At 43.2% G+C, this 129041-nt stretch overlaps 1 protein-coding gene and 1 long non-coding RNA gene across 3 annotated transcripts; one reads left to right on the forward strand and one right to left on the reverse strand.

Annotated features, from left to right (window-relative positions):
* Positions 1-12557: 12557 nt before the first annotated feature.
* On the forward strand, positions 12558-78294 carry sult4a1 (sulfotransferase family 4A, member 1). Of its 2 annotated transcripts, none has more exons than XM_068050866.1 (7): positions 12558-12818; positions 52967-53097; positions 54206-54286; positions 55953-56079; positions 63837-63931; positions 71307-71445; positions 73031-73142. In XM_068050866.1, the coding sequence occupies exons 1-7, from the start codon at positions 12650-12652 to the stop codon at positions 73057-73059; spliced, it is 771 nt and encodes a 256-aa protein (XP_067906967.1). In that variant the 5' UTR covers positions 12558-12649; the 3' UTR covers positions 73060-73142. The 2 variants fall into 2 exon arrangements, with proteins under 2 accessions (XP_067906967.1, XP_067906968.1); XM_068050867.1 differs by lacking the exon at positions 73031-73142 and adding an exon at positions 77836-78294 and having other exon boundaries at positions 12572-12818.
* Positions 26427-95804, reverse strand: LOC137379681 (uncharacterized). The gene is made up of 3 exons (XR_010976888.1): positions 95653-95804; positions 79503-79621; positions 26427-26711 (listed from the first exon to the last, which is right to left on the reverse strand). It is a non-coding gene; the product is annotated as an uncharacterized lncRNA (long non-coding RNA).
* Between the last annotated feature and the right edge of the window lie 33237 nt (positions 95805-129041).

Genomic DNA, 129041 nt, shown 5'->3' on the forward strand with positions numbered 1-129041 from the left:
CTTGGGTCGTGCACCCGATGTCATAGGTAGCACCTTCCTTCCCTTGAAGGCCTCCACTGTGCTCTTCTGGCCTCCTGCTATCCAAGAGGTTGCATCTACCTCAGCTCATCCTAGCGGCTCTGCCCACTGTCAGAGTAGCCTGTTCCCATCTGACGTCCCTCAGCTGGACTTTGTGTGTTCACCAGACCTTCCCCTACCAACACCAGCTGCCCAAGTGTTGCCAGTGGCCTCACGTCCCTCTCCGGATTCCTGCCACTCGCCACTGAAAAAAACAAGTCTAACAGTTGCAGCAATGGACATTCTGTGTCACTTTTGAAGCAGCTGCTCTTTACTTTGTGCCTCGGCAGTATTTTAATCAGTCCTTCCCATAGCCCTCATGCACACCGCACCCCCTTCCCCCCCCGCACCCCCAGCATTCATGACTTGAACACCCAGCCATGTTCCCCACATGGCGTCCTCCACATTTCCAGCCTTTCAAAATTATAAACTGCTGCTGACAAGCTTGTTAATGAGCTCGACAATGAGCTCAACAGGCAATTAATTGAACGTGTGCACCCTACCTTTTCCCTCCCTCCCGGCATACCTTTTAAAATGGTGTTGCATTCTGGAGGAGGCAGGTCCCAGCGCCAACCTCTGAGAATGTGATCTTCAAATTGCACTTGCCCCCGCACTCAGAGAGCTTTAAGAATTCTGGCCCCAATGTCCGTTGGCCAACACTTAGGTAAGAGTGATCATTGTATCATAAAGTTTAGATTAGCAATGGAGAAGAGCAAGGAACAATCTAAAGTATAAATTCTAAATTGGAAGGAGGCTAACTTCAATGGGATGAGAGGGGATCTAGCCAGGGTAAAATGGAACTAAAGATTGAAAGGAAAATCTGTAATGGAACAATGGGTCATCTTTAAGGCAAAGATGTTTCAGGTACTGTCTAGGTACCTTCCTACAAGGGCAAATGGTAAGGGAACCAAAGCCTTATTGGGTGATGAGGGAGGTGGAGAACATGATGAAACACAAAAAGAGGGTGTATGATGCATGTCAAGTGAATTCTTCAAACAAGTACCCGGCTGAATACAATATGTTGAGAGGGGAAGTGAAGAGGAAAATCTGACAGGCAATGACAGAATATGAAAATAGAATGGCAGTTAGCATAAAAGTGGACCCAAAACTCTTCTATTAGCATGTAAATAGTAAGTGATTAGTAAGAGGTGGGACAGACCTAATAGGGACAAATGCTCAGAGGCACAGGGTAAGGCTAGAATACTTTGTATCAGTGTTTACTAAGGAAGAGGATGCTGACAAAATATTAGTAGAAGTGAAGATGGTAGAGGTAATGGATGGGTTGAAAATTGATCGGCAGGAGGTACTGGGAAGGCTGGCTTGTTTAGTGTGGGTAAGTCTGGATGGCTTGCAACCCAGGTTGCTAAAAGAAGTGGGACTGGAGAGAGCGGAAGGACTTGCCATAATCTTCCAATCTTCCCTAGATACGGGGGAGGTGCCAGAGGATTAGAGAGTGGCGAATGTGACACCCTTATTCAAGAAAAGGTGTAAGAACAGTCTTAGTAACTACAGGCCAGTCAGTTTAACATCAGTGGTGAGTAAGTTTTTAGAAACAGTAATCAGGGTAAAAGTCAAACAAACACTTGCGGAGGTCTGAGTTAATTAGGGAGAGCCAACATGGATTTGTAAAAGGCAGATCATGCTTGACTGATCTGATTGAATTTTTTGATGAAGTAACAAGAGAAGGTTGATGAAGGGAATGTGTTGGATGTTGTTTATATGGATCTTCAGAAAGTGTTTGATAGGTACCACATAAAAGGCTGGTTAACAAAATTAAGGTTCAATAAATAGTAGGGTCAATGTCCAATTGGATAAAAAATTTGCTTCAGGTCAGAAACCCAGCAAGTCGTGGTAAATGGTTGTTTTTCAGACTGGAGGATAGTAGACAGTGATGTTCCCCAAAGGTCAGTGCTAGGACCACTGCTATTTTTGCAATATATATAAATGACTTAGATCTTGGAATATGAGTAAAATTTCAAACTTTGCCGACAATACCAAACTTGGAGATGTGGCAAGCAGTGAGGATGATACAAATCACTAGCAACAGGACATAGATATTCTAGCAGAATGTGCAGACAAGTAGCAGATGAAATTTAACACACACAAGTGTGAGGTGATGCATTATGGCAGAAGGGATAGGGTGAGGAAATATAGACTTAATGGCACAGTTCTAAAGAGTGTGCAGGGACAGAGGTACCTGGGGGTGCATGTGTATCGATCTTTAAAGGTGGCAGGACATATTGAGAGAGTGTTTAGCAAAGCATATGGGATCTTGGGCTTCATAAATAGATCCTTAGAGTACAAAAGCAGGAATGTTATGCTAACCTTTATAAAGCCCCAACTAGAGTACTGCATCCAGTTCTGGTCATCACACTTTAGCAAGAATGAGAGGGTCCTTGAGAGGGTTTAGAGGAGATTGTCAAGAATGATTCCAGGGATGGGGGATTTTAGTTACAAAGTTAGGTTGGAAAAGCTAAGGTTGTTCTCCCTGGAGCAAAGGAAATTGAGGGGAGATTTGATAGAGGTGTACAAGATTATGAAAGGCTTAGATATATTAGACAAGGAAAAACTATTCCCATTAACTGATGGTACAAGGATGAGGGGACATGGTTTTGGGCAAGAGATGCAGGGGAATATGAGGAAGGACCTTTTTACGCAGTGGGTGGTAATGACCTGAAACTCGCTGCCCACCAGGGTGGTGGAAGCGGGAAAAAATTAATGGTTTCCAAAGGCGATTAGATGGGCACTTGAAGGAAATAAACTTGCTTGGGGATCAAGTGGGGGAGTGGAACTGACTGGATAGCTCTGTGGAGAGCCAGCATGGACTCGATGGACTGAATGGCCTCCTTCTGTGCCGTAAATGACTCTATGTACAAATCCATCCTCGTCCCTAGCTTCTAAGGTATATGCACTGTCAGTATCTGAGCTGGTGGCTATGACTGTAAGATCTAGTGATGGTGTCTCTTCATCTTTACTTTCTTCTTCCTTTTCTTCCGTTGCCTGGGAAGATTACAGTTCTTGGGTATCTGAAAGGAAAAAGGGACAAGTGTTGGAATGTGGTGAGGGGAGAGAAGAAGGTAAGAACTGCATCCTTACACCATCTGCAGCTTCTCAATCAGAAGAAAGTTAGGGATGAGGGAGGAGGTATGAGAGAAGGAGGCTTAGGTATGCGGATACCCTTATCATCAACTTCTTCCGCGGCACTGGTGGTCATGGCCTCAGCAATGCCCCAGTACTGTCTCCTCCATGGGTGTTAAAACATGCAAGATGCGATTGTCCTCTAGTTTATTGCTATTTCCTGCTGCTTATGTGCCACCTTCTCCTCCAAGAAAGAGGGAAGTGTGTCAGTGAGTGTCCTGCAATATGTTTGAATGATGTGGCAGTCATGGTTAAATAGCTGCCACAGCTGAGTTGTGGATGCGAGGCTTGCAACAGTGCTAAGTCTGTGAGGGTGAGGTGAATCATATTAATGGTGGGGTGGAGTCCTGATTGATAGAGATTGTTGGCAGGTGACTGAATTGAGCAGTGGGTGAAGCTAGTGGTGCAGTTGGTAGGATGTGCCATTTGAAGATGGCAACTTTTATGAGATAATTAAACATCTTCCTGCACTGATTCCAGGTTCTAAGAGCAACATTCCTGAGTTCCGAAGAAGGGTCACTGACCCGAAACGTTAACTCTGCTTCTCTTTCCACAGATGCTGCCAGACCTGCTGAGTGAATCCAGCATTTCTTGTTTTTGTTTCAGATTTCCAGCATCCGCAGTATTTTGCTTTTATTCCTGACAGTGCTGCTACTTTTTGCTACTGCCTCCTGAGCATGTGTTTAGAGAGCCTCATGCCCCCATTCCCCCCAATGTATATAGAGGATATCTCTTCTCCTTTCCACATCTTCCACCAAGGCTTCCAATGCATTACTGGAAAACTTTGATGCATGTGTCTCGCATGTTCAGCCATTCTTCAATCTTTCACAACAGAGATTCAGTTCACAAAGAACAACCACCAATTCTTGCAGCTGCTCTCCTTTAGGAGTTGCAGGCTGCCTTTAAGTAGCCCATAATATCAGGCTCCTTGATGATGCACGTAGCCAATGAACAGTGCATGTAACGCTGGCTGCATGCAGCAATCATATAAATCAGCAGACAGCACTAGTTTACCATGCTGCCTGTAATGCTATGAATGAGCGTGGGTTAAAATCTGCACCAATTTTTTTTGGGTCGCATCCAATTTAACCACCATTATGCCCACTTTGCCTTCATTTATCAGGTATACTCAGTTGGAAAATCTATGCTTTATGTGTCTTAATTAATGTTAACTTTTAATAATTGTAATACATCTATTGAATTAATTTTCAGCAAACCTCAGTTGTACCTCTTCAAAAAGTGTCTTGGGATCTTTTACATTCACCTAAGACTGTAGGTAGGGCTTTGGTTTAGTGGTACCTCTGACTGTAAAGCACTCCCTTAGTAGTGCATTGAAGTGCCAGCTGGAATTATGTGCAAGATTCTCTGGAGTGGGAGTTGAGAGCACCATCGCTGAGTCAAGTCTGACACTTATTTTGGCCAGCAGTTAATAAAAGTGTAATAGATGCGTAATGCAGTTTTGTCTTTGTATTGGAAATTTTTAACCTGGCTTATTAGTAGTAGTACTAGGAGGAACAACAAGAACTCATAGTTCCATCATTCCCCACATTTTGTGGTGCTCACAGAAGAACATAAAAGAAAGCAATGGGGTACAGGAAATCTGATCAAAATATTTCATCACTAAAATTTGTATAATTTCAGTGTGGGGAATGCTAGAACCCCAATAAAGGATAGAGCTACCAAAGTCCAGTACTGAATCTTCGTCAGATTGTTAGACCCCAACACCGCTCTTCTCTGCTTCCACATAAGATGCTCAAATGTTCACGAGTAAAGGAAGACTGAATGCATGCTCACAATCCATGTAATATTTTTGCAGCATGACATGAAATGCATTTTGTGTTAAAGTGCTTGACAGATAAAAATGATTCCAAATACTTCAAAAAAGAGGATTGCATTTGTATAGTACAGCATCACATTCCCCAGAAACCTTTCAAAATGCTTCTCATAACATTTTTTTTATTCATTCATGGGATGTGGGCATCGCTGGCTAGCCAGCATTTATTGCCCATCCCCAATTGCCCTTGGGAAGGTGGTGGTGAGCTGCCTTCTTGAACCGCTGCAGTCAATGTGAGGTAAGTACACCCACAGTGCTGTTAGGAAGGGAGTTCCAGTATTTTGACCCAGCGACAGTGAAGGAACGGCGATATTGTTCCAAGTCAGGATGGTGTGTGACTTGGAGAGGAACTTGCAGGTGGTGGTGTTCCCATGCATTTGCTGCCCTTGTCCTTCTAGGTGGTAGAGGTTGCGGGTTTGGAAGGTGCTGTCTAAGGAGCCTTGGCGCGTTGCTGCAGTGCATCCTGTAGATGGTGCACACTGCTGCCACTGTGTGTTGGTGGTGGAGGGAGTAAATGTTTGTAGGTGGGGTGCCAATCAAGCAGGCTGCTTTGTCCTGGATGGTGTTGAGCTTCTTGAGTGTTGTTGGAGCTGCACGCATCCAGGCAGGTGGAAAGTATTCCATCACACTCCTGACTTGTGCCTTGTAGATGGTGGACAGGCTTTGGGGAGTCAGGAAGTGAGTTAGTCGCTGCAGGATTCCTAGCCTCCGACCTGCTCTTGTTGCCACGTTATTTATATGGCTACTTCAGTTCAGTTTCTGGTCAATGGTAGCTCCTAGGATGTTGATAGTGGGGGATTCAGCAATGGTAATGCCATTGAATGTCAAGGGGAGATGGTTAGATTCTCTCTTGTTGGAGATGGTCATTGCCTGTCACTTGTGTGGCTCGAATGTTACTTGCCACTTATCAGCCCAAGCCTGGATATTGTCCAGGTCTTGCTGCATTTCTACACGCACGGCTTCAGTATCTGAGGAGTCGCGAATGGTGCTGAACATTGTGCAATCATCAGCGAACATCCTACTTCTGACTTTATGATTGAAGGAAGGTCATTTATGAAACAGCTGAAGATGTTTGGGCCTAGGATACTACCCTGAAGAACTCCTGCAGTGATGTCCTGGAGTTCAGATGAATGACCTCCAACAACCACAGCCATCTTCCTTTTCGTTAGGTATGGCTCCAACCAGCAGAGAGTTTTCCCCCTGATTCCCATTGACTTCAGTTTTGCTAGGGCATCTTGATGCCATACTCGATCAAATGCTGCCTTGATGTCAAGGGCAGTCAATGTCACCTCACCTCTTGAATTCAGCTCTTTTGTCCATGTTTGAACCAAGCCTGTAATGAGGTCAGGAGCTGAGTGGCCTTGGTGGAACCCAAACTGAGTGTCACTGACCAGGTTATTGCTAAGCAAGTGCTGCTTGATGGCACTGTTGATGACACCTTCAATCACTTTACTGATGATTGAGAGTAGACTGCTGGGGTGGTAATTGGCCAGGTTGGACTTGTCCTGCTTTTTGTGTACAGGACATACCTGGGCAATTTTTCACATTGCCTGTCGATGCTAGTGTTGTCGCTGTACTGAAACAGCTTGGCTAGGAGCGCGGCAAGTTCTGGAGCACAGGTCTTCAGTACTATTGCCGGAATATCGTCAGGGCCCATAGCCTTTGCTATGTCCAGTGCCTTCAGTCGTTTCTTGATATCTCACGGGGTGAATCAAATTGGCTGAAGTCTGGCATCTGTGATGTTGGGGACTTCAGGAGGAGGCCGAAAATGGATCATCAACTCGGCACTTCTGGATGAAGATTGTTGCAAATGCTTCAGCCTTATCTTTCACACTGATGTGCTGGGCTCCCCATCATTGAGGATGAGAATATTTGTGGAGCCACTTCCTGCAGTTAGTTGTTTAATTGTCCACCACCTTTCACAGCTGGAATTGCAGTGACTGCTGGTATGAAGCAAAAATGGTAGCAATTTTATACACAGCAATATACCACAGACGGCAATGAGATGAATGATCAGTTATCCTTTTTGGTGGTATTTTGGGAGGAAATAAAAAGGAACACAATAATAAATAAAAACAAGAAATGCTGGAAATACTCAACAGGTCTGGCAGCATCTGGAGAGAGAAGCAGAGTTAACGTTTCAGGTCAGTGACCCTTCTTCAGAACTGGCAAATATTAGAAATGTGAAAGGTTATAAGCAAGTAAAGTGTGGGTGGGGCAAGAGATAACAAAGGAGAAGTTGTAGATAGGACAAGGCCACAGAATAGCTGACCAGAAGGTCATGGAGCAAAGATATGTTAATGATGTGTTGAAAGACAAAGCATTAGTACAGAAAGGGTGTTAACGGATTGAAAATTGAACAGCCGCAAGTACACACATGAAAAAGTGGGTAAGCAAACTGAACAAACTAAGATGAAATAAAATAAAATAAACACAAAAGAATATATATAAAAAAAAGGAAAAAGAAAAAAAACTAAAAATAGTTTAGTTTAGTTTAGTAGAAGTAAAATGCGGGGCCCGTCATGCTCTGCAATTATTGAACTCAATGCTCGGTCTGGCAGGCTGTAGTGTGCCTACATATATTTATAGAACACCTTTCACAACCTCAGGGTGTCCTGATGTGCTTTGGAGTCAATGAAGTACTTTTGAAGTGTGGTCACTGTTGTAATGTAGGAACATTGGCTAGGATGTGGAGGTACTCTATCGGTATGTGAAGAGAAAAAGATTGATGAAGACAAATGTCAGAAACAGTGGAATTTATTATGGGGAATAAAGAAATGGCTGACCAACTAAATGCATACTTTTGTTCTGTCTTCACAAAGGAGGACACAAATATCATACCAGAAATGTTGGGGAACACAGGGCTTAGTGAGAGAGAGGAACTGAAAGAAATCAATGTTAGTAGTGAAATGGTGTTGGGGAAATTCATGGGATTGAAGGCAGATAAATCCCTAATGCCTGATTGTATGCATCCCAGAGTACTTAAGGGAGTGGCCCTAGAAATAGTGGATGCATTGGCGGTCATCTTCCAAGATTCTATAGACTCTGGAACAGTTCCTACAGATTGGAGGGTAGCTAATGTAACCCCACTATTTAAAAAGGGAGGTAGAGAGAAAGCAGGGAATTATAGACCAGTCAGCCTGACGTTGGTAGTGGGGAAAATTCTAGAGTCCATTATCAAAGATTTTACAGCATAGTACTTAGAGAACAGTCGTAGAATCGGGCAGAGTCAGCATGGATTTACGAAGGGAAATCATGCTTGACAAAGCTACTAGAATTCTTTGAGGATGTAACTAGTAGAGTTGATGAGGGGAAGCCAGTGGATGTGGTTTATTTGGACTTTCAGAAGTCTTTCGACAAAGTCCTACATAAGAGATTAGCATGTTAAATTAAAGCGCATGGGATTGGGGGTAGTGTATTGCGATGGATAGAAAATTGGTTGGCGAACAGGAAACAAAAAGTAGGGATAAATGGATCTTTTTCTAAATGGCAGGCAGTGACTAGTGGGGTACCGCAGGGATCGGTGCTAGGACCCCAGCTATTGACAATATACATTAATGATTTAGATGAGGGAACTAAATGTAATATCTCCAAATTTGCAGATGACACAAAACTGGGTGGGAGGGTGAATTGTGAGGAGGATGCAGAGATGCTTTAGGGTGATTGGGACAAGTTGAGTGAGTGGGCTAATGCATGGCAGATGCAGTATAATGTGAATAAATGTGAGGTTATCCACTTTGGTAGCAAAAACAGGAAGGCAGATTATTATCTGAATGGCTATAAACTGAGACAGGGGAATATGCAGCGAGACCTGGGTGTTCTCGTACAATGGTCGCTGAAGGTAAGCATGCAGGTCCAACAGGTGGTAAAAAAGGCAAATGATATGTTGGCCTTCATAGCGAGAGGATTCGAGTACAGGAGCAGGGATGACTTGCTGCAATTATACAGGGCCACATTATACAGAGCATGGAGTTTTCCCAATATCATAGAAACATTGAAACATAGAAAATAGGAGCACAAGTTGGTGAGGCCACACCTGGAATATTGTGTGCAGTTTTGGTCTCCTTATCTGAGGAAGGATGTTCTTGCTATAGAGGGAGTGCATCGAAGGTTTACCAGACTGATTCCTGGGATAGCGGGACTGACGTATGAGGAGAGATTGAGTCGGTTAGGATTATATTCGCTGGAGTTCAGAAGAGTGAAGGGGGATCTCATAGAAACCTATAAAATTTTAACAGGACTTGACAGGATAGATGCAGGAAGGATGTTCCCGATGGTGGGGAAGTCCAGAACCAAGGGTCATAGTCTAAGGATACGGGGTAAACCTTTCAGGACTGAGATGAGGAGAAATTTCTTCACCCAGAGAGTGGTGAGCCTACCACTACCACAGGAATTCACTACCACAGAAAGCAGTTGAGGCCAAAACATGGTATGTTTTCAAGAAGGAGTTAGATATATTCTTGGGTCTAAAGGGATCAAAGGATATGGGGTGAAAGTGGGAACAGGCTACTGAGTTGGATGATCAGCCATGATCATAATGCATGGCGGAGCAGGCTCGAAGGGCTGAATGGCCTACTCCTGCTCCTATTTTCTATGTTTCAATGTTTCTATGATATTGGGAAAACTCCATGCTCTTTTTCAAATGATGCCACGGGATCATTAACATCCACCTGAACTACCAGAACAGGTAGGTAAGCTTTGTTTAATGTTTCATCCAAAGGATAGCATCTCTGACAATACAAGTTCCGGACTGAGGCATGGACCCACAACCTTCTGACTGAGGAATGATAGCACAGACTGAATCAAGCTGACATTCTTCTATAAATTAATGGAACTCGATGAAAACAATGTAATACAATATTTGAGAAAGAGAGGTTTTTTGGGAGTGATTGTTAATCATTCACTGCAATCAATGATGAAGATACTCAACTGGAAGAGGGCTCATTTCAGTAAGTTGAAAAGGGATATGGCCCAAGTGGATTTAAATAAGCAAAGGGAGACAGTGAAAGGAGATAGTTTGGGTACAGACTATGAAGGAGAAAGAAAGGGGCATCTAAAGCTAGAGTTCCAGGGATGGCTAAAGATATACAGATTAAAATAAAACAGAAAAAGGCATCTAATGATACATGTCAGGTTCATAATTCAGTAGAGAATCAGGTAGAACACAGGAAGTGTGGAGGAGAAATGTAAAAGGAAATAAGAGGGGCAAAGAGAGTGTATGAGAATAGATTCGTGGATTACATAAAAGGGAACACTAAAGTCTTTTATAAGCATATAAATAGTAAAAGGATAGTTAAACAAAGAGTGTGAGCAATTAGGGAATCTAAAAGGATATCTTCTTGTGTAGAGAGATGGCGTAAATGTCATACTAAATGAGTACTTAGCATTTGTCTTCACAAAAAATGAGGATACTACCAAAGTCACAGTAAAGGAGGTAGTAGAGAAATTAGATGAGATAAAAATACAACAAATTGTTACTTGTAAAGGTTGGCAGTGATCCAAATAGAAAAGTTACCTGGTCAGAATGGGATGCATCCTAGATTACAGAGAGAAGTAAGGGTGGAAAGAATGGTAGCTCTGACCACAATCTCTCAATTTTCCTGGGATATGGGAGTGGTGCCAGATGACTGGAGGACTGCAAATGGTGCAACCCTATTCAAAAAAGGGGGAGATGGGTAAACCTGGTAACTACAGGCCTGTCAGTATAATGTCAGTTGTGGGGAAATTTTTAGTCTGGGACAAAATTAATTGTCACTTGGAAAGGCGCGAGTTGAAAATGACAGCCAGCACGGATTTGTTAAAAGCAAATCATGTCTCAGAAACTTGATTGAGTTCTTTGATGAAGTGGTGGAAAGGATTGATGAGGGTAGAGTGCTTGATGTTGCATATCTAGATTTTCAAAATGTTTGATAAAGTACCACACAACAGACTTGTTTGCAAAATTGAAGCCTATGGAATTAAAGGGGCAGTGGCAGTGTGGACATAAAATTGGCTAAGGGACAGAAAGCAGAGAGTACTAGTGAACAGTTATTTTTCAGACCGGATGGAAGTGCAAACTGATGTTCCCAGGGGTTGCTGTTCGGAACACTGCCCTTTTTGATATATGTTAATGACCAGGACTTGGGTATACAGGACATAATTTCAAAGTTAAAAGATAACAGGAAACTCTGAAATGTAGTAAACAGCGAAGAGAATTGTAGCAGACTTCGGGACGACAAGGACAGACCGGTGAAATGTGCAGAAAATTGGCAGATTAAATTTAATACAGAGAAGAGCAAAGTGATGCAATTTAGAAGGAATAATGAGAAGAGGCATTATGAATGAAATGGTACAATTAGAAAGGGGATGCTGAAACAGAGAGACCTGGGGGTTACACAAATCTTTGAAGCTGATAGGCAAGTTGAGAAGGTTGGTAAAAAGGAATATGGGATCCTTGGTTTTGTAAATAGAAGCATTGAGTTCAAAAGTAAGGACGTTATGCTAAACCATTATAAATCACTGATTAGGCCTCAGATGCAGTATTGTATCCAATTCTGGGCATCTCACTTTCAGAAGTTGTTTAGGCCTTCGGAGAGGGTGCAGAACAGATTTACTAGAAGGGTATCAGGAATGAGGAACTTCAGTTATGTGGTGAGAATGGAAAAACTGAGGTTGTTCTCCTTAGAGTAGAGAAGGTTAAGAGATTTGATAAAGGTATTCAAATCATGAATGGTTTTGACTGAGTTCATAGGGAAAATTTGTTTCCAGTGGCAGAAGTGTTGGTAACCAGAAGACACAGATTTAAGGTTTTTGGCAAAAGAACCAGAGGGGACATGGCCATGTAGTTTTAATCTGGAATGCACTCCCTGAAAACAGATTCAGTAGTAATTTACAAAATGGAATTTAATAAATACTTGAAAAGGAAAAACAAAATGCAGGGCTATGGGTAAAGAGCAGAGTGGTGGGACTGATTGGATAGTTCTTTCAAAGAGCCTGCACAGGCAGGATGGGCCGATTGGCTTTCTACTGTGTTGTATGATTTTATAAGTTTTCAGTCAATGTGAAGCAGCTGTTGACAAGGAAATCGCAGCACTCGGATGCAACTTGAAGGCATTTGATTGCAAGTACTTATCCTAAAGCTGGACAGACCGTACCTTTTAAGGAGCTAGAGAGAAACTTTCCTTACTAGGTTGGGTGGAATAGGTGATGGAGCACATTTCTACAATCTGTGGAAAGACTGGTGTCATGGGTATTTCATGCTTTTTTAAGTTTAGATTTTTTTCTTGATCGTATATCTCAAGTACAAAGTTATAATGATCGCTCCACGTTCAAGAAGTGAGTGAATTATTTATTTAAAATAAGCGACATGAAGGATATTTACGGCAGGTTAATAAACAGTGAAAAATCAGTGGGATTCTTAGTGGGACCTGAAGAAGTTTTATTTGTCGGCGGAGTCGGGCTGGGGGTGTGTGCGCCTTTAAGCTGCCGGGAGGATGCTGGAGCCGGTGCGGTGTTGCTGATGCTGAGCGGCGAGTCGGCTGACAGCAGCGGAGCGGGTGCACGGAGCAGGGCGAGCCGGTGTTTGGTGCGGTGTGTGAGGCCGCTCCCCCTCAGCCAGCCTTGGAGTCTGAGCCCGGGAGGATGGCGGAGAGTGAGGCAGAAACACCCAGCACTCCGGGCGAGTTCGACAGCAAATACTTCGAGTACAATGGAGTCCGGCTGCCTCCCTTCTGCAGGGGGAAGATGGAGGAGATCGCCAACTTCCCGGTCAGGAAAAGCGACATCTGGATCGTCACTTACCCCAAGTCCGGTAGGAACTCGAACCGCCCCCCCCCCCATCGCGGTTAGATCAAAGCCGGCGGCCCTGCCCGGGGTGGGGGTAGAGGGGGAGTTGGCCAGTGTTTGGTCCCAGGTAGACAGACCCTGTACATCTATCGCATCTTATAAACTCGCTCCACTATTCAGAGTCTGCATTAAACAAGCTGCAGATAGGAATAGATACAATGATAACACCCAGGCCCCCATACATCCTCCCAGCCCCATTCCCACGATACAACCCTCTCCCCCCACCCCAGGATATATCCCCCCTTCCACAGGATACATTTCCCCCTCCGACGCCACCTCCCCACCATTAGCCTTTATTCTGAGGGGGCTGGAATACAGAGGGGTAGAGGTTAGGCTGCAGCTCCATAAAGCTCTGGTTACACTCCATCTGGAGTCCTGTGTTCAGTTGTGGGCGCTCCAGGATATATTGGCCTTGAATGAGGTGCAGTGTAGGTTCAGTGGAATGATGCAGTGTTATAAAAGGGCTGTTATGAGGGTAGGTTGCGTAGACTAGACTTGTATTCGTTTGAATATAGAAGATGATTAAAGGATTTGACAGGGGGCACTGAGATAAGCTATTTCCTCTGGTAAGGGAGCCCAGAACATGAGGCATAACAAAATTAGACCTGGGCTGTTCAGGGGTTATGTCAGAAAGCATTTCTTCACACACAGGGCAGTGTAAATCTGAAACTCCCGTTCCCCAAAAAGCTGTTTGGGCCAGATCAATTGAAAATGTCAAAGCTGAGATCGATAGATTTTTGTTCGGCAAGATATTAAAGGTTGCAGAACCAAGGTGGGTAAATGGAGTTAAGATACTGATCAACCCTGATCTAATTTGAAAGATGGAACAGGCCTGAGGGGTTGAATGGCCTATTGCTGTTCTTATATTTCATATCTCTCCTTGCCCAGCATCCTCCCCCTCCTGCCTCTCCAAGATACATGCTGCAAAGGTCACTTTCACCAGACACCATGTGCTGTCACCACTCCCCCTCCCCCTCCCCCTCCCCCACCCCCACGCACATGCACCCAAGAATGTTTAAGTTGGTTGAACACTGCGAACTACAGAATATAAAGCGTCTGGCTGGTAATATTCAGGAGATGGTGGACATTGCAAGGAGATGGTGGACATTGCAAGGAGTGATAGACTGGTGGCTGATAACCTTTGAAAAATATAACCTTAAAATCAAGACTGGGCAGGCATTAATGTCGGACAGCTGGCTACTGATTACCTGGTCATGATGAATAGGGCAGGTATCAAGAGGCGTCTAGCAGATAGCGTTCATGAGTACCGACCTCTCTTTTTCCTTATAGTTTGACATGTATGCATATAACACATTCATTGGGCTGGGAATAGTGGAATGCCACTAGAGCAGGTGCTATATCTGACAGCCTGTACTAAGCCAGTCCAAAGTATTTCATCATAGGCTGCAACAATATTACAGGTGTTAGTCTGAAACCAGTACCTGTTTGGATGTGGATTAAAGTTATACTGGCCCACCACCAGTTCCACGTTGTAAATTTGGAGGCTAGTTTAGACTTTCCCACCTGTGCAACATATTGGAAGTAGACATCACTGCAGAGTCGCACATGCGGCTTGCTTACATGCAGCTTCTGCAGATGCAGTGTTAAGTATTGGGAATGTGTTCCTGAGCAGAACTCAATAAAAAGGCAGAAACATTAATTCGTAATTGCTTTATATTTGTTCTTATCCTGTTGAGAATTTGTTATGCTCGACAAAATCAGAAGGCACACCATGCATATTGCTGCACCCAAATTTGGGCAGATCTGAGACCTGGGTTATATTGCAACTTTCATGTAGAACGAAGGGCCTGTTTCAGTGCTGTATCTCTAAATAAATAAATAAAAACAGGTCTGAAATCCTCACCTCTGGAAGAGATTACAGATCTGAGCTCTGTTATACTGCTGCAGTTCATATCAATGTAAAGGTTGTGGTATAACAGTAGTCTTGGGCATCTTTTCCATTGGAAGGCAGGAAAAAAAATTGAATTTATACCAGTACAGTTTTGAATTTACAATTACAAAGATGTTTTATGGGGCATTTGCACTTTATTCAGCAAACTCGGAGTCAATTACCCCAGAATTCACTTCAGTTAGAAAGGCCAGTTTGTATTGACACTTCCAAAATCTGGTCTGATTCGATAGCGTGTTGTGACATGCACACAAATCAGTATGGTTACTTTTGTACATGCTAAAAATATTTTTAACATCTTCCCAGGAGGGACAACCAGTTGTGGAACTGCACGAAATCTTGTTAGTACTTTTCCTGTCTTTCTGTGCTCAGTATTACATTTTTAGGATCTGAACTGTAGAAGACTAAGTTCAAACTACAGTTGACATTTGCAGTTTGGTCTGAAACCACCAGGTACAGGGGTTCCGCAGTCAGTTTGGGTGATCTATTCAATCTGTCATTGACCTTGTTTACACATCATCTTTAGTGCCACTGGGAACCAGGAACTGTTTCTCTAACATTGAAGATCGCATGTGAATGCACTCTGAATGTTAATATCCTTTTTTTCCCAACTGTCTATGTTGATTGAATTTAATTTATATCCTAGTTGTTATTCAGGGTTTTATTTGTAAGCAGTAACTTGGTGAAATGCCTGAGAAACTGAATTACCATCAATAGCTACAGTCAATCTGTCTTTCGCCTTTCTGCCTGGCTGCGCATCAGTCTGTCTCTTTCAGTAACCTCTCTAGTTTTTCCCCAGTAATGGTCTTAGCAGGTTTATATAAGCAAGACAGTCAATAAAACCAATAGAAAATCAGGAACAAATGAAAAAATATGTTGAGGTTACTGATAATTCTTTGAAACAGCTTTAATAGTGGCAGCGCCGCAACCACTTTTAAGTATAATCGTGATTAAAGTAATTATTGTTTATCTCAATTCTGAGATATTTTTTCATATCACCTGCACCATTTCTCTGTAACCTTGGCTTTTAAAGTAACAGCCTTGCGAATCTTTCAGTATATTGTGGTTTTGGTTGATTTATCAAGTTACCTTTGCATTCATTTGCAGTCATTAGCAAGAGAATTAGTGAGGATCATTTGTCTCATTGGTCTAAGCTTTAGGGCACTGAGATTTCAGATGTACAGCACTGTAGATCCTGGCAGTTGTGATGGAATCATATTATTGCTTACACGTAAAGAAGCAGCATCATATTCTGTCGTATCTTGTTAAATTGCCACGTTTTGGATGAGTGTTCCAGGCAATAGGCTGGATTCCACTGTCCAGCATTTTTTATATCTTTCCTATTTACTATGATGTCTTCCCCTTGCAATTCAGTTTTTCCCTTAGTAAATTGGTGCTATTTTCTATGAATATTTTTAAACTTTATTGTCAAGCTCCCATGTGTTCTCTCTGCCTTAAAGAGACTCTGTCACAACTTCTTGTGACATTAGTCTCATGCAAATAGCCTCAACCCCCTCTAAAAGAAGTAGAAATGTAACAGCTCACCATGAGGCTAGTTGTATATAAAGTGAGCAATTTATTTAACAGGAATTTATTTGCAAACTATGCCTCATAAACGTTTGGCCGAGCCTAACCAAACCCAGCTATCGAGGGAACCAAACCATTTGCCTCTTGCTCCTGGTTACTTAATTGGTTTGCATATTAAAAGCACCAATAAGTCAGAATTGCCTCTTCATTAATGACACAGCCAAGAGAAAAAGAGCTAACATGATGTGAGTCTGCATCAGTTCATATAGTAATAATATAATTCCATTCCAAGTGATGTTTTCAACACTATAAGCAGGAAATTACTATATGCATTGAGAGATTCTTCCCTCTGTGTTTTTAATGGAAACATTACCCTGGTAATGGCCACAGTTTCTAGAAATGAGAAAGAGTGAGGAAATGTGTGTACTGTTGGATGAAGCACATTATTGATGGCTCTTGTACATCCAAATGTAAAATTACCTGAATTCAAATAATTAAAAATCCTGCTGATGCACACTTTTTCCTTCATTATTTTCATTCCAGGCACTCACCAATGTCCAAGTAAAAAATCAAGGACTGTTGAAATTTCAAATGCATAGGGCGGTCAGTGGTGCAGTGTGTTAGCATACTGTCTTGTCACTCCTGAAGACAATTTGATCTAGCCCAGACTGATGGCATGAGAGCCCTCTCTGTCTATTTGCTTTCAGGGTTCAATGGGGAATGAGTTTTGGTAGTCTCAATCGTGCATTGGCTTACAGGAGGAAATTATCCTCAATTGATTATTTTATTTAGTGAAGCTATATGGATTGTTGGTATGGGGAATGGTAAAAAAAAAAAATCATAGAGGATATTCCTTCACAGTTGGGGGTAAAGTTAAGACAAGGGAAACATCACTGCACAGGTGCTTGTGTTATTCTTGACTTTGAAGTGTTCAATCTAGGCAATGAGAACCTGAAATGAGGAAGTGTTCCATTTCCCAGTGCTAACATTTGATGATAACATCTTGATAAATACAAATTCAATCAAAAAACTATGAATAAGATTTTTTAAATGTAAAAACTGTGTAAACCTTGAATCATAAAGAGAAAAATCTTTCAAAGTGAAGGTTCGAATTAGTATAAGAGTTTGTTTACATTAATTTTTTTGTATAAATTTACCTTCTGGTGTATTTCATCACATCATATACTTGCATGCCAAACTAGGAAACTAACAAAAGCTGACTACCATTTTCAAAAAAAGCAGACATCCAAGAAAGCTGGCAATTCAAAACAGCCCTGAATAGAAACCTATAATATATGAAAAATTATAAGTTCATTGAGGGTGCAGTGGGTCATAGGCTAGTAAGTTAAGCGTTAGATACTGTTGCAACCACGTGGTGGAATGTGATGTTTTCCCCCTGTTCAACTCCCCAATTGACTGCAGCAAGTGGTATTTTTTTTCAAATAACTAGACAGTGATAGGTTTTCTTATAGGTTTTAAAAAACAGAAAGTCAGTTGTTTATTGATCAATACGCCTTATCCCAAAATTGTCTCAACCGTATCCACTCACGCATTTGCTCGCGCACACACACACGCACACACGCACACACACGCACACACACACAAGAAGAAACAGGTAGAGAAGGGAAAGAGAAAGGTGTTTTTTAGTGGGTGGAAAGGTTACAGTAAACTCGATGAATTCTCTTGAGAATCAAGTTCTAGATGGATACAGGCCTGCGATGATTGTAGCTTTCTCTCTTGATTGAAGCTTCTGTTGAATATGGTGGGTTACTTCTAGCTCTCACTGCTGTATACTGTAGATGTTGGATTTTTTCAGCAGGGCACTGTGTTTCCTGGCTTGGTTGGAACTCAAACTGTTACAAGTAGCTTCACCTTTTGGGGGGCTCTCTCTTTTTCTTCTCTTTCTGTCTCTTTGCCCGTCTTTTTTTAAAGTAAAATTGTGTCACCTCTCGCCTCCTAGTAGAAGAAATTCTCATCTCTTCCCCATAGTGATTGCACAATGGCCCACGGCGTGGCTACTTCACACCTCCTTTATTTCAGAAGAAGGCATTCAATTCTGGAATGATTTAGGATAGGTGTAAGATGGGTTCCATTAACACCGTTTGGCTTTGAAAATTTGTCCTTTGTCTTTGTCAGACTGTTTGAATACAGAAAAGCCCATTCCCCTTTTCTTCGGAGGCCATTTTGGACCATTGTTCACTTTTTAAATAAAGGTTAATTTTTTTTTTAAAGGCAAAGTCTGTTTTTCATAACTCTTCAGAGTTAGTCCATGATTGTTGTAGTATCGCACTTCCAGTGTACATGACAATATACCTAAGATTTCTTTACTCATATTGGAGGTTGGGGGAGGGGGGGCAGGAGTGATCACAAGTACAAGAAAGTTGTCCTGATCTTCCACTCTGTTTCCTCTCCACTAGCTAGTTTTAACCCAATTTGCAACGTTTTGCCTAATTCCATGCCCCTTAATTCTCTCCAGTCATCCCCACAGGGCATCTTGTTAAAGGCTTTCCAAAAGTCTACGTATGCTACATCAGCTGTATTTTTCCCATCCACTTGGCTTAGAAAACTCTCATCAAGTTTGTAATGCACAGTCTTCCTTCTGCAATCAATGGGGCCTGCTTCTAATTATGTTCTTTGCACATTAGTAGCAGCTCTTGCGAAAAGGGTTTGTTCTTTATTGAGATACAGTTACTGAGAACCGTTTCTAGTTTATAAGCTTACACATATTTCAGACAAAAGTAGAGATCTGTATGCCTGGAATGTAGATTTCTTTAGTTAGGTTTAAAGTAACCATTATTTACTTGTGTAGAACAGCAACAACTTATATTTATACTGCACCTTTAATGTAATAAAATGCACCCTGGCACTTCACAGGAGCATTATAAAACAAAGTAGGACCCTGAGCCACAAAAGGAGATATTAGGTCAGATGGTCCAATGGGTAGGTTTTAAGGAGACGCTCCTAAAGGAAGAAAGCGAGGTGGAGAGCTAGAGGAAGGTTGTGGGACTGGAGGAGATTACAGAGATAGGGAGGGGTGAGGCCATGGAGGGATTTGAAAACAAGGATGAGAATTTTAAAATCAAGACGTTGCTTGATTGGGAGCCAATGTAGGTCAGTGAGCACAGGGGTGATAGGGGAATGGGACTTTATGCGAGTTAAGAAACGGGCAGCAGAGTTTTAGATGACCTCAACTTTATGGGGGGTAGAATGTGGGGGACCAGCCAGGAGTGTGTTGGAATAGTCAAGTCTAGAGGTAGTGAAGGCATGAATGAGGATCTCAGCAGCAGGTGAGCTGAGAAGGGCGAAGTCAGGCGATATTACGGAGGTAAAATAGGTGGTCTTCATGATAGCCAAATATGAGGTTGGAAGCACATCTTGGGGTCAATGTGACATCAAGGTTGCGAACACTCTGGCTTAATCTCAGATTGTTGCCGGGGAGAGGAATGGAGTTTGGAGTGGGGACCAAAACAATGACTTCAGTCTTCCAAATCTTTAATTGGAGGAAATTTCTGCTCATCCAGTAGTCAATGTTGGTAAGCAGTCTGATAATTTACTAACAGTGGAGGAGTTGAGAGAAGTGGTGGTGAGGTAGAGCTGAGTGTCATCAGCATACATATGAAAACTAACGCTGTGCTTTCGGATGATTCAGACTGGAGGATGGTAGACAGTGGTGTTCCCCACGGGTCAGTGCTGGGACCACGTAGGATGCCATTTGTGACTTTTGATGAGAGCTGTTTCAGTACTGTGGCAAGAGCAGAAACCTGACTGGAGGATTTCGAACATGGAATTCTGGGAATGGATTTGGAAGCCGACAACACTTTCAGAGACTTTGGAGAGGAAAGGGAGGTTGGAGATGGGACGGTAGTTTGCAAGGCTGGTGGGTCAAGGGTTGATTTTATGAGGAGAGTGGTGATGATGGTAGATTTAAAGCAGAGAGCGACAACACCTGAAGAGAGAGAACCATTTACAATATCGGCTAACATGGGAGCCAGAAAGGGAAATTGGGTAATCAGTTTAGTGGAAATAGGATCGAGGGAACAGGTGGTGGGTCCTATGGACGAGATGATCTCAGAGAGGGGGTGTGAGGCGACAGGAGAGAAATTAGAGAAAGATGCAAGTTCAGGGCTAGGGCAGGGGGGAAGCATTAGAGGAAGTTTGGCCAGGTGGTCTAGTGGGAGGGCGGTGGCAGAGGCAGCTGATCAGATGGTTTTGATCTTGGTTACAAAGAATTCCATGAGGTCCTTGCACTTACTGGTGGAGGGGACAGGGGAGAGGGGTTTAAGAAGAGGGGTTTGCAGTAAAGAAAAGAATATGGGGGTTATTTTTGCATTCCAGGATGATCCTGGAATAGTGAGCAGTTTTAGCAGACGAGAGCAGGACCCGATAGTGTTTTAAGTGGTCCAGCCAGATCTGGCAGTGAATGGCTAAACCAGTTATCCGCCGTATCCTTTCAGGTCTACGTCCCTTGGACTTGAGGGAAGAAGGATGTCATGGACAAGATATTCACTGATGCTGTGGAGTGTGCAGTTCCTAGGCTGAAATACACATGTTGTAAAGGAATCATTTTGAAGAAGGAATCATGACATGCGTCAGTATTATATATAAAAAGGGATTGTATTGATTTCAGAAATTTTTTCACATTTTCTTGTGTTATATGTTATCAGATGCATTATATGATACATGTCGAAACATACAGTAGTAATTGTATGTAAGTTTTGCGCATTTTGGCAGCATATTGACCCAGGATCTTTCCTTGTCAAGCATCCAGTTTTGGATGAGTAGCATTTTCCTCCAGCTAAACATTGGGCACACCATTATCTTGTCCCCTCCCCCTGCCACAGGCTCCATACTCTTGTCACCGATTCCACCCTCCTTCGTGGTCACTGCCTCAGACTGGACCAGACTATTTACAGCCTTAACCCCAGCTGAGCTTCTGATCCCATGCACTATCCGTCATAAAGACCACCTCCAAAGCATCACCTTCTGTTCCAGCCTCTGCCTATCTGCCATTGTAACACTAATCTATGCCTATGTCACTCCAGACTTAGTTATCCCAAAACTAAAGCAAAGTGCTCTGGATATGGAAATCTGAAATAAAACCAGAAAATGCTGGGAAATACTCAGCAGGTCTGTCAGCATCTGTGGAGAGGGAAACAGAGTTAACGTTTCAGGTCGATGACCTTTCAGCATTTTCTATCGATCATTCCAAAGCTGGCCTGGCCTGCCTTCTATCCTCCAAAAACTTCAGCTCATCCAAAACTCTGCTGCCTGAAGCCTGTCACACAACAGTACCTCTCACACATCACCCTAGTCGCATTGACCTATATTGGCTCCTGATCCCCACATCTCAAATTTAAAATTCTCAGCCTCGTGTTTAAATCCCTTCATGGCCTTATCCCTTCGTATCTCTGTAACTTGCTCCAGCGCTACACCCTCTTTCCCTGATTCTGGCCTTTTTTGCATCCTCCACTCCCAGCATCCTGTGCCCTCAGTCGCTTAGGCCCATGTTCTGGAATTACATCTGTAAACGCCTTTTTTACCTATCTCCACCTTTAGGATCCTCCTCAAAACCTATCCCTTTAACCAAGCTTTTGATCACCCCCATCATTTGACTTGGCATCCATGTCTCTGATTATATGTCTGTGAACATTGCTACATTGCTTTCATTGATCTCACCAAAGCCTTTGACCTCGTCAGCAGACGTGGTCTCTTCAGACTACTAGAAAAGATCGGATGTCCACCAAAGCTACTAAGTATCATCACCTCATTCCATGACAATATGAAAGGCACAATTCAACATGGTGGCTCCTCATCAGAGCCCTTTCCTATCCTGAGTGGTGTGAAACAGGGCTGTGTTCTCGCACCCACACTTTTTGGGATTTTCTTCTCCCTGCTGCTTTCACATGCGTTCAAATCCCCTGAAGAAGGAATTTTCCTCCACACAAGATCAGGGGGCAGGTTGTTCAACCTTGCCCGTCTAAGAGCGAAGTCCAAAGTACGGAAAGTCCTCATCAGAGAACTCCTCTTTGCTGACGATGCTGCTTTAACATCTCACACTGAAGAGTGCCTGCAGAGTCTCATCGACAGGTTTGCGTCTGCCTGCAATGAATTTGGCCTAACCATCAGCCTCAAGAAAACGAACATCATGGGGCAGGATGTCAGAAATGCTCCATCCATCAATATTGGCGACCACGCTCTGGAAGTGGTTCAAGAGTTCACCTACCTAGGCTCAACTATCACCAGTAACCTGTCTCTCGATGCAGAAATCAACAAGCGCATGGGTAAGGCTTCCACTGCTATGTCCAGACTGGCCAAGAGAGTGTGGGAAAATGGCGCACTGACACGGAACACAAAAGTCCGAGTGTATCAGGCCTGTGTCCTCAGTACCTTGCTCTATGGCAGCGAGGCCTGGACAACGTATGCCAGCCAAGAGCGACGTCTCAATTCATTCCATCTTCGCTGCCTTCGGAGAATACTTGGCATCAGGTGGCAGGACTATATCTCCAACACAGAAGTCCTTGAAGCGGCCAACACCCCCAGCTTATACACACTACTGAGTCAGCGGCGCTTGAGATGGCTTGGCCATGTGAGCCGCATGGAAGATGGCAGGATCCCCAAAGACACATTGTACAGCGAGCTCGCCACTGGTATCAGACCCACCGGCCGTCCATGTCTCCGTTATAAAGACGTCTGCAAACGCGACATGAAATCGTGTGACATTGATCACAAGTCGTGGGAGTCAGTTGCCAGCATTCGCCAGAGCTGGCGGGCAGCCATAAAGACAGGGCTAAATTGTGGCGAGTCGAAGAGACTTAGTAGTTGGCAGGAAAAAAGACAGAGGCGCAAGGGGAGAGCCAACTGTGCAACAGCCCCAACAAACAAATTTCTCTGCAGCACCTGTGGAAGAGCCTGTCACTCCAGAATTGGCCTTTATAGCCACTCCAGGCGCTGCTTCACAAACCACTGACCACCTCCAGGCGCGTATCCATTGTCTCTCGAGATAAGGAGGCCCAAAAGAAAGAAAGAAGAAGAAGAAGCATTTTTGGACATTTTTCTATGTTAAGGGCATTATTTATTACAAATTCTTGTTATTACTGCATACATTACACTTGAGAACCTTCTCCCAACCCTTCTGGTGGATATCCTGGAGCAATCATGTGCCTTTGAAATACTCCAAAATTAATGCCGTGCTTACATGACCTGTTTCCAGATGTCAGCTTTGTCTTAGTGATAGCACACTTGTCCCCGAGTCAAGCTGTTGGCCCACTCCAGAGACATGAGCATATAATTCAGGCTAATGCTTCATTACAGTACCGACGGAGTGCTGCATTGTTAAAGATTTTGTATTTTCAAATGAAATGTTAAACCAAGGCCCTGTCTACTCTTTTTATTGAGTGCATAAGATCCCATGGCACTATTTGAAAAATCTTGTTCTGGCTAATATTTATCCCTCAACTAATACCGCTGAAACATCATTTCGTCATATATCTCATTGCTGTTTGTGGAACCTTGCTCTGTGCAAATTGGCTGTCATGTTTCCTACATTACAGCACTTCAAAATTACTTTGTTGCCGATCAAGTGTTTTGGAAAGTTCTGAGGTCATGCAAGACATTATATAAGTGCAGGTCCCCTCTTTCCCATCCCCCACCCCCACTTCCCCTCTCACCTCCCTTCCCCTCCCTCCTTTCCTCTCTGGTAAGGATTTCTGTGGCCTGAAAACACCCAGTTTTCACCTTATGTCAGGGAGAATTTGCATTGTTCCCATAATAAACATGGGCAAAATGCTTATGGGCCATTTTTCATGGGCTGCAAATGAAACTATTGCAAAGAAGAATCATTCAGAGTTTTAAAGTAGAAAAGAAGCAACGACTCTTCAACAAACTAGATTGTGGTATCTTCTCCCTTTCTGATGCATTCAATTTGGGTTGATAGAGTAAAGCAGCTAACTGAAGGTTAGTGAGGAAGGGATTGAAAGTGACACTTGACAGAAAGCACAGAAAAATTTAACTAAGTCTTGTTGGCCAGATATCTGTTGTGCTTGTGTGCAATCTGCTAGCCCCCTTTGTGCTCTGATCCCTAAGTGCTTCGGTGCTTTGTAGGTCTCAAGGTTCCTTTCCCATTAGTAGGCTATTATATTATTGGTCCAGTGTCTGGAGTGATTTTATTTTTTGTTACTTAAATCTTTCCATGCTTTTTTGTCATCGTCAGGTGGGAGATTTTCTTGTGGAGAATTGGGACATTTCTCAACCTTTGGCACCCAATGTCATCATTAAACACTCCCAGGCTAGATATAATCTGGGTTGGTGCTGAAGAAATCTACCTCTACCTTCCATGAACCTAAGAGCACACTTCTGACTACATCAGTGTGAAATATTCCCACATTAGTCACCTTAATGACATTTTTAAGCAAGTTTGACAATTAGAGCTGAATTATGGGGAATTTAATCCTGTGGACCTACATCTATAGGAGCTGGATTAAGACTTCCAAAATTTAAATCACTTTGATCCTTTGTCAGCTGTAAAGGCGATACCTTCCCATCAGATTATGCTATATTTTCACCTAGGTTCCTTGAGTGATTAAATTTAGAAAAATAGTCAGTAAATTATGCAACTTCATAGATTCTTAATCAGACTCGGATCATGTCCTGCTTCACATCTGTCATGCCCCTTGTCAGAATGATTGTAAGTAAATTTAGACAAAAGTCAGAATAACAGTATTAGAGAAATTGTTGGGAAAAAGGTTTGCAGTATTCCAACAAAAACCTGACTTAAAATTCCAGTAATTGTTGAATCATCTGTGACTGTTATTTGTTCTTAAAATAGATGTCTTGGTGACCTTAACATTTCGGTATGCCGTATCTGCCACTTCATTAGAAACCTTTGTGACTGTTGGATGTTGCACAATATAGATTTTATAGTCACACCCAATTTCACCCTTATCATGACTGTTTGATATTTATAAAATGGCTGATTCCAGTTGGGATTAGAGGGTTGTTTGTGCAGGTGGAAAAAGATATGTGGTTGGGAATGCGATTAGAATTTATGGTTCTGGAGTAGGGAGCGTTGTTTATCTGTGGGAAGGCATAAAACTAGGATTGAATAGTAGAGATCTGTTGATAAATAATCTGGAGTTCTGTGCAATTAACATTATGGGATTGAAAAATACTTAAGAACATTCCTGCAGGAAATAAGGTAATATAGAGAGTGAAGGAGGAGTGGACTTGATTGGTTACTTTTTTCCCATGCGAATGTTTTTCTATACAGATTAATTTTACATTTAAAATAATGGTGAGCGTACATTTTCCATTCAGCAGGATGGTGGAGAATTACAGGGGAGCTTGAGCAATGATGCTTTTCTGATATGCTTTTCCTAAAAAGGTTGAAATTCCTGTGTGCACTATTTTCATTAAGTGGCTGAGAAGTAATTAGGCTAAAAAAAAAATGGGTTAATGAACTTGTGAAAATAGTGCACATGAATGTAACATGAATGCATTAATCGGTGTGCTAAAAATAGCAGACAGAAGAATTTTAATCTCCACACCCGCCTTCCCCTACAACTAGCTTTAAAGGATTGGAACATTTTAATAAATACATGTTGGTGCAAGTAGATTATGTTTGACATAAGCTAAACTACAGCACATGAAAAAAATTAAAACAGGATTAGGTTTGCCATCAAACATATAATCAGAATTTTTACGTTTGACATTAACAAAGGTATTTCAGTCATAATTGAGTCAAGCACAAGCAGAAAGACTATGTAAAATGCTAGATTTATATCTGTGTTAATGGATCTCATGTTGCTCATAGAGACTTGGGTGTTATGCTGCTGAAAGGACATTTGAAATGTGCAGTAGGGGACAGGTGAATATTTATACTGAAAGATCTTGGAATGAAGTTTGTAAATGATCCTCCCAGATACAAAGTGTTTAACAGTTCGTTCCTGAAAATGCATGTGTTCCTTACCCACTGCAGGGAACAAAATAAATAAATACCACAAGTCTCTGCATGTAGCGAGATCTTTACTGTCTATCTATTAGGATGATGAAGGTCACAGATATATACAAGTTAAAGTTGAAATTGTAATCTTCCCAATCACTGGGAAGGGAGTGGAAAAACAGTTAAAATAGAACAGCTTCATTTTGCGTTCCCTTCCCACTGATTCTCCATTTTAATGCCATTGGCTTCATCAAGAGGATAATGCTCTTGCGGGACTAAAATGATGAGATTTTGTGTTGCTTCTTGCTGTTGTCTCCTTTTTGACTGTGTATCAGATCATGCTGTGGTACATATTGTTGTAAAGCGGGTCAAAAACACAGATAAGCCATCCGTACTATCCTGCTGCTCCCCCAGCCAGCTCAGACAACCTTCAGATGGAAATTAAAGCAGTAAGTGCTGGAAATATACAGCAGGTCTGGCAGCATCTGTGGAGAGAGAAACAGTTAACATTTCAAGTTTGTGACCTTTCATCAGAATGGACCTTGCCTTTTGAAGGCACCCTGCTTGGGTAAAATATTCCTACTTTACAATGCAAATCAGTTGACACAAGAAATGTTGGCAGATTCAGTGGAGCACTGGCAAGCACACCTCCTGACTGGCACAAATCCGGCATAACTCACCATGTGGAACTTCAGGGCTTAGGTGCCTAAAGTAGGAACTTGTTCTGTTCTCTGGTAATGATTGTTCATCTTGATGATGCAGACTTAAACTGAGATGATATATTTGGGTTGAAATAAGATTTAAACAGAATCTATTTCACGTGATAGTTGAATGTATGGTATGAGTCAATTTCCAGGGGCAGAAGAGCAAGCTGTTGTTCTGAACAGTCCTGTGTTTTTTTTTATTCTTCCATGGGATGTGGGCATCACTGGCAAGGCCAGTACTTGTTGCCCATCCATAACATCCCTTGACAACTGACTGGCTTGCTAGGTCATTTCAGAGGGCAGCTAAGAGTCGACCACATTGCTGTTGGTCTAGAATCACATGTAGGCCAGACTGGGTAAGGACAGCAGATTTCCTTTCCTAAAGGACATTAGTGAACCAGATGGGTTTTTACAACAATTGATAGTTTTCATGGCACCATTACTGAGACTAGCATTCAGTTCCAGATTTTTATTAATTAAATTTAAATTCCACCAGCTGCCATTGTGGGATTTGAACCCATGTCACCAGGCTCTGGATTATTAGTTCACTGATATTACCACTACGCCACGGTCTGCCTGATGCATGTATTCATTTACTCAAATGGTTTTGGTGAGGAGACCAATCCAGGAGGGGTGAGAGGAGTTGTGGGGATGGGGTTAGTCTCCTCCAGTCCTTGGTGATGCAGAAGTGCAAGAGCCTCCATTTTCCTAGCAATACAGTGGTGAGATTTGTCAGTGTTCCCTGCTAGTCTTAGTAGAATTACACAGCATCTGTTGGGATCATTATGAACAAACTTTGAATTTAAAACAACGTCCCTGATTTTTAGACTGCTGTAAAGATATCAGAGAAAATCAAATTATCTCTCTGATTTTGTAGAACCTTTTTGAACACCGTGCCCTTTTTGAATTTGAAATATCGTGATGATTCAAATTACTATGAGCACAATAGCCTTCTGTTCTGTATTTAGGTGAGGTGAGAGTGACTGCCCTTGACATCAAAGCAGCATTTGACCGAGTATGGCATCCAGGAGTCCAAGCAAAACTTGAGTCAATGGGAAATGGAGGGAAAACTCTCCACTCATTGGAGTCATACCTCGTGCAAAGGAAGATGGCTGTAGTTGTTGATCAATCATTTCAGCTCCAGGATGTCACTGCATGAGTTCCTCAGGGTAGTGGTCTAGGCCCAACCATCTTCAGCTGCTTCATCAATGACCTTCCTTCAATCGTAAGGTCAGAAGTGGGGATGTTCGCTGATGATTGCACAATGTTCAGCACCATTGGCGACTCCTCAGATACTGAAGCTGCCCGTATAGAAATGCGGCAAGACCTGGATAATATCCAGACTTGGGCTGAGAAGTGGCAAGTAACATTCGCGCCACACAAGTGCCAGGCAATGACCATCTCCAACAAGAAAGAATCTAACCAATCTCCCCTTGACATTCAATGGCATTACAATCACTGAATCCCTCACTATCAACATCCTGGGGGTTACCATTGACCAGAAACTGAACTAGAACAGCCATATAAATACGGTGGCTATAAGAGCAGGTCAGAGGCTAGGAATCCTCTTGACTCCCCAAAGCCTGTCCACCAGCTACACAGCCCAAGTCAGGAGTGTGATGGAATACTCTCTAGTTGCCTGGCTGGGTGCAGCTCCAACAACACTCAAGAAGCTCAACACCATCCAGGACAAAGCAGCCCGCTTGATTGGCACCCCATCCAACACCTTTAATATTCACTCCCTCCACCACCGACGCAAAGCGGCAGCAGTGTGTACCATCTACAAGATGCACGGCAGCAATGCACCAAGGCTCCTTAGACAGCACCTTTCAAACCAGCGAACTCTATCACCTAGAAGGACAAGGGTAGCAGTCGCATGGGAACATCACCACCTGCAAGCTTCCCTCCAAGCCACGCACCATCCTGACTTGGAACTATATCGCCATTCCTTCACTGTCGCTGGATCAAAATCCTGGAACTCACTTCCCGTCAGCGCTGTAGGTATACCTACCCCAATTGGACTGCAGCGGTTCAAGAAGGCAGCTCACCACCACCTTCACAAGGGCAATTAGGGATGGGCAATAAATGCTGGCCTAGCCAGCGACGCCCACATCCCAGGAACAAATAATAAAAAAAGTTGTTCAATTGGAATTACTGGATAATTATTTTTTGGTATGTACAATCTGCACAACTCTGGCTGGTGCTGCATTTTTAAATTTGTTTCATTTGGCCAGATGTGAACTGTGTAGCTTGCTTTGTGGATTAGAGTGCTCTGTCTGCATTGTGCTTCAAATTCAGCTCCTTGTTCTAAAAGCCAACCCGGTTTGCAGGTTAATTTACAGAAAATCAAATAAGCCCACTTCCAGAATACTTGCAAGTCAAACAATGCTAAAATGACATTTTCATTCCTTTATTTGTTGGTGATGACTAAAGCAAGAAACAGTTGATGTCAATATAAGCTTTGACAAGGAACCAATTTTTCCCTCTTGCAGTGGAGAGCTTGTGCTGGGTATAAATACCTGCATTTACCTGGGATTTTCATACAGATTGCTTCAAATATCAGTCCTTTTTACTGTTACTTTATTTCTTATGGGTGTAATATGAGTCAGAGAAAAGGCTTAATGCTTTCTGCTAGAATGAATTGTTCATCAGGAATAAATTGGAAGCCTGCAGAACAAAGACTAACTGTTCAGAATCCATCGTCTACAGAGGTACAGGTGCAAAACTGACGCAAGAATAATTAGATTTCAATTCAAATGTGTGCAGGATTTGGAGCAAGATGTTTTTCACATTATGGTTTATATTTATCCTCATTCAAATGAATGAAAAATTGAATTGTGTTCTACTTACTGTTTGTGAATGAAAATTATTTTCTGAAAAAATTTCCCCCTCTCCCATAGCAGAATTAGTTGGTTCTAAGACATGATGTAATGCCTTGGCTAATGGACTTACTGCAGAACAGCAATTTCCCTGATATTAGACGAAAGTTATTTATAACTTTCATTGAATGGACCTGTTCAAAATTCTATCTTGTGCTTAAAGTACAGGTTGGGAATGTGTGTTGGAAGTACGTGTAAAACTCACAATATTTCCTCAGTGCAATGCCATAAATGCTGTCTGCATAGGCACTTAAGGGCAATAGCTAATGTAAAATACAGTATAGATATAAATTTTGGGGTTGTATCCTGCCTCTAGGATTTATGTACGACATAATTATTAGGGGCCAGCACGTCAGACTTTTTCACCCAAATTCCGTTTTAGAGTAAAAGGATAATGCAGATGAGATGTAACAAAATTGGGTTTTAACTCCCCTTCACCCACATTTTATTCTGTCCTAAATGCAACAATGTAGGTTGATATCGTGTTCTACAGACAGCACAGCCTCTTCAGTAGTTTCATCACCTGTGAACCTGGATAGAGAGGGTTGGATTTTGTGCTGGAGGCGGGGCTTCTGTCGCCGGGCCGAAAAGGCGGGGGGTCCCCTGCCTCTGCCTTTTTGTGCCCATCTGGAGTGATCTCCCAATCCTTTTGAATCAAAGTTTTAGGAGGCCGGACCCCTGTCCCTTTTAAGTCTTTAAGGGGACAGGGATCCCGCTTCCAAGAGCTGCCAGCCAAGCAGAGGGCCGGGAGCTCAGCAGTATCAGCAGTGCCACCGAGGTGTCGGACCCAGGCCCAGCGGTGGAACTCTGGAACACAGGTAGGTGAGGTGGGGTTGCTGGGGCCAGGCCGGAAGGGTGATTGTGCAGTCCAAGGGGTGGGTGCCCCAGGGGGTAAAGTTGTTCCCAGTGGGAGTCCTCCATTGGGCAACAAATTGCCCACAAAGGAAGGACTCCATCACCTCTCCTTTTTCCCCCCCCCCCCCCCCCCAATCCTGCAGGAAGGGCACCTCATTTTAGTAGGCATCCTCTCCTCGTTGTGGAGGCACCGCCCGCCGCTGGTAAAATCCCAGTGGCGGCAGGAAGAGGCCCTTAATTGGCTGTTAGGCCATTTTGGGGCCTCAATTGGCCTTTGGGCAGGAAGGCAGTCGTTGGCCCATCCTGTGCCCGGGAAGATCGCTGGTGGATAGGGAGGCGATGAGCCCACTGCACCCCCACCATCCATCGCGATACTCTGTGCCCCCCTGCTTCCAACCCCGCCTTGGGGGACCTCACAAAATCCTGGCCATAATGTCAGTAGGAACTTTGACTCTGGTGCGAGTGGGTTTTACGGCTGAATATGATCTGTCTATCCAGGTGTCCTACATTTGAGTACTTTACAGCAGAGGTCACCAGAGAACAATTGTGAGTATGGACCCTGGCTGATTTTGTTTTCTGCTTTCCTAGTTCAAGTGTCCTGAGGTCAATTAAAATTATCCATCATCTCTGTTCTCACTGAGAGATATTACTTCTAAATGCAAATATTTCTATACTTTGTATCAGATGTTTGAGTACAAGGCATTTTTAAAAAACAGTTTTGCATTTTTTGGTAAAGAAATGTAGAGTGATTGCCTATATTTTGGACCTTGTGACTCGTCAAATCAGATATGAGCTGAAAAACTAGATGCCAAGAGGTACCATTGTGTATTGCTGATAAAAAAGATACGCTGTCAAAGTTTTTCATCTTACACTCATCAGGACAGACACAAGAATGCCAAATTTCAAAGGAAGCAACAATTTATACTGCTTGAGAAAAGGGTGCTGATTGGTTGGCAAATAGACTGTCATTAGTCAAGGCGTTGCTGTGGAGAATGCACCAGGGAATTATTGTCCCGCGTGCTTTTGTTTAATTTAAAAAAGCTGCAAAGCCTGGACATGTTCCTTTTGTCTGCAGAGGACAGTTCCCTATGTATGAATATATGTAACCTCTAGCAAGTGTAAGTGAGCAACATTGCGAGCCCGACTGATAATCTTAAATTGGTTGTTAGTGTAATTCTTGGCACACTCGGGATTGTTCAGCAAGTGCTGTCGAATTGCTGAACAACATCTAACGTTAGGCATTGTGTTCTGAGTTTTGCAAGTACGGGCTGGTTGAGTACAGTCAGTACTCTGCCTACTGCGAACAGCCGAAGGGATGTGAAATAAATCTGTTCCGATCTTTGCCCATGGATGTGAAGGTGTTTCATGTGGAATTGAGGGTTCCTTCTGTTGATTTGGCTGACAACTTTGACATGCCTCACAGGATTTAACCATGTCACTGTTGATTCCTGGCCAGTAGACTGTCTCTCTGGCAAGGCGTCTGGTACGTTCTATTCCTATCTGCCCTTGATGTAGTTGGGTTAGAATATCAGAATGCAGAGCTTTGGGTATCGGAACCTGTTTCCCTTTGAAAATCTCCCCTTGTGATATACCAAGCTCATCTCTATATGGCCAGAAACAGCGTAGAGGCTCAGTTACTTTCTGTATGGTCAGGTCATCCTTCCACAATCGCCTTCCACCACAATAATCGGGTAGGGTCACGTGCCGTCTCATCTGTTTAATTGCTCGCATTTGTGTGGTCCAAAACTCATGAGATCGCTCTTCAGGGCATCGTCAATCTCCATATCCACACTGTGGGCATGCAAATCTAGCAAGACATTTGCATCTTTATTCGGATTAGGCAACCTGCTCAGGGTATCCGATGTGACCATTTTGCTGCCTGGTTTATATCGGATGTCGCAATAATAGCTCTGGACCTTCACCAAAAGTCTTTGCCACCAGGGAGGAGCACTCGTAAGCAGTTTGTGCCATATGGTTTCAGATGGCTTGTGATCAGTCTCCATGGTAAAATGTTTTCAGAACAAGTTGGTGTGAAACCGAACGATACCAAAAACCAGAGCTAAGGTTTCACGTTTGATGTTAGAGTAATTGGATTGGGTTTGCAACAAACTCTTTGAAGCAGAGGCAATTGGCTACCCTTCTTGCATGATGCAGATGCCTAATCCCTTCTGGGATGCATTGATCTCCAGTGTAGTCTCTTTGGGTTGGTTCATAATACTGTAGCATCTTGACTTGACTGGACTTGACAGAGCTAACTTTAAGTACTCAAACATCTGCTGGTGACCATCCTGCCACAAGTAAGGAGTATCTTTACGCAGCAGTTCCCCAAGCAGTGCTGCTCGCTCAGTGAAATCGGGGTTGTATGGGGCCAGAAAGTTGAACTTTTTTGAAAGTCAGTCATCGCTGGTATAAGCAAATCCTAAGATTGCCATCTTTCTTCAGCATGCAGGTAATGGAGCTGCACCAATCGAAATGCTGGTGCACTTGGCGGATGACTCTGTTGCACTCCATCTCATCCAGCTACACTTTAAGCTTCTCTTGAATTTGCATGCTGCGCTTCCTTGGCATGTCGAGAGTAGGAACTGCATCCTCCCTCAAGTGCAATATGGCATCACCCTTGTAATCACTGATTGCATCACACCTGTCTGGTAAAGTAGTTTCAGGTCACTAACCGACTCAATGCACTCCGTGTTGCAATCTTCTGTATTTTTTGGTGCATTGCTGACCTCGTGTATTGTGATGATTCATAAATCTTGGCAGACTGGAAGTACTGCAACAGTTGGTCCAGTTGTGTCTATAATATAGAACATTTGTTGTAGCCGTTCGGAGCTCCCATTGCTGCACTGTTAGGTTATCATTCCAATGCACTTGATTGGAGAACCATTGTAGACAGTCAGCCGAGCAGTGGTGGGTCGTACCATTTCTTTAAGTATATGTCCTTCAGTATACGGATGGGCAGAATATGTGCACTTGCTCTGGTGTTGATTTTTACTCTGAGTTTATGCTTACCACTTTTTTGCGGACATAAAATCCCAATCATGGCAAATGCCTCAGATTGCATAATAGCATTGACGTGTTGATCCAAATTAACTGTGTGAAATGCTTGCTCGCTGTTTGCACGAGTACATTCTTCATCTGTGTCCTCCTGGCAATCTGTCTCATTGCTGACCTGATGTACCCGCTTGGACTTTTGTTGTATGCTGGCATAACATTTGTTTCATTTGTCATGGTGTCTTGCAGACGTTCTCTCTGCATATGATCTGCCACCATTCTTGTGTGCAGTATCTGAGCTCGGCCTTCTGCATTGCCTTGCCCAATATCCTCATATGCTACATGCTTTGCACTGGTCCTGGTACGCAGTACAACTGCGAATTGGGTGAGTCCGGCCACATGGCTTAGCAGATTACTGAGCCTTGGATACTGTACCAGCTGTTGTAGCCAACGCCAGTGCTTGTAATTGTTGGCGCCCAACATGATGGCTTCAAATTTCCTTCCACTATTAAGTAGTGCATCAATGGTGTGATTTTCTTTTCTAGCAGGTCTTTTTGAAAGGCCTGTGGGGTGGGTAGGCGTGATTACTAGCTCTATAACCCATTCCGACAATTCAGTGTCTGCGAAGTGGCATTTTTGAGCTTTGTCTCAGCACCTTGCAATAATCTGGTCAGGGGCTCACCTTGCTTTTGTCATAAGCTCAAGCCTATGTACTTGGAAATTTACCTTTACCTGCAGTTGCTGCTCCAGGGATGTCCATAGCTTGCCCGGCTTCTTCTAATCCTCAGCGGACAATCCTGATGTATTGATCCATTGCAGGGCCTCGTTGCCCAGTGTAACCTTAATTTTGATAGCTTGTTTCTCTGGTTTGCTCATTTCTTGATCCAGGAAACACAGTTCCATTCGCTGTCGAAGCAGCTTAAATTCAGACGCTATGTCTGATGTCTTCCAATCTATAACTGGATATCTGAAAGCCACTGTTTTAATGATTTTTATAAATCTAGGACATTTTCCAGGTTTTCTTCTTCACAGGCATACATTTTTTCTTGTTTAGACAGATTAGTTATCTGCAGGCCTGCCCCTTGGAGTGGGATTACATTGTTTTTATTTAAACAGAGAGCAGTTCTTTGTTCACACAGCTGTTTTTTTTTAACTGTGAGCTTTTCTTAAACTGAGTTATTTTAAAAAGTGGGTCGCAGTTTCAGTACCTGCGGCTGCCACAGTCAGCCTTTTACTTTGTGCTGGACCTCCAATGGCGCTGTTGGGTTCTTCCTGCTCTTTTCGGCACAGGCCCTTCCCACGAAGCAAAAAAACTTGGGAAAACTAAAACCGTAATGGCTTCAGCTACCACTTTTCAAGTTATTCGACCCACTGCCAGATTAGTTGGGAGCTCCAATCTCCAGGCAAATTGCCTGCTGTACTCAGAGTTTCAACACCTCTGGGATCCTGTTTTAGCCTAGCTCTCTGCACTGTTGTGGAGTCTTCTAACCACTGCTCTCCAGGATCTTTAGCCATTCCAGGTAGGCAACCTGCTGGTTCTTAGTGTGTTCAGAAAAATCAAACGTTTCCATGATGTAATATTAGGTGGTCTTCAGAAAAAATACATCTCATCGCTGCCACCATGTAATATTACTTATATAAAAACAAGAAATGCTGGAACCACTCAGCAGGTCTGGCAGCATCTGTGAAAAGAGAAGCAGAGTTAACGTTTCGGGTCAGTGACCCTTCTTCGGAACTGACAAATATTAAAAATGTCACAGGTTGTAAGCAAGTGAGGTGGGGGTGGGGCAAGAGATAACAAAGGAGGTGTAGATTGGACAAGGCCACATAGCTGACCAAAAGGTCATGGAGCAAAGGCAAATAATATGTTAATGGTGTGTTGAAAGACAAAGCATTAGTACAGAAAAAGTGTTAACGGACTGAATATTGAACAGCAGCAAGAGCAAACATGAAAAAAACAGTGGGTAAGCAAACTGAACAAACTAAGATGAAATGAAATAAATGCAAAAAAAAGGTTGTAAAAAATGTAAGAAAAAAGAAAAAACTAAAAATGAAAGTAAAATGGGGGGCTGACATGACAGAGAATGTGTTATTATGATTCACCATCTGTCATCATTCCTATTTTTAAACTGAAAGTCTCCTTGCTGGCATTGGGGTCACCATCATTCGCTGAATTCAATCCCCTAAATGTATCAAAGAGCAGGAAGGGGTTAGTCTTATAGTATTGTGATCAGAGTACTATTGGAAATAGGATTGCACAATAGGAAGTAGGGATTTTACCAGGAAATAACATATTTCTCATTTTCTTTTTCCCTTTCCACAAATCATGCATGAGATAGGGCCAAAAAAATGGGCAACTGCTATGCTCCCAGGTCTGCCATTAACACCCTGGATCACTCACTAGACAGTCTAGCACACCGCCCCCCCTGCCTCTCACCCATTGAGCCTCTGCTCCCAGTCAAGGTATGGAAACTCCGTAAAGTTGGTGAAAGTGACGTGCATGTCTTGGCACTTTCGTACTGTGTTGCACTGCCCGATATAATTTTCTCCATAGGAAATAGTATTTGAGATCCAAAATAAAAAGTAATTAATCTCTTTTATATTCTGAACTTTTTTCACAATGTACGCTTCTATTGTTAGGTTCAGACTCTTTTCAAAGCTATTTTTCTCCATAAACCACTTCAGGCTCCCTCTGTCTTTTCAACACATACCCATTATGCCTAAAATACTCCCAGGCATCTGCTAGCTGCACTCTGGAACTTGCCAGTGAGAAATGTGCAGGAATAAATGAGTGAGGATGAATCTCTCCTTGAATTTTCTCTCTCCCTGTCAGAAATCAACTAACCTCTTATGCCCTCGCCCATAGTTTTATAGCTCATTTGACGCTAATGGTGCTATTTTGGAGCTCAACGGTACACTAACTCCCTCCCTTGACCCTGCATAGCTGAACACATGTTCAGCAGCAGGAAGGATCCCCTATAAGTGCTATTTAAAGGGATCATCAGTTACTTGCAAGTTATGTGCTGTTTAATTTCTTCTGGTTATTACTATGATTCTTCAAGTGTTTCTATTGTTGTTTCAAGTTGCAAAAGTCTACAGGGAGTGGTAATGGCAGGTACTGAAGGATTATTTGCTGACTTCAAGGCTTTTGCACAAACCAGTTGCTTCCAGACATGCGTGCACGAGCAAGCATTCCCCTTAGAAAACAACATGACTTTGAGAATGAACCGAGACCACACAGAGCAGAACAAGCTGCTGGAGGAGAAGGAGGGGGAGAAGGGCTCTCAGTAGGAGGCCATATCTGCCCAGCGTGTTCAGGGTGAAATTCTCCTACCTAACCTCAGTGAGGAACGGTGTGTGAGACATCTACACTTCAGTAAGGACATCCTCATTGACATCTACCACCTGCTTCAGCCGCAACTGCAACTTCAGAGTCAGAGCAAAGACAGCATTGCCAGTGACTTGAAAGTGACCGTGGCCATGAACTTTTGAGTCTGACTCTTTCTTGGCTGGAGCTGGAGATATTTTATTTTTTATTTAGAGATACAGCACTGAAACAGGCCCTTCGGCCCACCGAAGCTGCCGACCAACGACCACCCATTTATACTAATCCTACATTAACCCCATATTCCCTACCACATCCCCACCATTCACCTACCACCTACCTACACTAGCGGCAATTTACAATGGCCAATTTACCTATCAACCTGCAAGTCTTTGTGTGGGAGGAAACCGGAGCACCCGGCAGAAACCCACGTGGTCACAGGGAGAACTTGCAAACTCCGCACAGGCAGTACCCAGAACTGAACCCGGGTCGCTGGAGCTGTGAGGCTGCGGTGATCACCACTGTGCCACTCGTTAATTGCAACATCTCGCAGTTTGCCATCCACTGTCACTGAGGCTCTCTATTCATTGAGAGCTAACTACATTTCAGCCTTTGACCTGCTCTTGTAGCCACAAGATTTATATGGCTGGTCATGTTAAGTGTCTGGTCAATGGTAACTGTTGTATGATCGCCTTAAGAGTGATGTCCCTTTCAGATCTCGGTATGCTAATGAGCTAAGTACCAGGATGCATTCATGTGACTCTAAGCCAGAGTCACTCTGCAACTGTAACACTTAGATGAAGGTTCTGTAAATAGTTTGCTCTGTGCTTTACATACTAGGTTAGCTGTTCAGAAACCTGATAGAGATCTTCAATGAACTGGCCTCCACACATCTCGTTTATGTTGCATAAGACAACATAAAGAACTCATTATATGGTGGCAACTGTGGTGAAAAGACAAAGTCTAAGTTTGAAGACCGCAGGTAAAACAGCTGTGTAAATGACCCACCCTACAGCCACTGGAGAGAAAGTTGAAAAGAAATACTGGCCCAAACAGTGGAAAGAAAAAAATAACTTACCTCCAGCTGTAGAAGACAGAGCCCAAAATGACAGGCTGCAAATTAATTCTTGCGATCGGGTGAGTCATTGTGTTGAATTGGCAAATTGGATCCCAAATTGGCTAAGTGGCAGGAGGCAGAGGGTAATTGTCAAGGGCTGTTTTTGCGAGTGGAAGCCTGTGACCAGTGGTGTACCACAGGGATCGGTGCTAGGAACCTTGCTGTTTGTAGTGTACATTAATGATTTAGACATGAATATAGGAGGTATGATAAGTAAGTTCGCAGATGACACGAAAATTGGCGGTTTCGTAAATAAACAGGAGGAAAGCCTTAGATTACAGGACGATATAGATGGGCTGGTAAGATGGGCAGAGAAGCGGCAAATGGAATTTAATCCTGAGATGTGTGAGGTGATGCATTTTGGGAGGACTAACAAGGCAAGGGAATATACAATGGATAGTAGGACCCTAGGAAGTTCAGATGGTCAGAGGGACCTTGGTGTACTTGTCCATGGATTGCTGAAGGCAGCAGCACAGGCAGATAAGGTGGTTATGAAGGCATATGGGATACTTGCTTTTATTAGCTGAGGCATAGAATACAAGAGCAGGGAGGTTACGATGGAGCTGTATAAAACGCTAGTTAGGCCATAGCTTGAGTACTGTGTACAGTTCTGATGTGATTGCACTGGAGAGGTTGCAGAGGAGATTCACCAGGATGTTGTCTGGGCTGGAGCATTTCACTATGAAGAGAGACTGAAAAAGATACGATTGTTTTCCTTAGAGCAGAGAAGGCTGAGGGGGGACATGATTGAGGTATACAAAATTGAGGGGCATTGATAGGTTAGATAGGAAGAAACTTTTTCCCTTAGCGGAGCAGTCAATAACCAGGGGGCATAGATTTTAGGTAAAGGGCAGGAGGTTTAGAGGGATGTGAGAAAAAACATTTTCACCCAGAGGGTGGTTGGAATCTGGAACGCATTGCCTGAAGAGGTTGAGGCAGGAATCCTCACAACATTTAAGAAGTATTTAGATGAGCACTTGAAACGCCATAGCATACAAGGCTACGGGCCAAGTACTGGAAAATGGGATTAGAATAGTTAGGTGCTTGATGGTCGGCACAGACACGTTGGGCCGAAGGGCCTGTTTCTGTGCTGTGTAACTCTATGACGGTCGAGGAACCTCTTTTTTTTAAATAAAAGGCTTTGAATTGCTTAAAAATTAGATTTTTCTTCAAAGCTCCCTTTTTAAAAAAAAAACACTGGGAAGACCCGACTTCTCTCCCAGGCTGATCGAGGTCGGTGCCATTACAGGAGGCATCCGATTACAAAGAGTGCGGGAAACCCCCGAACACTGCAAAGCCTCCATCCACGCGGCCAAAGTTTTAAAAAATCATTAAACCACTCGAGTGTGAAGAACATAAACAAAATATTTTTAAAAAGCAATTGAACTGCCTATTGAACAGCTGTGTAAACAGACAAGCTTAAGCGCTGGAAGCAAAATAAACGCAGAACACTGTCAAATACCTGCCCCTCTCCATCTAAGCAGCTAGTCTAAATAACAAAACTTCTCAAAAGAGAAACAGTGCAGAGTGAATAGAATAAAGTTAAATATAGAGCTGAAAGCAAAAGAAGAGCAGAAAGATGGATACCAAATATCCCAGCATGAACTGGAAGGCCCTTGATCTCCTATCCAAGTTCAAACCTTTTAAACAAAGAACGCAGTTATGCTTCACAGACCAAGTGATTGTAGAACCAGAAAAGCAAGCTGTAAAAGTACTGATAGCAGTTGGAAATGAGGGATTATACAGAATCAATACCTTATGCTTATCTGAAGGGGACCAGAAAGATCCCGCAAAGATATGGAAAGTGCTAGAAGATCAGCTTCGGTTACAAGTGAATTTTAGAATACACCACCTGGAATTGATGTCCTACAGGCACCAGCCACAGGAATCAATAGACCAGTTTGCCAGTTGATGCCGTTGTAAGGGCAACAAATGCAATTTTTCAGAAACTGAGCTGTGAGGGCGACTAATAGAATGGTGATTTTCTCAACACCCATTGAAGTGTCTCAGAAGGAACTCTTGGGGGGAAAAAGGTCACAGCATTGATGCGCTGCTGGAAGATGGCAGGAAATACGAAGCCATTGCAGCTGGACAACAGCATCTGCAAGCACTAGTTGCAGCCAACAATATTGGCATAATAAACAGGTCGAAAAGAGCAAGCAAGCTGTGTGGTAAGTGCGGTTTGTCCCACTCACTGTGAAGTTGTCCTGCATTTCAAGATTTGTGCGAGGCATGCGGTGCAAAAAGACACTGAGCCCACCTGTACAAGAAATCTGGCTCCAAGGACATGGCCAGAAGGCACAATAGGACACAGACAAACAGAAGATAGGCGCAGCAACAGTGCAACAGCAGCAAGGAGAGCTCCAGAGACCTGCGTAAATGCAAGCCGATACACGAAGTCCACAGTGAAACAAACCTGAGACAAGATGCAGAGCAGAGCAAATCTCAGCCAGAAGGTGAACAGGTGTTTCACATTGTGAACCTGACACATTATGTTGATGAAGTGAAACAACTGGAATCTTGCTACTATTAACATCGCGTGTCTAAAGAAAGTTGGCAAACACAAACTCGGTTAAGATTGACACCGGAGCCAATGCAAATACCCTGCCTGTTCGAATCCTGAAGGATATGTACCGGAATCGTTGGAAATCAATGATACAACTGACAAATGCAAAGTTATCTGCATACAATGGGTCACCCATCCCTAGCAGTGACACACTAACAATGCAATGCAACTATGGCAAGTCGGCATAGAAACCACAAATATTTTACCTGACAGACACGAGCAGACCAGCAGTGGCAGGACTGCCAGCGAGTAAGGACTTCAACATTGTAACTATCCACGAGGTCACTAAGGTATCCATTACAACAGAAGAGACCAAGGGTACCCACATTGAGTCAGTCCTTAACCTACAACAAATGTCCCTGGACAGGTTCGACGCCATAGGAGATTTCAAAGGCGATGCTGTACTGCATCTCAGAGGATGCAGTTCCATCAATCGACTCTCACAGAAATTGTAGCGGGCATGTACAAGAAAAGTTTAAGCTCGAGTTAGATGACAATGGAATGAAATGGCATCATCCATCGGGTACAGCTCAATTACATGTGTACTGAAGGATGGAGCAATCAGCATAAGTCTAGATCCGAGGCATCTAAACCTCTCCGTAAATAGATGCCCCCACAACATTCCGACACTAGAGGAATTGAATCCCAAGTTCACAAGAGCCAAATTCTTCTCCATGTTGAATGCTAAACATGGATATTGGTCGGTACACCTGGCTAAGGAATCTCAAGAATTCACCACCTTCAGGACACCATTTGCAAGATACTGCTTCCAAAGGTTACCCTTTGGCTTATCTGTCAGTCAAGATCTGTTACATTAGCATAAGGACAGAATTATAGAAAACGTATCTGGATATATATGCATTGCTGATGATATTGCGGTAATGGGCAAAACCAAAGAAGAACATGATCGAAATCTTCACTCACTGATGGCAGTAGCTCATCATGAAGGGCTTGTTTTTAACAGCAAGAAGTGCAAGGTGAATGTAAGTCAGATCAATTTCTTTGGCTCCATCTATTCAAGTTGTGGAATCTGTCCTGACCCGGCAAAGTCGAAGATGTAAGGCATATGCCTACCCCACAAGACAAAGAAGACCTCGAAAGTATCTTGGATTTTTCAACTTCTTGGCGCAGTGGCTAGCATCGCAGCCTCGGGGATGACTTTATCTTAGTCCCCAGTTATTTCTCTAAATTTCCAATTGTCAGACAGGTAAAAGACACTTCAAGTGCGGTGGTTGCAGACACATTGTGTGCTACAGTCAGTCTATTTGGTGCACCAGAAGTAATCATTTCTGACAATGGGCCACAGTATATGGGCAAACCTTTCAGGGATATGTGTGCCAAATGGGGTGTAAACCATGTGACCTCCTCACTACATTACCCTATATCTAATGGTCTTGCCAAGCGAATGGTTCACAGAGTCAAATGACTTATCCTGAAGTGTAGGATAATGAAACAAGATTTTCGTGTTGCCATACTCCACTTCAGAGCTACACATGGATATGGGCTTACCATCACCAGCAGAGATCATGTTTGGCAGACAAGTGCGAATGACTTTGCTAAGCCATCATCTGTCAAAATTCTCTGAGGTGCAGGAGACACTACTCAAAAAACAAGGGAGAACGAAGATGGTACATGAGCAAAAGGACAAAAGGTCAGGGTTGGTGTACACCCCACAATGAGAAGATAGTTACCCGCAGAGGTATCCAAAGTATGCAGTGAGCCTAGGTCCTACGAGGTTACAACATCTAGTGGAGAGATGTTGAGAAGGAACCAAAGCCAGCAAAGAGGAGTGCGCAATATCTCAATTGCGCTCAGTGGACTTGAACACGCTCTGACGCTGAGGGTGTGATGGAACAACAGGAAAAGAACCAACACACTGACAATATGCCTGCAAACCAAAAACAGCCAAGGGTGACATCCACATCCCCAGAAAGTTTTACCATAACCAAATCTGGAAGAGTTGTCAAGCCACCGAAACAATATATGGACTGTTAAACTTCTATACTTGTAAATTTTATAATCTATATCCCGTATAACTAATTTTGATATCTAATTTTGTGTTTTTACTTGTAGCATAGGAGACTTATCTTTGGAAAGAAAGGCGATGTTGTATGATCGCCTTGAGTGATGTCCTTTTAAGATCTCCGTATGTTGATGAGCTAAGTACCAGGATGCAGTCATTTGACTACAAGCCAGTGTCATTCTGCAACTGTAACACCTAGAGGAAGGTTATGTAAATAGTTTGCTCTGTACTTCACACACTAGTTTAGCTGTTAATAAACCTGTTTGAGATCTTTAACGAACTGGGCTCCACGCATCTCATTTATGTTGCATAAGCCAACATAAAGAACTCATTACAGTTAGCTCCAGGATGTTGATGGTGGAGGATTCAGCGATGGTAAGGCTGTTGAATGTCAAGGGGAGAGGGTTAGATTCCCTCTTGTTGGAGATGGTCATTGCCTGGCACTTGTGTGATGCAAACGCTACTTGCCACTTATCAGTCCAAGCCTGAATGTTGTCATGATCTTGCTGCATCTGGAAATGACTGCGCAGACACTGAAGCACTCTGTGAATTGTACTGAACATTGCGCAATCGTCAGCGAAATCCCAACTTCTGACCTGATGATGGAGAGAAGGACATTGATGAAGCAGCTGAAGATGGTTGGGCTTAGGACTTTACCCTGAGGCGCTCCTGCACCGATGTCCTGGGACTTGGATGTTTGGCTTCCAACAAACGCAACCATCTTCCTTTGTACTGGGTATGACTCCAACCAGTGGAAAGTTTCCCCCGATTTCCATTGACTCCAGTTTTGCCAGGGCTCGTTGATGTCACACTTGGTCAAATGCTGCCTTCATATCCAGGGCAGTCACTCTCACCTCATTGTTTGAGCTAAAATCCTTTGTCTATGTTTGGATCAAGGCTGTAAAGAGGTATGGAGTCGAGGGCCCAGGCGGAACCCAAACTGAACATCGGTGAGCAGGTTATTGCTGAGTAAGTGCTGCTTGATAACACTGTAGACGACACCTACCATCACTTTGCTGATGATCGAGAGTAGACTGATGGGGCGGTAATTGGCCAGATTGGATTTGTCCTGCTTTTTGTGGACAGGACATACCTGGGCATTTTTCCACATTGTCTGGTAGATGCCAGTTTTGTAGCTGTACTTGAACAGCTTGGCCAGGGGCATGGCTAGTCTGGAGCACAAGTTTTCAGTACTATTGCCAGAATGTTGTCAGGTCTCATAGCCTTTGCAGTATTCAATACCTTCAGCGGTTTCTTGATATCTTGTGGAGTGAATCGAATTGGCTGAATATTTGCATCTGTGATTCTGGGGACCTCAGGAGGAGGCCAAGATGGATCATCCACTCAGCACTTCTGACTGAAGATGGTTGCAAATGCTTCAGCCTTTTTTTAGAATTAGAATTAGAATTAGAATATTACAGCGCAGTACAGGCCCTTCGGCCCTCGATGTTGCGCCGATCATCTGACCTACACTATTCCATTTACATCCATATGTCTATCCAATGACCACTTAAATGCCCTTAAAGTTGGCGAGTCTACTACTGTTGCAGGCAGGGCGTTCCACGCCCCTACTACTCTCTGCGTAAAGAAACTACCTCTGACATCTGTCCTATATCTTTCACCCCTCAACTTAAAGCTATGTCCCCTCGTGTTTGCCATCCTCATCCGAGGTAAAAGACTCTCACTATCCACCCTATCTAACCCTCTGATTATCTTGTATGTCTCTATTAAGTCACCTCTCCTCCTCCTTCTCTCTAACGAAAACAACCCCAAGTCCCTCAGCCTTTCCTCGTAAGACCTTCCTTCCATACCAGGCAACATCCTAGTAAATCTCCTCTGCACCCTTTCCAAAGCTTCGACATCCTTCCTATAATGCGGTGACCAGAACTGCACGCAATACTCCAGGTGCGGCCTCACCAGAGTTTTGTACAGCTGCATCATGACCCCGTGGCTCTGAAACTCGATCCCCCTACTAATAAAGGCTAACACACCATATGCCTTCTTAACAGCCCTATTAACCTGGGTAGCAACTTTCAGGGATTTATGTACCTGGATACCAAGATCTCTCTGCTCATCTACACTACCAAGAATCTTCCCATTAGCCCAGTACTCTGCATTGCTGTTACTCCTTCCAAAGTGAATCACCTCACACTTCTCCGCATTAAACTCCATTTGCCATCTCTCAGCCCAGCTCTGCAGCCTATCTATGTCCCTCTGTACCCTACAACACCCTTCGACACTATCCACAACTCCACCGACCTTCGTGTCATCCGCAAATTTACTAACCCACCCTTCTACACCCTCATCCAGGTCGTTTATAAAAATGACAAACAGCAGTGGCCCCAAAACAGAACCTTGCGGTACACCACTAGTAACTAAACTCCAGGATGAACATTTGCCATCAACCACCACCCTCTGTCTTCTTTCAGCTAGCCAATTTCTGATCCAAAGCTCTAAATCACCTTCAACCCCATACTTGCGTATTTTCTGCAATAGCCTACCGTGGGGAACCTTATCAAACGCCTTACTGAAATCCATATACACCACATCCACGGCTTTACCCTCATCCACCTGTTTGGTCACCTTCTCGAAAAACTCAATAAGGTTTGTGAGGCACGACCTACCTTTCACAAAACCGTGCTGACTATCGCAAATTAACTTATTCTTTTCAAGATGATTATAAATCCTGTCTCTTATAACCTTTTCCAACATTTTACCCACAACCGAAGTAAGGCTCACAGGTCTATAATTACCAGGGCTGTCTCTACTCCCCTTCTTGAACAAGGGGACAACATTTGCTATCCTCCAGTCCTCCGGCACTACTCCTGTCGACAATGACGACTTAAAGATCAACAACAACGGCTCTGCAATCTCCTCCCTGGCTTCCCAGAGAATCCTAGGATAAATCCCATCTGGCCCAGGGGACTTATCTATTTTCACTCTTTCCAAAATTGCTAACACCTCCTCCTTGTGAATCTCAATCCCATCTAGCCTAGTAGGCTGTATCTCAGTAATCTCCTCGGCAACATTTTCTTTCTCTACTGTAAATACTGACGAAAAATATTCATTTAACGCTTCCCCTATCTCCTCTGATTCCGCACACAACTTCCCACTACTATCCTTGATTGGCCCTGTTCTAACTCTTATCATTCGTTTATTCCTGATATACCTATAGAAAGCCTTAGGGTTTTCTTTGATCCTATCCGCCAATGACTTCTCGTGTCCTCTCCTTGCTCTTCTTAGCCCTCCCTTTAGATCCTTCCTGGCTAGCTTGTAACTCTCAAGCGCCCTAACTGAGCCTTCACGTCTCATCCTAACATAAGCCGCCCTCTTCCTCTTGACAAGCGCTTCAACTTCTTGAGTAAACCACGGCTCCCTTGCTCGACAACTTCCTCCCTGCCTGACAGGTACATACTTATCAAGGACACGCATTAGCTGCTCCTTGAATAAGCTCCACATTTCGTTTGTGCCCATCCCCTGCAGTTTCCTTCCCCATCCTACACATCCTAAATCTTGCCTAATCGCGTCATAATTTCCTTTCCCCCAGCTATATTTCTTGCCCTGCGGTATATACCTGTCCCTGCCCATCGCTAAGGTAAACCTAACCGAATTGTGATCACTATCGCCAAAGTGCTCACCTACATCTAAATCGAACACCTGGCCGGGTTCATTACCCAGTACCAAATCCAATGTGGCATCGCCCCTGGTTGGCCTGTCCACATACTGTGTCAGAAAACCCTCCTGCACACACTGGACAAAAACAGACCCATCTAAAGTACTCGAACTATAGTATTTCCAGTCAATATTTGGAAAGTTAAAGTCCCCCATAACCACTACCCTGTTACTCTCGTTCCTGTCGAGAATCATCTTCGCTATCCTTTCCTCTACATCTCTGGAACTATTCGGAGGCCTATAGAAAACTCCCAACAGGGTGACCTCTCCTCTCCTGTTTCTAACCTCGGCCCATACTACCTCAGTAGACGAGTCCTCAAACGTCCTTTCTGCCGCTGTAATACTTTCCTTGATTAACAATGCCACACCCCCCCCTCTTTTACCCTCTTCTCTGTTCTTTCTGAAACATCTAAATCCCGGAACCTGCAACATCCATTCCTGCCCCTGCTCTACCCATGTCTCCGAAATGGCCACAACATCAGGATCCCAGGTACCAACCCATGCTGCAAGCTCACCCACCTTATTCCGGATGCTCCTGGCGTTGAAGTAGACACACTTTAAACCAAGTTCTTGCTTGCCAGTGCCCTCTTGCGTCCCTGTAACCTTATCCCCTACCTCACTACTCTCAACAGCCTGTACACTGGCACTGCAATTTAGGTTCCCATTCCCCTGCTGATTTAGTTTAAACCCCCCCGAAGAGCACTAACAAATCTTCCCCCCAGGATATTGGTACCCCTCTGGTTCAGGTGAAGACCATCCTGTTTGTAGAGGTCCCACCTACCCCAGAAAGAGCCCCAATTATCCAGGAAACCAAAACCCTCCCTCCTACACCATCCCTGCAGCCACGTTTTCAACTCCTCTCTCTCCCTATTCCTCTCTTCGCTAGCACGTGGCACAGGCAACAACCCAGAGATAACAACTCTGGTTGTTCTCGCTCTAAGCTTCCACCCTAGCTCCCTGAATTTCTGCCTTAAATCCCCATCTCTCTTCCTACCTATGTCGTTGGTGCCTATGTGGACCACGACTTGGGGGTGCTCCCCCTCCCCCTTAAGGATCCCAAAAACACGATCGGAGACATCACGTACCCTGGCACCTGGGAGGCAACACACCAACCGTGAGTCTCTCTCGTTCCCACAGAACCTCCTATCTGTTCCCCTAACTATGGAGTCCCCAATGACTAATGCTCTGCTCCTCTTCCCTTTTCCCTTCTGAGCAACAGGGACAGACTCTGTGCCAGAGACCTGCACCCCATTGCTTACCCCTGGTAAGTCGTCCCCCCCAACAGTATCCAAAACGGTATACCTGTTGTTGAGGGAAACGGCCACAGGGGATCCCTGCACTGCCTGCTGGTTCCCTTTCCTTCCCCTGACGGTAACCCATCTACCTACTTCTTTTACCTGAGGTGTGACTGCCTCCCTATAACTCCTGTCAATAATCCCCTCCGCCTCCCGAATGATCCGAAGTTCATCCAGCTCCAGTTCCCTAACTGGATGTGCTGGGCGTCCCCATCATTGAGGATGGGGATGTTTGTGGAGCCACCTCTTCCTGTTAATTGTTTAATTCTCCACCACCATTCACGATTGAATGTGGCAGGTCTGCAGAGCTTTGATCTGATCCATTGGTTATGGGATTGCTTGGCTCTGTCTATTGCATGCTGCTTCTGCTGTTTAGCATGCATGTAGTCCTGTGTTGTAGCTTCACCAGTTTGGCATCTCGTATTTGGGTATGCCTGCTGCTGCTCCCAGCATGCTCTCCTGCACTCCTCATTGAATCAGGGTTGATTCCTTGGCTTGATGGTGGTCACAGAGTGAGGGATATGCCGGGCCATGAGGTTACAGATTATGGTTAAATGCAATTCTGCTGCTTATGATAGTCCACAACACCTCATGGATGCCCAGTTTTGAGCTGCTAGGTCTGTTCTGAATCTATTCCATTTAGCACAGTGGTAGTGCCACACAACACAGTGGGTGGAATCCTCAGTATGAAGTCGGGTCCTCGTCTTCACGAGGACTGTGCGGTGATCACTCCTACCAATACAGTCATGGACAAATGCATCTGCGACAGGTAGATTGGTAAGGGCAAGGTCAAGCAGGTTTTTCCCTCTTGTTGGTTCCCTCAGCCACTGCCGCAGGTCCAGTCTGGCAGATAGGTACTTCAGGACTCTGCCAGCTTGGTTAGTAGTGGTGCTACCAAACTACTCTTGGCGATGGGCATTTAAGTCCCCCATGCAGAGTACGTGCTGTGCCCTTGCTACCTTCAGTGCCTCTTTGAAGTAGTGTTCAACATGGAGGAACACTGATTCATCAGCTGAGGGAGTGGTAATCAGCAGGAGGATTCCTTGCTCATGTTTGACTTGATGCCATGAGACTTCATGGGGTCCGGAGTCAATGTTGAGGACTTCCAGGGAAACTCCCTCCCAACTGTGCCGCCACCTCTTGTGGGTCTGTCCTGCCTGTGGGACAGGTCATACCCAGGGATGGTGATCGAGGAGTCTTGGATGTTGGCTGTAAGATATGATTCGGTGAGTATGACTGTGTCGGGCTCTTGCTTGACTAATCTGTCAATCTAATCTCCCAACTTTGGCACAAACTCCCAGATGTTAGTGAGGAGGACTTTGCAGAGTTGACAGGACAGTGTGTGCCATTGTCATTTCCGGTGCCTAGGTCAATGTCGGGTGGTCCGGCTGGTTTTATTCTTCGACTTTTCTGTAGCTGTTTGATACAACTGGCTTGCTTGGCTATTTCAGAGAGCAGTTAAGAGTTAACCACATTGTTGTGGGTCTTGTGTGTGTTCTGGCAGTATGTTTGAGTTGTGGGTGTGAGGTTTGCAGCAAGGGTGAGGTAGAGCATTATGAATGTTAGGTAAGAGTCCTTGTTGGCAGAGATTGTTGGTAGGTGAGTGATGGGGATGTTGTACATTGACCTGAGTTTGAGGCTAGTGGTGCATTTGGTAGGATATGGCATTGAAGATGTATCCACGGCACTGCATACAGGTCCTCAGGTCTTGACTCCTGGCTTTGCCTTCCATGGCTATCTGCTTCCACTATTTTTTGAGTTTGTACCTGTAGGGCCTCCTGGCTCCCTGAGGATACAGGATATTTCTCCTACTTTCCATCTCCTCTACCAAGACCTCTAGTGCAGCGTCCCAAAAGCTTGGAGGATGCTCTGTCTCGTGTCATTCTTCACTGTTTCACAAGTCAGATTCACTTTCTGCATATTGGCCAGCACCTGCTCCAGCCACAACGGATCTCTCCTTTTAGAGATGCAGGCTAGCTTTAAGTGGGCCCCTTGCTGATGCGTGCTGCCATTGAACAACACGGCTAGCACTGACTGCATGGATCAGTTATTCAAGTCAACAGATGACATGAAGTTAGCATGCTGCCTGCATTACTTTGGACAGGCATGGGCTACATCTTGTAAGCATGAGTTCACTCCCACTGCTGCACATTCTGAAGTGATGGCAACCATTTATTTTGATGTGATATCGCAAAATATTCTTCTTGTCAAATGTTTGGCTACAAGGCAAGATGAAGGATCCTTTAGTAACAGTATTAACTGAGGAGACTAAAAGGACTTGCTTTTGATAATGATATATAAACAGAGAAATGATTCATTTGCAGATGACAGCAGGGACCAAACACATGGTGCCTTGGATCTAACTGATAATAAACACCAGCAGAGCCCAGGAGGCCCTCTGTGATGTTTCCTAAGTGTTTTTTTCCATGTCAGAATGTGTGGAATGATATTCCCAAATGAATCTTTGACAATCCTCATATGCCACTTCAACTCAAGCTGTAATAGTTTAGATTTGCAAAATTTTCTCTAACTAGAATGAATAAACCATCAGATTAAAATAATGGAACTTCAATTTTCTGACTCTGATGCAAGAGTGCTAATGTTGAGACAAGGCTGACAAGGACATATATACACTGCCGTTTGTTCTGCCAGGCCAACATAAAAAGTAGGAGCAGGAGGAGACAGTTTGGCTCCTTGGGCCTGCTCTGCCATTCAGTAAGATCCTGGCTGATCTTCTACCTCAACTCCATCTTCCTACACCATCCCTATATCCCTTGTTTCCTTTAGTATCTAAAAATCTATTGATCTTTGCCTTGAATATAGTTCACCAATGAGCATCTACAGCCCTCTGGGGTGAGAGAATTCCAAAGATTCACAACCATTTTAATGAAGAAATTTTTCCTTATCACAATTCTAAATGGCTTACCCTTTATTGAGACTGTGACCCTTAGTTCTAGACTCCTCAGCCAGGGGAAAATCCTCACAACATCTACACTGTCAAGCCCCTTAAGAATTTTGTATTTCAGTAAGATCACACCTCATTCATTCTTTTAAACTCTAGGGAATATAGGCCTTCTCTCCTCATACGACAATATCCCCATCCCAGGAATTGTACTTTTGTTGCACTCCATCCAAGGCAAGTGTATCCTTCCTTTGGTAAGGAGACCAAAACTGTAGACAGTACTCCAGCTGTGGTCTCACCAAGGCCCTGTATAATTGTAGTAAGATTTCTCTATTCTTACACTTTGTTACAAAAGAATTAGATTATAACATACCATTTGCTTTCCTAATTGCTCGTACATGTAGTTTGTGTACAAGGATACCTAGCTCCCTCTGAATACCAACATTTCCCAGTCTCTCTCAATTCAAAAAATATTCTACTTTTCCTATAAAAATAGACAACTTCACATTTCTCCACACTATATTCCATCTGCCATATTCTTTCTGTCTTATTTAGCCTATCTCTGTTTGCAGCCTCTTTGCATCTTCCTCTTTGCTTACTTTCCCTCCTAGCTTTGTATCAACTGCAAACTTGGATACACTACACTCAATCCGCTCAACTAAGTCATTTGATATAGATTGTAAATAGCTGAGGCCCAAACACTGATCCTTGTGATATTATGTGAATTACAACACGAAAGTGACCTATTTATTACTCAATCTCTTGAGTCCTAATTTTGTGTAATAACCTCTTGTGGGACACCTTATCGAGTGCTCTTTGAGAATCCAAATACACCACATACACCTAGTTCTCCCATATCGACCCTGCTAGTTATAATCCCAAAAATGTTTTTAACAGATTTATCAAACACAATTTTGCTTTCATAAATCCCTGTTGACTCTGCTTAATAATATTTTCTAATTGGCCTGTTACCATGTCCCTAATCATAGATTCTAGCATTTTCTGTACTACAGATGTCGGGCTAACTGACCTATAGTTTCCCATTTTCACTCTCCCTCCTTTCTTGAACAATGAGGTTAGTTGCTATCTTCCAATCTATAAGAAGACTCACGACAAAAGAGGCCAAAAAAGATAAATATTTTTTGTGGGAGCAGGAATGCTTCTTTGGGTCGCCTCCTACACAGAAAGCTAGGCCTCCCTGCCCCAGACTCCGCCAAACACACCCTTCCACCGCCTTCCCAGACACACCCAGAACCCAATTTTGTTGCTTGACTCTGTCAGTGGGAGACCTCTGCACCATGTGATTTCCAGCCAGGAATGTGGCTAGTGGGATTTCAGGCCCAGCCATTAAAATTGACTAGGTCTTATTCTGCTTTAGGTGGGTTGGAAATTAACGTCAGTGCAGTTTCCTGATGGCATTAAAATCCAGGACTTTGACTTTTTTTTAGAAGGGCAGGAGTACTGAATTAGGAAGTGCTTTCAAGGCATATCCCCTGTTTATATTTATCATGGATTTCTTTTGACTGATGAAGCATCCAAAGAAGATCAGATATTTTAGGCTAGATAGAGATCCTGAGTTACACTCAGTTCCACTCATTGCAATTGTGGAATGAGAATCTATATCCATCACATTCCTGATTGAATGCACAGCATCTCCAGGTTATCATTCAGCTGAGTACAGAGCTGCATTTGGTTTTAATTATCTGTACAATATTTTATCTTATTAGGTACCCATTTCATGAGCCATTCACAACCCAGGGAATGGATGGTTAACCCACTCCCATGGCTCTGCCTGTCAAGTCACTAGGAAATATGTGAGAGGCCTGGGGTGGACCTTTGACATTTTCCTTTCTTTCCACAGAGAAGCTTCCTTGCCCTCCGTCTGTACTTTTTGTTAACTTGTCCCAATGGCATGCTTAAATTGGTAACTTTTCATGTTGGGAATTGTGTGTGTGGTATACTCGCCCATGGAATGGAGAACCAGCCAACCTATCTCTCTAGAATAAAACTAAAATTAAAAACATCTTTTTCGTTAATACTGAAAAAACGAGATCTCTTTTGTTATGAATTATGTGATATCATTTATCCTCAGTTGTTATATTCCTTTCTTTAAAAAGAGTTTTTGTTGAACTGAAAAGATAGAATGCATCATAATAGATTGGTGGTACAATATTGTAATCTTAAATGGTAGATACTTCACTGGGAAATCAGATCACAAGTCATCAGTTAATCATTTAGATAGAGTTGCTAGTGGCTGGCTGAAGGGCAGCATTGGTGAAGGCCTGGGAGCAGAACATTCAAACCTCCAGCTAACTAAGGAGAATTATGAAGGTGTGCATCTGAATAACAAGAAATAAATGATTAAAATCGACTCAAAAATTGGATGTTCACTTCCTGTGGTTTGTTGACAGGAACAAGTCTGCTCCAGGAGTTAGTGTATTTAGTGAACCAGGATGCTGACCCCGATGAGATTGGTATAATGAATATTGATGAGCAGCTGCCAGTCTTGGAATACCCTCAGCCTGGTCTTGATATCATTAAGGTAAGAGTTGTTTAATTGAATGTGTTTTTGTTCATCTCAGGATGTGGCATGTGCAGGTTTGCATCATACTTGTGTAGCAATTTCTAATCACTTCATTCTCCAGCTCCCATCTTCCTGGAAGATCTTTTGCTTTCTAGGTGTATCCCTCTCTTTTTGATCGTTTTCTCACCTTTCTCCATTCCATTTTTTTCCCCTTCTTTTGGTTGATGTGCCTTTCTTGCATGAATGATCTTCGCTTGGTACCTTCCATTTTTTAGTGATTTCCTACAAGCAGGGGTAGGGAGGTCAAATGTGTAACAGAATGCTGCCGTTAAGCCAAAAAGACGTTGTGCCTATCACACAGATGAGTAATGTCATTTATGAATTTCAATGCCACTGTGATGCTAGGTATATAGGCCGTATGCCCCAAAGACCGGCGGACCGTATAAAACAACATGTCCCTTCCGCTGTTCGCAACGGACCCAACCAGCCCATGCTTGCAAAACTCAAACACAGCGTCCAACATTAGATGTGATTCCGCAATTGGACAATATTTGCTAAATAATCCTCAGTGTGCGAAGAATTACCCTGACAAGATTATCAGTCGGGCTCGCAGTAGGGCGCATTTGCACGTACTGGAAGCTACATACAGGACCCTGTTCTTTGCAGACAGAAAGAACATGTACACATACTGCGCCTGTTTCAGCTAAACAAAATAAGTGACAGCTGTTTGCTGGTTCATTCCACAGGGCAATTCCTTGACAAATCGGAGTCAAGCTGCCTGGTTTAAATTTCAAACAAAACTTGACAGTTAACTGTCAATCACTGTAAACTGGTGCATTCTCCAAGGCAATGCCTCTACCAATCAGAGTTCACTTGCCAACCAATCCGCACTCTCTTCTCATACAGTATAAATTTGTCGTTTCCTTTGCATTGGTATTCTTGCAAGTTGTCCTGATGAGTGCAAGACAAAAAGCTTCAACATGTCTCTGTTTGTGTAAAATATCCTGAAGTTTGGATACTTGTTTGAGTTTTCAGTTAGACAGACTGTGGATGAAGGAGCAGAACCCAAAACCTATTCATTTTAGAAAGAAAGATTGCTGCAGGTTGATTTTATTTTTGTCTTAAGGAACTGACGTCCCCTCGCCTCATTAAGAGTCACCTACCATATCGCTTCCTGCCCACAGACCTGCACAATGGACAGTCAAAGGTAAAATATTATCTGCATCAAGTACTTTTAGTGACAGTACTGAAACCCTTCAGAAATTAATCAGCATGAACCAGTTTCTTTGAATTTATCAGTTGTTTCATACTTCATTTAATAAATTTTGGAAATCAACTTTTTCATTTGGATGTATAAATCATTTTCTTTTGAATTTTCTACATTTTATTTCCTTTCCAGAAAGAGGTGGATTATTGTGGGTACAGGTGCTCACAATAGGGTAAGGAGGGCCATTGGCAGGAATGTTCCTTCACCTGTAGCCTTAGGAAGGCATGTGCCTCAGTGTTACCATTCAAGCTGTGAAGCACTAAGGTGGATTCAGCATTGCTCAATCTTTTTCTTGCTTTTCAGTAAAAGAACGAAGATATTGGGGCCAACTATCGATGGTCCTACTGGTGCACACCTGTTGGTAACTGAGGGGAGTGAATTAGACCAGGAACTGGCATATTTTGGGTCCGGTCCCAAATAGTTTACATAGGCCTTATAATGGATGGAGCCTCTGCTGCCTCAAACAAAGCAAGTAGCAAAGGAGGGGTGTGACCATGAGTTGGGATTCTTAGGCTCAGAATTGCAGTGTCACCCACCTGGCAAAAGAGTAGCGGGCCAATGTGCCAAATAGTACAAAGCCTGTGGGGTCAATGCCAAAGGTGCATCCCAGTACTTCACTGGGTTGTTGGGCTCACAGGTCTTCAGGCCAGTTATCCCTTAAGTTATTTGAGCTTCTATAGAGCAAGTGAAAAACTCCTATTAAAATAGAACTATTTAGGAGAACTATTGGCTCCAAAAGATGTTTTTTCTTTTACATGTGGGGAAGTACCCGAGTCTGTTTGAGGCCAGTTGAACTGAAGAGGTCATTGTGCGGAATCAAAGGTGCAGTGTATGTAGCGTTCTAGAGAGTAGCTCTTATATAAGGGATTTTGGCCCTCAACAAATAAAGTAGCACTTCTTTGGGATATGGTTTATTAGGCATCGAGCGTCCTCTGGTGGCTTGCTGGAGATGACAGTCTTCATTTATGACACCTGTAGAGAGAAGCCTGGACTAGAACTAATTAGCTGCAAGCCTGACCAGAAGTAGGGTGGAGTGTGACTGCTACCAGCCCAATGTGATGAAAATGAACCAAAGATAGCCCTTAGTGCTTTGCATGAGGTTCACCACTGCAGATGTTTCTGGAACTGCTACGTGCTCCATTTGAGACCACAGTGCTTCACAATGGACCTCCAATGTGCTGTGTATATCACCAGAAGAGTCCACGCCCAAGCTATCATCTAACTACCATCCAGTATCTAATATGGTCCACAATGCCTGAATTGCTCTTTGAAATGTTGGGCCAGGGCTGCAAATCACCAGGCTTCAATGCCAAAGGCAATCCCTCCTGACCTTCTCCCCAGTAGCATCCTACCACAGTCCCATTACTGGAAAATTATTTGAGTTGCTAGCAGCTAATCCACCCACTCTCTTCCCTTCATGTAGACCCAGACTTTGGGGCTGAGGTTTTATTTTCAATTTGATATAATTTTTTAAAAATAAACTTTGTACCTGTTTTTTTAAAACTGGGATAATGTTACTGGTGTGGCAAATTACCAATCGACATTTTCTTTTTAGTTTCCACCCCAAAGGTGTATGTAGATCTGTTGCACAAGTTTCTCTCTGCAGGTTATATGCATGGCCAGAAATCCCAAAGACTTGGTGGTGTCTTACTACCAATTTCATCGTTCTTTACGGACGATGAGCTACAGAGGAACATTCCAGGAATTCTGTCGGCGGTTCATGAATGATAAGTGTAAGTGTCAGAATTACTTCAATAAATTGCTTTAGCCTGTACAAGAAATAGAAAATGCTCAAAAGGGTTTTCAATCAGGCAGCTGCGTTAATGTGTTATTCAACTGAGAGACAGAACACAAATTTAAACTTGCAATTCACAGACATGTTAGCCTAGACTTACTAATATCAGTCACAATCGATTTTTGGGAAGAAGGTAGACAGAACAAATTCTAAAAAGTGACAAAGCCCCTTAAATGTTGGATCTTCAACTATTTACTTCTGATTTTAGTTTTGAAAAAGATGTATGTAGGAACTTAACTTTAATATGGCAGTGAAATGCCAGTTACTTCACTTATTTTCCAGTGTTCCTTCCTAAATAATCATGTTACCTACCCACTGAATATGGACATCCCAGACTGTTTAGTTGCATACAGAAAAGGAAGTTAAGAATCTTGTCTGAAGATTGTTTGTGTTTTCTGAATACTTATTGAGTGGGGGAGAGGGACTGACTGGATAGCTCTGTGGAGAGCTGGCATAGACTTTGATGGGCTGAATGGCCTCCTTCTGTGCCGTAAATGACTATATTCCTCTTGCATTTTTACTGTTATCTCTTAATTGGTCAAGAGATATCATGGCTGATCTTATCGTGGACTCAGATCCACTTACCCGCGCTCTCACCGTATCCCTTAATTCCTTTATTGTTCAAAAAGATATCTACCTTAGCTTTAAAAACGTTTACTGAAGAAGCGTCAACTACTTCACTGGGCAAGGAATTCCATAGATTAACAACCCTCTGGGTGAAGAAGTTCCTTCTTTATTCAGTCCTAAATCTGCTCCCTCTAATCTTGAGGCTATGCCCTCTTGTCCTAGCTTCACCTGCCAGTGGAAACATCCTCTCCACTTGTATCTTATCTATTCCCTTCATAATTTTATATGTTTCTATAAGATCCCCCCTCATTCTTCTGAATTCCAATGAATATAATCCCAATCTACTCAGTCTCTCCTCATAAGCCAACCCCCTCAACTCTGGAATCAACCTAGTGAATCTCCTCTGCGCCCTCTCCAGTGCCAGTATATCCTTTCTCAAGTAAGGAGACCAAAACTGCACATAGTACTCCAGGTGCGGCCTTACCAGTACCTTATACAGCTGCAACATAACCTCTCTGCTTTTAAACTCAATCCCTTTAGCAATGAAGGACAAAATTCCATTTGCCTTCCTAATTACTTGCTGTACCTGCAGACCAACCTTCTGCGATTCATGCACAAGGACACCCAGGTCCCTCTGCATAGCAGCATGCTGCAACTTTTTACCATTCAAGTAATAATCCTTTTTACTGTTACTCCTACCGAAATGAATGACTTCACATTTATTAACATTGTATTCCATCTGCCAGTCCTTTGCCCACTCACTCAATGTATCTATGTTCCTCTGCAAAGTTTCACAGTCATCTGCACACTTTGCTCTGCCACTCATCTTAGTGTCATCTGCAAACTTTGACAACCTACACGTGGTCCCCAACTCCAAATCATCTATATAAATTGTAAATAATTGCGGACCCAACACCGATCCCTGAGGCACACCACTAGTGACTGATTGCCAACCAGAATGGCACTCATTTATCCCCACTCTCTGCTTCCTTTCAGTCAACCAATCCTCTATCCATGCTAATACTTTACCCCTAACGCCATGCATCCTTATCTTATGCAGCAGCCTCTTGTGTGGCACCTTGTCGAAGGCCTTTTGGAAATCCAGGTACACCACATCCACTGGGTGCCCACTGTCCACCTTGCTCGTAATGTCATCATAGAATTCCAAAAGATTTGTCAAGCATGACCTGCCCTTCATGAACCCATGCTGCGTCTGCCCAACGGGACAATTTCTATCGAGATGCCCTGCTATTTCTTCCTTGATAATAGACTCAAGCATCTTCCCCACTACAAAGGTTAAGCTAACCGGTCTATAATTCCCCAACTTTTGTCTACCTCCCTTTTTAAACAGTGGCATCACATCTGCTGTTTTCCAATCTGCTGGGACTACCCCAGAGTCCAGTGAATTTTGGAAAATTACCGCCAGTGCACCTGCTATTTCTCCCGCCATCTCTTTTAGTACCCTGGGATGCATTCCATCAGGGCCAGGAGACTTATCAATCCTTAGCTCCATTAGCTTGCCCAACACTACCTCTTCTGTAATAATGATTGTTTCCAGGTCCTCACCTACGTTCGTCTCTTTGTCAATTACTGGCATGTTATTAATGTCCTCCACTGTGAAGACCGATACAAAATACCTGTTCAATGCCTCGGCCATTTCATCATATCCCATAACTAAATTTCCCTTCTCATCCTCTAAAGGACTAACGTTTAGCCACTCTTTTTCGTTTTATATATTTATAGAAACTTTTGCTATCTGTCTTTATATTCTGTGCTAGTTTTTTCTCATGTTCTAGCATACTTTTCTTTATAGCTCTTTTTGTGGCTTTCTGTTGACCGTTAAAGTTTTCCCAATCTTCTAGTTTCATGCTGTTTTTGGCCACTTTGTATGCCTTCTCTTTCAATTGGATAGCCTCCCTTATTTCCTTAGACACCCATGGCAGATTGCCCCTTTTCTTCCAGTCCTTCCTTTTCACTGGAATATACTTTTGCTGAGCACTTTGAAAAATTGCTTTGAAAGTCCTCCACTGCTCGTCAACTGTCCCACCATAAAATCTTTGTTTCCAGTCTACTTTAGCCAAGTCCTCCCTCATTCTATTGTAGTCCCCCTTGTTCAAGCGCAGGACCCTGGTATTGGATTTTATCTTCACACTCTCCATCTGTATTCTAAATTCACCCATACTCTGATCACTCCTTCCAAGAGGATCCCTAACTATGAGGTCATTAATTATTCCTGTCTCATTACACAGGACTAGATCTAGGATAGCTTGCTCCCTCGTCGGTTCCATTACATACTGTTCAAGAAAACTATCACAGATACACTCCACGAACTCCTCCTCAAGGCTACCCTGACTAAGTTGGTTCAACCAATCTACATGTAGATTAAAATCCCCCATGATAATTGCCGTACCATTTTTACAGGCATTAGTTATTTCTTTGTTTATTGCCCGCCCCAATGTGATATTATTTGGTGGCCTATAGACTACGCCTATCAATGACATTTTCTTCTTAAAGTTTCTAATTTCCACCCAAATGGATTCAACCTCATTCTCCATAGAACCTATATCATCTCTCAGCACTGCCCTGATGTCGTCCTTGAATATCAGAGCTACACCACCTCCCTTACCTTCCTGTCTGTCCTTCCGAATAGTCTGGTACCCCTGGATATTTAACTCCCAGTCGTGACCAACCTGTAACCATGTCTCTGTAATGGCTACCAAATCATATTCATTCGCGATGATTTGTGCCGTTAACTCATCAACCTTGTTACGAATGCTACGAGCATTCAGGTAAAGTGCCTTTATGCTAGCTTTCTTACCCTAATGGTATGGGGGTTTCCCTGAAGCCATCACCCTTCACTTGTGCTTTTTGAAGGAACAGCAGGTCCAATAGAAGTTTTCTCAGCAGGTCAGGCTGTACCTGAGGCAGATGACACCTATTGGCAGGCTCAATGAAGTGCCCGTGATAACAGCTAAAGTTTGCAACTGCTGATAGCAAAAGTGCTGTGGTTAGATCTCCGCGTTAAGGTGTCTTATAATAAAGAATATAACAAAACGCAGTGCAATAAACTATTGCAATAAAAATAGTGGGGAAACTACGGTATAAAAAGTCAAATAAACAACCAATGTAAAAATCTGTCAGACTCAGCTTTAAGAATAAAAGTGCTCAGTCCGCAGCTTAGAAGCCCAGGAGTGTCCATTTTAAATTGGTGAGCAGTGCGACAGGAGATGCAAAGAACAGTACAGCACAGGAACAGGCCATTTGGCCCTCCGAGCCTACGCCGATCTTGATGCCTGTCTAAACTAAAAACTTCTGCACTTCCAGGGTCCGTATCCCTCTATTCCCATCCTATTCATGTATTTGTCAAGATGCCTCTTAAACGTCGCTATCGTACCTGCTTCCACCACCGGCAGCAAGTTCCAGGCACTCACCACCCTCTGTTAAAAAAAAAAAAAACTTGCCTCGCACATCCCCTCTAAACTTTGCCCCTCGCACCTTAAACCTCTGTCCCCTGGTAACTGACTCTTCAACCCAGGGAAAAAGCTTCCGACTATTCACTCTGTCCATGCTACTCATAACTTTGTAAACCTCTATCATGTCGGCCTTCCACCTCCGTCGTTCCAGTGAAAACAATCCGAGTTTATCCAACCTCTCCTCATAGCTAATTCCCTCCAGACCAGGCAACATCCTGGTAAACCTCTTCTGTACCATCTCTAGAGCCTCCACATTCTTCTGGTAGTGTGGCGACCAGAATTGCACGCAATATTCCAAGTGTGGTCTAAATAAGGTTCTGTACAGCTGCAGCATGACTTGCCAATTTTTATACTCTATGCCCTGACCAATGAAGGCAAGCATGCCGTATGCCTTCTTGACTACCTTATCCATCTGTGTGGCCACTTTCGGTGATCTGTGGACCTGTACGCCCAGATCTCTCTGCCTGTCAGTACTCCTAAGGGTTCTGCAATTTACTGTATACCTGCCACCTCCTATTAGACCTTCCAAAATGCATCACCTCACATTTGTCCGGATTAAACTCCTGCCATTTCTCCGCCTAAGTCTCCAACCGATCTATATCCTGCTGTATCCTCTGACAATCCTCATCACTATCTGCAACTCCACCAACCTTTGTGTCGTCTGCAAACTTATTAATCAGACCAGCTACATTTTCCTCCAAATCATTTATATATACTACAAACAGCAAAGGTCCCAGCACTGATTCCTGCGGAACACCACTAGTCACAGCCCTCCATTCAGAAAAGCACCCTTCCACTGCTATCCTCTGTCTTCTATGACCGAGCCAGTTATGTATCCATCTTGCCAGCTCACCTCTGATCCCATGTGACTTCACCTTTTGTACCAGTCTGCCATGAGGGACCTTGTCAAAGGCTTTACTGATGTCCCTATAGATAACATCCACTGCCCTTCCTTCATCAATCATCTTCGTCACTTCCTCAAAAAATTTGATCAAGTTAGTGAGACACGACCTCCCCTTCACAAAACCATGCTGCCTCCCGCTAATAAGTTCATTTGTTTCCAAATGGGAGTAAATCCTGTCCCGAAGAATCCTCTCCAATAATTTCCCTACCACTGACATAAGACTCACCGGCCTATAATTTCCTGGATTATCCTTGCTACCCTTCTTAAACAAAGGAACAACATTGGCTATTCTCCAGTCCTCTGGGACCTCACCTGTAGCCAATGAGGATACAAAGATTTCTGTCAAGGCCCCAGCAATTTCCTCCCTTGCCTCCCTCAGTATTCTAGGGTAGATCCCATCAGGCGCTGGGGACTTATCTACCTTAATGCTTTTCAAGATGCCCAACACCACCTCCTTTTTGATAACGACATGACCCAGAATATCTACACTCCCTTCCCTAGGCTCATCATCCACCAAGTCCTTCTCTTTGGTAAATACTGATGCAAAGTACTCTTTTAGTACCTCGCCCATTTCCTCTGGCTCCACGCATAGATATTCCCTCCTCTGTCCTTGAGTGGGCCAACCCTTTCCCTATATGCGTATAAAAAGCCTTGGTATTCTCCTTAATCCTGTTTGCCAATGTCTTTTCATGACTCCTTTTAGCCCTCCTGACTCCTTGCTTAAGTTCCTTTCTACTTTCTTTTTATTCCTCAATGGCTTCATCTGTTCCCAGCCTTCTAGCCCTTACGAATGCTTCCTTTTCCTTGTTGACTAGGCTCACAATATCTCTCGTTATGCAAGGTTCCCGAAACTTGCCAAACTTATCCTTCTTCCTCACAGGAACATGCCGGTCCTGGATTCTAATCAACTGACGTTTGAAGTACTCCCACATGTCAGATGTTGATTTACCCTCAAACAGCCGCCTCCAATCTAAATTCTTCAGTTCCTGCCTAATAATGTTATAATTAGCCTTCCCCCAATTTAGCACGTTCACCTGAGGACTACTCTTATCCTTATCCACAAGTACCTTAAAGCTTACGGAATTATGGTCAGTGTTCCCGAAATGCTCCCCGACTGAGACTTCTACCACCTGGCCGGGCTCATTCTATAATACCAGGTCCAGTACGGCCCCTTCCCTAGTTGGACTATCTACATATTGTTTCAAGAAGCCCTCCTGGATGCTCCTTACAAATTCTGCCTCATCCAAGCACCTAGCGTTAAGTGAGTCCCAGTCAATATAGGGGAAGTTAAAATCACCCACCACTACAACCATGTTGCTTTTACATCTTTCCAAAATCTGTCTACATATCTGCTGCTCTACCTCTCGCTGGCTGTTGGGAGGCCTGTAGTAAACCCCCAACATCATGACTGCACCCTTCCTATTCCTGAGCTCTACCCATATTGCCTCGCTGCATGACCCCTCCGAGGTGTCCTCTCGCAGTATAGCTGTGATATTCTCCTTAAACAGTAATGCAACTTCCCCAATGTGTCCAAGAACTTTGTAGAATTAATTGTGGGATCTATTTAAATAAAATTGCCTGAAACGAGGGTTGAATGAGGCACTTGCACACTCCTAGTAAGCCTCTAAAAACACTTAAAAATCAGATTGTAGTATTCGGTGCCTTGTAAATTGAGTGCTTGGCCCTACTTATCCAATTTCACAAGAGGCCTGCACAGAATTAGCTGCACCATTGTAAAATCAGCTCTTTATTTTCCAGGTACTCCATAAATTTTAGTTTTAAAAAAACTTGGGGATGCTTAAAAAGTTGGTATTACATTTCCCTGACAGCTATATTATTGGAGATACTAACATGTGGGTAAATGTCTCCATTAAAGAAAGCAGACAGAGGAATTTGATGCACACGTATTACATTTTTGAAGATAATTAAGCATAGCATGACTTTAAGGCTAGATTCATAAGGAGCTACCAGAAGTTTTGATTTCAATATTGTTGACCATCATAACATTAAAAGAAAATACTGCACGGATTATAAATTTAGTGCTGATTTAGTTTAGTTTAGTTTAGAGATACAGCACTGAAACAGGCCTTTTGGCCCACCGAGTCTGTGCTGATCATCAACCACCCATTTATACTAATCCTACACTAATTCCATATTCCTACCACATCCCCACCTGTCCCTATATTTCCCTACCACCTGCCTATACTAGGGGCAATTGCTAATGGCCAATTTACCTATCAACCTGCAAGTCTTTGGCATGTGGGAGGAAACCGGAGCACCCAGAGGAAACCCACGCAGACACAGGGAGAACTTGCAAACTCCACACAGGCAGTACCCAGAATTGAACCCGGGTCGCTGGAGCTGTGAGGCTGCGGTGCTAACCACTGCGCCACTGTGCCGCCCCAAAAAACCCACGCGGTCACAGGGAGAACTTGCAAACCCCGCACAAGCAGTACCCAGAATCGAACCAGAATTTCTTTCTTCATTCTAGGACTTTGACTACTTAACTGGAGTTAACTCTGAGATTTTTAGCCTGTTTTTCAGAAATACGAAATGCTGAATATTAAATGTTAAATGAATCGAAGACTTATCAATAAAAATATTTCTTGCATCAGAACATTTTTTGAAATAAATTACAATATTGTAATCTTTGATTCTTTGGTGTAGAATCGCTCGGAAGCCCTCAAATATTTAATGTTAATCCAAGAGTTTCCAAGTTTCTAACATGTCTGTACTCTTGCACTCTTGCAGTAGGTTATGGTTCATGGTTTGAACATGTTCAAGAATTCTGGGAACATCGTATGGACTCCAATGTCCTCTTCCTGCTGTATGAAGATATGCATAAGGTAAGTCTTGTGTGGGTCACTCCTTTGGCTGGGATAGAATATGACTGAACCATCTGAGCAAAGCAAAATGATCTTAATAATGTAAGGTGTCAACGTATGGCCTTTTTAGCCATTTGTCGACCTTTAAGTAATGTAAGAATCTATCTCAATGGCAGAATTATATGGCTCACCATTTTCTTCTGCCTGCTGCATTTCAGAAATGACTATAGGGAAAACAACATAAATAAACTCCACCTTATTATTCATAAGTATGACATTATGTGTTAAACTTTGCTCAAAATGGACATAATTTGGAGAAGTTACCCAATAATTGTTGAATCCAGTGCTGATTTGACTCAGTGATGGCACTCTGCCTCTGAGTCAGAGAGTTGGGAGTTCAAGCCCCACTTCAGGACTTGAGCAGAAAGCTAACACTTAATGAAGGATTGAGGGAATACTGCATTGTTGGTGATAACTTTTTCATCTGAGGCATTAAACTGTCTGCCTGTTCAAGAGGATATAAAAGGTCCCTTGGCAGGGAGGTTCTCTAGGTGTGCAAGCTAACAATTATCCCTTAACCAACACTACAAATAACAGATTAACTGGTCATATATCCCATTCGTGTTTGTGCCACCTTACAGTGGTCTTGAGAATATGAAAGGTGCTTTATAAATATGATAAAGAAAGATTGTGTAATTGGAGAAAATGGCCATAAGAAGTAGAAATTGTATTTCAAATATCAGAAATCATATTTTTTCAGGTTGATGCTCCAGGACCAGTGTGTTCTGAAAACTGTGACTCTTCAATTTCAAGTTGTCTGATCAGATTGTTGCAAAGAAAATCCTCAGTTTCTCTCTATCTCCACCACTGACTTTTTGTTGAACAATTTTACTTTTATTTTCTCCGGTTTTTAAAACCTTTTCCTTTTTCTATTTTTAAAACATTTTATCTTAAAATTTTCCCCTTTTAAGCCCTTCGTTTTTTTCAATCCATTCTTTTAAAGGGCACTGACATCATGTGAAAAGTGTTTGAATACCTTTTATTTGCTTGGGAGGGATATTGACTGCAAGAAACATGCATCCATTTATTCAATACAACATCATTATGATAGGTTTCAATCTGATTTATGTCACCACATCAAAGATTCCAAAGAATCTGAGTGTACTATTAATTACCCTTGTAGCTTATTTGGGTTTCATTGTCTGTCTGATTTGAAAAAAAAGCTTTTTCCATTTTATATCCCCTTCACAAATTGTGACTGTTAATTATGTTCCAAAGCAGAAAATTGCTAAAATTAACCTCATATCCCATAACATATCCCAGTGTGATGCATTTGGGGGGTATTAGCTGTAAGACTTTCATCAATGCAAAGCTGTTATTATGGGGATGTGGCAGTCACCAGGTGCACCTGTAATTTTATACTGTGCCACCTACTGGCAGAGATCTTGTACTACAGTACTACGGTTCTCAGATATATTGCGGCCTTCCAATAATCAGTTGCATTTTAGATCCTACTATTTCAAGATTCTTTTCTCTTCTGGGTGATGAATCTTTCAAAAATGTTGCTTATGAGACGCACACCTGTTTCATTCAGCAAATCAGCTCATAAACTTAACAACAGTGCCACATGTAGTCTAATCATGTGCTACACAACCAGGAGCTGATCATGCATTGTTGTCTGCCAAAGCAAGAACAGTGAGCTGAACACAGAAAAAATAAGAATTGGTGTAGTTTTCTAATGAAACAGATGAAGCTGTGGACTGTGCCTTTAAAACGGAGTCGTGAATGTGTTACCCTATTTCTGTGTAATCTGTTATTTCTAAGTAACCTACTCCCATTAGGAGGTATGGGATAGCAATGAGAGCTGACTTATCTTCTGTCATTTTTTGTGTCCTTCCTCATGAGGAAGGATCACACCTTGGTGGCCCAAAAGGGATCAGGAGCTCCTGGCATAGGTAATTGCAGAGAAAAAGTCACCTCATATTAATCTGTGGCAGAACAAAACAGTGACCTTATAAGATCATAAGAAATAGGAGCAAGTGTAGGCCATTTGGCTCCTTGAGCCTACTCTGCCATTCAGTAAGATCATGGCTGATCTGATTGTGTCCTGAACTGCACATTCCTGCCTGCCCCCCATAACCCTTGACTGCCTTATAGGTCAAAAATCTGTTTAACTCAGCCTTGAATATATTCAATGACCCAGCCTCCATTGCTCTCCAGGGAAGAGAATTCCAAAGATTAATGACCTGCTAAAAGAGAAGTAATTCCTCCTCATCTCCGTCCTAAATGGGAGATTCCTTATTTTTAAACTCTGCTCCCTAGTTCTAGATTCCCCCATGAGGGGAAACATCCTCTCAGCACCTACCTTGTCAAGTCCCCTCAGAATCTTTTATGTTTCAATAAGGTCAGCACTCATTATTCTTATGTCCATTGAGAATAGGCACTACCCGCTCAACCTTTCCTCATAAAACAACCCCTTCATCACAGGAATCAACCTAGTGAACCTTCTTTGAACTGCTTCTGATGCAACTATATCCCTCCTTAAGTAAGGAGACCAAAACTGTACACAGTACTCTTGGTGCAGTCTCACCAACACCCTGTAGCAAGATTTCCTTACTTTGGTACTCCACCCTCACTTGCAATGAATGCCAACATTCCATTTGCTTTCCTAATTACTTGCTGTACCTGCATGCTAATATTTTGTGATTTATGTACAAGGACAACCAGATCCCTCTGCATTCTGCTGTCTCTCTCCATTTAAATAATCTGCTTTTTTCCCCGCGTAAGTGGACAACCTCGCATTTTCTTACATTATACTCCATCTGACAAATTTTTGCCCACTCAACCTATCTATATCCCTTTGCAGACACTTTGTGCCCCCTCACAACTGGCTTTCCTACCTATCTTTTGTATCGTCAGCAAATTTGGCTACAATATACATCTGTCCCTTCATCCAAGTCATTAATATAGTTTGTAAATAGTTGAGGCCCCAGCACTGATCCCTTTGGCACTCCACTAGTTGCAGTTTGCCAACCTAAAAATGCCCCATTTATCCCGACTCTCTGTTTCTTGTTAGTCAGCCCATCCGCTATCCATGCTAATATATTACTCATAATTCCTAATTATCTTGTGTGCTAACCTGTTATGTGGCACCTCATTGAATGCCTTTTGGAAATCCAAATAAACTATATCTACTGGTTCCTCTTTATCCACCCTGCTTGTTACATCCTCAAAGAACTCTAATAAATTTGTCAAATACGATTTCCCTTTCATAAAACTATATTGACTCTGCCTGATTGCCTGATTTTATTATAATTTTCTAAATGTTCTGCTAATAATGATACCAGTATTTTCCCAATGACAGACATTGGGCTAACTGGCCTAAAGTTTCCTGCTTTCTGCCTCCCTTCTTTCTTGAATAGAACTGTTATATTTGTGGTTTTCCAATCCGCTGGGACCTTTCTAGAATCTAGGGAATTTTGGAAGATTACAAACAATATATCCACGAATCCACTATCCATACAGCCACTTCTTTTAAGACCCTAGGATGCAGCCCATCAGGTCCAGGGGGTTTGTCGGCCTTTAGTTCTATTAGTTTTCTTAGTACTTTTTCTCTAGTGATAGTGACTGTTTTACGTTCCTCCCTCCCTTTTGCCTCTTGATTTTCTACTATTCTTGGGATGTTTTTTGTGTCTTCTACTGTGAAGACAGAAACAAAATACTTGTTCACAGTCTCTGCTGTTTCCTATTATTAATTTCCCAGTCTCATTCTCTAAGGGACCAACACTTACTTTAGCTACTCTTTTCCTTTTTATATATATATGTAGAAGCTCTTACTGTCTGATTTTATATTTCTTGCTAGTTTACTCTCAGTCTCGAATTTCTCTCTCATTTTTTAAATGGTTTGTAAAATTTTCCCAATCTTCTGGCCTACCACTAATTTTGATGGCATTGTATGCCTTTCTGTCAAATTGATACCATCCTTAACTTCCTTAGTTAATCACGGATGGTGGTCATGTGCCTTGAAGGCTGTAGTGCTCTACACTTAACTGGACCAGCCATGTAAATACAGTAACTAGAAGAGCGGATTAGAGGCTGGGCATTCCAAGATGAGTGATTCATCTGCTGCCTCCCCAAAGTCTTTTCACAACCTACAATGCACAAATCAGGATTGCCTGGATGAGTGCAGCTCCTACAACACTCAAGGACATTGACACCATCTGGGACAAAGCAGCCCATTTGACTGGCTCCCCATTCATCATTAAACATTCACTCCCTCCAGAACTAGTGCACAGTTGCTGCAGTGTGTATCATCTACAAGATGCACTTCAGCACTTGCTTCTTCGACTACATCTCCCAAACCCATGACCTCTACCACCTATAAGGATAAGGGGAGCAGGTGCGTGGAATACCTCCACCTGCAAGTTCCTCTCTAAGTCATACACTATCCGAACTGGGAAATATTGCCGTTTTTTTCATTGTCGCTGGGTCAAAATCCTGGAACTCCCTACCCAGTAGCACTGCATAAGTACCTTCACCACACGGACTGCAGAGGTTCAAGAAGGTGGCTCACCGTCCCCTCCTCGAAGGCAATTAAGAATGGACAATAAATGCTTACCTTGCCCACATCCCTTGAATGAATAAATTAAAAAATAAAAACTAGATTTGCTTGGTTAGGCCCTATTCCACTAGGATTGTAGCTTTATTGAAATAATAGACATTGGGCAGTCCAGGAGCAATACAGTATCATGTTGGATCACCAGAGTGAAACACAATAGAGTGGAGGGATTTAGATTTCACCCTCCCCCACCCACTCTGAAATTTCTAATCACAGCTGCTGCGAGGATTTGCTGAACAAAGACAAGACACCTTACAACTAGGGAAAGAAAGCAAATAACCATCAACAACAACTTGCAATTATATAGTGGATTTAATGTAGATTAAAGTCTCAAATCGCTTCACAGCAGTATAGTAAACAAGATGGATGAAAAGGCTGAAGCATTCGCAACCATCTTCAGCCAGTAGTGCCAAGTGGATGCTCCATCTCAGCCTCCTCCTGAGATCCTCCGCATCACAGATGTTAGTCTTCAGCCAATTGGATTCACTCCATGTGATATCAAGAAACAGCTGAAGGCACTGGATACTGCAAAGGCTATGGGGCCTGACAACATCCCGGCAATAGTATTGAAGACTTGTGGTGCAAAACTAGCTGTTCCAGTACAGCTACCACATGGACATCCAACCGACAATGTGGAAAATTGTCCACTATGTCCTATTCACAAAGCAGGACAAATCCAATCCAGCCGTTTACCGCCCATTAGTCTAGTCTCGATCATCAAAGTGATGGAAGTGACGCCAACAGTGCTATCAAGTGGCACTTACTCAGCAATAACCTGCTCACCAATGCTCAGTTTGAGACCCGACAGGACCACTGTGCTCCTGACCTCGTTACAGCCTTGGTCCAAACATGGACAAAAGCTCAAATCATGAGATGACAGTGGTTTCTCTGGATATCAAGGCAGATTTTGACCAAGTGTGGCATCAAGGAGCCCTAGTCAAACTGGAGTCAATGGAAATCAGGGGGAAAACTCTCCACTGGTTGGAGTCATACCTAGCACAAAGGAAGATGGTTGTGGTTTTTGGAGGTCAATCATCTCAGTCCCAAGACAATGCTGTAGCAGTTCCTCCAGGGTAGTGTCCTAGGTCCAACCATTTTCAGCTCCTTCATCAATTGCCTTTCCTCCATCATAAGGTCAGAAGTGGGGATGTTTGCTGATTGTGTGATGTACAATACCATTCGCAACTCCTCAGATACTGAAGCAGTCCGTGTTCATATGCAGCAAGACCTAGCAACATTCAGGCTCGGGCTGATAAGTGTCAGGCAACATTCGCGCCGCACAAGTGTCAGGCAATGAGCATCTCCAACAAGAGAGAATCTAACCTCCCTTTGACATTCAATGGCATTAACATCACTGAATTCCCCACTATCCTGGGGGTTACCATTGACCAGAAACTGAACTAGAGTAGCCTTATAAATACTATGGCTACAAGAGCAAGTCAAAGGCTGGGAATTCTGCAGCGAGTAACCCACCTGTTGTCTTATCAAAGCCTGTCCACCATCTACAAGGCACAAGTCAGGAGTGTGATGGAATATTCTCCACTTACCTGGATGAGTGCAGCTCCAACAACACTGGGGCAGCTCGACACCATCCAAGACAAAGCAGCCCACTTGATCAGCACCCCCTTCACCGCTGACGCACAGTGGCAGCAATGTGTACCGTCTACAAGATGCACTGCAGCAACTCACCACGCCTCCTTCGATAGCACCTTCCAAACCCGTGACATCTTGCTCCTAGAAGAATCAGGACAGCAGGTACCTGGAAACGCCACCACCGAAGTCGCACACCATTCAGACTTGGAAACATATCACCGTTCCTCCACTGCTACTGGATCAAAATCCTGGAACTCCCTCCCTAACAGTACTGTGGGTGTATCTGCATCAGATGGATTGCAGTGGTTCAAGAAGGCAGCTCGCCACCACCTTGTCAATGGCAATTAGTGTTGGGCAACAAATGCTGCCTTGCCAGCGCTGCCTGCATCCTATAAAATAATTTTTTAAATGGATGTTAAGCCAAAGATGAAGCTATTAGAAAGTTAGCCAAAGAGGTGTGTTTTAATAAGGGTCTAAAAGGAGAGGGAGATGAAGAGGTTAGGAAGGGGAAAAGCTTGGGCCTAGGTAGCTGGAGGTGTGTCTGGGACACTTGCATCACAACACCTGGTCATGAGTGGAACTGTAATTGATTGCAATCTCTACTTTCTTGGAGGTAGAAAATATTTGGCTTAGAGAGGGGGGTGGATGAGTGAGAGGGGAAAATCATAGAGCTTAAATATTATGTATCCTTATAGGAAGATAACCTACCACAAATAAATCTACCTGTGTTCCACAAGCATGTCACACAATATACAACAATTTTCAGTCCAGCAATGGAAATGCATTTTTAGCCACAATTTATGATGGTTCCCATTGGAAAGGACCATTTCAAATGTACAAGTAAATGGGAAGGATGACATCAGGGGTTTACATTCACTAAACAAATGAAGCCTAATTAAATTAAAATACTGCAGATGCTGGAAATCTGAATTAAAAACAGAAAACGCTGGAAATACTTAGAACGTCAGGCAACATCTGTGGAGGGGGAAACTGGCAATAGGAAAATTAAACCTAAATGTTTATTTTCCAGTTTTTGATAATGACTTGACGCAACTACCCTTTGTCAACTATCATTGAGCTGTTATTGGGAGGGGTGACATGTCTCTCAAGGCAATTTGTAGAATAATTTGGCAGCAATTTTAAGACAATCTCCAGTTAAGTTTCTTTTTTTCCTCTTGGTGGAAGAATCTTGCAGGTACTGTGGAGCTCCTGGTGCGGTTCCTAGGAGTGTCATATGACAAGACACAAATGGAATCTATAATTGAACACTGCCATCAGCTCGTGGACCAATACTGCAATGCAGACGCTCTTCCCATTGGAAGAGGTGAGTGCTGAGAAAAGTAGGTCTTTTGACTGCAACATGGCAATGGATGCTACTGTGAAGCAATTATGATGTTACATCATAGGATTATCGTAAACATGGGAAGGTGCATTAATGCAGAACTCTGTATTTTAAAATTGGATCCACTGCAGACATACTAAATGCTGGTTATCTTATATCATTGTACCTGTGAATCTAGAAGGAGGCAAATATCTATCTTCAGATTGCTTCCATAGAATACTTCACATTTCTAAGATGCATGAGATAATCAAGAGAATAAATTCACAAAAAATAGCTATGTGCTTTCTACTATTAGAAGCATCACATAAAGCATTATAAACTGAATTATATGTTTCTTAGATGCATTATAAATGTGAGTATTTGCTTTGGAATAATTTGCACTGTCTTCACTCCAAAATGATTTTAAATTTCTCTAGTCAGGCTCGAGATCTGCCTGTTCCTGCCATTCTATAACCAGTTGTCAGAAGGCACACAAGAGAAGCCCACAGTGACACCCTTATTTGATTTTTCTCTGCCTTGCTACAAATTATCTTCCAAACACAGCTCACCACGATAGAGCAGTTATGATAAGGAATTCACAATGGGTAGGAGCACTTATCCTGTCACTGCGGTGGCCACATGGCCATATCTTCACTTTCACTATGAGGAATATAAATACACATTCAACAGATGTATTGCTTTTGTTTTTGCTAAACCTTTTAGTGATGTCCTAATGGTTTTTGCTTTTGCTGTTTCCATGGATGTCAGTAGGCCTCTCATATCTCTCCCAAGTAGCTGTTCTTCTTGTCTGAATGTTGACAGTTTTATCAGGCTTTTAGACTCAGTTATTTTATTTCTAGGTATTTTCCACTGTTTGGTTCAGTATTCAGATCTAAGTACTGGATTGATGTCTCACTGGTGTCTTGTTTTACTCAGACAATCAATTAGACTAGGAATCCAGCCACTGCTCACTTTACTCATAAAGGAATGGAAAGGTGGCAAAGATAAAAATGGCACAAACAATTTCTCTGAACTGAGAAAAGCAAAGATTTTTGCTCAGAACTAGAAAAGTGTGGCATCAGGCAGTGAGAGTGATCACAAACTGAAGAGCATGGCATCAGGTCATTGATTTGATTTTGAACTGGAAAGGAACGTGGCACCAGACACTGACTTTTATTCTGAATTGAAGGGCTGTGTGACATCAGGAAGTAAGTTTGATTCTCCTGGCCCTTGGCTCATTTGTTTCCAGTTGGATCTTCCTACAATCTGTTGTTTTAAAATGGGCCTTGATTATTTTTGATGAGATTAGCTAAACTATACCTGCACAACATTAAATAATAATAACAGTTGTAGTTCAATTGTCTGTGCTTTCATTTTATTAATAGTTAATTTTTTTTTTTAACACTTTCATTTTCTCAGTTTTCAGTTTTGCTTCATTATCTGGAACAAAAATAAAATTATCCAGAGGAAGATTTGGGTGAAAAGTAATTCAGTGAAATGCTGCACATTCATTTGCTTTCATTTTTCAGTTTTTAAAATTTTGTTTATGTTTGAAGCATTTTGGTTTCTTCTTCCCTTTTGTTTTTAGTGTATCGACTCACTGAACTGAAGACCTAGTGTAATTGGTGAGAAGGTAGACTAGCCCTATCCCATTGCCCTTCCTTCTGTTTTATGGCTTTTCATCTAAACCCGTACGCATGTATTTTACAGCAAGGTGGGTACCGCAGTTCTTTATTAATTAACAGTATTTCTTAAGTTTATTTTTATGTTATACTTTTGGTTAAAGGTTAAATAAATTCCAATGGGAAACTAATTCCTTGTATCACTCACACACTGCTTTCTTTACACTCCATTTAGCTTGTTTTTTTTTGTTGTCTCTGTGGTCAGAGCATTCTGTGCTCATCTATTTAGGCTGCCATGGTTATATCAGACCTGTTTTACCGAAAGAGAATTATATGCAAGTAGTTAAATTCTCATTTAGGACTTGAAACTGAATTTATGGTAAGAATGTTGTAATTTAAAGAAATATTCACAGAAATTTAAATTCCTCCAACTCTAATTTTGATTATCCTGACAAAGAAACTTCAATGCTCCTTGTGGTTTTAACACAGTGATTTAGTTATTCATGTTATATTTGTCAGATCCTCTGGTATCTGGGCTTCAGTGAGACCTGTGGACCTGATGTTATCCCTCTTCTTATCCTTAGATGTGTGCCTCTGTTGTTTGCCATCCCTTCAGTCTCTTCCTTTCTTTCTCCTTGGAAATTTGTTTGTGTTCATCCTTCCCCAAGGAAGATGATACCTCCTAGCTGTCCAATTACTGTCCTATTTTCTTTATATCTATGATCTCTAAAGTTATGGAAACTGCTGTTAACTCATATTTTTCATCATCTTGAAAGTTCTAGCCGAATCCATTATCATAGCGGGATGGTAGCATAGTGGTAATGTGACTGGACTGGTAACCCAGGGGCCTGGACTAATGTTTCGGAGACACAAGTTCAAATCCCACCATGGCAACTGGGGGAATTTAAATTCAGTTAATAAAATCTGGAATAAAATGCTAGTCTCATTAATAGTAATCATGAAACTACCGGATTGTCATAAAAACCCAGCTGGTTCACCAATGCCCTTCAGGGGAGGAAATCTGTCGTCCTTACCCTGTCTAGCCTACATGTGACTCCAGACCCACAGCAATGTGGTTGACTCTTAACTGCCCTCTGAATAGGCCTAGTAAGCCACTCAGTTTTCTGATACAGTTACAGTTTAAGAAGGCGGCCCACCGCTTCTCGAAGGCAATTAGGAATATGCAATAAATGCCTTGCCAGCGACGCTCACATCCCAAGAACGAATATAAAAAAACTACATTGTTTTGGCCTGTTTGTATCACTCATGTTCATGCATGTTATGCACTTCCGAGAATTCTGCCTTTTGATGACTGTATTGGACATCTCCAAAGCTGCTGTTAGGGTCTGATACGATGTAGTTCTAAAGAAGAAACTATTATGTTCTGGTGTTTCTATTATATGGTCATCGAACAATGCTATGTTCATGACTACCACATTTTCTGTCAAACTCTTTGTGCTGCAGTTGATGGCTTACCATTTGACATTTTTTCTATTAACTGAGGAATTCTTCAGATTATTGTATTACTCTGTTCCTTCTCTATAGCTATGGCCTCCACTCATCATCCAAACCTTTGCTGATGACTTCAATCTATTCGTAAACTTACTTTAGATTAGAGGCTTTTGATGCACAGAATTTTCATTCCTCTCTCAATGCATTAGCTGAATCACTGCATCGATCTTCAATGGAACAGTTAAATTATGGTTTTCTTTTCATTTCTTCAAAGATGTAAGGAATAATTTCATGACACCTTGCTACCATATAATCAGAGATAGGACTTTAACACTACAGTGCTGATTCTCTGCCCTGCACTCCCGTTAGTGAGGCTTCACACCAGCAACACAATCTCTGGAAATTATTGCTATAGTTTCTTCATTTCATTCAGAAAACCAGCTAACAGATTCCTTTACTTACCTTTGATGATCCATTCTTGTCCTTACGGCTCAAGAAGTGCTAAACACTTTTCCCTTCAACAGTTCTTAATTTTCATGTAAAGCCCTATTATTCACAAGATTTGAATTCTGCTCCAATATCAGTGGAGCGTTTACTAACATCGCATTTGCACTCTTGGACAAGATGCAAGAAAAAAAAACACCATTTTATAGGTGATCCAGCAATCATCCCTACTGTCCAACTTTTCTCACTCCACTATAACCATTCTGGCCTTATCAGTTTTATCAATATTACCATGGTTATTGCTGCTCTGAAGTTTCCTTTCTTATTCCTACTAAGCTCTAACTATGGAAGCCTACATGCGCTTCTTTTTCTTTGCATCTTCACGGTATGGAAGTAGAGCCTCACCACACCAATTCCTACTCTAACTCATTCTTACTTTTGTTACTTCTTACTGTTGAACTCTTGGCTCTCTCAGTTTTCTCTTTCTCCTATAATCTAGAAGATTTAAAAACCCAAATAATCATCACTGAATTGCCATTTCCTTTTGAAGGCATCCTGGTCTTTTTGAGCTTGGCTCCTTACTTAAATTCTGCAATTTTTAAAAAGAATGGAGAGAAAAGTATGTGATATAAAAGAAGGAATCAGTTTAGGATTGGAGTTTAGTTTCCTTTTAAATATGTGAATAAAATAGACAGTATTTTGAGTGGTTATAACCAATATTTTGGAATGACCTGCTAATGATGTGAAGAGCCTAGGGTAATATTTGTGTCTGCACCAATGGTTGTTTTGCACTGCAGAATCTTATAGATGACTTAATTTGACAACTTCAAATGAATGATTAATGCAGAATAAATCTTAGTTATCATTAATAACAAATCTGACAAAAATTATTAATGATCCTGTGGGAATCATCACATCAACATTCAAATATTTCCCTGGAGATATGGTGCATCGATATAAAACATGGGTTTAAACTAACAAGTTTTATTGGACTGCTCCAAATTCACATTGAATTTTCTTCTTTCTCCACTAATGTGTTGTCCATGAGACCTACCTCCTACTCCTTTGATCCCAATCCTACTAAACTGTTGACCAGCTAACATCCATTCCTGGTGTCCACTGTTATCTGGCAAAAACACTCACCAGTGGCCCATGCTGTCATTGCAAACTACTGACCCAACTCCAACCTCCCTTTCGTGTCAAGTCCTTGAATGATTTTTCCACTGCAACACTATCTCTCTTCATCCTTCTCAACTTGTGTGCAGCCTTTGACACTATCAAATGCAGCATCTACCTCCGATAGTATTGTCTCAGGTTGAAGCTGATCAACCTTGGCATCCCATTTGATGACAAAATGAACTTCTAACCTCATCCACTCCATCGCAAAGCTTGCCTACTTTCACTTCTATAATGTCATCCATCTCCACATCTGCCTCAGCCTCCGTCGGTGGCTTTGTCATCTCTAGTTTCTACTATTCAAATGTTCTTCTGGCCGGCCTTTCATCCTTTACCCTCCATGAACTTCAGCTCACCCCAAACTCTGCTGCCTGTATCCTATCTCGTTCACCCATCATCCCTGCACTCAGTGATCTATATTGGCTACCAGTCCCTCAACACCTCAGATTTAAAATTTTAACTCTCACGTTTAAAGAACTTCATGGCCTCACCCCTCCCTATCCTTGCAATCTTCACCAGTTATAAAATTCTCCAAGAACTCGGCAATTCTTCAGCTCTGGTCTCTTGCTCATCCCGACTCCCTTCCTTCCACCATGCCTTCAGCTTTCCACACCATAATCTCTGGAATTCCCTACCTAAACCTCTCTGCCTCTCGATCACTCTCTTCTCCTTTAAGACCCTCCTTAAAATAGACCTCTTTGACCAAAGTTTTTGTCACACCTTCTAATATCTGCTTTGGTTCAGCATTGATCTTTGTCTGATTACACTTCTGTAAAGTGTCTTGGCACGGTTTTCAACTTTGAAGTTGTATGTAAAAATAAAAGGCCAATAGAAACTTGTCACACTGTAATTGCACAATATGGCCATTGAATGCCGCTGCACAGTTTTCCAAATTACATTTCAGCTTTAAATTTTAATCTAACTTTTTCACTCCTATTTTGGGCTGTAGTTGCTTATCAAGCTACTGTCACCCATCTCCTCTGAATTTTCAGGCATTTAGGCCAATGCCTAACTTTACTGATTAGTATAATATTACTTTTTTGATTATTATAATATACTTTTACCAATTAGAATAATAATTTTATTGTTTAGTATAATGGTGCACTTTTACTCATTGATACAATAGTATAACTTTACTAATAAGTATATTATTTTACTGTTTATTATAATATAACTACTATCATAATGCTACAACTTTCCTATTTACTATTACTGATAGTATAACTAGTGATTATAGCATATAGTTACAAATTACTCACTAATGAATATAATGCTCTTGGTTAGTACAATACAGCTTTACTAATGAATGCTGTTTTACTAATTAATTTTATAACTTTACTGATTAGTATAACTTTACTAATGAATATTAGTAAAATAGTGTAATAGAATAACTTTATTGATTGATATAATACTATATAACTTTACTAATGAATCTACTGCTATACTTTAAGGCCATGTCATCTTTCCAAACTATTTCCTGCTGTCAAATTTCATACTTGTCAGCCAGAACTGAAGAGGAGTGGTGTCCTTTAATAAGCCTGAACTTGATTGGCCACAGTTCAGCATTATTTATCTGAAACTAATGGTCTTATCGATTTAGCTGGTAATGATTACAGAGTTGTACACCTCGACTCAAATGGACCTGACCTTAACCTCAAACTTATGGATGTGTAACAAGGGACACTTTTGTTTATTTCAGGACGGGTTGGCCTTTGGAAGGACATCTTCACTGTATCAATGAATGAGAAATTTGATGCCGTTTTCAAACAGAAGATGGGAAAATCTGACCTCGGCTTCGACTTCAGCCTTTAAGTGATCAACATGCATGCTTGCCAGTATTCTCAACGTTAGCTAGAAGTGCTTCTCCACATTCGTCTATCAATCACTGGTTAATCTTCGCTGTTATGTGTATTATGACAGCTCTTTAGTGAAGGGTATTGGGTATTCTATATCGATAGTAGCCGTTTCCTCACCTGTTGCCATCTTAACTAGTAAGCTGCCTCTTAGCAGATTTGCAAGGTACATAATCTAAGAACGTAACTTAAATATAGACTGCAGTAGTTTTGATGGTAAGGGCAATTACTATGTACTCCAAAATCAGAACTATTAAAAAATATGCAAACAAACACATGCATGCACAAAAAAACAAAATTATAAGTAAGGAAAATTACTGCTGCAAAATATGTTTTTTTTTGTTCTTCTGTAATCATTACATGACACATTCCTGGTTGAATGAGTGTTCTGGTTAGGAGCAAGCTCCAAAGTGATGTCCAGATCTGAATTAAACCAATTTAAATTATTCCAATATTGCTGAAGCTAATTCATTTGGATTTGCAAAGATGATGGGTGTAATGAATTGAGACAAATATTGCATCAGTCTTTTTTACAAAAAAAAATCAATAAGGGTAAAGCTGTGCTCCAAGTCATTCAAAAAATCACCATTGTGGAAAGATAGTGAATGAATTACTCAGTCCTCTGTTGACACTTGCCAACCTCGGGCTTAATAAAGCTGAAGTTCTGGTAGTCTGTTAACCAGGTTCAATGATGTACCAAAACTTAATCTGCAGCATGTTAATGTGACCTGCAACTAGACAAATAAGTAAAAGCAAAATACTGCGGATGCTGGGAATCTGAAATAAAAACAAGAAATGCTGGAAATACTTGGCAGGTCTGGCAGCATCTGTGGAGAGAGAAGCAGAGTTAACTTGACCAAGTTCAGAGATCTGAAAGTTAACTCTACTCTCTCCACAGATGCTGCCAGACCTGCTGAGTATTTCCAGCATTTCTTGTCAGACAAATAAGTAGTTGGAATAATCTGGAAGCAACACAGCTGCAGCTGCATTCCACAAATCCTCAGCAACAACATGGGGAGAGAAGTTAAGGAATTATGGCCCCACCACCCACTCGTGGCTTGGACGGTTTGGTCATTTCATCATGTATTCTTTTGAAAATCGCAGTAACATTTTTGTACCAGAAGAAAATACAGCTCGATTATTTTCTATTGTTTGAGAGTATTCTAAGAAATCATTTTGCAGTTGATACATTGTTTATTTCATAAAATACAATGTTAGCAAATCATTTACTAAATGCTATACGAAAAGGCTACATGAAATTTTCACAAACAAAAAAAGAAAGGTTAGCACTATAGAAGTCTAATTTAACTGATTTTGATTAAACAATCAAATTAGTTTAACCCTGAGTGCACCAGTATTTCCACAGTCTTTTGTAGCTCCTGGGCTGACCTTTTTGTTAAGATTTTACTTGAATAAGTAATTTAGCGTTCACATAATATTACTGTAACATTCTTACTGAGAAGTTAGAATTAACTTTATTAATGTAATAAATTTATACATCACATAGTGTTACCGTCAAGTGAGGAGGGGTCAAAGGGCTTCTCTCTTTCCCTCTCCTTGTTTGACCACAACATGATTCTTTCTTACAGTGGATGTACTGGCCAATTCAGTAGGTGTTTGGTTCTTGTTATCCTAAGTTAACAAAGAAAAAGGTTAACTTTATTGTACCTAAACCGAACTAATAAAATAATAAAACAGCGCACCAACTTTCACTCTCACACACACTAGAGGTTTACACACACACAAATAGGTTACAAGAGTGGTGAAAGGTAGATTGGTTGAGTTGGAGTCCATTTAAAAAAAAAGGTATACAGTCTGTGGGGTTACTTCCATTTTCAAGAGCAAGTGCATGATTCTATTAATTTGCTGAAATACTGACTTTTTTTGTATCCAGTGAACAGTGACTTTACTACTCTTTGACTTTTTGTTGAAAATAGTAACAGGTTAATTTCCTGTGATGCTTTTAGCAATGGAGCTGAAAAAGCCCACAAGTTGAAATATGACAATTGGTTGCATAAGTGGCAGTTTGAGTAAATTGAGAGATCCTGCTCATGATATCCTGAGGGTTGGTGTTTATTTCAACAAATAGTTAATCATTGCATAAAATATTGCAAAAGCTTCTCCATGGTATCCCAAAACAAATGACTGTTTGACAAATTTATGCTTCTTTTAGTTTACAGTTGTAGAGATATAAACCTTCAAGTATTGAAATCAGTGAGATAGCCCGTCCAGAACTTTTTCCAGGGATCGGGGTCCATTTGTGGGGATTGGTCCCGGGTAGAACGCAGAGCCAAAACTCCCCAGACACTCTTGGAATAACTCATTTTTTAAGAGTCAATTGAATGGCTTTTTTTGGAAGAAATGTTGTTTATTTGGAAATACTTCCAAGAAAAATATGGCTATAACTTTGCATAGATGTTACAATGCTGCTTTATACTTGCTTCCATCTTAACTTGTTCACATGTTACACTTGTGAGCTTGACTGTATTCTCTTGTTGCTTTTTATTTTGCTGCTTAAAGAAGTTTATTTGAAGGTTTAAACTTAACTGCAGGGCCATTGTGTAGGGCCATTTTTGCAGTAATGATACAGCTCATTGTTTCTTCAGGGTCCAAGTTAGGCCTGAAGAGGGTTTTGTTTTTCCCAATCATTAAGATCTGCTCCTCAGCACCATTGGCATGTGACATTATTAAAACTGGTTCCACAACCTGACTAAATAGGAACTAAAACAAAGTCTGCTATCTGCTTCACACATGGTATAAGGTGTTTGAATCCTGCATTGCTGTCAGTGTTACCGAGGATGTAACTTTTGAGGCTATAATCTTCTTTGGCCTCCTTATCTCGAGAGACAATGGGTAAGCGCCTGGAGGTGGTCAGTGGTTTGTGGAGCAGCGCCTGGAGTGGCTATAAAGGCCAATTCTAGAGTGACAGGCTCTTCCACAGGTGCTGCAGAAAAATTTGTTTGTCGGGGCTGTTATACAGTTGGCTCTCCCTTTGCGCTTTTGTCTTTTTTCCTGCCAACTGCTAAGTCTCTTCGACTTGCCACACTTTAGCCCCGCCTTTATGGCTGCCCGCCAGCTTTGGCAAATGCTGGCAACTGACTCCCACGACTTGTGATCAATGTCACAGGACTTCATGTCGCGTTTGCAGACGTCTTTAAAGCGGAGACATGGACAGCCGGTGGGTCTGATACCAGGGGCGAGCTCGCTGTACATTGTGTCTTTGGGGATGATACAATGGAGTGAATTTTATTAGTGTGCCACACTTCGCGGCGGTGCGCTTTGAGCTCAGCGGCGTGCCTGCATTGAACGGCCGATGCCGAGCCTCTGCAATATTATATGCGGGGGCTCATTAGAATCGCTGCGACGCGCCATCTCCCCCATTTTACGTGGGGAGAAGTGGAACATCTGGCGCAGTGAGGGACCTTTTGACAGCTGTGCAGCAGGTGCTGGGGCCCTTCTTAAAGCGCCCCAGCACCTGCTTCCTGACAGCTGCCAAAGAAATACTTACCTCATTGTTGAAGAGTGGGACTGCTGTCAGTCTGGCAGCAAAGCAAAAGTGCTGGAGAAACTCAGCAGGTCAGACAGCATCTATGGAGAGAGAAGCAGAGTTAACTTGACCAAGTTCAGAGATCTGGAAGTTAACTCTACTCTCTCCACAGATGCTGCCTGACCTGCTGAGCTTCCCCAGCACTTTCTGCTTTGCTGCCACATACTTACCCTGCTGTGTCCCAGTGGCCTGGGAAGTTGCGATCCTCTTCCACTCAAGTGTAACATTCTTTCTTGTAGGCTTGCTGCACCCGAGTGAATAATCTTAATTTTGCACATTCCAGGACGTGAAACGTAAAGGTACCATAAAAGGCAAATACACTACAGAAATAAAACCATGATTGAAGAATATCTACATACTATAGGATTCTAATTATCTGACTGTGAAAAGCCACAGCTTAATATGCATTCGGAATCTGTATTCATTTCTCTGCTACCTGTTATGTGAAAATACATGTAACTGCAATTAAACGATCTTTGTAAAAAAATTAGGAAAATATGTTCATATTTGAGCTGCACTGCCAACTAGAAATAATACACCAATATTACGATCAGCTGCTGGAGGAGCAAAGTATTTGTGAACACGTGTTGATGGGTAATAGATGAAAAACCATGACAACAGCACAGATTTCCTCACTAGTCCTGCATTGGTTTTTCAAACATGTGCACGCCAAACCTTGCAGCCAGAAGTTAGAGCAGTTACACAGTGGAGTCACCTTTGCATTTAAATGACCACTCCAAAAACCGAGGATGGCAGAGGGGTGCTCTAGGGTGGCCCCACAGTTCAGCAAAACCTCCCTGCTCACTCTCCTCCAGGCTGTGCGGGCAAGGTGGGAGGTCCTTTTTCCCCAAAGATGGTAAGAAGAGGCCCTCCCGCCTGAACAAGGCAGCCTGGCTGGAGATGGCAGAGGAGGTGAGTAGCCGTGGGGTCATCTGGCATCAAAGGGTCCAATGCCGGGACAGAATGAACGAGCACTCCCACAGCCATCCATAGCCGAAGGGCAATCAGATCAGCTGCCTTCCTCCAGTCAGGCTGCTGGCGCAGAGGTTGCACCGACAAGGGGCACTCGCAAACATTTACAGAGAACACACTGGCACAAATCCGAATACATGGATGTCACAGCAATGTAAATACGTCTTTCACTAAATGTTCCTGACTAATGTGTGTCCTTTTCTCTGTGTTAATGATGTGTGCCAGCATGTAGCACCAATGTCATATCCCTTTGCACCATTGGTCCTTCAGGCGAGCCTCCCTCTGCAATAACATCATTGCCGTGCCACCATTACTCATGAGCGTTTCCACGGATGCAGTGACATGGACATTGGCTCAGTCAACTGCTGCCTCTAATGGTTTACACAGGGATGCTGCAGATGTGGACTGCTGCACAGCAGGTGAGCGAGGGTGATGTGTGGCTTGCAGGGCTCATTTATGTTCCTATGCAGCAGAGAGTCTTTGTCTGATAAGCCACTGCCATACATCTCAAGCTCACTGCTAGCCCTGCATGTAGAGCTGGGGTTCCATCTGCCCTCCCATGTGCCTTTCCTGTTGTAGGTCCTCAGTGTCTTCGTAGTCTGAGAAGGAATCCTGTTGATGTCTCTCCTCATGCCAGACCTGCCCCCTATTGGGTGTGTAGTTGTGCAGAGCACAGCGAGCAGCAAAGAAAGGAGCTGGTCTTTTTGGCCCGTAGTACAGGGCATCACCCTATCCAGGCATTGGAAGCATTTTTTCAGCATGCTGATTGCCTGCTCGATGGTGGCTCTTGCAGCTCAGTGGCTAGCGTTGTGTCTCCTCAGCAGCAGTGGTGGACTCTCTCACTGGTGGCGGGAGCCATGTCTGCAAGGGATAGCCCTTGTCTCCAAGAAACCACCCCTCCATCTGAACCAGTTCAGTGAACAGCTGGGACTGGCGCAGGGCCCAGGTGACATGGCAGCTGCATGAGAAGCGGGCACAGATTTGCATGAAGCATCTCCAGTGATCACATACCAGCTGCACCTAGATTGAGAGAGGTTCCTTTAATGGTAACGTCTGCAGATGGAGGCCTGATGGCCATATGGGTGTAGTCTATGAACCCTAAAACCTATGGTTCTCTGGCAGTGGTGCCGAAAATGATGGCCCTATGTGACCGGCTGTAAGAGTCCGCCCTGAAGGGGACATACTGGCCTGCCGGTGCAGGGCATCGGTGACCTCCCTGATGCAGCGGTGCACGGCTGACTGTGTGACCCCACAAAGATCTCCGCTGGGCCCCTGAAATACTGCATAGGCATCAAGCTTAAAAACCGCTGCCACTATGAGGACTGCAGGCATAGGATGTCCACCAAAGCCCATGGGCTGCAGGTCATCGTTCAGGGCACAGAGATGTGTCACCACCCTCTCTACATGCGCAATCGCCTCTGACTGGTGCTCTGACATCCGATGGCATGTCATGTGGAGTCTGTAGATGCACGGCGACTGTAATGGTGAGTTCGCCTTGGGGGCTGCTGCTCACGACCGGCAGCCTCTACGTGGATCGCACCTGCCTGTTGAATTTGGCTCCAGCACATACAGATGCTCAGGAGCAGAGAATCACACAATGTAGGTTGAGCCATACCCATTTCCATGTGATAAATAAAGTTGTATCCTTCAATTATTCGAAGATTTCTAACAGGGCAGGGATTGGTGTTGACGGGTACATCAGGTGCTCTCATGGATCAACTATGTGCCGTGGCATAGCATTGCCCATCTTGGCTAACACTCAGAGTGGCACAGCATGACCACATCAAGACCCTACCAGCTGCATCAATTGTCCCCACCATCTATATAACCTTATTGCTGCTAGAAACCACCCTGGGCTCTGGAGAAGAAAGGCCAGGTCTCCTCACTCCCCATTCATCTAAATTTATGTTTTATATTAAAAAAAAGTTTTAATGCCTTTTTTAATTTTAACTGCATTTTTAGTCAATCAAAAATTTTTGAACTTTATTTACTTTTTATATATTTTTATATACCCTCTCCACACTCAGGGTGGCTAGAGTGCCATTGCTCCTTTACACACACAAACAAATGCAGAGCTTACACTGTTTACAGAGGGAGGGTACACAGTACCTCTCTTCATGCCTGAAGAGCTTTCCCTTCAGTAATCCCAGATCCCCCCCCCCACCTTTCAGAATGCAGAGCTGAGCCCTCTGGAAACCTGGACTTATCTTCACTGTCCAGTACTCCTGCTTCTGATGTCACGTCTGGTTTTCTGTTCGTGAATGGGACGGCATGTGACGGCCGCCCGTTCTACTTAAAATGCGGAAGTGTGGCGTGAGAGGCAGCGGGATGCATAACCTGGAGAGTTAAGTACTGTTCCACATATTCTGATTGGGTGCCGCTGCCGAGCAGCGGGGAGGCCGCACTGAGATCCCCCTGCCGCCGGTAATATGCAACAGGCCCTCCTCAACATCGGGGGTCGAGGCGGGCCTCTCCCCGCAGAGTTTTACGGGCCCCCCGCTGCGACACACGACGTCAAGGCGCTCGTAAAATCCAGCCAAATTATTCCAGCAAATGCTTTCTGGTGCAGGGTCCCAACCATCTTCCTGAAAATGGCATCAACTGTTGGTCTTCTAGTCACACATTTGTCCAAAAGCTGAGTTGACACTCCACCAGAAGTGGGAAAAAAATCGCACTGTGGATAGGTTCACCTTTAGTAGTCCTGTATCATTGAACACATTAATTTGCAAGTGCACAGCGTTTCACCTTCATTTCCACAACTAATTTTCATCTAAAATGGTTTGTCAGTGCCCAATTAACACTGCACGTAGTTTTAGTTCTCTTTGCATATTCTGCTGTTATTTGAGAATCAGAATATCTTTGTTCGAAGATTAGGCTCACTTGTTCAGCCAGGCTGAAAGGAATATTGGCGGCAATCAGTACAGCGCCAACTTTCAGTTCTGCCCTTATAATCTGTAAATAGAAAATTTACAAGTTGGGTTCATGCAACATGGACTCAAAAAAGAGGATGCAACAAAATAATTCTAACTCTTTCAGAAAGCTTGAAAGGATTGATTATATCACACAGACTTACCTTGTCAGAAAGGGGGTTTTGTGAAGAGGACATCAATTTTGGTTAGGGAGCAGCTACTTTAGCCAACTTTATGTGTGCCTGTGGCTGGACATGAATTCACTTATCAGCAACTCCATGATGGGCATTATTTACTGTCTTCACACAAGCATTACAAGCTCGCTGGGTATTTCCTGGCACAGCAGGGATAAATGAACATTATCTTAGTCCATTTTTTATTAAACTCAATCTTGTACTTGAAAACCCCTGGCACTTAGAAGGTTTCTCAATGATTTTCTGCTGATTTGAGGAATGATTAAAATCAGGGTCATTGTCATGTGAGATTCAGATGCCCTGCGTGATGAAAGAAAACTGGAAAGAGAGACTCTCATTGTTTGACTCTCCATTTTGTGTGTTCGATTACACTGCAACTGAAAATCTATTTTGCTAGAATGTGATCCACTGTCATTTTTAGTGCCTTTGCTTACTTCTGACATATCTGCTCTGTTTTTTGTTTGCTGATACTTATTGCTCATATTCTTTCTCGGCAATGTAATTTCTTCCCATTTCGCTGGCAGTTGTTACAGAACTCACTATTCTGTTTCTTTTCTGGGCTAATCAAAACTTTATGCACTATGGAAGGTTTCAGGCAGAACAAGAAATTTAGTTATCCCCACTGAAAGAAAGAAATTACATTTATGAGGTGCTCTTCTCATCCTCTATCTCAAAGCAATTCACAGCAAATGAATTACTTTTGAAGTGTGCTCACTATTGTTACATAGGCAGATGTGGTGGCCGAGTTGTGCAATCCATGTTAATCTGGTTTTACTCTAGTATTTTGTCCAGAATTTATTTTAGGGATGAACTGCATTCACATCTTTGAAAAAAAATTCAAATTTTCCCATTTATCTTGCACGTCCATTCCTTTAAATGTTTCCATCTATTTAATATTTTTTTGTACATTTCCCTCATATCACAGTGAGCCCATCTGAAATTTGGTTTGATAGGCTTCCTTTCATGTTCCATCCTCAGTTTGAATCTGCAAGTAGCATTTTCATTGTTAGATCACAGATGTTTCCTTACTTGGCTTATCATTCCTCTCAGCATTATTTCATATCAAATTCACTGTCTTCTTTGTAGCTTTGTTCAAGGGCTGTTTACAAATAGATCCCACAGAACTTCAGTAAATTTTCATTCACAACATGCAGATGTTTATATTGTACATCCCTGTAGACTTCCAATCAGGAGGTTTGATCATGTAGCTGAAGCCTGGGCACACCTGTTTCTTGCATGGTCACCCACTTCCTCATCCATATTGTCAGTTCCCTTGATCACCCACCATTCACCCCCTTGGTCATCCACCTGTCATCCTGTCGCTCGCCCACTTGTCGCCCTCAGTTTGCCCACCAGTTTCACCCTGCCCACCTGCTGTCCACCCTTCTCTCGCTCACCCACCGGCTCCACTCATTCGCACACCTGTCGACCCCTCCATCACCCACTCTTTTCCCCTCCTCCCACCCTGCCATGCTCGTACACCTGTTGTCCCCTCTCTCGCTGACCTGTTGGCCTCCTTGTTCACCCTTCAACCTATTTGTTTACTTGTTTGCTATATGTTAATTATTGCGCACACGATCGGAGTTTTGTTGCCTCAGTTTATTTGGTGAGCTGAAGAGAGGGCAATTCCTTCCAGGTCTACTTCCAAATAGCTCTTTGAATTAAGTTGCTAGACAATTGAGTCCAGTACACTCAAAGAATTGGAACACAAAAGTACTGTTGTCTAGTTATTAGCTTTGATTTCATGAGTGTTTTAGTAGTCCTATAGAGAAGCTCACCCAACCAAGGTAAGCAGATCAGAATGCCTTTCCAGTTGGAAGTTAAGAGCTCAATCTGGAAATGAATTTCCTGATAATTATTAGTTACTATAGTCTGTCAGACTTTGGATTCTTAGTTATTTAATTTCTTGTATGTCAGTCATCTTTTAAACAGTTTTTGTTTTTAGCCATATCCTTGCTGATTCCAGAGTACTTGCACAGTCGTTAATCTAAAGTGTTTGTTGTTTTAAGCAACTGAGGAATCCAAGAATTATTTGTGGTCTTAAACGATAGACCAATAACTTTGCTTTTTTCTCTGTTAGTGCTTTGTGCAATATGGCAATTGGAGCACTTTGAAAAATTATATCTTTTGTGAAATCAATTAAATTAGATGGAGAGTCAATAATTAAGCTTACATATTGTAGAAAATCATCCAAAAGATTAATATGTTCATATTGCATGATATTGTTACAATATTACAGCCAGAACTAGCATGAATTTTGGTAACAAAAGATTGCTTTGTCACGTTATCTTCTGTTTTCCCAGAACAGTGTTCACCACAATGTTGGTACTGTCCAAAGTGTGTTTCCCAAATCCCACCAACATGTGAAGACTTGAGCTTTAACCTGTTTTTGCCTTGTCCCTAGCTACTTTTATAATTTAACTGAAATTAGAGAATAAATAGAAGGAACCTAACCAATCCAAGCCAGAGTAGGTAATTCTGTAGTATTTTCCAATTCGATTCCTAAAATCTCATGAGAAAATGACCATTGTGCCCATCGCCCAGGTGAGCCTTGAATGCTGTTGTGTCTAGACGCAGTGAATCTCTGATGCTTACTAATCTCTGCATATGCAAAATAATTGCTATTGATCATCTGAAAATGCATCAGCAATGGGTATTTATCAAATGCTATGTCCAATAACTCCAACTTTTCTGCTTAATGCCCAAAGTCTGTCCCAGAAAATTTTAATTCTGCTCCTTCATAAATACAGTTTTCACTTGTGATGCACTACATATTACAAAATGCTAGGACATTATAATAATGTGGCTGTAAAGGTCCGCGCTGCAGGAACAAGACTATGCTAAAGTAGGTGATTAATGGAGAAAAGCAAATGAAACAAACAAAAAGTATTCCTTTTCATAATATAGTGAGCAGTTTTCATTAAGGATTCTGTTAACAGCTGACTACTAAACGATTGTTGAAAATATTCCACTAATTAACAATGTCATTTCATGACCACATCCTTAAAGCTAAAGCTGTGATATTTCAAAAGTCCTGCACTGTGTGTTTACAGTTATAGTATAGGTTTTCAGCATTTCCTAATTCTACAAAGTGTTACCACAAATATGTGAAGAGTGAGGAAACTGTAAACTCAGTATGCAAGGTATTTAAACAATGTACTTAAAACTTAAAGATAGGTGTATAAATGTACTCTGAATTGTGATAATTCATTTTTGTCCTTATCCTTAACAGCTGATTAAATATTATATGGATATGTATTGAAAGAGACTATCAGGGTCACTGACAATTACTCCTGAATGTTCTTTAGAGATATATGGAAACCCTTCTGTAGAGTTTCAATCACGGGTGTAATGACAATTGTAGAAGCAAGTATACTGTACATGTGTGGTATTTATTTTCTAGTGGGGTGTTAGAGCTTGTGACCCCTAGAAAATAATAACCTTTGACAAATTACTGGATAGATCTTCCAGAATTTTGATGACCTATATAGTCAAATAATCATAGATCTATACATATGTAAAATATTTTCTGATGCGTATTCTTCTGCATACCAGAAGCTGGATAACAAACAACTATATTGGTGAATCATGTATATTGTGGTTATCAATTATTAGCAAAACAATATACTTGTTTCTTAAATAAAAAACAAGAAATGCTGGAAATACTCAGCAGGTCTGGCAGCATCTGTGGCGAGAGAAGCAGAGTTAATGTTTCAGGTCAGTGACCCTTCATCAGAACCAGCAGAGGCTAGAAATGTAATAGGTTTTAAGCAAATAAAACGGGGGTGGGGCAAGAGTTAACCAAAGAGAAGGTGTTGGTAGGACAAGGTTACAGACAATAACTGACCAGAAGGTCATGGAGCAAAGGCAAATGGTATGTTAATGGTGTGACACCAGGAAGGAAATAGAAAGCAATGAAGGTGAACAAGTTAAAAGAGATGAACAAAAATCCCATTGGAGAAAAGAGCAGAACTACTTCAAGGTAGGCATTCCTGGAAGAGAAGTGGCAGTGAATTAAACACTGAAATAAAAGCAAAATACTGTAGATGCTGGAAATCTGAAATAAAAACAAGAAATGCTGGAAATACTCAACAAGTCTGGCAGCATCTGTGGAGAGAGAAGCAAAGTTAATGTTTCAGGTCAGTGACTTGTTTCTTAACTCGTGTTTCAGGTTGTTTCATTTTGAGCTTAGCAATTATGGTTGGGGATGTTAGCTTAATCACTAATGTGATCTTTGTTGGTCATCTATCTTAACACAGGCATTAATCTATTTATCTTAAACAGGTCAACATCTGGCAAAATTGAGAACAAAACAAAGTATTTGCTTGCTAATATCTTCAGCAGCAATTTCTAGGCTTTGCTCCCAAAATGAATTGCTGATAATATAATTGTATAGTATTGAAAAAGCTCTTTGTTATAGTAATTGCTAATTGCCACAGACTCTGATGAACCTCATCACAAGATGGCTGCTTTGCCTTGACCATCACGTCATTTGGCATCTTGTGCTTCAACAGCCAGAATGTTACTTACTTCCTTGGATTCCACAGATAAGGAATGATTCATTCAGGCTCACAATTTGAGACACGCTGTCTTTTAGATAAGTGGTAATGTTCTACTGTCACTTCTTTCTATCTGTCATCATAGTTATTCTGCTCTTCATTAATATGCAAAATTGAAATGCGATCAAATTTATTTTTTTAATTGGGTAATGATATTAAGGGATATGAAACTAAGGCTGGTAAATGGAGTTATGATGCAGATCAACCATTATGTAATTGGCTGGCGGAACAGGCTCAAGGAGTTGAGTGGTCTACTCCTGTTCCTATGAAAATAGATCAATGAGCTCACCAAGCAGTGCTACATAGTAGTCCCAAAAAGGATGGATATGGTGAAGGACAGGATGTACCCAAATCATTAACTAGAGGCCAGATTTGAACAATAGATTGGGATAAATCATTTTATCTTTTTTCAACTTTAATTATTTTATGAATTATGAAGTAATTTTATCAATTTACTAGCAAGCTGATCTCTTATCAACCTGCATTAATAATAATTAAATTTATGATGCGGAAAATTTTATATCATGAAAATATGGAATTATGAATTAGGATTAAATATAAAATGTAATGGTAATGGGAAATGCTTCTGAGTATGGATTATACATAGTATATAATAATGAGGGTAAGGCATGAATGAGGATTAAATACTAATAAGACTGCATATGTATATGAAGAATATATTGATCAGGATTAGAACACACTATATACAATCATCATTTATACTTGAGTCTCCAAAGATGATAAGCGAGTTTACTCCCTGCTTTGAACTCATTGGCCGGAATTTTACACCACCCCAGTGAGCCGGATGGTGGTGGTGGGGTGCCGTAAAATGGAGTGGGAGACTCCAGGAGGCCTTCCCGACCCGCTGCCGCCTCCGCCCCACTTTACATAGGGCGGGGGGGTGGGGAGAGAAACGGGCCGCCCGCCCCAAGCCACTCAAGGCCCTTAAGTTGCCAATTAATGGCCTTCGCCTGCCTCCAGGGGGATTTTAGCCGTGGCAAGCAGGCATCCTGGAGCCAGGAAAAGCCGCCTGATAAAAGGGCCTCTCAGCACCCCTGGGGTAGGCCCTGACAAACAGGCACAGGGTGGCCAATTGAGGGCTGCCCCCACTTCCCCAACCACCCCCAGGACCGAAGACGCCCCCCCACTTTCCCCCCAAACGACCACCCTTGCCTCGCCAGGACCCGACCGATTACCCCCAGCAAGGCAAACCAAACTTAGCTGTACTCCTGGCTCCATGTCCTCGGCTGGGCTTCAGTCCCATTAGTGGCCACCGCTTCTGGTGGCGCTGCTGGGACTAAGAGCTGCCAGTCCGATGATGGGCCGGCAGCTCAATGAGACGGGACTTCCTCCCTCAAGCGGGTGGAAGTCCCCCCTCGGAACAATTGAAGCCCGGGGACCCGTAAAATGTGGGACGGATCCCTAGGCTAGGCGGAAACGTGTTTGCCACTGACTTTTACGTTGGTGGCCAGCTCCCGTCCGCCCAACGTAAAGTCCAGCCCATTACCTTGATTCTTTCTCATCTTTCTATGTCTATTTAATAGTTCACTCCTCCATTTAATAATGTACCATCATTCTACATGAATGGAAAAAAAAAGTTTGCACTGCTACTTAATTATATTTCTATCAGGATGCATGAGGAGAGCACCCAGCTATGCCCACCTGTCCCCAACCCCAACTCCAGGTTCTTAGCCTCCTATTTCTCATCAGGGAGCATGCAAAGGCAGGGCATTGAAGAATTCCCACCTAATTTTCCCTTTTACTAGCAACTTTAGGTTATCATGGATAAATAAAGAGGTTAGAAACCAATTAAAATTGAGAGACCCTGTGAAAAGTATAATAACAAAAAAACTTAAAAGGGAATATAATAGAAAAAGTAGAGTGGGATAAGGAAAGCTAAAAGGGAGGAAGAGGATATTTCAAAAAATGTCAAAAGGAACAGTAAGGAATTTTACAAATATATCAGTAAAAACAGTATTGTTAAAAGTGAGCTGAGACCCCTGAGAAGAAAGGATTGTCAATTTGTAGATGACGATCAAAAAATGGCAGAGATATTTAATTAGTACTTTGCATGCTTTTAACTAAAGAGACTCATATCAGAGAGGAGGTGAACCTTGAAGTGGGTGAAAATGGGAGCAGCAATAGTGTGATGGCTAAAAGAAAAGTTTTAGATTAGTTAGTTAAGCTAGGAAAAGACAAAGCGCCAGGGCCTGATGGAATACATTCTAATTCTGAAAGAGTTTGGGAGGAAATTGCAGAAGTTCTATAAATTATATTTCAGTTCTTTATTGACTGTGGATTTGTGCCAGAAGACTGGCCAATGTAGTACCCATTTTTAAAAAGGGCTTTAGCTAATTCAGATAATTAGAGGCCAGTCAGTTTACTATCTGTGGTAGGGAAAATTTTAGAGTCTTAAATTGAGAATGAAATGACCACATATCTAGATAAAAAGAAAATAGTTAGGAGCATTGATTTTTAAAAGGGCTGATTGTGCTTGACAACCTCATATAATTCTTTGACATAGTAGATGGGGGTCATGCAGTGGATGTAGTGTACATTGACTTTAGGAAAGCCTTTGACAATGTAACACATGGGAGATTACTAGAGAAGATTAAAGGATAAGGAATTAAAGGGGTGGGGGAGAGCAAACTCTTATTAAAAATTGATTAGAAGGCAGAAAACAGAGTAGGAGTTAAGGCAGTTTTTCAGAGTGGTGTCCATCAGAGTTCAGTTCTATTTCCAGTAATTAAGGGATCAACAATTGGGGCCATAGATACAAAATTAAGTGTAAGAGATTTAGAACAGAAGGCAGGAGTGACATCTTCACAGAGACAGCTGTGAGGCTGTGAAATTCATTTCCAGAATTAATGGTTGAGGCAGAAACTATCTGAACATTCAAGATTGGATTGGTGAATGAAGGAAAAGGTCAAATGAGTCACTGCCTTACCTAGAAATTTGTGAGTGCATGCAAGTGAGTGGAGAGTCAGTGTCACTGTTGGCAGCAGCTCAAGCCAAGGTAAACAGGATAGAGCCATAGGGTGGGATTCCACAAGAAAGCTAACGGGTAAGGGATGGGCCTGCTCAAAGCTGCAGCCAAGGCAGGGGGCACAAAAGGGAAAGAGGTTGAGATTAGATGGAGTGGTAAGAATCATAAAAAATAGCAGCTGGAGTAGGTCATTTGGCCCTTCGAGCCTGCTGTGCCATTCAATATAATCATGGCAGATCTTCTACCTCAACTCCAAACTATTCCCATATTCCTTAATTCCCTTAGCATCCAAAAATCTCCTGCTCTCTGTCTTGAATATACTCAATGAGCATCCACAGCTCTCTGGGATAAAGATTTCCAAAGATCTTCAATTCTTTGAGTGAACACATTTCTCCTCATCTTAGTTCTAAATGGCCGACCCCCTATTCTGAGACTGGGGGCTGGATTTTGTTGCTGAAGTGGAGGGGGGGGAGGGGTCCCGACGTGGGCTGGAAAGCTGTGGGCAACACCGCCTCAGCTATTTTTGGAAGCCCCAATGGAATTCAATGGCAATCAGGCAGTGGGGGGGGGGGGGGGGGGGATGCAGGAGGGGGTTGGTCATGAGGGCAGGGGAGGGTTTTTCCGAGGGTTTCTTGCTATCAGGGGAGCCCTCCCTGGGCCACATGATGCCTGATCAGGAGGGACACCCCACCTCCCGAGCCCACAAGGAGGCTGTCAGCTTTTACTGGGCAGTCTCCCCATGTGGCAGAGGCCCCCCCACCTCCCCACAGCTGTTAAAATACTAGCAGTGGTGGGGAGGCCCTTAAGTGACCACCTAAGGGCCTCAATTGGCCTCTGGTCGGGAAGACTGTCTTCGGCCTTGCCCGCCCTGGTAAAATTTGCAAGGCGTTGAGAAAGCAATAGGCATTCCACCCCTGCCTTCCCTCACCATTTTATGCTCTACCCTGCCTACCATCTCATCCCTAGAGGTTGGTAAAATCCAGCCCTGTGATCCTTAGTTCTAGACTGCCAGCCAGGGGAAGCATCCTATCAAACACCTTAAGAATTTTGTGGGTAAGAAATTCAATCTCCCGATTTTTTTTTTTGGCGCAGGGGCAATGGTTGTCGCTGTGTCCTCGCCGGTTCAGATCGAGGTGGAGAAGACACAAAATTGGTCTACCCACCTCATCTGGAATGATTTTCTGTGCCTCCAGCGCTGATTTTCTCTTCTCACTGTTGCTGCAATAGTCTGCACACAGCAGGTGGCACTGGCAATGTTGTTTCCTGATAGCATGGAACAGGCAGTCTGCTTTTTCTTAACAGCAGGCTGTCTCTGAAAGGGACAGTAGAAGTAAAGATTGCCGCAGTGGAAATTCTTGAAAAATGAACATCAGGGCATGTAGAAGGATTCAGAATGAGGGATGTGGTGGTGGAAGCATTAGTGGTGCAGGTGGGCAAGAGAGAGATGCTATAGTCCCGTGGGAAGCCAGGAGACCCTCAAGGACCACCTTCAGAAGGGAGTGGGAGCAGGTAGCCAGGAAGGTCAACTCCCACAGTCTGGATCGGAGGACCTGGCAAAAGTGTCAGAAGAGGTAAAATGACTACACGTAGGTGGTGAATATCAGTGAATGCGTCTTTACATGACATTTCCTACCTACCACACCACCAACCTCTCACACTGCTCAAAGCACCACACCCCATCACTCACCCGGCATCACTCAGAACTCACACCAAACATCCAAATAATATTCCACCTCACCCTCACACACTTAGCAATGCTTCCAGCCTTACGTTAATTTCATGTACAAGGACATCCAAGCCACTCTGAATACTAACATTTCCCTGTCACTTGCCACTTAAAAATATGCTACTTTTCTATTTTCCTACCAAAGTGGATAACTTCACACTTCCCCACATTATATTCTATCTGACAAATTCTTGTCCACTCACTCAACTTGTCTGTATCCCTTTGCAGCATCTTTGTGTCCTCCTTACAGCTTACTTTCCCGCCTAATTGCGTATCATCAGCAAGGTTGGGTACATTACACATGGTCCCCTCATCCAAGTAATTGATAGATTGTAAATAGCTAAGGCCCAAGCACTGATCCTTTTGGTAACCCACTAGTAACAGCCTTCCCAACCAAAAATGACCCGTTTATTCCCACTCTTTGTTTTCTGTCCATTAACCAGACTTCAATCCATGCTAATAAATTAATATCAATCCCATGAGCCCAAATTTGTGTTAAATTAACCTCCTGTGTGACATCTTATCAAATGCGTTTTGAAAATGCACTACATCCACTGGCTCCCCCTTATCTACCCTGACAGTTACAACCTCAAAAAACTTAACAGATTTGCCAAACACGATTTTCCTTTCATGAATCGATGTTCACTCTGATTCTCTAAGTGCTCTGTTACTACATCCCTAATAATAGATTCTAACATTTTGCCTGCTATTGATGTCAGGCTAACTAGTTCCCTGATTTCTTTCTCGAATAGTGGTTTTATGTTTTCTACCTTCCAATCCATGGGGACCGTTCTAAAATCTAGGGTGTCTTGAGTTTCTTTGTGTTATCCTAAGTAACACAATGAGTTATGTGGATTCCAGTTCCTTGAAGATAGAACGTTTATTAACAGCTAAACTAGTACGCACAACACAGAACCTTTGTCCAGGGTATTGTTCTGCAGAGTGACTATGGCTTCTAGTCACATGACTACATACTGGTACTTAGCTCATTAACATACTGAGTTCTTAAAGGGACATCACTCTTAAAGCAATCATACAACATCTTTCTTTCCAAAGATAAGTCTATTATGCTACAAGTAAAACACATAAAATTGGATATCAAAATTAGTTATACAGGGATAGAGATTATAAAATTTACATATATAAAGATAGAGATTGTGAAATTTACGAGTGCAGAAACTCGAGTCTATGTATCGTTTCAGTGGTTTGACAACTCTTCCAAATCTTGTTATGGTATAACATTCTGGAGATGTGGATTTCCCCCTTGGCTGTTATTGGTTTGCAGACATGTTGTCAATGTGTTGGTTGTTGTTCTGTTGGTCCATCACACCCTCATCATCGGAGCATGATCTTTTGAGTCTGTTGTGCGCAATTGGAATATTGCACCCTTCTCTTAACTGGCTTTAGTTCCTCCTCAACACAGCTCCATTACATGTTTTAACCTAGTAAGACCTAGGCTCACTGCATACATTGGATACCTCTGCAGGTAACGACGTTCTAATTGTGGGGTGTACGACCCTGACCTTTTGTCTTATGTGTAGTTGAGGTAGTTACACCCCTGCATGTCGGTCATGCACCATCTTCATTCTCCCTTGCTTTTCGAGTGGTGTCTCTTGCATCTCAGAGAATTTGGACAGATGGTGGCTTGGCACATTCATTTGTCTGCCAAACATGATCACTGCTGGTGACGGTAAGCCCATATCCATAGGAGTAGTTCTGATGTGTAACATGGCAACACGAAAATCTTGTTTCATTGTCTTACACTTCAGGATAAGTGATTTAACTATAAGTGTGAACTATTCACTCAGCAAGACCATTAGATCTTGGATAATGTGTTGAGGATGTCACATGGTTTACACCCCATTTGCAACACATATCCCTGAAATACTGTGGCCCGTTGTCAGAAATAATTTCTTCAGGTGCACCGAATAGATTGAATAAGGCACTCACTGTGTTTGCGATGACTGTGTTTGACGTGTCTTTTACCTGTCTGACAATTGGAAATTTGGAGAAATAATCAGGGACTAAGATAAAGTCATCTCTATTTATGGTAAATAGATCAGTGGCGATTTTGGACCAAGAGACTGACAGAATCTCGTGAGGGTGTAGAGGTTCTTTATGTTGTTGTGGCTGGTGGCTCTGGCATGCCTCACACATCCTCACTAACCTTGCGAGGTCATTGTTGATTCCTGGCCAATAAACAATGTCTCACGCCAGTCGCCTCATTTGCTCTATACCCATATGGCCCTGGTGAAGTTGTGACAAGATGTCCTGTCGGACAGCTTTGGGCACGATCACTTGTTTTCCTTTGAAGGTGACTCTTCTCGAGATACCGAGTTCATCTCATTAAGACCAAAAGCATCTGAGGGTTTCTGGCACCTCTTTTATCATATCAGGCCATTTTTCTATAATGACTCTCCACAGTGCCTTCAGTTGTGGGTCATTGGCTGTTTCTGATTGCAGTTGGTCACATTTGTAATGAACAAAATGCAATAAATTGATTTTGAGTACATCTTCCATCTCGATGTCCATGCTGTCTGCTTGTAGATCCAGCGGAACTTCTTCATTCTTGTTCGGATTTGGCAATCTGCTCAGCGTATCCGAGGTGACCATTTTGGTACCTCTGTACCTTCCCTAAAAGTCGCTGTAGTCAAGGTGATGCACTTGTCAATGGTTTGCGCCAGATATCTCCAGCGGTTAGTGGTCGGTTTCCACAATGAACTGCTTACCAAACAGGTAGATGTGGAACCTTGTGATCTCAAACACCAAAGCAAGTGTTTCACGCTCTATGTTTGTGTAATTGGATTGTACTGAGGATAAACATTTGGACCCAAATGCAATTGGTTTTCCATCCTGCAGGATGCACACTCCTAGCCCTTTCTGTGAGGCGTCAACTTCCAGGATTGTCTTCTTCCTTGAATCGTAGTGCTGCAGGGTACAGGTTTCTGCTGACAATGCTTGTTTGAGTGACTCAGACATATGCTGATGGTCCTCCTGCCATACAAATGATACGTCTTTCTTTAAGAGCTCTCTCAGTGATGATGCTTTGTCAGAAAAATTTGTAATATATGGTGCCAAGAAGTTGAAAAATCCAAGACATCTCTGTAGATCTTCTTTGTCTTGTGGAGTAGGCATATGCCTGACATCTTTAACTTTGCCTGGGTCAGGACGGATTCTGCAACCTGAATAGATGGAGCCAAAGAACTTAATTTGACTTACATTCACCTGGCACTTCATGCTGTTAAAAATGAGCCCTTCGCAACAGGCTACTGCCATCAGTGAGTGAAGATTTCGATCTTGCTCTTCTTTGGTTTTGCCCATTACCGCAATATCATCGGCAATGCATATACATCCAGGCACGTTTTCTGTCATTCTGTCCATATGCTGCTGAAACAGATTGTATATTCCAAATGGTGTTCTGAAGGTAATGATTTCCTGAGATTCCTTAGCTAGGTGTACTGACCAATATCCATGTTTAGCATCCAACTTGGAGAAGAATTTGGCTCCTGTGAACTTGGTATTCAATTCCTCTAGTGTTGGAATCTTGTGGGGGCATCTCTTTAGGGAGAGGTTTAGACGCCTCGGATCTAGACATATCCCGATTGCTCCATCTTTCTTTAGCATGCACGTAATTGAGCCGCACCAGTCTGTGTGATGATGCACATGACGATGATGCCATTGTGTTCCATGTCATCCAACTTGCCTTTAAGCTTTTCTTGTAGATGCACACTGCACTTTCTGGGAGGGTCGATTGACAGAATTGCTTCCTCCCTGAGGTGCAGTACAGCATCGCCGTTAAAATCTCCTATGGCGTCGAACCTGTCCAGGTACATTTGTTGTAAGTTCTGGACTGATTCAATGCTAGTACCCTTGGTCTCTTCTGTTGTAATGGGTACCTCGGTGATCTCGTGGAAAGTCACAATGTTGAGGTCCTTACACACTGGTAGTCCTTCCACTGCTGGTTCACTCGTGTCTACCAGGTAAAATATTTGTGGTTTGTATGCCGACTTGCCATAGCTGCATTGCATTGTTAGTGTGCCACTGCAAGGGCTGGGTGACCCATTGTATGCAGTTAACTTTTCAGTTGTCAGTTGCATAATTAATTTCCAATGACCCCGGTACATATCCTTCAGGATTTGGATAGGATTGGTAGGATATTTTTACGCTAGCTCCGTGTCAATCTTAGTCCTGATTATGTGTTTGCCAACTTTCTTTGGGCATATGATATTAATAGTAACAAAAGTTTCCAGTTGTTTGACTTCATCAACACAATGTGTCAGGTTCATGATGTGAAACGCCCACTCGTCTTCTGGCTGAGAATCGCTCCACTCTGAGTATTGTCTCAGGTCTATTTCGCTGTGGACTTTGTGCATTGGCTTGCATTTATGCAAGTCACTGTTGCCATGTTGCTCTGCCTATCTTCTGTTTGCTTGTGTCCTATTGTGACTTCTGGCTGTGTCTTTAGAGCCAGATTTTTTGCATAGGCGGGCCCAGTGTCCTTTTGCACCACATGCCTTGCACAGATCTTGAAATGCAGGAAAACCCGTGCACTTACCACACAGCTTGCTTGCTTCTTGTGACCTGGTTACCATGCTGATACTGTCAGCTGCACCTAGTGCTTGCAGATGCTGTTGTCCAGCTACAATGGCTTCGTACTTCCTGTCATATTTTAGCAGTGCATCAATGCTGTGACCTTTCTTTTTTCCCCAAGAGGTCTTTTTGAAATGCTTCAATAGGTGTTGAGACAATCACTAGCTCCATTATTCGATCCGACAGCTCAGTTTCTGAAAAATCGTATTCGTTGCCCTTATTGCGGCATCTACTGATGAATGGATCTGTTGATTCCTGCAGCTGTTGCCTGTAGGACATCAGTTCCAGGTGATGAATTCTAAAATTCACTCTTACCGAAGCTGATCTAGTACTTTCCATATCTTTGTGGGATCTTTTTGGTCCTCCTCAGATAAGCCAGAGGTATTGATTCTGTATAACCCCTCATTTCCAACTGCTATCAGTATTTTCACAGCCTGCTTCTCTGGTTCTGCAACCGCTTGGTCTATGAAACATAATTGCATTTTTTGTTTAAAATGTTTGAACTCGGATAGGATATCAATGGCCTTCCAGTTCATGCTGGGAAATTTTATATCCATCCTTCTGCTGTTCTTTTGCTTTCTGCTCTATATTTAACTTTGTTCAGCTCTGTGTGTGCCTTTAGCACTGTACTTATTATGGCTTTTCTATTTGTGGCTTAAAACTTGTTTTATTAGCTCTGTGCTATTCCCCCTTTAAGAAATTCTTTTTTCCAGGCTGGCTGCTTTGACAGAGTGTAACAGGTGCTTGACAGTGTTCTCTGCTTTTTTTCTCTTTCAGCACTTTGCTTGTATGTTTACACAGCTGATTGATAGGCAGTTCAAGGGTTTTCCACTTTGCTTTTTTTTTTGCTACAGTTTATTTATCTTCATGACACTTGACTGGTTTAATAGGTTTTTTCGGCATGACTGCTTTAATGGAGCCTTGGGGGTTCCCACGCTTTTTTTCACTATCGGACTTTTTTCAGTTCACGTGCTTTTCAGGGTTTTCTCCTTTTTTTTCTCTAGCTCAAATGGAGCCTTTAGAAAATCAATTTTTTTTAACTCTTCGAAGGCTTTTTTTTAAACCGGGGTTTCTAGATTGGCTACATACTGACTGACCCGATCACTTGCTTTTCAGCCACGCTTCCGTTCGATGGGGTTTTCTCAGCCGTCTGAGCTATGTAGCTTTTTTTCACTCTTTTCAAGTACTTGTTTTAACATTTCTTCACTTGTTCCTTCAAATTTTCTCTTCTGTTTTCTGTACTGCTTTTAAATTTTGTTTACTGTTTTACCCCTGGTTTTCAAGCTTATGTCTTGGCTTTTCATCACCACTGTCACCGTGTCATGTGTTTCTTTGTTGAGCAACATAATGAGTTATGTGGATTCCAGTTCCTTGAAGATCTCTAGAAGGTTTATTAACAGCTAAAGTAGTACATACAACACAGAGAAAACTATATACAGAACCTTTGTCCAGGGTGTTGTTGTGCAGAGTGACTATGGCTTCTAGTCACATGACTACATCCTGGTACTTAGCTCATTAACATACTGAGTTCATAAAGGGACATCAATCTTAAAGTGATCATACAACATAGGGAATTCTAGACGATCAAAACCAATGCATCCACTACCTCTTTACTACCTATTTTAAACTTCTAGGATGTGGGCCATGGGATGCAAGTTTACAGTGTGCATATCAGGAAAAATTAGTTATTGTTGGCTTCCACTCCTCACCTCTGTTTACTAATTCCTCTCTTATTTCCTTATTTAAAAAAAGGCAGTGACACAAAAATCAAACTCATTGCACACGTGTAAAGGGCCCAATGGTAGTACGTTGGCTTGTTTTGTCATGTATAGCTATACTTCACTTGTCAAAAAAGTCATTGGGAATGGGATTTGAGGGATATGGCAACATGATAGGTAAATGTAATGGAACAGTTTGCTCGAATGGCGAGTAAATGCCGACATGGACTGGTTGAGCCGAGTGGCCTGTTTGCATGTTGTAACTTCTATGTGAGGCCTGAGCAGCAAGAAGCAGCAACAATTTCCCAGCCACATGTGTTGGGGCAGCAAATTACTTGTTAAGCTTTTGCAGTCTAAGTTCACATTGATAATTGCCATCACTAACAAATTAAAAATGTACATATTTAAATAACTTGGAGGCCTGCTTATGCTCTTAAGTCTATATAAACGCTAAGTACTTCAACTTATAATTTTAGTGAAGATGGCAGCAAGCTTTAAAATGGAACACTGCATTCATAAGTACTTTTTTGGCTAAAATTAATCAAAACAAGAATTGCATCACTCCTCTCTCATTCCACCAATCCATTCCCATCCACTTCCCAGGATGTCTAAAATTATCATTAACATATCTTCACTTTTCTAGATTGCAAATAAATCAGTTTGCAGCAGGGCATTTTAAAGAAACATAGTCCATTTAGAGAGTTTTTTTTTAAAAAAGCTCAGTTCCTGAAATGAACTATTCTGATAATTCAATTTGCACAGCTGGAAGGGAAATTCACACTGCACAGGATACAATACTAATCTTTACATAAACATCTGTAATTTGTTTTAAGCGTAGGGCTATTGCAAATGTAAAAACATTGTGGAGTGCAATTAGAACAAAGAAAAAAGAACAAAGAAAATTACAGCATAGGAACAGGCCCTTCGGCCCTCCAAGCCTGCGCCAATCCAGATCCTCCATCTAAACATGTCGCCTATTTTCTAAGGGTCTGTATCTCTTTGCTTCCTGCCCATTCATGTATCTGTCTAGATACATCTTAAAAGACGCTATCGTGCCCGCGTCTACCACCTCCGCTGGCAACGCGTTCCAGGCACCCACCACCCTCTGCGTAAAGAACTTTCCACGCATATCCCCCCGAAACTTTTCCCCTCTCACTTTGAACTCGTGACCCCTAGTAATTGAATCCCCCACTCTGGGAAAAAGCTTCTTGCTATCCACCCTGTCTATACCTCTCATGATTTTGTACACATGATGTGAATAATTACAATGTCTTTGTGAAAACAACACTGAGAAGCTTTTCATACTGTAGCACTTTCCAAATTCAACTGGAAGTTATGTAGAATAAAGTTATATAGTATAAAGTGGCACATTTAGATCATCTTTCAAGCACCATTTTGTAGTCAGTGGAAGCAAAGTCATCCCACTGACAGTGATCAACTGCAATCTCACAAAGTGAATTCATGCGCAACATAGGGACGGGGCAGGTGGCATGGGGGCCCATAAAACAGCGAGGGAAGGCGAGGGTAGGGTGGGGTGGAGTGCCTGATGCTTTCCTGACGCCAACCAATTTTGTCAGGGGAGGGGATGGCCTTACCACCCAGAGGCCAATTGAGATCCTTAAATGGCCACTTAAGGGCCACTTCCAGCCGTTGCTGGTATTTTACCAGCGGATAGTGGAAGCCCCGTCATTTGTGGAGGTCACCCAGTAACACCAGGCAGCCTTCCTGTGGATTTAGGGTGTTGGGGGGACGGTGGTGAGGGAGGCCTCCTGCTTGAGCAATGTGGCCCACAGAGGGCCCCTGGAGGCAAGGCTGCCCCTGAGCCAACAACCAATGCCTCCCATCGCTGGGGCCTGACTGACTGGCCCTGGCGAGCTCTCCCCCATTTACCTGCTCTCTGAAGCTGCAGTGCTGCTCCTGGTCTTTAAAGGGACAGGGACTCCAGCGCAAAGCAGTTAAATGTCTAAGCGCCCTAAAATATGGCTGGGGTCCCTCACCTTTCTGGTCTGGCGTCGGGATCACGCCCCCTTCTTAAAATCTAGCCCAAAATGTTTGTTCTTGTTGATCATTTAAATACATCATTTTAAACCAGATTTAATTTTTAATGTTCATTTATTGCTTTTAATTTTAATGATTGGGCTTCCTCTAGTGTAGTTGTGTTTATTCTTATCTATCCAAATTATAGCCAATTGTTCATACAAGAAATTAAACAATTTGTGTGTATAGTTACAATTTCAGATTAAAATTGTGAAACTGATATACACAACAAAAAAGTAACTTTATAATTGAGAAAGCCAAAGCCTGCACTATATCGTAGTACATGACATGACATAAATTCAATGTGGTTGATTGTGTTGATTCAATATTTTCAATTGGCCAGACAACATAATAATATAAGACAGTTAATCAGCAGAGCCAGATGTTGCATTCGTTTAAATTTACTTTAAAGTTTTGTATAATATTACTGTATTAGCAATACACTAATAATTTGCTTTGCTGGCTTACTCTTTAATAAAGAGAGGTGTTGTTCTTTGTTTTTGTTGCAGTCATTTTGAAAATGCACTTTTTTACACTTAATACATTTGACACTAGAAAGCTATTTCATACAGGTTGACAGTGTAGCCAAGAAAGGAGCCATTTGAAAGGTGACTTTTTTTTGCTGCCTTTTCTGCTCCTCTTCACAAGGTGCTGAACAAAGCTGAGGGAGGGTGCCATAACTGACAGTCGTCCACTACTTCCAAAAGGTAGATAAGGTAGATAAGTCCCCAGGGCCTGATGGGATCTACCCCAGAATACTGAGGGAGGCAAGGGAAGAAATTGCTGGGGCCTTGACAGAAATCTTTGCATCCTCATTGGCTCCAGGTGAGGTCCCAGAGGACTGGAGAATAGCCAATGTTGTTCCTTTGTTTAAGAAGGGTAGCAAGGATAATCCAGGAAATTATAGGCCGGTGAGCCTGACGTCAGTGGTAGGGAAATTATGAGAGAGGATTCTTCAGGACAGGATTTACTCCCATTCGGAAACAAATGAACTTATTAGCGAGGGGCAGCATGGTTTTGTGAAGGGGAGGTCGTATCTCACTAATTTGATTGAGTTTTTTGAGGAAGTGACGAAGATGATTGATGAAGGAAGGGCAGTGGATGTTATCTATATGGACTTCAATAAAGCCTTTGACAAGGTCCCTCATGGCAGACTAGTACAAAAGGTGAAGTCACACGGGATCAGAGGTGAGCTGGCAAGATGGATACAGAACTGGCGCTGTCATAGAAGACAGAGGGTAGCAGTGGAAGGGTGCTTTTCTGAATGGAGGGAAGTGACTAGTGGTGTTCCGCAGGGATCTGTGCTGGGACCTTTGCTGTTTGTAGTATATATAAATGATTTGGAGGAAAATGTAGCTGGTCTGATTAGTAGGTTTGCGGACGACACAAAGGTTGGTGGAGTTGTGGATAGTGATGAAGATTGTCAAAGGATACAGCAGGATATAGATGGGTTGGAGACTTGGGCGGAGAAATGGCAGATGGAGTTTAATCCGGACAAATGTGAGGTAATGCATTTTGGAAGGTCTAATGCAGATGGGAAGTATACAGTAAATGGCAGAACCCTTAGCAGTATTGACAGGCAGAGAGATCTGGGCGTACAGGTCCACAGGTCACTGAAAGTGGCAACGCAGGTGGATAAGGTAGTCAAGAAGGCATACAGCATGCTTGCATTCATCGGTCGGGGCATAGTGTATAAAAATTGGCAAGTCATGCTGCAGCTGTACTTAACTTTAGTTAGGCCTCACTTAGAATATTGCGTGCAATTCTGGTCGCCACACTACCAGAAAGACGTGGAGGCTTTGGAGAGGGTACAGAAGAGGTTTACCAGGATGTTGCCTGGTCTGGAGGGCATTAGCTATGAGGAGAGGTTGGATAAACTCGGATTGTTTTCACTGGAACGACGGAGGTGGAGGGGTGACATGATACAGGTTTACAAAGTTATGAGCGGCATGGACAGACTGTATAGTCAGAAGCTTTTTCCCAGGATGGAAGAGTCAGTTACTAGGGGACATAGGTTTAAGGTGAGAGGGGCAAAATTTAGAGGGGATGTGCTAGGAAAGTTCTTTACACAGAGGGTGGTGAGTGCCTGGAACTTGCTGCCGGGGGAGGTGGTGGAAGCAGGTACGATAGCAACGTTTAAGAGGCATCTTGACAAATACATGACTAGGATGGGGATAGAGGGATACGGTCCCTGGAAGTGCGGAAGGTTTTAGTTTAGGCAGGCATCAAGATCGGCGCAGGCTTGGAGGGCCGAATGGCCTGTTCCTGTGTTGTATTGTTCTTTGTTCTTGTTCTTTGAGGTGGATTTTCAGCAGGTCATGAAGTTAGTTGCTTGTAGTCTCATTACGAGGAGATCGATTTTCTGTACTGGTGATCTTGAAAAGGAACAGGCTTGGAGATCTTAAGATGTACAGTCTCCAGTTCTTTTAAGGCACGATGGTACTGCCTTGTCTGCTTGCTGCATTTTCCTGCAGTGTGTATTTTATAAGATTTTTAAAAGGAGACCCATCACATGACTTCTCACAGTTCCTTTTCCAAATATGGTGGGGGTCTAGTTTGATTAGCCTCATCCTGGTTTATTGCTGTAAGGCATTCATCCTGAGGACGGTTAAGACAATCACCTTCTTTGTTTCAGGAGAAACCCATTCAATTCAGGAATGTCTCCTGATGGTTTCAAGATGGGCGTTGATAGCACCTCTTAGTCTGGAAGGTATCCTTTTGACCTTTTGAGACGGTGAGTCAGTTTTTGAATATGCAGGTCAAAGGTTAGTAGGCCTTCGGTGGCCATCTTTGCAGCCCATGTCCATTTTTAGGGCTGCATTTAAGACCCCGCTGCCGATCTCGGCAGCGAGCTCAGAAAATGTCAGCCCGTCTGCACAGGTCGCACGCCAAAGAGCTGCCACAATCTCAAGCACGGCGGCTCATTTGAATAGCTAGGGCGGCCCGCCCCCCCCCGCCCTCCCCAACCAATCTGGTGGAGGGGGTGGGTTGTCCGTCCCAGACAATGGCGTTAGCTGTCTGTGTGCAGGCACTGGTGCCATTTTTAAAGCCCTGGGGGCATATTTAAAGTTTTTAAGAAATATCCCCCAAAATTAAATAAATATTTCTTATATCCCTTTCCAACCCCCATAACAATTATAATAACTATCTGCATTTTCCCCCAAAACACTTACCTCTTACATCTGACACCCCTCCCACCCCCACCCAAATTGCACAAAGTTTAAGGTTCTACCATTCCCACCATCCCATACACCCATTAAGTGTATTTGACCCTATACCCACCCCCCCCACTACCCCCAGGCACTGATAAACTTACCTCCTCCTCCCTCCCCACTAGTGTGGTGCTATGTTTCCCTGGACGGGGATCTGAAGGTGCAGGAGTGCCTGCTGCCACGCTGAAGATTGCAGAGGGCCCTCATCTTCTTTGGCCTCCTTGTCTCGAGAGACAATGTGTAAGCGCCTAGAGGTGGTCAGTGGTTTGTGGAGCAGCGCCTGGAGTGGCTATGAAGGCCAATTCCAGAGTGACAGACTCTTCCACAGGCTCTGCAGATAAAATTGGTTGTCGGGGCTGTTACACAGTTGGCTCTCTCCTTGCACTTCTGTCTTTTTTCCTGCCAACTGCTAAGTCTCTTTGACTCGCCACTCTTTAGCTCCGCCTTTATGGCAGTCTACCAGCTCTGGCGATCACTGGCAACTGACTCCCACACTTGTAGTCAACGTCACAGGACTTCATGTCGCTTTTGCAGACATCTTTAAAGCGGAGACATGGATGGCTGGTGGGTCTGATACCAATGACGAGCTTGCTGTACAATGCGCTCTTGTGGTTTCTGCCATCTTCCATGCGGCTCACGTGGCCAACCCATCTCATGCGTTGCTGGCTCAGTCGGGTGTATATGCTGGGGATGTTGGCCGCCTCGAGGACTTCTGCGTTGGACATACGGTCCTGCCACCTGATGCCAAGGATTTTCCGGAGGCAGCGAAGATGGAATGAGTTGAGACGTCGCTCTTGGCTGACATACGTTGTCCAGGCCTCACTGCCATAGAGCAAGGTACTGAGGACCCAGGCTTGAAACATTCAGACTTTTGTGTTCCGTGTCAGTGCGCCATTTTCCCACACCCTCTTGGCCAGTCGGGACATAGCAGCAGACGCCTTTCCCATGCGCTTGTTGATTTCTGCAGCGAGAGACAGATTACTGGTGAAAGTTGAACCGAGGTAGGTGAACTCTTGAACCACTTCCAGAACGTGGTCGCCGATATTGATGGATGGAGCATTTCTGACGTCCTGTCCCATGATGTTCGTTTTCTTGAGGCTGATGGTTAGGCCAAATTCATTGCAGGCAGCCGCAATCCTGTCACTGAGCTCTGCAGACACACTTCTGTGTGGGATGTTCTTGCAGCATAGTCAGCAAAGAGGAGTACCCTGATGAGGACTTTCCGTACTTTGGTAGTTGCTCTAAGACGGGCAAGGTTGAACAACCTGCCATCTGATCTTGTGTGGAGGAAAATTCCTTCTTCTGAAGACTTGAACGCATGTGAGAGCAGCAGTGAGAAGAAGATCCCAAACAGTGTAGGTGCGAGAACACAGCCCTGTTTCACGCCACTCAAGATAGGAAAGGGGTCTGATGAGGCACCGCTATGCTGAATTGTGCCTTTCATATTGTCATGGAATGAGGTGATGATACTTAGTAGCTTTGGTGGACATCCAATCTTTGCTAGTAGTCTGAAGAGACCATGTCTGCTGACGAGGTCAAATGCTTTTGTGAGATCTATGAAAGCAACGTCGAGGGGCATCTGTTGTTCACAGCATTTCTTCTGTACTGGCGAAGAGAGAACAGCATGTCAAAGGTGCAGCTCTCTGCTTAGGATAGACACGCTCAGCCAGCTTCTGGAGTCTGTTTAAAATGACTCAAGCGAAGACTTTCCCCACTATGCTGAGCAGGGAGATTCCACGGTAGTTGTTGCAGTCACCTCGGTCACCCTTGTTCTTATAGAGGGTGATGATATTGGCATTGCGCATGTCCTGTGGTACTGCTCCCTCATTCCAGCACAGGCAAAGCAGCTCATGGAGTGCTGAGATTATAGCAGGCTTGGCACTCTTGATTATTTCAGGGGTAATGCCGTCCTTTCCAGGGGCTTTTCCACTGGCTAGAGAATCAATGACATCACTGAGTTCCGATTTTGTTGGCTGTTCATCCAGCTCATCCATGACTGGCAGAGACTGGGCTGCATTGAGGGCAACATTTTCCCTGGAGTACAGTTCTAGGTAGTGCTCCACCCAGCGGTCCATTTGCTTGCGTTGGTCAGTGATAGTTTCCCCTGACTTAGACTTGAGGGGGGTCGATCTTCTTGATGGTTGGCCCAAAAGTTCTCTTGATGCCATCATACATTCCTCTGATGTTTCCAGTGTCGGAGGCCAGCTGAATATGACTGCATAGGTGTTGCCAGTAGTCATTTGCATAGCGCCTGGCTGTTCTTTGTGCAGTGCTTCTGGCTACATTAAGTGCTACAGATATTAACTTACTGGGGGCTTTCTTGTAGTTCAACAGTGCAGTGCGCTTCGCTGCTATGACAGGTTCCAGCTCTTCAAAGTGAGATTGAAACCAGTCTGCATTCTGCTTCTCATGTTTGCCAAAGGTGATCATTGCTGAGTCAAAGGTGGCATCTCTGATGTGGGCCCACTTCATCTCTACATCCTCTGCAGGAGTGTTTTGAAGGGCTTTTTCAAGTGAATTTAGAAACTTACGTAACAGCTCTGGATAAGAAATTTGTTCGTCGTTCGGTGAGCCTTTATAAACGGTGGACCCTCAAGATAGCAGCTAAATGTATTTCAATTTATTAATTTTATGTATTCACATATTTAAATTGTGTTCCTGTTGCCCAGTGGTGGGGTCGCCGCCGGGAGGATCGGGCCGAGCCCTGCCTGCGTCGAGGTCCGTGGCGGGCCTCATCTGGAGCCATCTTCAGGCCCCCCCCTGCCACGGAACCAGATGCTTGGAGGAGAAAAAAATCCAGCCCTTAATGTCCATTGTGGTTCATTTAAAACAAAAGGAAAATTCAGTTCCAGAAGATGCAATGTTGAATGTAGTCCATGTTTAAAGTTATGAATAAGACATGCCTTTACTGGGTATAACACCTGACATCCTATTATATGCACTTTGCAGCAGGCCTCATTCCATCTGCCATGTGTGAAGTACTGCCTCATAACTGACTTAGCACCCCATCCTTTTACACACAAATCAACTTTAAACAAAACATTAAAATCCTTTGTTCTGCCTGATCTATCCTCAAATTCTAAACTTAGCTCAGTCCATTTTGGGGTAGGTTCAGCTCTGCAGTCTGCATATCACATTTTTAGGATAACTGGTTTTCTTTTTCTAAACATCTAATCTCTCTACACGTCCATCCCCCACTAGGACTGTTTGAGGGCTCTCCACTTCTTCCTCGAACAGAGGCCCAACCAGTCCCCATCCACCACCACCCACCTCCGCCTGGCTGAATCTGTTCTCACATTGAACAACTTTTCCTTCAACTCCACTCACTTCCTTCAAGTAAAAGGTGTCGCTATGGGTACCCACATGGGTCCTAGTTATGCCTGTCTTTTTGTGGGATACGTTGAACTTTCCTTGTTGCAGTCCTACTCAGGCCCCCTCCCCCAACTCTTTTTCCAGTACATTGATGACTGTATTGGTGCCATTTCCTGCTCTTGCCCCGAACTGGAAAACGTTATCAACTTTGCTTCTAATTTCCACCCTTCTCTCACCTTTACATGGTCCATCTCCGACACTTCTCTTCCCGTTCCTCGACTTCTCTGTCTCTATCTCTGGGGATAGGTTGTCTACTAATATCCATTATAAGCCCACCGACTCCCACAGCTACCTCGACTACACTTCCTCACACCCTGTCTCCTGTAAGGACTCCATTCCATTCTCCCAGTTTCTCCATCTCCGATGCATTTGCTCTGATGATGCAACCTTCCACGACAGCATTTCTGATATGTCTTCCGTTTTCCTCAACTGAGGATTCCCCTCCACTGTGGTTGACAGGGCCCTCAACCGTATCCAGCCCATTTCCCGCACCTCACCCTCACCCTTCCCCTCCCTCCCAGAACTGGGACAGGGTTCCCCTTGTTCTCACTTTCCACCCCATCAGCCTCCACATCCAAAGGATCATGCTCCGCCATTTCTGCGACCTCCAGCGTGATGCCACTACCAAACACATCTTCCCCTCCCTTCCCCTGTAAGCATTCTGAAGGGCTCGTTCCCTCCGCGACACCCTGGTCCACTCCTCCATTACTCCCACCACCTCATCCCCTTCCCACGGCAATTTCTCCTGCAATCGCAGGATGTGTAATACCTGCTCTCTCCTCACTATCCAAGGCCCCAAACACTCCTTTCAGGTAAAGCAGCGATTTGCTTTTACTTCTTTCAATGTACTATACTGTATTCGCTGCTCACAATGTGGTCTCCTCTACATTGGGGAGACCAAACGCAGACTGGGTGACCACTTTGCAGATCACCTCCGCTCAGTCCGAAAGCATAACCCCGAGCTTCTGGTTGCTGGCCATTTCAACACTCCCCCCTGCTCTCATGCTCACATCTCTGCCCTGGGATTGCTGCAGTGTTCCAGAGAACATCAACGCAAGCTCAAGGAACAGCATCTCATTTACCGATTAGGCACAGTACAGCCTGCCGGACTGAACATTGAATTCAATAATTTCAGAGCATGACGGGCCCCCCTTTATTTATTTTTTTATTTTTCTATTTTATGTGTTTATTTTATTTTAGTTTGTTTAGTTTGTTTCTAATGTGCCTACCCACTGTTTTTTTCATGTTTGTGCTTGGGGCAAGGCTGTTCAGTTTTCTGTCAATTAATACCCTCTCTGTACTAACGCTTTGTCTTTCACCATACCATTAACATACCGTTTGCCTTTGTTCCATGACCTTCTGGTCAGTTATTCTCTGTGACCTTGACCTATCAACACCTCTTTTGTTATCTCTTGCCCCACCCCTGCTTTACTTGCTTAAAACTTATTACATTTCTAGCCTCTGCTAATCTGATGAAGGGTCACTGACCTGAAACATTAACTCTGCTTCTCTCTCCACAGATGCTGCCAGACCTGCTGAGTATTTCCAGCATTTCTTGTTTTTATTTCTTTTTCTAAACTTTGGCTTCCTATGAAGGTGACATAATAGAGTTTTAGAAGATAGTTTATGTAACACTACTTCCAATTAGCCCATTACAGGAGTTTCTGAGGAGGCAGCAGTGGCAAGTGTTTTGAAAGAAAGGCAATAGTACCTGAGAAAAGGAAACTATTCACAATGGCAGTCAGCATTAGGGACAGGAAGGGTAGCTGGATGCTCAGTAGTTTTGTAGAGGTGAAGTCAAGTGACCAAGCTAAGTTTGATAAAAAGGCTACGAGGACAGATTAGAAAGATGCAGATTCAGGAGGAGTGCAGTGAAGAGCTTTGACTCGGGAGGGCAAGGGGAAAGCAGGAATAAAAACAAAGTTCTGGAAATACTCAGCAGGTCAGCCAGCATCTGTGGAGAGAGAAGCAGAATTCTGACCTTTCATCAGAACTGGCAAAGGTGAGAAAGGAATTAGGTTTTAAGCAAGTAGGGGAGGGCAGTTTGGTGGGAAAGAGAACAAAAGGGAAGGTGTGTGATAAGGTAGCGGGCAGGAGAGATAAAGTAACAAAGCTGTCATGGGACAAAGGCAAAGAGTGTGTTCATGCTTGTGGTGAAAGACAAAGCATTAGTCCAAAGAGAGTGTTCATGTCAAAGCAGCTCTGTCCGCATGACAAAAACAAGCACATGGTTAAAAAATAAAACAAAATAAAATATAAAAATATAAAAAAGGCCAGTCATGCTCTGAAATTGTTGAACTGAATGCTGAGTCTGCAAGGCTGTAGAGTGCCTAATCGAAAAATCAGGTGCTGCTCCTTGAGCTTGTGCTGATGTTTACTGGAGTACTGCAGCAGGCCAAGGACAGAAATTTCGGCATGAGAGCAGGGGTGTGTGTTGAAATGGCAAGCAACCGGAAGCTCGAGGTCATGCTTTCGGACTGAGTGGAGGTGTTCCGCAAAGCTGTCACCCAATCTGCGTTTAGTCTCCCCAATGTAGAGGCAAACGCATTGTAAGCAGCGAATACAGTATACTAAATTGAAAGAAGTACAAGTAAATTGCTTCTTCACTTGGAAGGAGTGCTTGGGCGCTTGTATGGTGAAAAGAGAGGAGGTAAAAGGACAGGTATTACACCTCTTGCGATTGCTTGGGAAGGGGATGAGGTGTCGGGGGTGATGGGGAGTGGACCAGGGTGTCGCGTAGACAAAAATCCCTGCGGAATGCTGACAGGGGAGGGGAAGGGAAGATGTGTTTGGTGGTGGCATCATGCTGGAGGTGGCGGAAATGACGGAGGATGATCCTTTGGATGTGGAGACTGGTGGGGTGGAAAGTGAGGACAAGGGGAACTCTGTCACAGTTCTGCAAGGGAGGGGAAGGATGAGGGCAGAAGTGCGGGAAGTGGGTTGAACACGGTTGAGGCCTTGTCAACCACAGTGGGGAGGAATCCTCGGTTAAGGAAAAAGGAAGACATGCCAGAAGCGCTGTTGTGGAAGGTTGCATCATCAGAACAGATGTGTCGGAGATGGAGAAATTGGGAGAATGGGATGGCGTCCTCACGGGACAGAGTGTAAGGAAGTGTCGGGGAAAGCAGACTTCTTTTCCTCCACCCACTGCCCATGCTCACCTGATAGTTGAAGGGAACATGTCATTGGGTACCTGATCTTTTTCCTCCTTTTCCTCAACTCTAACCTCGGCTGAATGTGACTGAGCCAAGCCAGCTCGTTAATAATCGGTGCCAAATTTGTCCAAGCAGCAAAGCCAAAGAATATTAACAGACTCATGTATGCAGCCTGAAACTCCAAGGGGAAACTTCACTTTCGAACTGACATGAAGGGAATTCCCAGCCGAATTGTACACCTCTCCAAGGAGTCTGCGTTTGCAATGAGGTAGTGACTCTGCACTTGCACTACCAATGTAACCCAAGAATGAAAACAAAAAAGACTTGCATTTATATAGCGTCTTTCATTACCTCAGGACATTCCCACAGCACTTTACAGCCAATGAAGTACTTTTGAAGTAGAGTGTAGGAAATGTGGCAACCAATTTGCACACAGCAAGGTCCCACAAACAACATAATGATAATGACCAGATTATCTGTTTTAGGAATGTTGAATACAAAATAGAAATGGGAATAGGAAAGCATAATCCTGAGTACTATTAATCTACAGACAATGAGACAGAGGTAGATACTAGCACAAAGGAAGCAGAAACTAATACAAAAGAATAGAAGTGTAAGTTAGATGTGTTAAATGAATGGTGAGACAGACTGCCCTTGACATTAAAGTAGCATTTGACTGAGTGTGGCAACAAAGAGCCCTAGTAAATTGAAGTCAATGGGAATCAGGGGTAAACTCTTCACTGGCTGGAGTATACCTAGCATGTGGGAAGATAATTAAGGTTGTTGGAGACCAATCATCTCAGCCCCAGGACATCACTGCAGGAGTTCATCAGGGCAGTGCCGTTGGCCCAACCATCTTCAGCTGCTTCATCAATTACCTTTTCACCATCATAAAGTCACAAGTGGGGATGTTCGCTGATGAATGCGGTTCAGTACCACTTGAAGGAATGTGATGGCTTGCATGGATGAGTGCAGCTCCAACAACACTCAAGAAGCTCGACACCATCCTGGACAAAGTAGCCCGCTTGATTGGCACCCCACCCACAACCTTAAACATTCACTCCCTCCATAACCGACATGCTTTGACCGCAGTGTACACCATCAACAAGATGCACTGCAGCAACTCAACAGGTCTCCTTCGACAGCACCTTCCAAACCTACGACCTCTGCAGCCTAGAAGAACATGGTCAGCAAACATATAGGAACACCATCACCTCCAAGTTTCCCTCCAAGCCACAGACCATCCTGACTTGGCAATATATCGTTGTTCCTTCAGTGTCCTGGAACTCCCTCCCTAACAGCACTGTGGAGGTACCTTCACTGCAGTGATCAAGAAGGCAGTTCACCACCACCTTCTCAAGGGTAATTAAGGAAGGATATTAAATGTTGGTCTTGCCAGCGATGCCCATATCCTCTAAATGAATAAAACCAATGAATTCCCTCATCTGTATTTATTTCAACCATACCTACATATTGCTTTTATGCAATGCAATTTCTTACCTAACTTAAGGGGGGTTAAATTGGATCGCCCTGAAAATGGGCACGGGGATTGTGATGCACAATTACCCCATGTCCATTCACTGTAATGCAGGCAGCACACCAACTTTGTGCTGCCTGCTACATTAGAGTGATTTCTGCATGCAGCCAGCAGTAATCACATTGCTCATTGGCTGCGCACATTGGCAGGGAGCCCAATATCTTTACTTACTTAAAACTACTTAAAGCTAGCTTGCACCTTTTAAAGGAAAGGTGTATTGTGGCTGCTGGAGGTGCTGAAACTGCTGCCATCATGGCTGTGGCTCGCAGTGTTCAAAGGGGCTTGCAGGGTGTCACAGCTGTCTTGAACTCTACTCCAACAGATTACTAGGTTGCGGAGTTGCCGTTCAAGGGAGTTGGAGTGGCTTCAAGGAGCACAAACCTGGTATCCTCTCTCAGGATTTGTGATCCCACACCTGCCACTTTGCCAGTGCTGTAAGGCATTTGGATATCTCTTGTATTTCTGTTATGCTGCAAGGCATTTTTAATATCTTGTAGACTTGGTCAGTCACAGGAAGTCGTGCGGAAGAATTCAGCGGATCTGACCACCCAGGAATGAGCTCCTGCACATGGGTCTAACTAAGCAATTGGTGTTGTAAGTATATACTATTGCTTAGTGAGTTAATAAAGGTTTTCCATGTAAAGTGGAAATTGTATCCAAAGTTTGTTTCGTACGATTGATACTCAGTATGGGGTCAGGACCTGAGAGGGAAGTGAAACCCCCCGTTTAAGAGCCTTACAGTACCCTTATCAGCCAACCAGCCCAGACTGCTGCTGCCCTTGCTGAGATGGTGCAGTAGTGCTGTCTGAAGCGGGGCCTTCTACTTGGACAAATGTGGATTAATTAAGGAAAGCCAACACAGATTTGTTAAAGGAAAATTTGTGTTTAACTAACTTGATTGAGTTTTTTGATAAGGTACCAGAGAGGGTTGATGAGGGGAATGCATTTGATGTGATGTTTTTGGATTTGCAAAAGGCATCTGATTAGGTACCACATAACAGGCTTGTCAGTAAAGTTAAAGGCCATGGAGTAAAAGTGACAGCATGGATACAAAGCTGGCTGAGTGACAGGAAACAGAGAGTAGTGGTGAACGGTTGTTTTTCAGACGGGAGGATAGAATGGGGTCCCCCAGAGATTGGTATTAGGACCACTGATTTTCTTGATCTATATTAATGACCTTGACTTGGATGCGCAGGGCACGATTTCAAAATTTGCAGCTAACACAAAACTTGGAAGTATTGTGAACTGTGAAAATGACAGTTGCAGACTTCAAGAGGATACTGACAGGCTGGAGGAATGGGCGGACACATGGCAGATGAAATTTAATGTAGAGAACTGTGAAGTGATACATTTTGGTAGGAAAACAAAGAGAGGCAATATAAAATAAAGGATACAATTCTAAAGGGGGTGCAGGGGCAGAGCGACCTGGGGGTATATGTGTACAAATTGTTGAAGGTGGCAGGGCAGGTTAAGAAAAGTGGTTAATAAAGCAAATGGGATCCTGGCCTTTATAAACAGGAGCATTGAGTACAAAGGCAAGGAAATTATCGTGAACCTTTGTAAAACGTTGATTCAGCCAATTCTGGGCACTACACTTGAGAAAGGATGGGAAGATATTAGAGAGGATGCAGAAAAGATTTACGAGAATGATTCCAGGGATGAGAGACTTGGGTTATGTGGATAGATTGGAGAAGCTGGGCCTTGGAGAAGAGAAGGTTGAAAGGAGATTTTTTAGAGGTATGTAGACAGAGTAGATAGGGAGAAACTGTTCCCATTGGCAGAAGAGTCAAGAACCAGAGGACACCGATTTAAAGTGTATGGCAAAAGACCCAAAGAAGACACGAGGAAAAATGTTTTCAACTCAGTGTGTGGTTAGGATCCAGAAGTCATTGCCTGAAAGTATGGTGGAAGCAGATTCAATGATGGCCTTCAAAATGGAATTGGATAATTATCTGTAGAGAAAAAAAAATTGCTGGGCTACAGGGAAAGGGCTGAATTCCTCTAGTAGACAGCCGGCACAGACAACGGGCTGAATGGCCTCCTTCTGTGCTGTATCCTATCGTCAATTCAGTTGAGGTCACTGATATTAGTTGTTCACGTGCAGCCCAGGTAGAAGGGCTCTCTAGATTGCAGCCTCCATTCCTTGTCGGCTTCTTCCTCGTGCGCTTGCTCCTCAGCTTCTCACCTGATAGGCAGGTACAAGGGCTCTTCCCTCATGATGGTGAGGTTGTGGAGCATGCAGCAGACAACCACAAATCCTGAGAGCTGCTCAGCTGAGAATTGCAGGGCCTCTCCAGAGCAGTCCAGGCAACAGAATCGTTATTTCAGCATGTCAGTGGTCTGCTCTATCAGATTTCTTGTGGCAGCATGGCTCTAATTGCATTCCTGCTGCGCACGTCTGCGTGGATTGCAAACCAGTGTTGTGAGCCCTATTGTCAGTGAATAGCTGTTGTCAACCAATAACCACCAGTGTTCCCTCTAAGATGCATGCGTGTGCAATCGCACAGTAATCTTAAAGAGAATGCACAGTGCAACAAACAGGCTGCACACAACACTCAAAGAAACTTTGGAGGGAAAATTGGTGGTCACCCTTTGGTTTAGAATGGCAGCTGAAATACAGCTGGCACAGCGGACTGCTTCAGATTAAACACATCATGATTACTACCAGTGACCTGCATGATGTGCTTTCGTACACCGGCTGCATGTTAAGGGAGTAGAATCCCTTTTGGTTCTCATAGATGGCAGAATTGATATGAAGCGTACACAAAGCAATGTGTGTGCAGTCAATGGCACTCTGCACCATGGGAAGCATGCAATCCTTGAAAATCTTCATGCTCACTCTGGCTGCTTCTCTATGACAAAGGAAATGAAATGAAGTTATCTCTCTTTGAATAGAGAGTCTCAGTGACCATCCTTACGCAACAGTGCACTGCAAACTGCAAGATGATGCTAATAGCTCCAGCACTAGCCTGAAAGGAGCCAGACGCATAAAAGTTCATAGCCACAGTCACCTTCACAGCCACTGGCAACATGTACTTGTCCTTGCCTTGCTCTGAGGTTGGTTTTGTGGCTGTGGCAGCTGGCAGATTTGAGTGATGGCCTCCTAAGTGAAGTGCAGACATTTCAAGCATAGATCTTCACTAAGGATCAGGTATGAGATTTGCTTCCTGAACACCCTAGGCAGATATAGCCTCCTGCTGAAACTCTTCTCCTCCTTCTCGGGTTTGACCTGCTCTCCATGGCCTCTGTTTATTCTCTGTCATGCTTGATTACAAGAGGAAAGCTGACCAGTGAACCTACCTCTTGGGAGCAACAGGTTGCGCAGAAGCCTTGAAACAGCAAGATGTACTTCAGCACCTGCCACACCACTCCCTGTACTCTTTGAAAATAACTATGGAAAGCACAAAAAATGTGTAGAATTTAAATAGCGCTGGTGGGCAGGGGATGTCCTTCATATTGCTTAACGCCTGTTAGCTGTGTGAAGTTCAGAGGGCATCAGCTGGAATTTTAGACACAAAATGTCAGTGCTGATGTCAAATCAGTGTTGCACACTGATTGATGTCATGATCTGCCTGCTCCGCATACTTCCATGAATGTTAAGCACGTGCATGCTAATCCCTTTACCAAGATGGGATCCAGTGTGCTTCATGGCAGAAGTGTATGCACTCGCTGCAGATGCCATTTTGGAACTCTAAGGGCATAGCACCCAAACAATGGCCATTAGCAAGCCCAATTTCACCCCAAATTGTCTTCATCTAAAAACCCCTTCATCTGAACGCTGCTCCCGGCTCCTACTGTGCTCACAGCTCCCCTCAAGTGGAAAACAATGGTAATACAGCAGTTCTACTTATATTGAACTTCTTTCCCAGCTCCCAGCTGTGACAACGGTAGGGTGACTGAGGCCGGATTGAGACCCTGAGCCTTGACGACCGCCTCATGGGTACTCGGGCCACCTGCTCCTCCATTGAGCTCCCAGCAGAATTAATTCAAAGCTGTTCCACAACATTTAGTTCCTCCAGACTCAGTGGATGCTCTGGGTCATTGATCGATCTTATCAGATCGAAGATCTCCCAGTTGTCGATGGCATCTGCCACATCCTCCTCCTGCTCCCGGGCGGTGAGCACCTACACTGTTTGGGATCTTCTCACCGCTGCTCTCACACGCGTTCAAGTCTTCAGAAGAAGGAATTTTCCTCCACACAAGATCAGGTGGCAGGTTGTTCAACCTTGCCCGTCTTAGAGCGAAGACCAAAGTACAGAAAGTCCTCATCAGGGAACTCCTCTTTGCTGACAATGCTGTATTAACATCCCACACAGAAGAGTGTCTGCAGAGACTCATCGACAGGATTGCGGCTGCCTGCAACAAATTTGGCCTAACCATCAGCCTCAAGAAAACGGACATCATGGGACAGGACGTCAGAAATGTTCCATCCATCAATATTGGCGACCACTCTCTGGAAGTGGTTCAAGAGTTCACCTACCGAGGCTCAACTATCACCAGTAACCTGTCTCTCGATGCAGAAATCAACAAGCGCGTGGGAAAGGCGTCCGCTGCTATGTCCAGACTGGCCAAGAGGGTGTGGGAAAATGGCGCACTGACACGGAACACAAAAGTCCGAGTGTTTCAAGCCTGTGTCCTCAGTACCTTGCTCTATGGCAGCGAGGCCTGGACAATGTATGTCAGCCAAGAGCGACGTCTCAAATCATTCCATCTTCGCTGCCTCCGGAGAATCCTTGGCATCAGGTGGCAGGACCGTATGTCCAACGCAGAAGTCCTCGAGGCGGCCAACATCCCCAGCATATACACCCCGCTGAGCCAGCGGCGCTTGAGATGTGTTGGCCATGTGAGCCGCATGGAAGATGGCAGGATCCCCAAGGACACATTGTACAGACAGCTCATCACTGTTATCATGCCCACCAGCCATCCATGTCTCCGTTTTAAAGGTGTCTGTAAACGTGACATGAAGTCCTGTGACATGGACCACAAGTCGTGGGAGTCAGTTGCCAGTGATCACCAGAGCTGGTGGACAGCCATAAAGGCGGGGTTAAAGAGTGGCGAGTCAAAGAGACTTAGCAGTTGGCAGGAAAAAAGACAGAAGTTCAAGGAGAGAGCCAACTGTGTAACAGCCCTGACAACCAATTTTATCTGCAGTGCCTGTGGAAGAGCCTGTCACTCTAGAATTGGCCTTCATAGCCACTCCAGGCACTGCTCCACAAACCACTGACCACCTCTGGGTGCTTACCCATTGCCTCTTGAGACAAGGAGGCCAAAGAAGACTTATATTGAAGTGATTCCAGAGAGAATAATTCATCAAACAAACTAACATTGCATGTCCCAACAAAATTCCTGGGTGTGAACTTGGTGTTTTTGGCTCAGTGCTGCACTAAGTGTTACATGGAGACATAGGCCATTCAGCCCCTTGAGCCTGTTCCACCATTTAATTAGTGCATGGCTGATCTGTTTCTTAATTCCACTTACCTGCCTCTGTTCCATATCCCTTTGATACCCTTACCTAACAGAAATCTATCAATATCAATCTTGAAAGTTTCAACTGATCTCGTATCCACAACCTTGTGGGGAGTAGGTTCCAGAAGTCCTTTACTATTTGTGTGAATAAGTGCTTCCTGATTTCACTCCAAATGGCCTAATTCTAACAAGATTATGTCCCCTGTTCTGGAATCCCCCATCAGCATCTATGCTATCTAATCCCTTAATCATTTAAAGTTTCTTGATTTAATCATCTCGCAACCTTCTAAACTCAACAGAGTTTATGGAACTTGTCTTCATAATATAACCCTCTAAGCTCTGGTATAATTTTAGTGAATCCGCACTGTATCCTTCTCCAAGGTCAATATAACTTTCCTGAGGTTTGGTGCCCAAAGTTGAACACAGCACTTTAGATGGGGTCTGACCAAGGGTCTGCACAACTGGAACATTACTTCCTCACTTCCAATTCTAATGCTGTTACTGTTAGGAAGATGAATGTGAATGCAGGTAACATTATGAAACAACCTATTTGTCCGACAGGGTGGAATCTGAACTGCTTTAACAAGGAAACTGTTTTACCAAAGTCAATAATTTAGAAAGAGATTTCAGCTCAAGTCTCAACGGCATTCTTTTGTACTATGTTACGGAGAGACAAGAACAGGAGGCAGAAAATTAGCGAGTGACTCTGAAAGACAGAAGAAGCAAAGGTTAAAAAGTGTGCAGCACAGGAATTTGGCAGTGTTAAAGGGTATTTATTTAAATGCAAAGAGTATAAAATAAAGCCGGTGAGCTGAGGGCACAGATAGGCACATGGCAACATGATATCATTGCAATAATGGAAACTTGGCTGAAGGAGGGGCAAAAATGGTAGTAGAAATCTAGCACTAGGGACCATATAGTCAATTGTAACTTATTTAGTAAGGATTTAATAAGTTTTTAATTATTTATTTTAAATTAATTTATTAATTAGTGCTAGAAATGTCAGTTAGAGGGGTAAAGTGCTTCACCTGTGAGATGTGGGAGGTCCGTGACGCTTCCAGCGTTCCAGACGGCTACATCTGCAGGAAGTGTACCCAGTTGCAGCTCCTCACAGACCATATGGATTGGCTGGAGCAGCAATTGGATGCACTTAGGAGCATGCAGGTGGCAGAAAGCGTCACAGACAGGAGTTTTAGAGAAGTGGTTATACCCAAGGTGCAGGCAGATAGATGGCTGACCGCTAGAAGGGGCAGGCAGTCAGTGCAGGAATCTCCTGTGGCTATCCCCCTCTCTAACAAGTATACCGTTTTGGATACTGTTGGGGGGGATTGGCCTATCAGGGGAAAACAACAGCAGCAGCCAGAGCAGTGGCACCACGGCTGGCTCTGTTGTTCAGCAGGGAGGGACAAAGCGCAGAAGAGCAATAGTTAGAGGGGACTCTATAGTCAGGGGCACAGATAGGCACTTCTGTGGACGTGAAAGAGAGTCTAGGATGGTCTGTTGCCTCCCTGGTGCCAGGGTCAAGGATGTCTCTGAACGGACAGGGGGCATTCTGAAGGGGGAGGGTGAATAGCCAGAGGTTGTGGTACACATCGGTACTAACGACATAGGCAGGAAGAGTGATGAGGTCCTGCAGGGAGAGTTCAGGGAGTTAGGGAGAAAGTTAAAAGACAGGACCTCTAGGGTTGTAATCTCGGGATTATTCCCTGTGCCACGTGCCAGTGAGGCTAGAAATAGGAAGATAGTGCAGCTAAACACGTGGCTGAACAGCTGGTGTAGGAGGGAGGGTTTCAGATATCTGGATCATTGGGATCTCGTCCGGGACAGGTGGGACCTGTACAAGAAGGACGGGTTGCATCTAAACTGGAGGGGCACAAATATCCTGGCTGCGAGGTTTGCTAGCGTCAGTCGGGAGGGTTTAAACTAGTGTGGCAGGGGGGTGGGAACCAGAGCAGTAGGACAGCAGGTGAAATAACTGAGGGGGAATTAGTAAATAAGGCCAGTAAGACTAAGAGGAAGAGCAGGCAGGGAGATGTTGCTGAGCACAGCGGGACTGGTGGTCTGAAGCGCATTTGTTTCAATGCGAGAAGTATAAACAGGTAAGGCAGATGAACTTAGAGCTTGGATTAGTACTTGGAACTATGATGTTGTTGCTATTACAGAGATTTGGTTGAGGGAAGGACAGGATTGGCAGCTAAATGTTCTGGGATTTAGAAGCTTCAGGCGGGATAGAGGGGGATGTAAAAGGGGTGGGGGAGTTGCATTACTGGTTAAGGAGAATATCACAGCTGTACTGCGGGAGGACACCTCGGAGGGGTCATGCAGCGAGGCAATATGGGTGGAGCTCAGGAATAGCAAGGGTGCAATCACAATGTTGGGGGTTTACTACAGGCCTCCCAACAGCCAGCGGGAGGTAGAGGGGCAGATATGTAGACAGATTTTGGAAAGATGTAAAAGTAACAAGGTTGTATTGGTGGGTGATTTTAACTTCCCCTATATTGACTGGGACTCACTTAGTGCTAGGGGCTTGTATGGGGCAGAAATTGTAAGGAGCATCCAGGAGAGCTTCTTGAAACAATATGCAGATAGTTCAACTAGGGAAGGGGCCGTACTGGACCTGGTATTGGGGAATGAGCCCGGCCAAGTGGTTGAAGTCTCAGTGGGGGAGCATTTCGGGAACAGTGACCACAATTCCGTAAGTTTTAAGATACTTGTGAATAAGGATAAGAGTAGTCCTCGGGTGAAGGTGCTAAATTGGGGGAAGGCTAATTATAACAATATTCGGCAGGAACTGAAGAATTTAGATTGGAGGCGGCTGTTTGAGGGTAAATCAACATCTGACATGTGGGAGTCTATCAAAAGTCAGTTGATTAGAATCCAGGACCGGCATGTTCCTGTGAGGAAGAAGGATAAGTTTGGCAAGTTTTGGGAACCTTGCATAACGAGGGATATTGTGAGCCCAGTTAAAAAGAAAAAGGAAGCATTCGTAAGGGCTAGAAGGCTGGAAACAGACAAAGCCCTTGAGGAATATAAAGAAAGTAGGAAGGAACTTAAGCAAGGAGTCAGGAGGGCTACAAGGGGTCATAAAAAGTCATTGGCAAACAGGATGAAGGAGAATCCCAAGGCTTTTTATACCTATATAAACAGCAAGAGGGTAGCCAGGGAAAAGGTTGGGCCACTCAAGGACAGAGGAGGGAATCTATGCGTGGAGCCAGAGGAAATGGGCGAGGTACTCAATGAGTACTTTGCATCAGTATTCACCAAAGAGAAGGACTTGGTGGATGATGAGTGCAGGGAAGGGTGCAGATAGTCTGGGACATGTTGTTATCAAAAAGGAGGAGGTGTTGGGCGTCTTGCAAAGCATTAAGGTAGATAAGTCCCCAGGACCTGATGGGATCTATCCCAGAATACTGAGGGAGGCAAGGGAAGAAATTGCTGGGGCCTTGACAGAAATCTTTGCATCCTCATTGGCTACAGGTGAGGTCCCAGAGGACTGGAGAATAGCCAATGTTGTTCCTTTGTTTAAGAAGGGTGGCAAGGATAATCCAGGAAATTATAGGCTGGTGAGCCTTATGTCAGTGGTAGGGAAATTATTGGAGAGGATTCTTTGGGACAGGATTTACTCCCATTTGGAAACAAATGAACTTATTTGCGAGAGGCAGCATGGTTTTGTGAAGGGGAGGTCGTGTCTCCTTAACATGATTGAGTTTTTTGAGGAAGTGACGAAGATGATTGATGAAGGAAGGGCAGTGATGTTGTCTATATGGACCTCAGTAAAGCCTTTGACAAGGTCCCTCATGGCAGACTGATACAAAAGGTGAAGTCACATGGGATCAGAGGTGAGCTGGCAAGATGGATACAGAACTAGCTCTGTCATAGAAGACAGAGGGTAACAGTGGAAGGGTGCTTTTCTGAATGGAGGGCTGTGACTAGTGGTGTTCCGCAGGGATCAGTGCTGGGACCTTTGCTGTTTGTAGTATATATAAATGATTTGGAGGAAAATGTAGCTGGTCTGATTAGTAAGTTTGCGGACGACACAAAGGTTGGTGGAGTTGCGGATAATGATGAGGATTGTCAGAGGATACAGCAGGATATAGATCGGTTGGAGACTTGGGCGGAGAAATGGCAGATGGAGTTTAATCCGGACAAATGTGAGGTAATGCATTTTGGAAGGTCTAATGCAGGTGGGAGGTATACAGTAAATGGCAGAACCCTTAGGAGTATTGACAGGCAGAGAGATCTGGGCGTACAGGTCCACAGGTCACTGAAAGTGGCAACGCAGGTGGATAAGGTAGTTAAGAAGGCATCCGGCATGCTTGCCTTCATTGGTCAGGGCATAGAGGATAAAAATTGGCAAGTCATGCTGCAGCTGTACAGAACCTTGGTTCGGTCACACTTAGAATATTGCGTGCAATTCTGGTCGCCAAACTACCAGAAGGACCTGGAGGCTTTGGAGAGGGTACAGAAGAGGTTTACCAGGATGTTGCCTGATCTGGAGGGCATTAGCTATGAGTAGAGGTTGGATAAACTCGGATTGTTTTTACTGGAACGACGAAGGTGGAGGGGCGACATGATAGAGGTTTACAAAGTTATGAGTGGCATGGACAGCGTGGATAGTCAGAATCTTTTTCCCAGGGTGGAAGAGTCAGTTACTCGGGGACATAGGTTTATGGTGCGAGGGGCAAAGTTTAGAGGGGATGTGCGAGGCAATTTCTTTACACAGAGGGTGGTGAGTGCCTGGAACTTGCTGCCGGGGGAGGTGGTGGAAGCAGGTACGATGGCGATGTTTAAGAGGCATCTTAACAAATACATGAATAGGATGGGAATAGAGGGATACGGTCATCGGAAGTGCAGAAGGTTTTAGTTTAGACAGGCATCAAGATTGGCACAGTCTTGGAGGGCGAATGGCCTGTTCCTGTGCTGTACTCTTTTGTTCAACATCCCTGGATATGAAGTTTTCAGGTGGGATCGAGAGTGAGATAAAAAAGGAGTTGGTGTAGCATTATTAGTTAAGGAATCAATTTCAGCTTTGAGGAGAGATGACATGCTAAATGAATCATCAAATGAGGCCTTATGGGTGGAGCTCAGAAATAAAAAAGGGGCAGCCACACTACTAGGAGTGTACTATAGACCCCCAAATAGTGAGAGAGAGATAGAAGAACAACTATGTAGGCAAATTTATGAGAGTAAAAACTATAGTTGGGGATTTCAACTGCCCCAATATCAACTGGGATACAAACAGTGTGAAGGGCACAGAGGGGACAAAATTCTTGAACTGCATTCAAGAGAACTTTTTTAGGGTGTACGTAACAAGCCCAATGAGAAGGGGAGCAATTCTAGATTTAGTCTTCAGTAATGAAGCTGGGCAAGTGGAGGAAGTAACAGTGGGTGACCATTTTGGAGATAGTGACCATAATACAGTAAGTTTTAGCCTGATCACGGAAAAGGACAAAGATAAAACAGGAGTGAAAGTTCTAAATTGGGGGAAGGCAAATTTTAAGAAACTGAGAGGTGACCTGGCGAAAGTGGACTGGAGACAGCTACTTGAAGGAAAATCAGTGGCAAACCAGTGGGAGGCATTCAAAAGCGAGATACTACAGGCACAGTGTAGGCATGGCCTCACAAAGATAAAGGATGGTACTGCCAAAGCCAGATCCCCCTAGTTATCTAGAAGCTTACAGGTTAAGTTAAAGCAGAAAAAGAAAGCTTATGATGATGACAAAAATCTTAATACTTTAGAAAGCCTAGAGAAGAAAGTGCAGGGTGAAGTAAAAAAGGAAATTAGAAAACCAAAGAGAGGACTTGAAAAATTATTGGCAGGTAAAATTAAGGAAAATCCAAAGATGTTTTATCAGTACATTACGAGCAAGAGGATAACTAAGGAAAGGGTTGGGCCTATCACAGATGTACAAGGGAACTTATGCGTGGATGCAGAAGATGTGGGCAGGGTTCTTAATGAGTTTTTTGTCTCTGTCTTCACAAAGGAGCGGGTTGATGTAGACATTGTAGTTAAAGAGGAGTGTGAAATATTAGATACGATAAGCATAATGAGAAAGGAGGTACTAGAGGGTCTGACATCCTTGAATGTGGATAAATTGCCAGGGCCGGATGGATTGCATCCCAAGTTGTTAAAGGAAGCCAGGTAGGAAATAGCAGATCATCTTCAAATCCTCACTAGATACAGGAGAGGTACCAGACATAAGAACTAGGAGCAGGAATAAGCAATTCAGCCCCTCGAGCCTGCTCCACCATTCAATACGATCATGGCTGATCTCATCTCGGCCTCAACTCCACTTTCCTGCTCATTCTCCATAACCCTTCAACCCATTACTAATTAAAAATATGTCTATCTCCTCCTTAAATTTACTCAATGTCCCGGCATCCACCGCACTCTGGGGTAGTGAATTCCACAGACTCAAGACCCTTTGAGAGAAGTAATTTCTCCGTATCTCTGTTTTAAATCTGCTACCCCTTATCCTAAAACTATGACCTCTCATTCTAGATCGCCCCACCAGAGGAAACATCCTCTCTACGTCTACTTTGTCAATCCCCTTAATCATCTTATTTACCTCAATTAGATCTCCTCTCATTCTTCTAAACTGTAGAGAGTAAAGGATTAAACTGCTCAATCTCTCTTCATAAGACAAACCCCTCATCTCTGGAATCAATCTAGTGAAGCTCCTCTGAACTGCCTCCAATGCAACTACATCCCTCCTCAAGTAAGGGAACGAAATTGTATGCAATACTCCAGGTGCGGTCTCACTAATGCCTTGTGCAGTTGAAGCAACACTTCCCTACTTTTACACTCTATTCCTTTAGCAATAAATGCCAAAATTCCAGTTGCCTTCCTTATTACCTGCTGCACCTAGTTTTCTGCGATACATGCACGAAGACACCCATATCCCTCTGCACCGAAGCACTCTGAAGTTTCTCTCCATTTAGATAACAATTTTCCTTTCTATTCTTCCAACCAAAATGGATAACCTCACAAATATCCACGTTAAACTCCATCTGCCAAATTTTGGCCCATTCACCTAATCTATCCATATCTATTTGTAAACTTCTTATTTCTTTTTTACAACTTATATCCCACCTATTTTGGTGTCATCTACAAATTTGGCTATAGTACCTTCTATCCCTGCATCCAAGTCATTAATATAGATTGTAAACAGTTGGGGCCCGAGGACCGAATGCAGTGGCACTCCACTAGTTACATCTTGTCAATCAGAAAAGGACCCATTTATCCCAACTCTCTGTTTTCTGTTGGTTAGCCAATCCTCTACCCAAACTAATAAATTGCCCCTAAGCCCATGTGATCTTACCTTGTTTATTAAACTTTTGTGCAGCACCTTATCAAATGCCTTCTGGAAGACCAGATATATTACATCTACAGGATCCCCATTATCCACTTTACTTGTTACATCTTCGAAGAACTCTAGCAAATTAGTCAAACCATGCTGACTCTGATGGATTGCATTTTGACTTTCTAAATGTCCTGTTATTACTTCCTTGATAATGGATTCTAATAATTTCCCAATGACAGATGTTAAACTAACTGGTTTATAGTTTCCTACTTTCTGCCTCCCTCCCTTTTTGAATAAGGGCATTATATTAGCATTGGAGGTCTGTGAATGTTGTACCATTGTTTAAAAAGGATGCAAGGGATAGGCCAAATAATTATAGGCCGGTCAGTCTGACCTCGGTGTTGGGTAAATTGTTAGAATTTATCCTGAGGGACAGGATAAACTGCTACTTAGAAAGGCACAGATTAATCTGGGATAGTCAGCATGGATTTGTTAAGGGAAGGTCATGTTTTACTAATTTGATTGAGTTTTTTGAGGAAGTAACAAGCAGGATTGATGAGGATGTGCAGTGGATGTGGTCTACATGGATTTTAATAAGGCATTTGACAAGGTCCCACATGGCAGACTGGTCAGTAAAATGAAAGCCCATGGATTACAGGGGAATGTGGCAGGTTGGATCTGGAATTGGCCCAGGGCCAGGAAACAAAGGATAGTAGTTGACGGATGCTTTTGCGAATGGAAAGCTGTTTCCAGCGGCATTCCACAAGGCTCAGTGTTGGGTCCCTTGCTGTTTGTGGTATATATTCATGATTTAGACATAAATGTGGGAGGCAAGATTGGGAAATTTGTGATGACACAAAAATTGGCCGTGTAGTTAATAGTGAAGAGGATAGCCGTCGACTCCAGAATGGTTCAATGGTTTGGTTGAGTGGGCGAAAAAGTGACAAATGGAATTCAATCCAGATAAGTGTGAGGTAATGCATTTGGGGAGGGCAAATAAAGCGAGTGAATACACAATAAACAGGAGGTTACTGAGCGGGTAGAAGAAGTGAGAGACCTTGGAGTGCATGTCCACAGGTCACTGAAGGTGGCAGGACAGATAGATTGAGTGAAGAAGGCATATGGAATGCTTTCCTTTATTGGCCGAGGTATAGAATTCAAATGCAGGGATGTAATACTGGAACTGTATAAAACTCTGGTTAGGCCACAATTGGAGTATTGTGTACAGTTCTGGTTACCACATTACAGAAAGGATATAATTGCTCTGGAGAGAGTACAGAGGAGATTTACAAGAATGTTGCCAGGGTTTTAAAAGTTGCAGCTGTGATGAAAGATTGGATAAGCTCGGGTTGTTTTCCTTAGAACAGAGGAGGCTGAGGGGTGACTTCATAGAGGTGTACAAAATTATGAGGGGCCTAGATAGAGCAGACAGGAAAGGCCTGTTTCGACTAGCGGAGAGGTCAATTACCAGGGACCACAGATTGGTAGAAGGATTAGAGGGGACATGAGGAAAAACCTTTTCACTCAGAGAATGGTGGGTGTCTGGAATTCATTGCCAGGAACGGTGGTGGAGGCAGAAACCCTCAATTCTTTTAAAAGGTACCTGGACATGCACCTGAAGTGCTGTAACCAGCAAGGCTATGGACCAGGTGCTGGAAGGTGGGATTAGATTGGGCAGCTAGTTTTTTCGGCCGGCATGGAAACGACGGGCTGAATGGCCTCCTTCTGTGTCGTAATTTTTCTATGGTTCTTAGAAATCACGCAAGAT

This window comes from Heterodontus francisci, chromosome 18 (genome assembly GCF_036365525.1).
Source record: "Heterodontus francisci isolate sHetFra1 chromosome 18, sHetFra1.hap1, whole genome shotgun sequence".
NCBI classification, from domain to species: domain Eukaryota; kingdom Metazoa; phylum Chordata; class Chondrichthyes; order Heterodontiformes; family Heterodontidae; genus Heterodontus; species Heterodontus francisci.

What these genes read in the sequence shown, in the direction of transcription:
- sult4a1 (XM_068050867.1), top strand. Translation starts at nt 12,650, where the DNA reads ATGGCGGAGAGTGAGGCAGAAACACCCAGCACTCCGGGCGAGTTCGAC. An exon ending in GCGGTTCATGAATGATAAGT is followed by an intron (nt 56,080 to 63,836) that starts GTAAGTGTCAGA and finishes GCACTCTTGCAG; the next exon opens with TAGGTTATGGTTCATGGTTT. An exon ending in CGCTCTTCCCATTGGAAGAG is followed by an intron (nt 71,446 to 77,835) that starts GTGAGTGCTGAG and finishes TGTTTATTTCAG; the next exon opens with GACGGGTTGGCCTTTGGAAG.